The sequence below is a fragment of the Phoenix dactylifera genome, chromosome 2 (genome assembly GCF_009389715.1).
Source record: "Phoenix dactylifera cultivar Barhee BC4 chromosome 2, palm_55x_up_171113_PBpolish2nd_filt_p, whole genome shotgun sequence".
Lineage (NCBI taxonomy): Eukaryota > Viridiplantae > Streptophyta > Magnoliopsida > Arecales > Arecaceae > Phoenix > Phoenix dactylifera.
The window spans coordinates 14791078-14927227 of NC_052393.1; the positions used below are offsets into that span (position 1 = coordinate 14791078).

The 136150-nt window shown below is 37.1% G+C and overlaps 7 protein-coding genes and 1 pseudogene across 16 annotated transcripts; 2 read left to right on the forward strand and 6 right to left on the reverse strand.

Moving 5' to 3' along the window:
- Positions 1-5155: 5155 nt before the first annotated feature.
- On the forward strand, positions 5156-8735 carry LOC120109361. 2 transcript variants are annotated; one of them, XM_039123119.1, is made up of 3 exons: positions 5156-5532; positions 5853-5957; positions 6723-8735. In XM_039123119.1, the coding sequence occupies exons 1-3, from the start codon at positions 5424-5426 to the stop codon at positions 8303-8305; spliced, it is 1797 nt and encodes a 598-aa protein (XP_038979047.1). In that variant the 5' UTR covers positions 5156-5423; the 3' UTR covers positions 8306-8735. The 2 variants fall into 2 exon arrangements, with proteins under 2 accessions (XP_038979047.1, XP_038979049.1); XM_039123121.1 differs by lacking the exon at positions 5853-5957 and having other exon boundaries at positions 5162-5532.
- A 3580-nt stretch (positions 8736-12315) lies between these two features.
- On the reverse strand, positions 12316-30585 carry LOC103697840 (ABC transporter C family member 5-like). 3 transcript variants are annotated; one of them, XM_039123130.1, is made up of 12 exons: positions 30078-30581; positions 27742-29997; positions 27348-27668; positions 27163-27249; positions 25021-25695; positions 24761-24925; positions 19592-19886; positions 19083-19297; positions 14622-14927; positions 14475-14538; positions 13681-13920; positions 12316-12903 (listed from the first exon to the last, which is right to left on the reverse strand). In XM_039123130.1, exons 2-12 carry the CDS (start codon positions 29782-29784, stop codon positions 12791-12793), a joined length of 4524 nt encoding a protein of 1507 aa, XP_038979058.1. In that variant the 5' UTR covers positions 29785-29997; positions 30078-30581; the 3' UTR covers positions 12316-12790. The 3 variants fall into 3 exon arrangements, with proteins under 3 accessions (XP_038979058.1, XP_008778003.1, XP_008778002.1); XM_008779781.3 differs by having other exon boundaries at positions 13867-13920; positions 27742-30585; XM_008779780.3 differs by having other exon boundaries at positions 27742-30581.
- An 8980-nt stretch (positions 30586-39565) lies between these two features.
- LOC120104407 (membrane protein PM19L) lies at positions 39566-40987 on the reverse strand. Its single transcript, XM_039115480.1, has 3 exons — positions 40699-40987; positions 40188-40365; positions 39566-40088 (listed from the first exon to the last, which is right to left on the reverse strand). The coding sequence occupies exons 1-3, from the start codon at positions 40826-40828 to the stop codon at positions 39869-39871; spliced, it is 528 nt and encodes a 175-aa protein (XP_038971408.1). The 5' UTR covers positions 40829-40987; the 3' UTR covers positions 39566-39868.
- A 6983-nt stretch (positions 40988-47970) lies between these two features.
- LOC103722150 (MYB-like transcription factor EOBII) lies at positions 47971-49356 on the reverse strand. The gene is made up of 3 exons (XM_008812597.3): positions 49163-49356; positions 48860-48989; positions 47971-48749 (listed from the first exon to the last, which is right to left on the reverse strand). Exons 1-3 carry the CDS (start codon positions 49299-49301, stop codon positions 48281-48283), a joined length of 738 nt encoding a protein of 245 aa, XP_008810819.1. The 5' UTR covers positions 49302-49356; the 3' UTR covers positions 47971-48280.
- Positions 49357-53971: 4615 nt separating this feature from the next.
- LOC103722151 lies at positions 53972-65751 on the forward strand (annotated as a pseudogene).
- LOC103722147 (bifunctional riboflavin kinase/FMN phosphatase-like) lies at positions 65641-73321 on the reverse strand. The gene is made up of 11 exons (XM_008812592.4): positions 73149-73321; positions 72283-72414; positions 71918-72104; positions 69188-69318; positions 68980-69049; positions 68810-68875; positions 68341-68495; positions 68144-68239; positions 66328-66479; positions 66177-66260; positions 65641-66092 (listed from the first exon to the last, which is right to left on the reverse strand). Exons 2-11 carry the CDS (start codon positions 72380-72382, stop codon positions 65967-65969), a joined length of 1167 nt encoding a protein of 388 aa, XP_008810814.1. The 5' UTR covers positions 72383-72414; positions 73149-73321; the 3' UTR covers positions 65641-65966.
- Positions 73322-76228: 2907 nt separating this feature from the next.
- LOC103722148 (tyrosine decarboxylase 2) lies at positions 76229-111854 on the reverse strand. 7 transcript variants are annotated; one of them, XM_008812594.3, is made up of 14 exons: positions 111722-111851; positions 111511-111631; positions 109763-109835; positions 109389-109619; positions 105691-105854; positions 100624-100764; positions 97843-97902; positions 92873-93037; positions 90246-90302; positions 87527-87591; positions 84523-84646; positions 79149-79286; positions 78906-79029; positions 76229-76531 (listed from the first exon to the last, which is right to left on the reverse strand). In XM_008812594.3, coding segments are annotated over exons 1-13 (1464 nt in total). In that variant the 5' UTR covers positions 111724-111851; the 3' UTR covers positions 76229-76531; position 78906. The 7 variants fall into 7 exon arrangements, 2 of the variants coding, with proteins under 2 accessions (XP_008810816.1, XP_026666219.1); XR_003388538.1 differs by lacking the exons at positions 76229-76531; positions 78906-79029 and adding exons at positions 79802-79919; positions 83617-83764 and having other exon boundaries at positions 79180-79286; positions 111722-111854; XR_003388543.2 differs by lacking the exons at positions 76229-76531; positions 78906-79029 and adding exons at positions 79802-79919; positions 83617-83778 and having other exon boundaries at positions 79180-79286; positions 111722-111854.
- A 2323-nt stretch (positions 111855-114177) lies between these two features.
- Positions 114178-118801, reverse strand: LOC103722149 (E3 ubiquitin-protein ligase WAV3-like). Its single transcript, XM_008812595.4, has 2 exons — positions 118137-118801; positions 114178-116565 (listed from the first exon to the last, which is right to left on the reverse strand). The coding sequence occupies exons 1-2, from the start codon at positions 118386-118388 to the stop codon at positions 114628-114630; spliced, it is 2190 nt and encodes a 729-aa protein (XP_008810817.1). The 5' UTR covers positions 118389-118801; the 3' UTR covers positions 114178-114627.
- Positions 118802-136150: the final 17349 nt, after the last annotated feature.

Below are 136150 nucleotides of genomic sequence, written 5' to 3' on the forward strand. Positions count from 1 at the left end.
AATGATTATCAAATATCAATAAAAAGGGATTATTGCAATATCATTTGGAATGGTGTTGCTGTAATGAATGAAATTCTGAGTAATGGCATTTACATTTTGTCACAGCCTGTTCATGTAATGTACAAGTTCAATAAATGCCCTAGAATAGATAATGTCACGGATGTCTACCTTTGGCATCATAGACTAGGTCATATTAACAAGAACATGATGAGCAGGTTAAATAAAGGGGGAATCCTCAATGTTAATGATTGTGAATCCTTAACAACCCGTGAATCATGCCTTCTTGGTAAGATGACTAAGTCACCTTTTACTGAAAAAGGTGAACGAGCCAATGACTTATTGACCCTAGTACATTCTGATGTATGTGGCCCAATAAGTACAAATGCTAGAGGCGGATATGCATATTTCATTACTTTTCCAGACCACCTTTCAAGGTATGGTTATGTTTATTTAATGAGACATAAATCTAAAGCATTTGAAATGTTCAAATTGTATCGTAATGAAGTAGAAAAACAAACTGGAAAGAATATTAAAACTCTTCGATTATATCGAGGAGGCAAATACCTTTCCAATGAGTTTTTGACATATCTAGGAGAGAATGGAATTCTTTCCCAATGGACTCCTCCTGGTACACCATAGTATAATGGTGTATCAGAAAGAGAAATCGAACCCTATTAGATATGGTTCGATCCAAAAAAGGCCGTCAGACGCTGTCGGAGCCGAGGTAGCACCCTATCTATCTTTCCCGTTTCTTCCTCTTCTTCCCACGACTCGACATCATAGCCGTTAGCTGAGGAATCAACTGAAAATCGATCAAAAGAAGATCTTATTTTATTTTCGCTATTTTGGTTGAGTTGTTCTTCCTTCTTCCGAATGCCACCGTCACTGGCGTTCGTCGCCGAGGGCCTTAGCCCTTCCTTGCATCAGCCCCGAGCCGGAGCGAGATCCCAGCCGCCGGCTAGCGAGCTGGGAATCTGAGGACAAATAAGCCCAAAATCTTTCTTGTTTAGCCCTATTTTGGGTTGATTTCGGTCGGCCGACCACCTCCCCTGGCTGCCCAACACTTTCCTCCACCGTCTCCGGCCGCCACCTCACCGGAGCACACGACCACAGCCACCAGCCGTCCTTTCTCTCTTCTACTTTAGCGAGGAAGAAGAAAGAAAGAAAAAAAGAAGAGGAGGATAGAGAGAACCACCCCTCTCTTTCTCTCTCTTGTTTCCTTTCTCTTCTTCTCGTTCCTCTCTCCACTTTCTCTCTCCTCTCACCACTTTCTCTCTCTAGAAGATCTATGAAACCTATAATTGGGTCTTGTCGATCTAATCTACGAACTCAAGTTGACCCGTAAAGATCTTGATTCGCCTTGATGCCTTGGCTACCTATTGAACCGATCACCTTGGCTCTGTTGAATGTCCTTGAAACTCCTATTGATGAATTTTGTTGATTGATCTTGGCCTAATTGAGTCCGATTCATTGAGCAAATCATCTAGACCTAATCTGCCTGGAGACGCTGAATATTGTCATCCGACCAACCGTTTTATTTCTTATTTGAATGGAAATTAATCTCGCTTTTCATGTTTTTAATAGGGTTAACTGAATCGCTTAGTGGAGTTTGACGGTCTAAGATGAAAAAGGTAAGTAAGCCTTATACTGTTTGCTAATTTTCAAATTTTCACTTATTTTTTGGTATTACAAAAATATAAACATAGTGTTAAATATTGATGGTATCATGTTTTCTTAAAATTAAGGATCAAGCATTCAATATTATGAAGCTTATGATTTATTACGAATTAATGGATTTATGTTTGTTTTACCGTTAAGCACTATTTATGAACTATGAACTCCATATTTATGAAATAATATTTTTGTTATGGAAAAAATAATTTTATGATTATTCTATTGTTAATTACTTATTTATGGGTTATGAATTCTATAAAGCTACTTAGTGTTTTATTCATGTATGATTTAAGAAAATATGATTAAAAAAATATGACTTAAGAAAATTGTCTTAATAACTATGGCCCCTAAAAGTAGGGTAGATCGACATTTAGTTTTATACGATCCTGCCGACAGGTAATAGTAGTTGGTATACGATCTTGCCGGCGGATAATAGTAGTTGGCATATGACCTTGCCAGTAGATAACAACAGTTGGCATACGACCCTGCGAGCGGATAATAGTAGTTGTCATATGACCATGCCAGTAGGTAATAGTAGTTGGCATATGACCCTACCAACGGATAATAGTAGTTGATGTTTGTCGATTATGACCCTATCACGGGTATAATAGTAATCTTAGCATTTAGTCTGAGAGAAGTAATTTGATCAATAATAAATGATTTATGATTTTATTTATGCTATACACCTGGAACCATGTTTATGAAATATGAATGATTTATGCGTGTATGATTGGCTTTATGACTTGTTTTAATATATTGTACTATGAAATGCTTTATTTTGGAATACCTGTTATTTTTCTTAAATAATGCATTGGTATGAAAAACTTATGCGTGATCCGGTAAGGTAGTGAAAGATTTACTTACTGAGCTGTGTCGCTTATATACCTTTATTTTAATTTTTCTCTCTCTAGGCGAATAGGATCAGTAGGGACGGAAGATGGTTTAGGCGTGGAGTTCGTGCTAGCAAGTTTGGCAATTTTGTAAAAAAATTAGTATTTTAAATTGGCTATGAATTTGTAGTTAATGATTTTTTGAATATTAAGGATTTTGGGCTTGGTATTTATATTTGGATTTAGAAGCTCTGAACCAATATTAACTTTGATTTAATGAATAATGGAACTGGATGTCTATTTATTCTATTATATTTGAGATGGATTTGAAAGCTAAATGAAACTTTCGAGTTCGTGTTATCATGGGCATTACCCCTCGGTAGCATGGCCATGTCATATTTCGGATTTAGGCCGCGACAAATTATGCTCTGAATTTGGGGCATGATATAAATAGCAGATAGAGATTCTGGATTCAAATTTTGAATGATGAATCCTCAAGTATTTGGATCCGGATAATTATAATATGAGCAAGCTTGTCCCCTTTTTTTAATCTTAAAAAATAATTGCTTCATCCAATGTCACAAAGTTCTAACAATGCTTAGACCAATTGCAGCCACGGGAACTTAATTCTTTGATTGGCAACAAAGCTGACACATAATTCTTCCATGTTGAAATATTAAAATTTTAAAATTAATATCTATGTAAAAGTGCTTGGTTGTTTTAAGAGAAAGTGCAGAAAAATAGAAATATTGGAGGTATGAAGATGTGAATTCAAATAGTTCGACTTGAACATCGCATGGAAAGCAAGAGGAAAGGAAAATCAAAGTAGAAAAATTTTGTTTCATGATCAGAAATGTTCCACGAGCTACCATATGACAACTAAATATTCGGTGCAATAAAAATCCGTAACTAAAATAATATTGAAAGATCATGAGATATCATTATTTAGCACAGAAAAAACGGAGACAAATAAATTCACAGCCAAGCCCAGCCCAACTCTAAGTGTTCCAGAAATTGGCAGCAGCAGCTAAATCCAGCCCATGGGTCAAATGGGCCGCACGATCAGGGTGGTCTTGAAGGAATAGAAGTGATGGATGGATGGATCCATGGCTGATGGCTCTCTTTCCCACACACCTCAACCCGATCACTTCATTCCCTTTCTAGGTTCCTCCACCTCCACTCCAACTCTCTCTCTCTCTCTCTCTCTCTCTCTCTCTCTCTCTCTCTCTCTCTCTCTCTCTCTCTCTTATTATTATTATTATTATACTAAAACGGGCGTTTCATATATTAGAAGTACGAGTGCACTCAATAAAATCAGAAAACCACAAGTCTTGGAATGTCCTGAGCAACTCTTCCTCTCCAGCCTACAGAGTACTCTAGAGAGGCAGACCACATAAAAAGCCACTCAGTCCATAGCCGCGTTGGCCTTTCTGAGCCTATACTTAGCCTGAAAGACCACCACATTGCTCACCATTGCCTAAATATTCCAAAGCAGAAACCCTCTCTCTGGTTCTGATGATTAGAACAGAACGAAAAATTGTTATGTTGGTTATGTTTAGTAAGAATCCTGTATCATGACTTTTTTTTAAAAGAAAAAAATCTCAAGTAGTTTAGTCAAATTAGTTTCTTGATGGAGAAAGTAATATTAGGGATTTATGAAGATTTTTTATTTTCTTCCTTTTTTTATTGGTTTTATTTTTATTGAAGTTAAATCATATCTTTTTCTTCCTTCAAAAGCCATTGCCAAACCTTTTCCATGCCTCCTTTGCATCATCTTATGCTTTATGTTCTATGTTTTTCTCCCTTTTTTAAATTAAATTTTCCATGGATGCTTTAACTTCCAAGATGTCACACAGGCCTTTCCTTCCTTCCTTTTTTTTTTTTTTTTTGATGTTGTAACACCAAGATTCTTATATGTACAGGAAATCGAGGTCAAAGTTAAAGGTTACAACTTCAGAATAAAAACACTTGCCAGAATATCAACACATCTGTAAATTAACAGGCTTTATCTTATGGGAATCAGCTGTTCTTGTGTAATGTATTAGCAGAAACCAATAAAAACATTATTTACCAGTAAAATTCATTTAATTTGAATTTTTTATAAGAACATTATTTACTAAAACCTCTCAACAAAACAAGTTTCCAAATCTTTAAATCCAAACGGAGGGTAGAGGAGTTTAAGTGAAAACTTTGTTTTCTGATCATTATCGACCTAAACAAACATCTGGTGCTTGGTACCACACACCATCATATCTTGTACCAAATTCATGTACTGCATCAATCTTTTCTCTCTTTTTTTTCTCTTGTTTTCTTTTTTTGGTAACGCACGTTGGGCCGTGGGCCCCGCTTGTAAAGTTCGCGGCAAAATCCTTTCTTTTGCCATCTCTATCCTGCCAACCTCAACGGCCTCTTCACGTCCTCACTTATTTCCAGTTAAAATACTCCGCAGAGCAACTTAATGCTCTTTACTTTCCTCCCTAAACGACGTAATAAGTACTAATCGGTCGTTAAAAATCTCATATTATTATTATTATTAATTCGGGAATGAGTAAGCTTAGATTAATCCGCAGGCAGATACTTTCTTCCCCCCTGCGATCCCAAAGCCAAGCGAACCCCCACCTTCTTTTTTTTCTGTTTCCTTTTTTTCTCTTCCTGTCGCCATCGGAAAGAGAGAAAGAAGGGGACAAAGAGAAACGTTTAAACTTTGTAAACCCTAACCCTAGATTCTTTAACCCAAATGCTAACCCTAATTCGAGGAGGAGAAGTCAAGCATCCTCGTCACCGACGTCTTAATCAAGGGGGTGGTTGCTTTGTCCAATTATGGTGTTCGAAGAGTTCGAGTTGGACCGGCCGGTGAGATTCTTTGATCGGGCAGGGGTCGAATTGTGCTGCGGGGATTTGGGACTTTAGGAGGAGGAGATGGATGGGTGGAAGTGGTGGTGTTGGCACCGAGGAAACGCCGCCAATTTCGTCCATCGCGAGCCGGAGTTCTTCTCCCTTCCCTCGCCCATCCCCGAATGGCCACAAGGTGGGATTTTTTTGAAAAAGAAAAATTCTTGGAATTGTATCCGATTTGTCTTCCATTTGCAAAAAAATTGTTTCTTTATGTTGGCTGCCTTCTGGTTCTTTAATTTATTGTGCCTTTTGAGGAATTCAAGGTCAAAGTTTGTGTTTTTCCGACAAGAATTGCTCGATTTGTTATTTGGGTTTTCTGAATCGTTTGCCAATTTCTGTTCTTGGATCTTGTTTGAAATCTAGTTTCTTGCCCTATGCCTGTGCTATTTGTTTTATTATTTGATGAGGTAAATTTGTAGGAAATTTGATTGCTTTGGAATTGTTTATATGCAGCTACCTGTCTGTTGTATGTTTTTCCTTTTCCCCCTTTGTTGAGCGCTTGGGAGCATGCCTGCTGGTGTGTGATGAGTATCAGTAGTTTATGGATGCATGGTTGGGGTATGAAATCCCAAACTAAATATTGGTTTCTACTCTTCTTGCGGTATTAAATGATCTAGAGATTATGTGTCGTGTTCTTTGTTACATAATAGGTCTGATGTGTATTAATTTTTTTGTCATGGTGGTTGCTTGGTTTATTTGATGACCAGCTTTCTAGGTACCCCCGAATCTACTAGTCATCGCCTTTGAGCTGGGAAAAGCATTTACCTGGAGTCGGCTATTCCTGATTCAGCAAAGGAAAGAAGCCTTGATCCCAAGTAATTTGGCTTTTCCTCCATCATTAGCTTCTGTTATCTTTATTAAAAAGATTTTGTAAGGAACCTTCATATCAGAAATCTAGTTACTATTATGCCATCAAATATTTTGTTTCCTACATACTGATACCTGTGTCGTTGCAAGTCAAATGGATGAAGAAATATCTCCAGTCATTTAATAGAAGTGTTGTTGGTATCTATACTTCCTTTGTATCTGGGACCACCTGTTAGTAGAAGTGTTTGCTCTATAACTCCACAAAAATATATAAGAAATTGCACTGTATGAGGTCTATTTACATTGCAGTTATTGTTTTCCTCTTCTGGCTTATATAAGTTTATGTGTTCTCCGGTAGCTGTATCAGTGTTTTCCCTATGTTTCTATGTTTGACCAAATTGAAAAGGATGAGAAAAGAATTACATGTTATCCTCGTGTCCACTCTTAATACCTGATTCTAGATAATTTTAATATCCACCAGCAAATTGTCTATACTTTTTAGAATTATCTTCTCAGGTGAAGGGTTTGCTAAGGGAAAAATATGCATTGGAGAACTGGAAGTTGTAAAAGTGACCAAGTTCCAGAGCATTTGGAGCTGCTTTTCATCTAAGGATGGTGCTAAAGGAGCTACATTCTATCAACCTTCAGAAATACCAGATGGTTTCATTAGCCTTGGTCACTATGGCCAACCAAATGACCAGCCGTTACATGGTTTTGTTCTTGTGGTGAGAGAGCTTGCTGATTCCGAAGCAACAGCTGATCTGCCAGCTCTGCAGAAACCCCTAGATTATACCCTTGTTTGGAGTTCATCTGACTGGACAGAAAATGACCATGATGGCTGTGGTTACTTCTGGCTTCCATCACCTCCAGAGGGTTATAAATCTCTGGGTTATTTGGTCACCAAAGGACCCAACAAGCCCTCCCTTGAAGAAGTTAGATGCGTCCGATGTGATCTAACAGAGACTTGCGAGGCTTATGATTTGATAGTTGATATGGAACCCATGTTTCCGGAGTTCCCCTGCCAAATTTGGAAAGTGAGGCCTTCCCTTCGGGGGATGTGGGAAAAAGGTCTATCTGTTGGAACGTTCTTCTGCAGTACTAACTCTATCTTTGAAGATGAGCCGAGGATTTCTTGCTTAAAGAACCTCGATTATTCTCTACAAGCAATGCCAAATTTAGAGCAGATCCATGCACTCATGAAGCATTATGGTCCTACTGTTTTCTTCCATCCAAATGAAATTTATTTGCCTTCATCGGTTCCATGGTTTTTCGAGAATGGAGCTACTTTATATACAAGAGGCATAAAAGTGGGAGAGGATATAAGTGCCGAAGGTTCAAACCTACCTGTTGGTGGTGAAAATGATGGAGAATACTGGATGGATCTTCCTCAGGATGAAAGGGCTGACGATGTCAAGCAGGGGAGCATAGATAGCTGCAAACTCTATGTTCATGTGAAACCAGCACTAGGAGGCACATTCACCGATCTTTCCATATGGGTATTTTGTCCCTTCAATGGCCCGGCTACAATAAAAATTGGGGTGGCCAGTTTCTCTCTCAGCAAGATTGGGAGGCATGTTGGAGATTGGGAACATTTCACACTTAGAATAAGCAATTTCACAGGTGAGCTTTGGAGTATCTTCTTTTCACAGCATAGTGGAGGAGAGTGGGTGGATGCTTCTGGCTTAGAGTTTATCGAAGGTAACAAAGCTGTAGTTTATTCTTCTAAGAGTGGGCATGCGAGTTTTCCGCATGCTGGAACTTACCTGCAGGGTTCTGAAAAGCTTGGAATAGGTGTAAGGAATGATGCTGCACAAAGCAATCTATTGGTGGATTCCAGCGTCAAGTATCAGATTGTTGCAGCAGAATATCTTGGAGATGCTGTGTCCGAACCTAACTGGTTGCAGTACATGAGAGAGTGGGGTCCAACCATCATTTACAATTCGAAGACAGAGTTAGATAGGATACTTCGTTTTCTACCATTTAATCTCAGGTTCACGGTGGAGAATATATTTGACAGCCTTCCGATGGAGTTATATGGAGAAGAAGGACCAACAGGACCAAAGGAAAAGGATAATTGGGAAGGTGACGAGAGATGCTAGCGTTCCCTTCTCCGGATCTGTTCTTCTTCATTTGTTCCATTTACTATTGTTATGTGCTTCCAGTGAAAGTCTGCTGCAATCATTCTTTTGCCAATTGGAACTGAAGAAGGTAATTAGCTCTGTCATTTAATGGCACGTTTTGTTGTAAATATAATAGATGTACTTCCACTGGAGTCGCAGCCGAGTTTGCTGAGGGTAGCTCAAGGAGAATAGGAGGATGCTTAAGGTGGCTGGTTCTCGAGTCCCTCTCTGTAGTTCCTTCCTTTGTATGCTCCTTGTATTGCATCCATTCAGATGTAATATGAATATACTGGTGTGCATTTTGGCACTCTACGATCTTATTACTATATATGTCAGCAGGGTCGTTCGTTTCTGCAGCTTTAATGAGAAAAATTGGCTCATGAGACTCTCCTAATGGTGTTATGTTATCCATGGAAATCCATATGAGATTTTTTGTATTACATCTTTAATTATCGTCTTGTTTTCTTTAGTTTCCAAGTTTTTGAACTTGATATTGAGATAATACAGCTATTTAAAATACCAAAATATCTATATACCAAAAATACAACTTTTGAAGGATAATCTAATCTCATCTTATATCTTGGCATGTATTAATTGATCAAAGGGATAATATTGTTGCATAAGAGAAGGCATGTTTCAGTTGGTTTACATCTCACATGATTATTATCAACCTAAATTTTAGGTCTTAGTGATGCTTATGGTTGAGCGATGATTGCATTGAAGTCAACAGAGACCAGATGAATAATGCAGCATAGAGAGCGAGTATATTGAAGTGAACAGAAACAATATATATTGTTACCTAATGGTGTATAGCTGGACTATGATTTTGAATTAGTGATGACACCCATGCCCCACCATGCATCAAAAATAGCCATGTCCCTATTAAATATGTTTTGAAAGTAACAATTTCGATAAAATCTTCGGAGTTATTTTGGAATGCACCGGTTGTGTCTAAAATGATGCCAAGCTTTACCCTTTTTTTTTTTTTGATAATTTGAAGGCCCAATCTGTAGACTGGACATGTAACAGCAAGAAATTGTTGATCTCTATCAGGCCAAAAGTTATAATTTAATGTACTTGTATTATAATGGTAATGGAATCAAAGCTTTTCAAAATAAAGGATCTTGCATCTAGCACAAAGAATCCGAGAAAGGTATATATCAATGGAATAGATATGTGCAAGGTTGTGAAAAAGCCAGGTGGACCCTCTCTATAGTCTAGGTGGACGCCTAGGCTCCTAGTTGGCTGCCTTGAGGGGAAAGGCTTATAGGCTACAATTAGTTTATGCTTATATATATATATATATATATATATATATATATATATATATATATATAGAGAGAGAGAGAGAGAGAGAGAGAGAATAGCCTGCTGGCTGCAGGGATGCACCCATCAGTTCAACCCAGTAAAGAAGAAAAATAAGAGCAGCAGAAGCAAGATTCATAATCTCGATACTATGTATTATATCGGTTCCAAATTATATGAGTAATATGGCATAGTACTTTAATATGGCATAGTACTGAGAGCTTTTTCTTTCCACTTTCTATTATAGTACCATTCAAAACAGAATGATATGAGTCGGTACGATATAGTATGCACTATAATTTTGGATGGTTCTACTTGGTTGGTTCGAATCAATATGGATTGGTTTGACTCCTATCGAATCGAACCTTGGTAATACCTTACTATATAGTATGGTAGCCAAATCGGAAGTTGGAAAGCAAGAGGACAAGGATGGATAAGAAGCAGCAGCAGCTAGCTATGCCTAGTAGCACCATGGTAGCCCCATTGCATCAAGCAAAGAAAAGAAAGAAAGAAAGAAAGAAAGAAAAAGAAAAACAAACAAGCAACCAAAAGAAGAGAAGAAAAAAAAAAAAAAAGGGGAAACAATACTTTTGACAGGAACAATGGCAGAAAAGATTAAAAAAGAAATGAGAGGCTGGCTCTAAAGTTCAGAAAAGTAACAAGAAAGAGGGGAGGGAGAAAGAAATAGAACAAAGAACCCGTTTAGTTTGCGGGAAAAAAAAGTTACTGAAAAAAAAAAAATCTCATATTTAGTTGGAAGTTTCAAAAAAAAAAGAAAAATAACTTTTTAATAAAAATAAGTTTTTCACAATTCATAAAAAATAAATTTATACTGGACATGAAAAAAGTTACTTTTTATGGGCTATAAATTATAGTATTTTTTACCAAAAATAGTCATCATAATCTTCTTAGCTATTTTTAATAGTTAATTTTAAACTATTGAAAATATATTATTAAAAATTACTTAAATATATAGAAGTTAGGGTAATGTTAATATAAAAATGTGCCAATGACTATTAAAAATTACCACAATACAATACGAAGAAGTTGTTTAAATATTAAAAATTATCGGAACTCCGGCTGTCTTCCCCAGGAGGCAAGCGGCATACTTCCTTACAGCGGCCTTCACAATCCAGGGCCCCGGACGATCCGGTTGACAATCTTGAAGCGATTGGTGCGGACGGCATCGTCGCCGTGGATGAAGCGGTAGAAGAGGGAGTCTGAGGGGGCGGGGTCCTTGGCGGCGAAGTAGAAGACCGCGGATTGGCACTCGCAACCGATGAAGAGGAACTGAAGGTTGACGATGAAGAGGAAGGCCTCGCAAAAGAGACCAAGTGCCTGGACCCGGCAGAGGGCGGTGATTGAAGACGTTGTCAAGGCAAGAGGCGGAGCGGAGCCAGTCGACGTCGGCGGACTTGAGGATCGAGTCGCCAAAGGGGGTCTCCTGCCAACCGGAGAAGTAGCGGTGATCGCGGAGGGCGAAGAGGTCGTTAGGGTCCGTCGGCGAGTCGAGAAGAGATAAAACCTTTTTTTTTTAAAAAAAATATAGAAGTCTAAATTTTTTTTACAGACTTGTACCATTTCACCGTAGATACACAAAAAAAAAATTCAAAAATAACATATCTCGAAATGCCCTAGGCAACTTTCTTTCCTAACCCACATAGCCTCTCACTCGGCCATATATGAGGTCATCAAATCCGTAGCTATATTAGCCTCTTCATAAATATACCCTGCCTAATAGGTATTTTCATTTTTTAAAAAAATAATAATTTTTTTATAACCAAACAAATTTTTTTAAATCAAATTCTATATAACTTTTTTGCAAATAAAAGCTACATCCAATAACCTAATGCCCTAGACATGGATAATACTAGAGTTTGGCATGTGTATTTAAGCAAATTTTGCGGGCATTATTGATAATTCGGGTTTGGTACTAAGCACTGATGCAGCAAATAGATCAGAAGGCATGACTGAAAAAATGGTTTTCTAAAAGAGCTAATAGATATTAGATAATATTTAACTATTCATTTTTTTGGTTGAAAAGTTCAACCATTAAAATATTTACTTCATAAATAGTTCAATAAATCCTTGTCCTATATTAGAAAAATTAATGCAACTAAAGTTGCATTAATATTTCTTTGCATTTAAATTTCGTGCAACTAGAGGGCTTTAGTTGGATACATGGGTTTTCGAGGCTAGGCTGGCTGTATGCATGTGGAATGATTTAATCCAGACGAGCACGAGAGAGGAGAAAATTTTCATAGAGCAATGCCTGACATGTCTTGGATCCAATTTTCCCTATTTTTTCATTTCTCACTGATAAATTGTTGCTTTCTAGATTTTTTGCATGATTATTTTGTCATGCAGATTCTTACTTTTTCTATTTTATTAATATTTACCTCCAATAATAGAGATGCCTTCTTTTGCTAAAGTCATAGATGCATATAAGCCAGTACTTGAATCACCTATTCCATGTAAAATTGGTGATCTAAAATTTATGACCAACAGCAACCTTGGCAAATTTTAAGATGTTATGAAATGGATTGACAATCTGTATCGAGCTTAACAGGTCAGTTTGCATGAGGGTGTTATGGAGAGAACAAAAGATAACTGCCAAAATGTAGCCATTTTTCAAGGAGAATAAAAAAAATAGATTCACAAACAAATCTACACAAACAGGAGAATCACTGATGAATATTATCATTTTTCATTATAAGAGCTTTCAATCTGATCAGGGCAAACAGAGACAAAGGATACCATCCTACTCATATTTGAGGAAGATAATTAAGGCAAATAGTTCCAGTTTTGTATCAAAAATGCCTTATTATTGCACCTCAAATAGAACTGCGGCCCATGCATCTGGCTGTTTCATTATTTTGCATCAACACTCGATAGAATTCGTACATATTTATACAAGATCTACTTAAACTGTGCTCCAGCTTTTCCCTAATAATAGAAAGTGAGTCGCTGTCTGTGATGATCTTCTCATCGTTTTCCTCTTCCTCTATTTGCTGGTTAGCCAACCTGAGGCCTTCATGTTTTCTTCCCTTCCTCTGCTTTGCTTCTAAGCAGTAAGGCAGAGTCATCTGCTGGAAGATTACGTGTCCTAGCCTACTTTGTGTCTTTAGACTGTACCTGCCGCTTCTTTCGGGGATCATTTCAAGCATCAGGCATACTGTTAGACCTTGCAGAGTACTCCGATACTAGCTTCAGAAACATCGATGACTTATCCTCCAGCAACCGTTGTGGACTGTCAAATTCTGCAACTCTACCTGAAATGTACAAGGAAGAAAAACAGCATAGTAAGAAACTGGACTAAATTGGAAAACACATTACAGTTTTACTTAAAAGTTAGCTTCAAGAATTCTTGTGCAGAAGCTCATTTAACAGGTAACCAGTGCCAATATAGCCCGATCAGTTGCCTGGTTTCGGTCTAAGTTCTGGGCAAGGATCGACCAACCAAAAGACCAGTTCAGCCAGCCATATGACTTAGTATGGTCCATTAAAGAGTGAGAAAGGAATGGTCCAGATGAGCTGGAGAGGAAAAGTTATGTGTATCACTTCTGCTGCAGCTACACCAGAAATCTTGGGCTTCCCAGAGTACCATACAAACATGCAGCGTTGAACCGCCACATGTTGCAGTAGCTCAAGGAAAATGATTAAAATGAAATTAAGGCGCACAAGAACTCGTTCATGATGTATTTTGATAATGTCTACGGATATCTTCCTTTTCCTGCTAAATGTTAATTTAAACTTCATGAAATGGCTATTTGAAAATTACATTAAACAAGTTTCTCAAAAAAATTATCAGAGTCCCAATTAAAATAAGAGAAGCTGAAATGAAGAACCTCCAAAAAAATAGTAATAATTGGAAAGCATATTTTCTCTGACAAAATGTTTGGTCAAAAGATGAAAGTAAATTGAATTTTATATGATAATGTATTATGATATAATTTGCGACTTCTCAGTAATAGCTTCTAAAAATAGGTCAACATCACTAAGAACCAGAACCAGGAATAATCAGGAGAGTGGCTTAATGATCAGCTCACCATCACTAAGAACCAGAACCAGGTCACTGTCAATTACAGTTGGAATGCGGTGTGCTATGGTGCAGACTGTGCAGCCTTTAAATTCACTTCGAATGATCTTCTGAATAAGATTATCTGTGGCCGTGTCAACAGAGGCTGTTGCCTCATCAAGCACCAGAATTTTTGCCTGCTTTAGCAATGCCCTACCTAAGGAAACAAGTTGGCGCTGTCCAACACTCCAATTGTCTCCATTCTCCAAGACTGCAAGGCCAGAAGTAATCGATTTGTCAAGATAATGCAAAAGAAGCAAACATATACCATGCTGTCTGGGATGTATATCTGGAACATGATACAGGGGCACAAATTTTGCAAAAACTTGTCAAGGATTTTTATTTTTCCCTCTATACATTATCCAAAAATTGTCAAGCAAAATACACATTACACAATAGAAATAAAAAAAGCAGTCTTTTTCCCCTCAAATTGTTTCTTTCCCTCGTATAATAACTGTTTCAAACTGAGGATATACCGAAGAAATTTTGTTTGACAAAAATATCGACTGAGAAAATATACTAATAATGTCACAATTTTTGAGGAAGATGCCAAAGAGCATATGCCAATACCTCATGTCTGGTATATATATATATATATATATATATTGAGGAAAAGGAGGGAGAGAGCCCCACCTGAACTTCATTAAAGATAAAGATAAGGGTACAAGATAAGTAAAAAAAAAAAGAACGGAAAATTACTTTTGTATCAGTAATGTGCATAAGAAGAGATGGACAACAGCCTTGTAGCATGCAAATGCAACAAACCTGGAGTGTCAAGCTTTTGCACCTTCTGGCGGATCACCTCCCCAAGTTGACACTTGTCAAGTGCCTAAGAAAGGTCAGCCATCAAACATGTTAAAAGAACTCAATAGCAAATATAATTTGTTCGGTCAGCTTATGAATTGGCTTTACCTGCCAGACTTCGTGATCAGAGTGCTCTTCAAGAGGGTCAAGATTGATTCTGATTGTACCTTCGAACAAGGTGGGATCTTGTGGTATGATGCTGAGCCGAGCACGAAGATCATGAAGACCAATAGTGGTAATGTCTATGTTATCAATAATGATTTTCCCTTCTGCAGGTTCAATAAGGCGGAAAAGTGCCTGTATAAGTGTAGATTTACCACTTCCAGTGCGCCCAACGATCCCGATCTTTTTCCCACCAGAAAATGTGCAGGTTATGCCATGGAGGACCATAGGTAAGGTCTCCTTGTATCGAACCTTAACAGCGAGTAAAAAGATTAGGAAACCAAGTAATATATTTATAAGTTTGTGCAGATCAAGAAAAATTCAGCACACAGATCAAGAGAAACTTTGTAACAACATTTAATAGTCAACTTGCACCCATTAGACTCGTTATTTTTATCTCAGCAGGGATATCGGTTTGAATCAGTATCAAGCACCCACCAATACAATATATCGAAAATGTTTGACCTTATTGTCTCAGCTGGTATGAACTGATATATCAGTCAATACAACAACAAAGTATTGGCGACTTTCTGTTGCTATCTTATTTTCGAATCTTTTAATGACACTTAAAATCAAAACCTAAAAATGGTTGTTAATCAGGGCTTTACTATATCTACTGGGATATTGATATCCTGGTTTCTAGTTTCTATATATCAGCAGATATCTCAGAATAAATTGGTTCTTTCTAAAATCTCTCCACCTTCTATCTCCGACGACATAAACCAAGATCTTAGTTCATCCCAATATCGGTCACTCACCAAGAAGATTGAAATCTCACGATTCAAAGATCACTATGTGTCCATAGAAATCTCTGGTAAAAAATTAAAAATGCAGGGATTAGTTATATGGAAGTTGTTAGATTTATAGCACTTACTACACTTCCAGACCTGTGGTATGTGTCTCATATTTGTGACTTTGTAATGAAGGTGAACTGTAGATAGTCTTCCTATTTTGGATTTTCACAACAGTTCAATATGAGTGAAACTAGATAGGTTTCATAAGGTTTTCTCTTCTGTGATGATTAATACTTTTCTTCATACTATATCCAACAACCACAAATATTACTGTTTTTCAGAAAGTTTTTACTCTTAAGTCTTTGTACATTTAACTGTTTGCTTGGTTTTCGCCATGTGCTTGGGATGATGCTTGCAAAATTAAATATTATTTCTTGAAAGGTGTTCAGATATCATAAAGTACCCTGATGTCCTAAATGAACTCTAGGATGACAATGTAATTTTAGGAGTTTCAGACATCAAAAAGCTACCTACCTTTAGGATGAAGACAAGCTTTTTGAGGGTGCTACAAGAAATTATAAGAACTTCTTGGGAATATAAAAGGGCACTCTATAGCCAAGCACTGTTCTATTGAACAGGATGATAAATATCCAGTGTTTTGAAAAGTTTAAAGTGAATCAAGGTAAGCGTTCACCAGCACTAGTATGCCTACATTACAAAAAAGTTATATCATTATATGATCTGTTTATGAACGTCAAGCAAGTTATTTTGACGTTCAAAAGTAACATTCTAGACCATACAAACACTTAAAAATAGCTTGTAACACAATATTTTATTTTCTTAAATGGAAAATTTAAGGTTACTACATTATGCCAACGTACCTTTGACAATTGACATTATTATAATAAATTAATGTCAATTGTTTGGTGCATCCAAGTACTTAACATGGTATGGCAAAATGCAAAATATTCTAGTTAATTTCTGGTAAGACTTGTGCTATGTTTTGGATGGAACAGAACCCTTAAGGTAGAGAAAGATGATGCATAGAGTTGCTGCCAAAACAGGTGAAGACCATCCCTTCAAGGCAGAATAACAAATGAGAAGGACATAAATTAACAAGCTGCTCTTTCAAGGAGCATATAGAGAAGGGGAGAGGAAACAGGAGAGAAGAATGAAAGAAAAGAAGAAAGAGAGATGGCAAACATGGTAATGATAGATGGCTGCGCACCCATGTTTTTGTATTGACCAAAATGCCCTGGAGCAGTCATCGATCACGAATGACCACATTGGACCATGTTTAAGACCAAATCAAGTTTTGAAGTACTGCACTATATCTACACATGGTTTGCTGACATGGAGGCACTATAGCACATGGTACGTACTGGTACATGATGGTACATATCGCATTACAATCAGTTCTTCAAACATTGGAAAAAATTATACTAGAAAATAGTGCAAATACAAATGCACGCTCTTACTATTTAAACAAGATAGCCTTTTGTTGACAAATTACCCCTCTCATATTTCTCTTGCTGTGGACAACAGGGTGGGTGGTGTGCCTGTGTTAGTCCCAATGTGAATGGGAGAGAAGGAAACAAGGGTCACTAGTCTCCCTCGCACCTCCCAATTAGACACAGAGAGAGATTCCTTCTGTCTATAAACAAGCAAAATCTCACATCTTGTTCTTTTGTAATATGTAGCAGTTAAAGAGAAAGCCCCATCGTGTTTCCTCATATATCACAGCTCATCTGATCTTGCACTAATGTATATCAATTAAGGAGAGAAGTGCTGCATTTTCCTAATTTAATTTGATTTAGGACAATCTTTTACTAACAACTTCACTAGGCTTTTTTTCTTTATAAGATCCCAACTATCCATTATGAAAATTTTAGTATTCTTTCCTCAATCCCAATCAAATATCATTTAATCACCAAACACAACAGTGCATTAATATTCTTTATTCGAACCTAGCCAAGCGCATCCCAACTGTCAAAATTCTATCCCCACTTTATTCATATTCATGAAGCGGTTGCATACTTTAGGAGCGCATCCCCACTTTATGCATCTGACTGATTGTATATCATATATTTATATTTATAATCCCTTTTTACATATAACATATTTAAATGATGATAATAAGCACTTTAGATATCTCTCCAACATTAATTTAAATGTCAGGCCTCTTTTAAAATTGTAATTTGTTCTTTACTTTAATCCTTTCAAATTGCTTGTAGCACTTATCCCTCAAAATTTTCTGCCATAGATTACTCCAACAAAAAAAAAAAAAACTGTCATTACTGAACTTAGCATCCCAATTATTTTTTTAAAATATTCAGAATAAGAGAAAAAAGGTTCTAGTGTATCCTACTATAGAGAAAATATAGAAGTTAAAAATGATAGATAATTAGATATGCTCCACATAAAGAGAACTATATTGACAAAAGAATTAGGAACTAGTAGGCAACAATTAAAGTAAGCAAACATTTACAGCAAAGAAATATGGCTTTACCAAGGATATTAAATAAAGTGAATTTGCTTTAAGCTACAGCATTGATTATGAGTAGATCAGAACAAGGTTTGCAAGTAGATGACATGATCAAGAATGTCTCTGCTCTGATAAGGTTCCTTCCATGTGAAACAAAAACACTTTATTAAATTGAAGTAGGCGAGACATCACTAAAAATATGATAGAACCTCAATTGTATTGTAGAATTACTCTAATAGAACATTACTTGGCAACAAAGGTTGCAGAATATTGTTTCTACCTGCAAAGACACTATAAAATGCGAGATAGAAAAGCAGTCTGTACTTTGATTGCAAAAACAATTGTGGCTTTCCTCATAACTTTTCCTCCAATCTATTCTTCACATATTTGTGGTATCCAACCAAGAAATTTTCCATGCATTTTCTTTCATGTTATCGATTTTGATCTTTATTTTCCAAAGGATAATATAATGTCTTTTATTGTACTTCCTAGTACCTTTATATGAATGTGCCACTCGTTCAGCATGCAGAACTTGGGAGAATGTTGAATTGTCAAGGGAAGTTACTCTAAACCTGCCTTATTGTATATACCCTTGGAAAAGAAACCTAGCATTGAAAACCACGGGTCATTAGTTTCATAATGATCTTCCATCAACCAGAAGTGTCAAAACGAAAAACATCAAGAAATTGTTAAAGATAACCAACTGGACAAACACCTCTCTGGTCTTTTCAGGAGAAAGGTCAATATTTTATCGAATTAATGCCATTTAAAGAAAGATAATGCGAATGAACTGTTCCATATGAATTCCTCCTCCAAACTCCAAGTAAATGAAATTGTGGAAACTCAAACCGCTTCATTTAAGTTCCAGATATTCATAAACAGTGGCTCAAGAGCATATCAACAGGGTACTTATTGAGCTATCGCTGCTTCTCAACCAGTCATTATCAGTCATATTACTTTGGGTTAACAACTGTTGTTGGGTCAAATACAACCTAGAATTGATTGGGACCAATAAATAGAAGCAGCCAGCAAACAGCATAATAAATTGGACTAAAAGCTAAACCTTCAACCATCAAAAAAAAGAAAAGAAACTCAAAATACTAGTTTATAATGACGAATTTACAATTTCACAATATTTTTTGCATTAGAGTATTAACAACAAAAGAACAATCAGAAGTAAATGGTCACCTTAAGATCAATTATTTCAATCTTGCCAGTTTCTGGCCATAAAGATGGAGGACGACAATTATCAATGATAGGTGGTGCTTCACTAGGGATTTGGCAATACTGATGAATGCGCTCGATTGAAATAATTTTATTTTCCAGTTTACAAAAGCTCAATATCCACCGTGATAAGCGAGCATTCAAGTTAAGTCCATATGTAACAGCAAGGCCCGCCATACCTATGACATTGAAGCAAGTTTGGTTATTAAAAAAATAAAAAACAATTATTTTCTAAAGAGTTAGTTCAACATTATAATTTATAAGCATGTCATCATCCTTCGTCGCATGAAAGAATTCACAATGATAAGATATAACTCTGATGAATAAGTTCAATCAGCATGACATGACTTCATCAAAAACTGATGTCAATAGTACAAAATGAAGAAAGTTTCCCTTATTTTTTTTAATGGAAATGACGATAAAGAAGGAAGACAATTACTATGGGTTGCTTCTAGAAGTCACAGGATACGTACTTGGATCAATAGTTCCATGTGGGAAGCTCACAAGGAGAACCATGCAGAAGGCAAATACAAAAGTTGAGAGCAATTCCATCCGCAAACAGAGCCATTCAATTGCTGCAATACTGCAGAAGAATGGCCGAGCAAAGCAATCAAGCAGATAAAGGTTTCTTTTCATAAATCGTTTTTCTTGACCAAAGCCTCTAATAGTAGCAGCTCCAGCAATTGTCTCCCCAAAAAGATGGATTACTGGAGATTTCTGAATGCTGACAATCCGAACAAGCTCCCTTGACGAAGCTATATAGTATTTCTGCAAAATATGAAGTATCCCTTAAGAACATGAACCTAGAATTTATGTGATGAGGAACACAAAAGTTCCAAAATTGTGCAGTGCCTAATTGCATCTGCTGATACATAGATAAAGACATACAGTGATACAGTTCATAATCCACATCAAGTGAATAACTGTTGCATCTCTGAAATTATCCAAATATGTTAAACTTGTTACTGAAATTAAGATTGTCCCTCAATATCCTCCAATTCTGTTGCCATCAAAGTTCAGATAAATTTGCTCTATATATACCAAGAGTGTTAAACGGGAAGACTAATTTGTATGCCTTGAAATTGATATTCATAGTGAATAGAGTATATCATACCATGCAAGGTATACTTATAGCCACTGTGAACATATGAAGCCAGGAATAACATTCAAGGTTCCACTGCTTACTACTAATTGTGCTACTACTATTGATTTTTTTTTACTGGCCTGAACAGGTGAAAGACTAAAGGATGCTTAGTAGTCAGAAAGCTTCAGAAAACCTCCTGCTACTTTTAAAACTACTGCTAGAAAACACTAGTGATCATCATATTTCACTTAGGGAATCCATGGTGAAACCCACATTCCTAGTTCCAATTAATAAGAGGCCTTCCTGCAATTTCAACACTTCTGCTAATGGTCTAGTTAATCTGAAAGAGCCCATCAAAGTACACTTGTTCATAATTATTATTCAGGAAAACTCATCTCTGCAGCTTTCATGAGTTTGACGAAGCAATAGCTAAGTTGATAACACTATTTGAAGAAAACTGTACAAAGAGAAATTAATAAGTTGGCTCTGGCAAAGTCTGTGGCATAAAATTTAGTCAAAGGATAAACATACAAAATTCAGTTCCATGTCTTCTTAGATTAGCAATCTAGATAAAGAATATATCTTTGAAGCAAATAACCAGAAAAGAGTACATGTATAAACAAATGATTATTTCATATAATGAATGTGAATTATGCACCTCTTACCATTAATTTTTCAATTAATTATTATCACATACAATCAAGTTGCTGCCCCAAAGATACAATCTTTGGATGAACTTATTCCAGATGTGACCAGCATGTGATTGAATGGGCAATACCTACCTGGAAGGTTATTGGCAGCTGTTGCTAAAATACATAAAAGATGACAAGCAGAAGTACAAATCTAAGGAAAATGTATTTACATAATTATCTAAGTACAAGGATGTAGTACCAGCTACATAAATATGACTACTCAATATTAGAATATACATGTAAACTACATAATCACCATCATCATCCAAGCAATTTTTGATTAAACATGGATAAAGAACAACTCTAAGTTGAGAAGACTCCATGAAGGGATCTAGTAGATTTTATGTTAGGATGTCAAACTAACATCAACCCTATAGAAATTGGTGCCAAATTCCCGGCTAAGAGAAATGTGTGCAAGAGGGCTTACAATCGTATCTACAAGCCCAGTTGACACGTACAGATATCTACCATATTGCCCATCATTTAAGCAAATGCGAGATAACTTCATTATTCCCCTAGATTTGGAAAGAGTCTAGAATCTAGATAAAGTGTGAAGATGATAACTTCTGATACAATGAAAGAGAGAGAGAGAGATGTAATGATTAATATGGCTCAAATAAGCTGATGTGAAATATATAAAAGAAAACCTCTTCTTTTATAGTAAGTATTTATGTCTACCACCCTCTAATATCAAAGAAATAAAAACTAAATTTACTAATTAATTAAATATATGCAATCCCTGAAGAATAATGTTATATTAAATATAGTAGCAGTTGTTGTTGTTGTTTAAGGCCAAATTCATATGCTATCAAAAACCTTATGGTGAAACATTTTGAACCAACGATTTAATTCCCGATTCTGGTCCCTATACTAGTTGGACACCAAGTCGGTAGGACACCAAGACACCTATGTATCGACACATGTTATGCTCTACATCTCGATAACATACCAGGACTCAGTTTTTCCTCAACACCCCCCCCCCCCCCCCCCCCCCCCCCCCTTTCTCTGATGGAGGACCACTGCAGGGTGAAGAGAGAAGGAAGAGGAAGAAGAAAAGAGGAGGAGAAAGGAGAAGAAGAAAAGAGGAAGAAGGAGAAAAGAAGGCTAGATTTTATTCAATTCTTTAATACCCTAATTCATAAGAGGGGTGACCTTTATATAGGTCTTACATCAGGTCAAACAATTGATGACATACGAAACTTAGATCCTCAATCAATCGACTAAGTCAACCGATTGATTATATACCAAAATCGATCCAATCACTTGACCCAATTACGCGACTTAACAGCTAACCCAATTAACTTGACTAAACAAAAGCAAATGACCAAATCGACTTAAATGCAGAAAATAAAAATAAAACAGACTCAAATCGGTGGCTCAAGATCATCTCCCAGCCACAATGAAGTCAATTTCTAGTGCGAACGTGATCAAGTGACTCTAATGGTGCGATCGTCTGGACGAACGACTCTGATGTCCCCATCACCCCCTCCTGCCCACCCCCTCACCCCCCCCCCCCCCCTTTTTCATTTGTTTGTTGCTCGTTATTTTTCTAGGTTTGTTATATATTTGTTTAGGGTTAGGTAATGTTTTTGAGCCCATTATTGAGGTTTATGGTGCCCATTACAGTCACAACACCAATTTCCAATACTTCCTCTTCTTTCTCACTCTATGCCTCTTCTTTCCTCCTTTCCACCCTCAGATGCAACACAAAGAAGAAAAACACCAGCCAAGGGTCTTTTAACTGTGTCCGAGACGGCCTTGTGGCAAATCAGCCGGTTTTGGTACTTGTCTAGTTTGGTACCAATAAGTAGCAAGCAGAATAGGACTGCAACCACCTGATCCTGAGGTTTCAGGCTCTCAGACCTATCCTAGGGCCCAGTCAGACACCCTTCCAATCAAGGATGCATGTAGCGGACCAGTACCAACTGAGACCTAAATCCTTGTCTTGAACAAACCATGGCTCAGTGTTATCCCACAATCCAAGGATTCTATTGTAGTTTGCCACCAAATCTGCTAACCTGTTAGCTTATATGCACCACAATTGCATACAATAAATAACAATGGGTAGTACATATATTATAACTCATAAATGCATATAAGATAAATATTATGCATAAGCTGGTTGAAAGTTCAAGTAGTATAAATTAAATGAAACAAAAAAGGAAAATATAACACAAGGAAAATAGAAAGCATGCATAATAAACTTGTGTTAACTTCAGGTTGAAAGCTAATCATAAAGAGTTCTCAAACTTCAGCGGATCTTGCTTTGTTTTGTAAGGTCAATATGCTACAGATAAAGTATGACTCTCCAAATAAGGTCTTTAAGGTTCAATAAGTGAATCTAGATATTTTTTCCGAAATATGTAATTCTCAATATTCATCCAATCAAGTGTATCAACATGTGTTCAACATAAAGATTTTTCATACAACATTGCAAAATAATCAGAACATGTCACAAAGTTGGTAGCAAGGTATGCTGTCTTGGTACCGGACTCCGTATCGTGCCAACTATCATTGTGTCGGTACATTACAGTATAGGGCTGGTTCAGCGTACCGAGTGTCGGTACACTTCTTGTATCGTATACCGGTACCAAACCAGTACGATATCGTACGTCCCATACTGTCCGATTCGGTACGGTATGGCAAACCTTGATTGACAGTAAATGACCACCTTTACTTGTACATGATGCAAACGCTCAAAAATTTACAAAGTAGGTTGTTCAATCATCACCACCAAGCGCACCTTGCCCACCATATCATCCCACCAGAAAAACAAAACACAATATAGAATATAAAAATATAAAAGGAACCCTTCCTTTAATAATATTATTATGACATCATATAGCCCCTCAACTTTGAGTTGTCAATAGACCTCTCATTTTTTCATCACAAAACCGGTGCTAATATTAAAAATTTCACATATAACATCCAAATATTATATGAATTTATAAATAGATTACCATTTTTTATATTTGCTTATAAACAACTAAATCTTAAACCAACTATAAAATCCAAAATTATTATGCATTGTCTCTAGAAATCTATGATATTTTCAAATGCAACTATAAGCATCTTTCACTAGAAGTAATAATCTGAATTACCTGAAAAACGATCAAACACAAACTAAGAAAAATTAAATAATCCCAATTCAAATTTATCGGGGATGGTGGGTTATAGTTATCAAGAAATCTCAGTATATAGATATATATCAAAATAGTCTAGAAATGAATATGATAAGAGTATATCACATTTATCAATAAGCTATATGAAACTATTGTTTCATTTTATCAAGCATGAAGTTGAGCATAACCGTAGTAAGTTATCCAAGAAAAGCAAAAAAAAAAAAGAGAGAAGAAAACATTTTGAGAAAGTAAAAACTAGAATCACCAAGTTTCAAATCTCATGGTGCATATAAGCTTGTGATAAAGATGCCATCTGTGACAAAAACGAGCATTGCTGCTTTCCTTCTTTCTTCCTTACATATTTTGAAATAAGTTTCCAATTAGCAAAGCTAACTGCAATGCGAGGGCATTCATGTATATGGCTCTTTTAAATTTTAAGAACTCAACTAGCTGGCCTTTAAAGCTTCCATTAGAACCAATTTAGAAAAGAAACAATGTTTTTTATAAATTTTACCAATTATGCAATATGTTCCTCTTATAGCCCTTAAACCGAAGCTTGCAAAAAGACGATGAGCATGGCAATGAGAACCTGAAGGTCATGTTCCGAAAACAAGTAAAATTTGAAGCTTAATAAGAATAACAGCAATACTGCATTATTACATCTTAATCTCAAACCCATTGGTGAAAATCAATTCAGATTACAAACCAGAAAATTAGAAGCTATGAATAAGACAAGTCATTTACCTGCATCCATAAGCAAGCAACAGCCATGGGGACAAACAGAAGCAGAACTTGCCAAGTGACCTTTGCCATCACACCAACTATCCCAAGAAGTTGTATTGTTGTTGCTGCAAACCCACCAAGTCTGAAAGGTATATCAAGATCCACAACACTTTGATCTACAGACACCTGATAATTCATAGATAATTTACAATAAAAAAAACATAGCATTTCTTTACTGTTAAATAATTAAAAAAAAACAGAACAAAAGGATGAACACTCACTCGATTCAAGATCCGGCCAGCTGGAGTAGAATCAAAGAATGACATTGGTGCTCTAAAAACAGTTCTAAGCATACTAAGAAACAGCTTTTGTGCAGCTGCTAATCCAAATGTAGCTACAAGAACAGCTCTAACAAACACAAACCATGAACTGCCAAATGCAAGGATCATATAAACAACTAGAAGAATCATGCTACTTGTCTTTGGTTTGTCTCCACTAGTTTGAGGATTTGCCCATGCCATCCACCAATTGCCTGCTATTTGGAGAACCTGAAATGCTGTCTGGGCCAGGATGATTAATGGTATCAGTACTCCCTTATATGCTGCAGCCATATATGACAAGTATACTTTCAAGCTAACTTTTCCCCTCTCCCTCTCCTCTTCTTGAGCAAGCTGTTTTTTTCTTGTTCGTTTTGCTTTCTTTTTTTCTTTTATTGCTTTTCTTTCACATGGAGGTTCATTTTCTGGTGTTTCAGTTTTCATATTATCAACATTACTCGCACATGATGTCTGCAACATAGAGGAAACACCAGCACGAACAGTTCCAGCTGAATCTTCCAAAATATCCATTGTTTCAATTGCTTCACGGTGAGCTGAAACCAGAGCATTGAAGTCAGTTCCAGCTTGCAAAAGATCTTCATATTTTCCAGCCTGTATAATACGACCCTCCTTAAGGACCTGCATTAATAAATGTCGAAAGCGAGTGGAGATCATTGCATAACCACAACATCATTTCAAGGGTGGAGTTGCATGAAGTAAGTTCTAGAGGGAATATTTCTTTAGCCCGTCAAGATAAGCATCAGTAACAAAAATAGATATTTTAAAAAAGAAACTTTGATAAAATGATGTTTTACAAGGCTCTAGGTGGTAGGTGGGCATCCGGAAGTCAAGGTGACAAATAATTAATTAAAAAAATAATAAATACAAGGAGAAATCTTAAAGAAATACCAAAAGTGAAACAAAACATACCAAGTAAGATGTAACAAGTAAATGGAAAAATATTGAGTTAGCAAAACTTTGGTACTAATTTGAAAATTGGTCTAATCCAGATACTCAAGCATGATTTGAAACATTAAGGAAGGCACCTACAAGGCCCCATCTAGGTGGCCTTTTTATAAAGCATTGGGTAAAGCATGAGATATGATCCATTATATAAAATAAGTGTAGCCAAAAAATTATGTGCATTTGGGTCAACTACATTTTTCTTTGCATCAAAGTTTGTCGTACCGACTGGTGCCATATCATACCGGGCATACTGTACCATAGCGGTACCGAACCAATATGCAGTCTTATATCGTATCGATACTTAGTACGCCTCGCCGTCTTGTATCATACCACATACTGACCCTGTAATAGGATAGTATCAATACGAGTTTTGGTACCAAGACGACAAACTTTGCTTTACATAATCCTTCACACGAATTCCCAAAATGACAATCCACTCGGTTACCTTTCTCTTTGCATAATCCTTAATATAAATCTCCAATCTGACAATTCACCAGCTACATATAAAGAATGGTTAACCCATTTTGCCATGGGTTTGTCATATGGATAACTTTCATAGAGTTTGCTTATGGAGAACTTCTCAATTGAAGATAGGATATGGATCCAGCTAATGGCCAATGATACATCACCTGCATTCCAGTATCTATGCTCAACTAATGGGTATCATCAATGCCTTAAAAGAACATTCTATTCTAATTCCACATGTAATTTGTATACTTCAAGGATAGATTGAAGAACAAGTGACCAACCGGATATGATTGATGCTCAACTAATTGCAGTGGTGATTCATGGCACACATTGACATCATTGTCTTAAAATATTTTTTTCGGTATAAAGAGAACACTAGGCAGATCGATTTTATGTGTAATAGAACAACAATTAGAACTAAAACTTCTGGAGTCATTAATACAATTAGATAACTCATTCTTAGATCATTTCTTAGTATGAACAATTTTCTCCGAACATACAATTGGAATGCAAATATTAGTTAAAAGAAGATATGTGAGAGAATACAAACAGCACTTTATGTCAATGCAGACCCAAATAAAAGCACAAGATAGAATTCATGTATATGTGGATGTTGAAATGTATTAGCATCAAGAAAAGGCATAGCTTTGATAAAGAAAGAAGCTTATGTACCAGTATTTTGTTAGCAGCTGGTAGAAATTCAACTTGATGAGTGACATAAATCACAGTCTTGCTAGCTAGCGCAGTCAGTATGTATTCCTGCAACAACATATCAGAAACTAATTTCAACTGGAAATAACTTCAGGAGATAAATTGATCAGTCAGTTAGAATGAGGGAACAATTAGAACACTCTAACCTTAAATAGTTCACTTCCTGTATGGGCATCAACCGCACTGAAGGGATCATCGAGTAAATAAATATCAGCATCTTGATAGAGTGCTCTAGCGAGCTGCACCCTTTGCTTCTGACCACCACTCAAATTAATACCTCTATCACCGATGATGGTTTGATCCCCATGCAATAACAATTCCAAATCCTTTTTCAGTGAGCATGCATGGAGAACATTCTTGTACCTTTGCTTATCTATTGGGCTGCCAAAAAGAATGTTTTCCTCTATATTTCCAGATTGTATCCAAGCTGACTGAGGGACATAAGCTGCAGAGCCACTTATCTTAACCTGAAAAAAGAAACAAGACTTGGGTAATGTAATAGACTGCATATAGATATTTCATTGTACATGTATTACTTACTTCACCAGAAATTTTTGGTATCTCCCCTAGTATGGAAGATAGAAAGCTAGACTTGCCAGATCCAACCACACCACAGACTGCTACACGCATGCCCCTTTCCACTTTTAGCTCAATGTCTGAGAGTGTAGGTCTTGAAGAAGAAGGGTCCCAACAAAACTCTCCATCTTTAATTTCAATAGCGTTGTTCGTAAGGCCTTGGGGAACAACTGTGGTGGCATCTTCATGCAACTCTTCCTCTTGTAAGAACCCGGATATCCGGTCCAGAGAAACTTTTGTCTGAGCCATCATAGATACTAAATCTGGAAAATTTCTAAGAGGCTCTTGAAGAATTCTGAAAGTGGCTAAAGCTGAAAGGACACTGCCAGCTGTAAGCTGATCACCCAACAATATAGAAGTAGCAAAAGTTATGACTGCCACAAAAATAGGGGAACCCCAAAAGATAAATGTTATCACAGCCTGAGAATAGAGGGCTTTCCCGAGCCACTTCATTTCCACACTCCTCATTTCCTCCAACATTAATCGGTATCGATCCTCCCAGGCCTGCAATTTCAGGATTCTCATGTTTTTCAAACATTCAGAGGTTTTCCTCATACGCTCATCCTTGGCAGCCATTAGGTTATCCTGGTATCCCTCTTGCACCTTTGCCAGAGGAATGGTAACAACAATGGAAATGATAGTAGCAATTAATGTTGCTATAGTTGCAATACCCACATTCTTATACAGGATAGCCAAAGCAAGAATGATTTGTAAAGGAAGCATCCAAATATCATGGAGGTACCATGAATAATCACCCACCCTCTGCACATCGACTGCCATGTAATTCACTATCTCACCGCTTGTATGACTCTGTCGGGCTACGCTGGATAGCCTGAGCCCTTTCCTATACACCATTGCTGTTAAGGCTGATCTAACATGCATGCCCAATATATCTACTCCTAAATACCACTGCCGAGTAGTAAGAGTCTCTATCAACTTAGAAGCAAAAAAAATGGATGCCAGAATGTAACCCTCATGAGGAAAAGTCATATTGCCGCTCAAGTAATCAACGAAATAACTGATCAAATAGGGACCCACATAAGAAACCAGAGTGTTCAACCCAGCAAAGACAGCATTCAAAGCAGCTTCTTTCCAAAATGACTGGAAAATTGCTAATGACAACGAGGGCTGTTTCGTGGGGTTCTCAGCTTTCAACCTCTCCCAATTTGAATTCAAGATCTTATAACAAGTCTTTGCACGATCTTTCGGGGCTAACAGAGGTATGTCCCTTAGCTCAAGGGGCCTTTTCACACCAATTGACAAGAGAGGACTGATCCAGGATATGGTTACAAGGCTAAATATCCCTGCCTCGCTGTAAGGAGTGACCTTAAGGGAGCCTGCTTCCTCTTCCTCTGCAAGCAATGGCTCGCTAAGGTCCTGACGGTCTCTATGCAATTCTACACCCGTAACACCACGAATCGAGACAAGGCAAAGGAATGCAAGAGCAGGAAAAGCGGCATAATTTGCAATCATGTGTGAATTTAGGCTAAAGAATTCGCCTACCAACCCTTTCGTATCGACATAAGCAATGTAAAGACAGAGGATGAATGATAGGAACCACCATAGCCTAAGCAAGAAAGGGAATTTCACCAATGCCTTAAATTTACAATGGAACGCCGATAAGCCTAAGACAAGCCAAGACAATGCTTGAACAGAAGGCAGGTAAAACACAGAATAATCAGCTGAGTCCACCTCTGTCCTAACAAAGCGTACTGTTTCATACCCCAAGACTAGAGCTTGAAGGAAGAGAACATAGAAGCAGCAGGAAACCAAGATCTTGAACCAATACCCAATCACCACCGACCGATCGCCATCGGAATCCGGCACAGGGACTGGGTTCCCGTTCTCATCCTTGAACGCCGGGAAACGCCGGAGGGCGCAGGTGAAAACCGGGCGAGCAGAGGCATAGAACAGGAAGAAGACGACCAGCGCCGCGTGGGTGGCGGCCGCCACCTGCTCCGGCAATGGGAGGTCCCGGAAAGAGCTGAGGAAGGAGAAGGAACCCATTCTCCAGCGAGAAGAAGGGATCGAAAAGATTGGATTTTGGGAGTGGATTTCGATGGAATGGGGCGAGAGAATTCAGCTACGGGCATCTCACCATCAAGGAGCTGAGTCTATAAAGGAAGAACAAAAGACGATGGCAGGCTTCAGGAGAGAACGTGCGACGAATGTCGTCTTATGCACCCAATGGAGATGGAACAAAAGGGAGTTCTTCTTTATCTATCAAAAAGATGCAATTTTTCGCAACGAGACAAGAGAAAATTCAACAAAAAACCCAAAAAGATCCAAGCTTTACCGACCTGGCTGCCTTAGAATTGGATTTCTCTCTTTCTCCTCTTCTCCTCCTTTCCGTTGCAATGGCGCCCTGCTCTAGAACAGAAGAGGAGGAAGAGAGAGCTTCCTCGGAAGAAGAGTAAGAAAGAGAGAAAGAAAGATAGAGAGAGGGTGGGAGAGGAAAGGCAGAGAAGAGGCAATGGTGTATGGAGCTAAATCTACGCCCTCCTCTCTCTCTCTCTCTCTCTCTCTCTCTCTGTATTTTTCTTGTATCTAAACTGGTGGAATGCTGTTGTTACGCCACCCTATAGATTGGGAACAGAAGTGGAGGTGTTGTGATACGGTCCTGCGGGGAATGCATTCAATGAAGCTGTGGTGGTGGGGACTGAGGCGGCTTTGCGGAGCTTTTCGGTTGTAATGCTGGAAAGAGGATGGGGTGGGGTGTGCTCGATCTTAGGTTGATTTGTTTTCATGGGTAAGTGTGGCAGTGCATGGGGTTATTTATGAGGGTGTGGATGTCTGCCTTGTAATTTTGCGTGCAAACATAGGAGGATGGCTGGGACCATGGTTGGGGGGGAATATTGCAGGGGATTGAATAAGATTCTGATAGCTTATGTGGGGTTGATGGAGAACATAAGGAATTTATTACAGGTGTATTATTTCTAGAATTAGAGTTTGGAATATTGCAGGTGTTTGATGATGTCCGGGATGCTCATGGTGCTTTACCGAGGGCGAGGAGTACATTACTGGAAAAAGTTAAGTATGATGTGATGGATCCGAGTGTAATGCTTTTTCTCATGTGGTGGAGCTTGGGTGACTTTTTGATCAAGTGGCCGGGAGCAAGTTAGATCCTGATCGAATACTAAAATATTCATATTTATATTATTTAATAGATATAGATATAAGTATAAATATTAGTTGGATACGACTATTTATATTTATATTTATTTTAAATAAATACTGATACAAACTAGATAGTAAAAATATGGATATAAATATAGATATAAGTCAGATAAATAAATTTTATGATTATAAAATTAAAGATATTATAAAGTGGAAGATAAATCAAGCAAATACAGATCAAGTACTATATAATATTAAATAGAATTATAAATAAAATCAGATATATGAATACAGATCAAATAGTGGTCTAGCCATATTCATATTTATTTTTCTCTAACAGATATGGATTTAGATATTAGCTGGATGCTCAGATTTTAATGTATGTCCGGATAGATTTGGATACAAAAATAGATCTGGATGGATATTATCTAATTCACTCACTTTTAAGTTGAGATATCGAACTTAGGCCTTTGTATTAGGATAATTTTAAGTTGGATACTAAACTACTGCAACATTTTACTTGAGGATAATTTTTTCTTTCCAAAGTTCTAAAAAAGTTATCCGCCAATAAGCGTTATTCCCACATTTTTTGCTAGTTCGGATGGTTGAATTTGTATTAGGATGCTCATTGCAATATGGATGAAATGTTATCCCTGAAATGCGTTCCATCCATGTACCTTGCAATGTCTCCTCTATTTCTTGATTGAACATTGCTAAAATTTTTGTCTATTTAGTTACATATGCTAATTCTACAAAAGAAGATAATGTATGTGAACGAGGCCATGTATAATTATTGACAAAATTTAAAAAAAAAATGATAACTAATAAAAACAAAAATTTAAAATGCTTTTCATGTTTCGTTGAACTAAGAAGTTGAGGAGCAATGCCAAAAAAATGATCAATACACGGCATAAATATCTTCATCTACTTTGTTATTTTCTTTCCTTCTTTTGCTGAACAAAGAAACAAAATTAGATGTTTCTAAAAAGACAGAAAAATATGATAACATGATAGATCTGGCTTACGTGCGGGAGTTAAATTTCGGACTGCATGCAAAATTAATTTCGTTTTGCTGCGGGAAAGTAAGCTGGCGGTGATGACATAAGAGACGACTGGCATCAATTAACTACTGACCATTAAGAGATGGTATGTGACTATAAAGAGCATGTTTGTTGTTGGTACGGTGCTTGCTCATCTCTTCTTTATGAAGAGAGCCCTAGCTAGTGACCCATCTTTTATATTATTAGTTTAAGACGTGTTCTTTTTAACTTCCCATATTTGGGCTCCTTAATTGGGATGAGATGGTAAGATGAAGGCATGAAGCAAAGCTTTAGGGTGATTAAACTAAGCTAAACATGTGGAGTGATGTAAGTAGCATCAAGTTGATGCCTCCTTTCATTTGAAGGGAAGAATTAGATGATACTTTGATGGTGATGCGGAAGCTTAGAATGAAGCCTCTTAACACCAAGTAAGCTTGTTGAACACGCACGCAGACACAGCACACATGGCATCCATGCCAAAAGCATGCATCATCCCATGAAGAGTCCACAACATGAACCCCACTCATGAGAAGGTGATAAAAAGAATCCACGTGTTGGATAGCCTTTACATGAGGTCAAAGAATGTGGTGTGCTCTTAAACTAGGTCTCGTTTGTACGTGGTGGAAAAAGGAAGTGCCATGGCGTGGCTTGGTTTGGCGTTTCCCCCGGGAGGACGGAGGTGAAGTCTTTTCTGGATCACTCGGGGAAGAGAACGGATGGCGACCGAGCGGCTTTTTTGAACGTCGGTGCTTTTTGTTTTTGTTCTGGCCGTCCTTCAACGGCACCAGATGGAAGAAGTGGAAGCGAGACAAATATTTATATGGAATGCTTTCTTCACAATAATAAGCCAGCAAAAAAGGTAGGTCCCTCAACCCGACAGATGGAGAGTATATAGATCTAGAGGCTGCGCATTTATCTTCAGATCGCTTTATTCAGGAAGATGGCATAGGGATGCTTGCCCACTAGAGCTGTATTGAGAAGGCGGGGTATGAGGGTCACTGTAGATTGTATAACTTGTCTGAAGGTGGATGAGACCATTTTCCATATCCTCATAGACTGCCCGTGGGCTAGACAGATATGGTGCTATGCTTCGGGCCAGCCAGATCAGTGGCAGAGGTGGTTGTCTATCGAGGAGTTTTTACGATTCCTGAAGGACTCGGCACAGGAATTTGTGTTTGAGGAGAGGGGGACACGTGCTGCCTATCTGGCCTACCAGTATTGGTTGGATAGGAATGCCCGAGTCTTTGAGGGAATCAGTCCTCACCCGAGGGTAATAGCGGCTAGAGTCTTTATGCGGGCGGCTGAGATCACCGGCATTACAAAGGTATCATCTGATTTGGTTAGGGACATCTGGGGCTCCCATTCTGCTTATACAGCGTTCAGGATAGTACTCATCTCCTAGGTGCCCCCACCCTCTAGTTTTCTCAAGGTGAACTTTGATGGCAGTGTAGATGATGAGGGAAGATGTAGTGGTGTGGGATTCGCTATCCGAGATCACGACGCCAGATTAGTTGCAGCAGCAGGCCGGCAGACTTTTGACTCGTCAGTGGTGTGTGCCGAGCTCAGAGCAGCCTATGAGAGCATCTTCTATGCGAGGCAGATACTGGGTGGGACCGTATTATTCTTGAGGACGACTCGGTCACAGTGGTTGAGTGAATCCGAGGACGGGGACGCACTGCTGAGGATCAGCCGCTAATTCTTGACATTCGCAGGTTGATGGAGGAGTGCGACTCCCACCAGGCTTCACACATGTTCAGGGAGGCTAACGGGACGGCCGACTGGGTGGCCTCCTATACAGCCTACCACTATGGTGGTTTTGTTTGGGTTGGAAGTGGGTCTGTTCCAGGGTCATTACATAGTGTTTTATTTTCTGATTTTATTGGTCGCATTCACACCTGCAGTGTGTGAACCGCCATTGTACCAAAAAAAAAGAGGGGGTAGGGTCCGGACCGGGACTTGGATATGGTCTTTACCTGACTTTAAGATCATGACTTTAGATGTGAATCCAATCTATCACCTAATCGGATCGGCTTTATGGAAAATATTCTAGGTTCATCGGATCATTCGTGCTAGGATGGGTTAAATAAGATCCAACCTAATGTATTTCAAACCATGTCGTATGGATTCTAGGATTATGGCAAGCGAAAATAACTAAGACAAAGGTGTTGATATCGAATGCCTTCACTAAGATAAATGATATATAATAATATGATGTTTGTGAAACATGTTTTATGAAGGATACAAAAAAATTGTTTTCCCATAAAACTTGCTTTTTAGGTTTTATGGCCGGGTAATTTGGGCAAACTTGGTTTTTATTTAAAAGATAATCAAATAATATTTTTATAAAACCTATTCATTTTGGGTTTTCTATAATCCTTTTCTACTAAAACCTGGAAACCAAATAGCTTACTTTTCAACCATTATTAAGACTTTTAACATTAAAAGTAAATACACTTAACTTGAGAACTTGTGTAAGTATACATGTTTAGCACCATATCGGCTACGTGGCGGTAAGATCTTGGATATCTATACAGAACTAAGGATCTAAACAGTACCTTATGAGTAATTTTTTTAGATAAGGTTATGAATGGTTATCAACGATACCAAGCCAAACCTGATCTAAAGATCATATGAACCGAGAGATATTACAATATAGGCCCACTTAGGGCTAAATATGAGCCGATCTTGGATTTCTGATTGCATTTGATTAGATTTTAACCCTTTGCTTGCCACCACCTAATAACCCAGCCTAAAATTCAAATGAATGAAAAAGGGATTACAGAAAATTTTCAAGAAGGTGAGTTTGTATCTTGGACTTTACCAAGTATTACATAAATTATGAGAATTGATATTTTTTTTGCATTCTGCAACTGTGAAAGAGGGGAAAATTTTCCCAATATAAATATAAGCTAATATTTTGGGAGGTTTGGGCAAGAATGCTGTTCAAGACAAAATGTGCCAAACGAAAGGTTTTATTGGCTCACAAGCCAATTTAAATTTACATAGTCACTTTACAAGTCAAATTCTAATTAGTTTAGAGAAGTCAGCATGGAGAATGCTATCTTATGAATGGAGGTGATGATTCGAGGAAACAATGCATTGGTGGATTGTATGTCCATCCGTACTTTGTATCCTCCCAGTAACGTATAATTAAAATTCAAATATCAGGTTTCTTGTTATCCTTTGCCCAATGCTGCAACCCTACTGCACCAAAACCTCAGCCTCCATAATAATAAAGGAAAAAGATTTTAGCATAGAACCCAATCAGTGATCCCTTAGTGGACGTAAAAAAATTTAAGTTTTTCTTCTTGTTTTTTTGGCTAGGCCCCTCGACACATTTCATGAGAGAATGAAAAGATTGCATGCAACAACAATATGCTTTTGGGCGCATGATTGCATGCAGATATTCCTTTTGCCTCATACTTCCAGGACAATTAATTGAAATGGACAACACTTGATCATCAAAATTTTGCCGAGTTTCATAGAAGGTGATGCAGTCTCAGTCTCAGCTTGTTCTCTTTAGGTCACGAAGGGCAAGAGGCCAAAGTCGGCTTAGCCTTATCCAGTGAAGGGACCAATAAATGAAGTTCCCCTAGAAGCATATGCAGAGGCTATTCCAAATGCCGAATAAACAGTCCTTTTGCTGATACCATATTCCTTCTGTATAGTTTATCCAACACTTGATTCTATTCTTTTTCACTTGCTTGTGAGGGATAATCCTTTTGTTATGCAACTTATGCAGAAGAGAATGTCTAATGGTAGATACTATTTGGATTTTTATTATTATTATTATTGTTTTATGATGGAAGTTGGATATGCTTGTACTGCTGAAGTGATGCTTCGGTGCGTAGCAAGATCTTGTGTCTTCTATTTGGACATTCTTGGTACCTTCTGATGCTTGAAAGGCTACGTAGGCCCAATTTGCATTGTGTCCATAACGTACAAAGGCATTGGTCCCTTCAAAATGGGAAGAGAATCCTGTGAGGAAGACTCTTCTAAGAAGGGAAGAAGGTGGAATAGCTCCATTCCAAAAGGCTAAAGGAACCATTTCTCCATTAACTGTTGCTGTGGACAGCGAAATCCACTGCCAAAGTTCACCGACCTTCTCCATCTTCAAAGCACTTGGGGATTAGGAATAGTTAGATGCCTTTTTTGGATTTTATGTGAGGATCTTAGACAATTCAACAAGAATAATGTTGCTGTACCTGTTTATTGGCATCAAGATTTTTCCCTCCTCTTTTAATGACTTCTTACCACTCTAGTTTCTTAATGAATCTTGTTTCCTACAAGTCATCGACAAATCAAACCTTCTTGTACAAAAAGAATAATAATTCCATCCAAGTAGAATGGGTAATAATTAATGTTCTATATATGCATTCGTCTTAACTTGGTTGATGTCTTCTTTTAATGACTTTGAAACAGTCTTTTAATATGTCAGCAGATCTTGTACTTCAGTATTTATGTGCAAATCCATAACAAATCTGAGTCTAAATCTTTTCAAGAAAAACATTTCATAATTTACTCTTTGTTGTTTATTGCGGGCATAACTGCTTGATGAAGCACAAAATAAACTCCTAAATACTAATTAGGAGTCCTAGAAACTTTGATGTTAAAAGCTTTAATAAGAACATTTGGATATTTCAAGTTTGTATGCACAAATGCAAGAATTTGTTCATAAAACACTGTGCTTGAGTCATGGTCCCAATAATATTATTATGTACAATAATTTTTATATTTCAACTCTGTTGCAAATTGGAGGCCTTTGCAGAGACCTTTCGAGGGAAATGAATGCTGATACCAATAATGTGGTTAGTGCATGCAAAGGCACAAAGATATAGTTCTATTGATTAGAGTAAAACATGAAGAGGTTAGCTTTTTAAAACAGAGCCTTTCCTTCCCCCCAACCTAATGAGATCAGTCAAAACTGTTGTAGTAGTTATGGTGGGTCTTACCAAGCCAAACAGCCTGAGATTTTCTAAAAATCGAACATCACTACATCAGTGTTAATCAAATGTTAAAATTGTATGGAGAACACAATTCGGAGAATTGTTTTAATATAAATTACCATGTATCGAACGAGTTCTCTAGTAGAACAAATATAGCAAATATCAAAATTGTAAGAGCTTTGAGGTGGTATTTTATTTTATCAATATGACAAAATTGGGTTCAAAAGATGTAATAATTCAAGTAAATGAAAGTGTTAGAGATAATACTTTACATATGGTCCCCAGATATAGACACACCTGAGCACCCACAGACCACTATAAAAATTAATACTTATAACAGTCATAATTTTTCCACTCTTACACCTGGTTATAGTGAAAAAAAAGAAAAGAAAGAAAAAGAAAAGAGAGCTATCAGGATTGCCACATCATTCATTAAACTAAGATAAATAATATTGACCATTAAACTAATAAAATGATTGTGTTTGAAAAGACCATGAACATATGGGACTTCACATGGGTTGTGTTTGATAAAAAATTGATAATGTTGAATATACGTTCAAGGATGCTAAATCCCGAGAATTTAGCCACCTTTGGGATCAAGGATATGTGGGGCTTATCCCCATTAATCCTAGGAGTAACACCCGTTAGAGTTGTTGACCAAGATAGGTTAGCTCGGTTATTCGATCAACGTAGCTCTGAAACCATTAAAGTGGTAAAATTTTGGACCTAAGGGACTATGATCCGATCGATGCATGATGTTTATGACTTGGTTTAAACCCCTCCCTTATCCCCTCTATTATTACATAAAATGACCACTTTAGATATCCATTATATGATACAATACAATACAATATTATATAATATTATGAAAATGATCTCTTGACTATAATTGCTCAACCACTTGGCCAGCCTTGATATGGGAAGAATAAAGCTTCATCTATATATATATAATATTATCCTGCATCCTTACTCTAATGAAATGTAATCTGCTTTTGTAGCTATTCTTCTCATTTCTTCTCCTTTCCAAATTTTCATCCCGCACCTTGTTCTGCAATAGTTTTATCTACTTAATAAACTGGGGGCAGGCTTTTGCCCTGCTTTTTCCAAAAAAAAAAAGGAGTAAACTTTGTTATGGCGGGCACCCTATGGAGATAAAATCTAGCACACTGGTTCCCGAGTCTTGAAAAATGCCAGGGACTTCTTGCCAGTATTACTGCTTGTTCACAGATCTCGTCAGGGATTGGCTGAATATACCCAAGGCCTGGACTAACACCGTGCATTGCACTAATTCAAGCCTACATCAGACCACGAATAGGACAATAGATAAGAAGATAGGTGACTTCTAGCACTACTGTTTTTGTTTTGGCCTTCTGTGTTAGACACTGAGCTTTTACATTTATAAAATAGAACATCAAAGATGAATTCATTGAAATAGAGCTCTATAACCGGTTAAACCAATCGAGCTTGGATCCCTAACAGTGAAACTTTTGCACCGCAGAGTCCTATACTATCCTGAAACTTTTGGGGTGAGTAGATCGGATAATATCCGTTCGAATCCATTTCCGTATCTAAATCCTTCCAAATATAGATAGAAATTTAAGCATCCAACTAATATCCGTATTCGTATTCGTATTCATATTCATTAAAGAAAAATGGCTCTGGATATAGATAGACAACTATCCTATCTGCATTTGGATATCTGATTTCATTTATAATCCTATTTAATTTTATATGATACTTATAAACTTTTAAAGACAAATAAATGATCACATTAACATGCTATTAATTTGATTTATCATATACTTAGTAATATCTTTGATTCTGTGGTCATAAAGTTTAATTATCCGATTTGTATCTATAACCGTTTAAAATAAATATGGATAGAAATTCTTACATCTAGCCAATATCTATATCCATATCTATATTCATCGAACAAAACAATTATAGATACAGATATGCTACGTAGCAAAATGTAGAGGATCCTGTTGCAAACCAATTACACGAGCAAAATAAGAAAAAAAGAGAGATGTGTACTTTGCTCCAAGTAAGTACTGAAATAAGTGATCTACAGAAAAATAAGTCATTGTCTCAATCATTTTCAGGCGTCGTGGTTCCAAGTCATCCACGATATACTGAACTCACTGCTAGTCCTAGAAGGTTGAGGTGTCGTATTCCACTATCCTGTGAGGCTTGGAGAATCTTTGCAGCCACCTAATGCTTACATGCTCCAAACTATGGCAATAGGATTGTGAGGCTGAGAAGAAAGCTGCGACGTGTATGTCGACATTCTTCACCTGCGTGTGATATCGATGGGTCGGGGTTGATCCACTGGGATCGAGATAGACAGTCACAAGTAGATGCGATATGAGGATCTTTTTATTTCTCCCACTCAACTTAGAAAAACTTTTTCAGAATATTATGATAGAGAACTAATTAATTCGTTTCAGTTTTTCTACTGTTGGAATCGTATAGCATTTGAGTTCAATATTTTAGCTGCTTTAAATATAGAATCATATATAGTTTTCCTACTAATTAGTAACTGATCAAGATCATCAAATTTCTATAATTAAAAACAAGAAACTTGTTTCTTTTGCGAATTCCATAGTCAAAAATGCTTGCCTATCATCTAAGTATCATTTGTCCTCTGATTCCATGTACACACTTTAATTATATTATTTGTTTAACTTACATATATTTGAGCATCAAATTTTTCATATAAATAAACTTATACCATCAAGCCTGTAACAGGAACAATGATAGAGGAGGAGGTAGACACCTTTAATTTACACTACTAATATGATATCCAAGAGAGCGATAACATAAGGTACAAGTACTACACCAGTATGTACAACATCATGCGTAAATTCTAAATAATTAAAACGAGGAGACTAAAGCTCCAACACCAGCAACAAAAAAGAAAAAAAAAAGGGTTAGAGAAGCCATTTTGTCTACTCCTCACTTCTGGAGTATCTAGATAGAAGTCACCAATTAAACCCTGGTTCCCTTCTGGGCCGGTTCAGCTGCCGGCCCACCACCCAGCCCATAATCCGGATCTCTGTACCCGGGCCCATACTTGCTACTGAACATCCCAGCATGCAGCATCAACACGTAGAGAAGCTGCGTGAAGGTTAATATGATAACGAAGGCCTCCAGAGTCCTCAGTCTCCATCCCCTGTGACCTCCAACGTTGATCTCCTTGCATGCCAACCTGCATCAAAATACCTTCACTTACAAATCCAATCATGTTTAGCCCGTCTTCGATCATAACGAGATCGAGATCGAGATCGAGATCGATCGAGGATTATACCCAAAGGCCAAGGCAGTAATGGCCCATGCAACGACTGCGGACGAGGCGGCCGCCGCGAGGCTATCATTCCTCCAAGCTCTAACGTGGTTGGCACCGGCTAGCTTCGACGCAACACCGAGCACGCCGGCAAGTATCGCAAATACCAGGAAGTAGAAGGTGGCGCCATTGCCCGCCACTCCTGCCTCAGATAGTTCAAGCAAGATGGCCCTCTTCATTAGATAGTATTTCTAGCCAGGTGCTTATCAAATTAGAAAAATTTTCCCCATTAATTTCTTCTGTCATAATGACAGCAAAAGAATATCTAGCCAGGTGAAATCTTTAGTTGGTTCTTTACAATATTTCCCTTCCATCAACCTTAATTATTCTCGCTCATAAAAGCTAGCCTAGTACAAGAAAACGTACCTAAGATCCTTTTTACATCTTTTTTTTTTTTTTGTCTAATATCTCCCTGCAGAAGTAGAAGAAGGAATAACGAACTACAAAGGGGAACAGCAAAGAAAAGTAAACATACCAGGGTAGTTAGTCTGGCCATTAATGAAGTGGTTCAGGTTCCAGCTCGCAAAACCCACCACTATTATATACATTATGAGGTTCAGAAACAGCAGCGGTGCTGCTATGTTCCTCCCCACTGTTTGAGCCATCCCAACACCACTAAAACCAACTCAACAACTATATAACAAGCTAGCTATGTACTCCTCTTGGAACAAGCTACAAAAACTTGCAAATATAAAGGGAAAGAAGATGGATGAGACTTCCAAAATAAAGTGTTCAAGGGAGACCTTAGCTATCCCTTCTTTCTCTATCACCTTTTCTTCATCAAGGGGAGGATATAAAGGGAGGGAGGATTGGCATGAGGGCGACACGTGTGGGCACGACCGTTTAGAGCTCCAAGCATTTAAGCTGTTGGGTTGCATGGCATGCTTACAGGTGGTTGGAAACGTGTCGGTCGGGGTATTACTTTCCCGAAGCGCGCCGCTTCTGGGCTCCTCGTGGCGTTTCTTGTTTTCATCGGCGGTTAGGTCACCAGGTGGTGTTGGGACCGTGGTTATAAGGGGCGGCGGAAGTTATCCGTTGAGATGAGCATGAGGTGTGAGTCTTGTACACTGGGCTGCCGAGTATGGGCTTTCATGCATGCATGTACTCGTCAGCAGTTGTGGTGGTTTTTGGTCCCTTTTCATGGTTGTTGTGTTTTCTGGTGGCAGATTATATGTCTGTTTCTTGTGGAGATGTATTTGCACTCTTCCTCTGGCTAGATATTCTTTGGTGCATGTAAAGAGATTTTAGAGAATTTATTTCTTAAATGCATAAAGGTAAGTCCTTATCCATCTTTTGGTCTGATGGACACCATGGCAAATCTATCGAGATCAAATCGAAAGCAACGATCCATATTGTAGCATCTAGCGATCTTATATGATTGATTGTAATGGAATAAATTAAATAGAATTCGATACTCATGCGTGCATTTTTTTAGTTCTTTTAAAAAATACCCAAGTCACTGTCATCACACTTTCTTGCAGGATCTCAATAGAGTAGGGCTTTTACTTGGTTTGAGGTTTGGTAGTTTCTAAGTGCTTGTGTATCTAAGTTGAAACTAAGCAAGGAGAGTAAAGCAAAATGTAGCCTGATCCAAAAGTTCAGCCCAACCCAATGTTACTTGGATCGGGTTTGGATTGAAGGTTTCTTAATTAAGGTTGGGTTCAGATTAATTTTTAATCTATTTCTTTTGGGTGTGATAAGGGTCAAAGTTTTGACTTGACTCAATTTATGTTGACTAATTCATTTTCTAAAATACTAGTTGTCTAAATCATTTTAAAGAAAATACTTGGCAAAGACTGCATTAGATTTCATAAGGTTTAGTCAAGTTTACTAGAGATTGAGTCTTACGAGATAGACTACATTAGAGTTAAATGGGTAACCCGATTTAAATGACCTGTGGATAAGTATGGGTCTAGAGATCTTAACCCAATGTTGAGTTGGATCATATATGTGTTCAGTTTTTGTATATTGTTGTCCTTAATCCAATCAGTTGCCATCTTTAGTTAGATTTTATATTTCTTGTAAAAGTTGGATACATTGGAAAGTTCAATGCACCGGCTTTTCACTCTAATATTCATTCATATAATGGATCCCATCGCTTGATGGTGGGTAATTTAACAAATGATGGACCGATGTACCACATATATTTGGTCTTATTATATTTCATTGCCTACCATTGATTTGAAGTATCCACCTATATAGATGGTTTGTATTGAATATATAATTAAACTCAAGTTTAGCATGAATCAAAGGTGATTGACACTACACCAAAAAAGTAAATTTCCGACTCTTATTTGCCGACGCTTATTCCAAGCGTCGGCAAAAATTTTTCCCCCGTCAACATTTGCTGACGCTTTTTAAAAGCGTCGGCTGATGACGAAGCTTAAAAGCGTCGTCAAAGTTAATATGTAATTAACGACGCTTTTTAGCGTTGTTAAATAACGACGCTTTTAACCGTCGTTAAAAGCGTCATCGGAAGCCAAAAAACCAAAAAAAAAAAACTGTTTATATAGCCAAACCCAACCACTCTGCATGGATGGAATGAAGGTACCGATCGAGAAGGTTGTTTATATTTCTCTTTGTGTTCCATCAGCACCATGGAATGGAGGAGAAGATGCAGACCGTCAATGGTAATTTTTTTGGCAAATGGTAATTAGCGACGCTTTAAAGCGTCGGTAAAGAGCGACGCTTAAAAGCATCGGTAAAGAGCGACGCTTAAAAGCGTCGCTAAATTATAATTAGCGACGCTTTTGAAAGCGTCGGAAAATGTTTTTTCCACTGTAGCAGAGGCGACGCTTTACCGACGCTTTGTAAAGCGTCGGGATGGTTTCTACCGACGCTTAAAAGCGTCGCTAATAGCCAAAAAAAGTGTCGCTAATGTCCAAGTTTCTTGTAGTGTGAACTTTCAATAGAGGGCTATCACCTTATGCCTAGCTAGGCAACATTTACACTAGAGTTTTAGATTGAATCAACCTATACAAACTAGCTGTTCTCAATGTGCTTAACTTGAAAATTTTAAAGATATGGATGTTCACATCTAATGCTAGATGGATTCAAATTGGATATGTTAATTGTTTTTGTATTTGTCTAGGCTAATTCCTAAGCCAATCCACTCCAATTGCACTTCCACTATCTGACCCTAATATTGTTCTCATCATCAATAAAGCATATCGCCATCTCGTTTGCTCAAAACAAGAAGAACACATGGAAGGGAAGGGGCAAGGGAGGAGCAAATTTTACTTCTGGCATTATGTAATTAGTAAGAATATAGAAAGGGCAGGCTAATTTGGACGGTAGAGTTTTAGGGATGATTGGACTTACCTAAGGGTAAAACTTAGCCTAATCTCTAACATCAGTCTGAAGCATTCAATATGAGGCACTCATGCATCCTCCAGTCACAAAGGAAATTAATTTGTAGTTGCTACAACTTATGTGACTTCCTCGATGTGTGATGCATGATGAAAATGATGATGATTTGAGCTAAACTTGCTTTATCAATCAGAAAAATAGTTGTCGCAACATATGATCAATCTAATGCATTATTCATTTTAGGCCAACACCCTATCCCTTTGAATGTTCAAAAGAAACTAATACATTATTCATTCTTCGATGCGAATCATTATATTACTCATGAAGCATGCAAATTTAGCTATTTAAATTTATTACACAATCTTGCAATTTTTGAATTGAAAATAGTGTCCAGGGTACCATGAATCATTTCAAACAAATAATATAAAAAATTATTCATGTCAAACACTCAAAAAAAAAGAAAAAGAAAAAAGAAATCACCTATCTTGAAATAAATATTTATGTAGTTGTATATATCTATATGTGCGATGTTTATAACATTTGTATATTAATAAAACTCTATGTAAACTGGGTTCTATTATGAGAGTTCCAATTTATTTAGTTGGCTGGTACCTAGATTCAACTCAATCCCATCTTCACCACAATTTATGATCTCGATGAATTTCCATGAGCATACCTATTTTCTTCTTATTCTTATTCAAAAATTAAAAAATAAAAACAAAGAAACGAGGTTCTCTTACCCCTTCTTTTTGTGATCAGGAGATGATTTTTTTTTTTTAATTTTTTTGCCTGTGGACATGTATAAAAAAATTCAAAATTCAAATGTTGAAATTGTATGCAGAGAAACATCTAGGCTCAATCCACTAAACATCAAAGGCTCCTTCATGGACATGGAAACGTTTTCACCTTGTTTGAATCAATAATAAAAATTCATGAATCATTATGTAGCTCGAATAATTGTGGGAAACTGTTTTTTTTTTTTTTTTTTTTTTTTTTGCGATGTTAACAAGGCTAACTACGCCGCATTTTAGACCTGAACTTGGCTAACCTATGCCAACGTTCACCAACTGGCCCAATGATATAAGAAAGTAGGTTGACCAGGATTCTACAACCCCTTTCTACTATGCTTTAGGGGCTTAGATCGTGCGTGTGACCATCGGAATAAAAAATTGATTCTGTCCTTATTCTAGGTGAATTACCTAACTGAAATATTTTATTTATAGTGCTTTGCTTCATCCATCAATGGGTTCTCCTCCTTATCAAAACTCAGATTTTTTTGGGAACAGTCATGTTAAATTTATTAGTCTAAGATCAAGTACATTAAAGTTACAAAGGATCATGAGATTGATTATATTGTTTTTACCTCTAACATGTCTAATGTTCATGATGATAAGGATATTTTGACTAGAAAATTCAAGGTAGGTGGCCATATATTTTCTGATTTTATTTTTGTCCCCAAAGGTGATGTCCCTTCTGCTTTGTTGTGTTTACTTTCACGCGATTTAGATGGGTGTACTCAGGTTAGACTTATATGAATGAGTAACCGCTTTTTACCAAAAAAAAAAAAAGGTGATGGAGACCTCTATCCACGCTATGGATGCGGATGAGCTAAGCCAAACCAAGCACTAAACTTCTTAGCCTAGATTGGACATCTGATCTTAACAATCGAAATTAAACAAGACGTTGTTTGCGCTTAGTTATCAAGCTAAGGTCTCATTTGGTATCATTTTTTTGAAAGAAAATAGAAATATGGAATCCAATGTAAGAAAATTCGTTTGGTTAACCTGTTCTAGTTCCTTATTTTTTCAAATAACTTTAATTATTAATAAAAAATTGGAAGTAAAAAATTTTTACTTTCACTTTTTTCAAAAGTGAGTTTTACCTCTCTCTCATCCTTCTTGCCCGACCTCCCAATCTCAGCAACACCGTTCCACCGTATATAATATAATATATATTATAATACATCATAATATATAATATTGTATAGGATATAATATATTAATAATATATTAAAATATCTCTTAAATAAATATATTATAAAATATTATATAATATATATTTTAAAAGGTAATTATTTAATAGATATTATCACATATGATAATATATAATATTATCTAGAATATCATAATATATTATATATTATATATAATAGTTTGGATATATTAATAATTATATAATCATAATAAATATATGATATTATATGTAACATTAATTATAATAATAATATTATTTAGTATATATAATATATAATATATTATTATATAATAATTTATAATACTTTTTAGATATTATAATATAATAAATATTATAAATAATTATTACATAATTATAGAAGATATATTATTATAATTGATATATTATATTATATTGTTATAATTATATAATATCATAGCAAGTTATTATATTATAATATACTATACTACATATTATTATAATAAAATTACATATATATTGCTATATAAATATTATAATAATATGTAGTATAGTATATTGTAATATAATAACTATAATATTTATTATATAAAAATCGAATTTGATACATCTAAAACCTAACATATAAAAAAAAATACAAATGATCTTGAACTACAACTTCCTCGGTCTAGCCGGTAAAGGCTGATCGGTCTTTTCCCAAGCACGAGTGTAACAATCTACTGAAGTTGCCATCGGCAGAAGGCAATATATAATAAACAGGTGGGAAGACAAGCAAGCAAGCTTTTCATAAATAGCCTAATAGGCTAAAAAGGAAGCGGCATCTCCTCTTTAAGCACCGGACAAAATGTTTTCCATTGTATGATAAAGAAGAAGAAAAAATACAACAACGATACTGCAAGCAAGCATGCAATGCTTCTCTGCTGACCTGATGAAAAAGCCATCCACAATAACAATTTTGAAAGAAGATTTTAGAAGATGGGGTGCCCCCAAAAATGAAAAAGAATTTGATCTTTTTAAGCCGAAGATCAACTGGGCATATCTCTATGTTATGCTCCAAGACCACCGGAGCCACCATTGGACCAATCATTCACTAATTAAGGTCGCATCCCTTTATATAATATTATAATAATTATAATAATATTCCAAAAATTATGAATGAAATATTTTTTCTCTATTCTAATTATAATTTATAATTGTGGTAATAATTTTAGGTAGATTTTTCTAGTTATATAATATATAATATAGCAAATATTACCAAAGAACGAGCCCTTATTACTAAAAAGAGAGAGAGAGGGAACCAAACATATCTTCTATTGTAAAAAAATTGAAAAAAATAAAAATAAATTTTCTGTTTCCAAATTTTTTAAAAAGAAACGTAGAAACAATATCAAATGCAACCTAAGTATAATTTCTTTTTTTTTTGGTGGAATTCCAAAGCTTATTAGGTTTGGCTCATTGAGCTAAGTTATAGACAAAATCTTGCTAGTTTTTGGATTAAATGAGATCAGCAAAGCTTTTAGTAAGTAGGCCTATTAATTATGAAACCTTAGTTCATTTGCAGCAGCTTTATGCACAACCTCGAGGATGAAAATATATATATAACAACTGGGTTGTAGTTGTATCTTTCATATAAAAAAAATGATTTATTTTTTTTATGCGAATTCACCATTGGATCATCTACTGCTCGCTTTGAAATTTATGCAAGTAGATAAATAACAGAGTTTGAAATGCTTTGAGACCTGTGTAGTGAGGGATCAAATAGTGGATCTGCGGTGAAGGAAGATGAATCCTTCTTTCGCACGAAAGATAGAACTGTGATTAGTACCAACTAGCATATATACTAAGGGCATATATTTTTGAAGTACTATTTGGGTCCAAAAAAAAAAAAGCCTAATGATCATCGCAGCAGTAACACGAATATACTATGATGTATCACCTCTAAAGTACTATTTGAGTCAAAAAAAAAAAAAGCCTAATAACCATAGCAGCAGTAACATGAGTATACTATGATGTATCACCTCTGGAACCGCTAGTTCTCATAGCAGTGCAATAACAAAAATCTAATGTTCCTGACTTCACTAGTTTTAACCTCACCTGGATTGCACAAGACTATGCTTTCTCACTTGAATAGTTTCATCAACGAATTTAGTGAATAAAACACATTAGAGTTAAGACCGGCCAACCTCTTTGCTGCCCATAGAGGAGTCAGCACCTCCTATTTTTAACTTCTATCACATAATTATCTTTTCCTACCTCCTTTTATAGAACTATATAGGTATTTTGTACTAGTACTAGTTATTATCTAGTTCGAGATTTTATGCTCTGAGATGCTATGCCTGTCCGGCATGGGATTACTACTACTATAATGCACAACAGAATATTTTCTTTTGGTAAGCCTTCTTTAAAACCAAGCAACATAGATGATTAGATTCTTATTAGTGGAATTAACATGCATAAGAGAGAGAGAGAGAGAGGGAGATGCAAATCATTTAAGTTCCAATAGGACTTCAGGGAAATGGGTTCTTTTACATATAATATATTCATATTTTCACCATACAAAGTCACAAAAAGAAGGATAGGAAAAGCGTGGCATCAAAAGTGGAGTATCAGAGATCATAATATACGAGTGCTCAAAGTGGATTGCTTGCATCCTTATCCACCAACATAACATATTTAACCCTCCACTCTCTCTCTCTCTCTCTCTTTCATGAGAGCTACTAGATATTCTCCTTAGTAGAAAGTAAGTACTTGATCATGCTGTTTTAAACCGCCACGACACGCCGCTCTCTTTTCATGAGAGCTACTAGATATTTTCCTCAGTAGAAAGTAAGTACTTGGTCTTGCAGTGCGAAACCGCCACGACACGCCCCCTCTCCAACATCAAGTATGTCATCGAGGTTCCACAGGCTTCCCCACGCCTCTTCTTCGCTGGAGCCATCGCTCATAGAGCGGCTGACGCCGCCGCCACCCGCGCAACCACCCCATTGAAGCATAGAGGTTAAGGGGTACATGCAGGCCTCCATCTCCTGCATGCCCTGCGCAAGCGCTGCTTCCTCTATTTGGGTCATGATCCCTCTCATATCTCCTTGCTGCTGCTGCTCCTCCTCCTCCTCTTGGTGCTGCTCTCCTTTTAGCTCGTGCTGCTCCTGCTGCTGCCTCATAAACCGAGCTCTCGCCCTCTCGACATTCTTCGAAGGCTTTTTGCTCTTTTTGAAATGGGTCCTCCAGTAGTTCTTGATCTCGTTGTCGGTCCTCCCGGGGAGGCTCCGAGCAATTGTGGACCACCTAGTGCGATAATTAACCATGGGGTTTTAGTATACGAAACACTACTCGACCAACATTTTTTGAAGAAAGCAATAAAAGAAAGAAATAATAGTTTCTTGGAGGAGCGTCACCTGTTTCCCCACATAGCATGAAGCTCGAGAATGATGTTCTCCTCATGGGGAGTAATCTTCCCTCTTTTAAGGTCGGGCCTCAGGTAGTTCACCCACCTTAGCCTACAGCTCTTGCCACTTCGTCTAAGCCCTACAGCACAAAACCAAGAAGAATATATATAATTGATTTAAAGCTAAGATCATGAAGGCATAGCAATAATGCAACAAGCTATATATATATATATGAATAATAGAGTTCCAAGTCCATCGAGAAAATTATTAGTTGCTTTAGTTTGCATGGGGCATAGGGAGTTGGTGGAGTACCTGTTAGCTTGGAGATGGAGTTCCATCTTCCTTCACCATGTTGGTTGATGTGCTCGATGAGGATCTCATCCTCCTGGGCAGTCCATGGACCTTTCCTCCATCCATCTACTAGAGTCCCCCAACCGAATTGCCCCTCCATGGCCCCAACCAAATTAGCTAAGAAGAACTATACTCTTATGGGCTGTCGCCCTGTTAGTGTGACAATGGTTGGGGTTTGTGGCTTCTTATTTATACCCTACTTTGAGTCATCCGTGCCATGTCCCTATCAAAAGCATCTCACTGCCACTAACTTGTAATTAGGAGATAATTTACTTAAATGGTCACGATCTTTTCACAATATTCTCTTTTGGTGCTCGAACTCCTCTTCGTTTTAACCTCGCGGCCTGTGTATGCATGCGCTTCGACTACTGTTAATTACCACTATCCAGGACTTATTAATTCATATAGTGTGATCTCTTTGTCCTCTACGATCTTGAACTCTATCTTGGCTAAACAGTTGCAGCTGGAAAGCAAGCAAGCACCCTCTGTTATGAGCTGTTTCGCACCAAGGTACAATGTTTAATCACAGTGAACAGTCCCTGGCCAAAAATAATATTACAGAAACCTTGAGATCATCAAAATGTTGAGGTTGTTAAAACTAATATATACTCTAAATTCTAGATGAAAGGGATGTATAATTGCTGGTCTTCGGTACCCAGTTTGGTGTTTTAACTACATAACTGAAAAGATCTAGTTGAATACTTGGTGGTTTAGTCCTACTTATCTTCTTCTTCTTTTTTTTTTTGAATCCTCGGGATCAACATAAGAGTCAATTTTTCACAGCTATGCACACTAATCGCCATTAAACGTCTTATCCTTGGGTTGGTCCTTCAGGTCAAGATTTGAATCACGCCAAAGCGTGTTGGCTTAGTTGACCAAGGGTCAACCCAAGAGTGCAGATATCAATTCAAACCATCTCAAACCAAGAGCGTCATGGCCCACACGGACCCTCAGGTTCTGGCGCACCCAAGATGCCATATCACGGTCAAGTCGTTTATAAAGAATTTAGGTGTCAATTTTGTGGTGCTCCGTGTGGTCTTATCTTGACTGGGAGAATTTTGCATGCAACATTAGCTGTTTTGAACTCATCTTGTCAGTGGAAAGCCAGTCATGCTTCTCATGTAACATCAATGGAAAGTTAAGAAGCCATCTTTTTGCTGGGCTATGTTCGCAAATTCGAAATAGGATATTTAGATAGACACTTAGAAGGATATAATTAACTCAGCCAATCCAGTTGAATTTAGTGGGGAAAAAAAAAAACGGATCCATACCCTTAGACCTAATTAAAAGCAAGCTTTAGGGATAGGTCTCGGTCAAATTACGGACCGTAAGGTAGGTCTCGATGCAGACGTTATCCCTTGGTTCCTATTACATAACATGCGCCATATCTTCTAGAATATAACTAATCTAACAGCAATACAAAATATATTGGTGAAAATGGTATATTATATTTGTTAAGAAATGCGAAAATCGTATATATATGTCTAATAAACAAATAGCAATGGTTCATTGATGCAAAGATCGATAAAAGCATAATGAAAACATGATCTCAATATAGAACTCATAGTTCGGATTTTGAAGAGTACCCTATATAAATCTAAGCCTAAACTTAAACCTACATTTAATAGAAGCAGCAAATTGTTGGTCTGAATGCATCCTATATCCTTTAAGATGCATCTTATATTATGTTACTCATGTTTAAATATGGATCCGAAGGAAGTTTTTTTGGTGCATCATTGCATCCTATTAAGTACTCATAATGAGTTGGCTTGGGTTACATAGCCCAACTCCTTTCCTCTTATTAACTTCGAATATCAACATACCTTTCTTGGTTGCAATTTTGATGGTCCTATTTGCAGCATATTGGAGCATCTAGACTTTTCGTAGTACCGACCTAGCGGTACATTCTTAATCGAAAAATTTGACGATCCGACACATTGCAGATGGAAGCATCTACGCACCAAATGCCATATACGTGGGGCATTCTTGATCGAAAAAAAATTGATGTTCCTAATGGTGCATATTCTAATTGTGAAGCATATGGAAGCATCCAGACAAACCCTAGTTGTGCTGCACCAATTGCTGAATGCTTCAAGCACATAGTAGGGTAATTTTGGAAGTATAAGTATGACCCATTCTAAGAATCAAATCAAAAGGCCTTGCCGTGCCCTAATGACATTGTCTTGGATCCTTGTTTATTTTAAAAATAAGTACGGACCACTTACCCTACATCCACGTACCTTGGGACCTTTTATACAGGCGTAAGCCTTCAGGGGACAGCCACCTAATCAGCAAGAGCAAAAAAGAAGAGGAATGCACTAGAAATTGATCAGTAGTGGGTGGCTGCTGTTCCCTTGATTTATAGAGCTCACCTATGGCATCTCACCACATGCTACATCTAAGGACCCTTTTGCCATGCTTTCGGTTTTAATAATCTTATTTTATTGGCTAGAATGTGGGTTGTTGGATTCCATTTTGAGTAAGCATGAAATAAAATAACCATTATTATATTCTTTAAGTGTGGCGAGACGACCTTGACGCATCACCTTGGCGACACCTGGTCATGATGATGTATGGATTAGGGTATGAAATTATAATCGATGTTCGCTACGAGAAGGTTTCTGATTATGATAGAAAGGATTAAGTGAATGTAACATTCCATTGCCATGAGCCTCTTATCCCGGTGGCTCGGCAATGTACCATCCAAGTCAAGAGCCTAATCTCCGATTCTTTATGAAGCTCGAGAGAGTGTAGCATTTGATCATGTCTTACTTTTAAGGGATAAACATTACATCACTTATTCTTAAAGTAATTTTAGAGATTTTATCAAGGGTTTCAAGTTGAGATGAGTTGCATGTGTAGTTTTTATGGTTTGCTTAAAGAACAACTGAGGGGACCATCTTCTTTTTGAATCAATAGTTCAGTAGGATACGCCATATTAAACAAATGCCAAAGAGGAAAGGTGCTTTTTGAGGGGTCTATAGGAAGGCAAGTGCGACATTGCTTCTAGAAGAAAACAGCTAGCTGCTAAGATTCTAAACTAATACAATGAATCAATCCATTTCACTTAGGGAACTGTCAGGCTGAGTCATGATCACTTGCCAACTGAACTGAATTTAGATGAATCCCCGGATAAACATAGATTTTTATCTGAGTTGTTATTTATCTTTTTCCTGCAGCATTCCTTCATGTCTAGTTGCTTTGAAAAGGAAAAAAGCATTCATTTTTATAAATCAATAATGGAATTATCTGTTGATGTTTTATGTGGTGCCAAGAGGGACAACAGGAATCACTCTCACAACGATAGTGTGCGTGAAACTTTTTCTGAAAAAAAAGAAAAAAGTTCTTGGTAATTATGTCGACTCACCCATAGTCTGGTTTCATCATATATGAACCCATCTTATATTTGGTAGAGCAGAGCTAGGACTTCTATTTACCTTGGAGGTTATTTGGGAGTAGGAATGATTACACTACACAAAATTTTCTAGCATATTTGCAAATGCTATTCTTAAAGATGACCAATCTACTAAGATAGTGGTAATTTTTCTTTTACGAAATTAATTATATTCTTATACTTTATTTTTTTGTTTCTAGATTTGAATATATATACATGTACAAATATCATGACCTTAACAATTGATGAATGATTCTTGTGCTACTAAAATTTGAAAGCTTACTTAATACAGTATAAGAAACTGCACCTTTGATCTTATATGTACTGGATAGAAAAAAAAATTTAGCAATATTGATGGCAACAAAACAACTCCATTAACATAAACAATAGTTAAATGTGATTAGAATATCTACGCCATAATAAGCCTGCCGATATGTTGGAAGTGCAATCTGAATTTGCTTTTAAAATTTGTCAGTCCGGCTAATGATTATCTTCAAAATTAACTATTAAAATCATTTGTTGATTTCGTATTGTTTGTTGACATTCCTGTTCTTTTGAGTTTTTTAGTTCGCTCTGCCCTTTATTACACCTGCAAACCTTGGCATGAAGATTTCATATCATAGCATACATATTAAAAATATACGCATCGCAAAATAAACAAGGACAATGATCGTTGCTGTGAAAATTAAATACTTTGATGTTGATTAGTTCTCCTAATTTTCTTCATGTTAAGGCCTATTTATTTGAAAAACCTTCCTCAATTTAGCGTTGGTCTTGAGCACTTCCTTAAACTTGGGTCCACAAGTACGAAGGTTGAAGGAGACCAGTTATGACATGTTAAAAAATGCTAAATATTCTACGAGCATTAGTTTATTTTATTATATTTGTAGTTTAAAGGTTTTAAGGCATACTAGCTGAATATTACAAGTTAAAACAAATTCATTTGGCTTTATATGGCATCCATCAAATATTCCTATATGTACTAACTATATATATTGCGTAAAACGAAATCATCATAACCATTTATTACATATGTTGCACATATTAAGCATCTTTCTTTACACGGTACAAAACTGTTATCCTGGCCGTTTTATTTCCATAGCAGCAGTTCTTAATTTATAACCCATCAAATGACATGGATATGTCGACTTACAGTCAGAGGCATTCGGTCTGACCTCCCCCAAACCACGCCATGCAAAGCGAGGTTCTGCTGCTTTACCACCCCCCCTCCTCTCTTCCCTTTGGGCATTCCCTCACCAAAACAAGGCAGCCCCAACCCCCAACAAAACTCAAATCCCTTCTCCATATCACTCTAATTGATTTCAAAAGAAATATAACCACCCTATCATCTCTCACCCTTTCTTTCCTTCAAATTCACCCTTGATCTTATACTCCCCATCTCATGGATATCACCTCACCACCCCAACGCACCATCATTGCACCACCTCCTCCTCCTCCTCCTATCCACCCTCCCCCTTGCCCAATCCGAGATCAAAAGCATCAAAATCGTCGTCGACTGAAGGAACCAAATCCTTTTCGAGCAATTTGGCTGCTTGCATGGCGGCCATGCAGTCGTCTCATGGAAGCCGCCACCTTGACAACCAAAATCCGACGTCAACCCCACATTCATGGGCTTCTTCCTCATCCGCCAGACGCTCTTCCCCGGCATCATGAACGAATGGCTGTACGCCGACCGCTTCTGCCCACTTCATCGTCCCGATCCTCGCATTCAAAGACCTCGACGCCGGCTCGAACTGCACCGGGTCGGTGGAGGTCCATGATTCAAGACGAGTACAGCCTGCTGTTCTGCCACTGCCAGCCCGACGTCGCGGTGACCATGGACGTGAGGACCGAGATGTACAACCATGGAAGCTAGGTGGCGACGAGGATTATCTGCCGGCGGGACAACGCAGCTGCCCAAAATATGTTAGCCTAGATGCACAAATATAATTGATAAATTAAATATTTCTAATGTTCAAAAATAGTAAATAAGAAGAATAAACTAGGAAATAATTAACTTGACAATATAATAATAAAATGAAGAAAGAGAGAGAAGATGGCCTGTGGATCGAAGCACGATGATGCGCTGTCCCAGAAAAGTTTATGCCCCCACGCACGGGTTTGCTGGCACAAATCTCCTAGAGATACGACGACCCAATTTAGAACCGCGTCTTCCCCGTCAGTGCGCCTCCAGAGAAGAAAGAAGAGCACGTTCACGCTTGTAGATAACTCAAAAGAAACTTAGAAAAATTATGAGGAGAAGAAAAATTTTCTTTATTTCTTTTCTCCCCAATGATCTCTAGAGCCCTTTTTATCTAGACTCTTGGAATAGGGAGAAGAGAAATTTTTTTTTATTGTCTTTGAAATGATCCCTAGAGCCCTTTATATAGGCTCAGGCATGTCAAAAGAAGAAAATTCCCCTCCCGCGGATTGATGACGTGTCTTCTTGTGCTTCTTTGATTCTTCGGCTTATTGCATCATGGCCGTTCATGCTTCCTTCCTTCTTCGAGGGGCCTTTCCATTCTTGCTCTTGCGCTGGATGCATGACACTTGTCATGGTTTGCTTTCTTTGGAAATTTTTATATGTTTGCTCCCTTGCTTATGCACGGATGCTTTCCACTTCGCCGTTGACTAATTTAGTTTTCAAAATTTTAAAATATTTAATTTAATTCAACAATCCCCCACATAAATTAAATATTTAAAAAAATTTAAAATCAAAATAAAATTAAAAAAAAATCAAAATAAAATGCTGAGTATCTTATATTATGTAATAGGTGTAGGTACCTTTCGGTTTGAACTTTCACTTAGTGACAATTGATTACCTCTGTGGAGCCAAGGTGGACTATGCCTTGAACCTTGGTCCATGGCTCAGATTTCATCAACATCACACATAATATAACGTGAACATGCTCGAAGCGGGTTTGCGCTTTATGGCCATGCGCAGGTATCTCTTCATGTGTGTTATTAGGAAACAACCCACTTCCCACAGTCGCAGCCTCACGACTACACGCATATAGGTGAATCCTAAAAAGGGTACGAGCAAGTAGGTACTCTGCCTCATGGGTCTCGGATTCATTAAGAGTAAAAACTCAACCTAACCCTTGTTTTTTATGAGCATTGTTGCCCTAGGGATGAGAAAAATAAATAGTGCTCCTCATTGTTCACCTATCTAGCTTGTTTCTACCCATTGAACCTTTTCAGGTTGGGTTACCACTGTGGTGACTTTACTTATGGGCTTAGCCCCATCACCCTCGATAACTCTAGAACCACTGTTCTAGACAATGCTTTGGTAAGCTGATCAGCTAGATTCCTTTCGGATCTTACGAAATTTAGTACAATCAAGTTATTCTTTAATTTGTATCTCAATAATTTATGGGGCACTTTCAAGTGCCTATTCATTTTCACATTTGCATTTTCTTGATTGCATTTATCTATAGCAGATCTGCAGTCACAATGAATAGATATAAAAGGTAATGGTGAAGTCTCAAGAGGCAAATCTATCAGTAGATTTTCAAGCCACTCGGCCTCAATGCTAGTGGTATCTAGGGCAATCATTTCAGATTTCATGATGCTCCTAGCCACTACAGTTTGTTTGATAGACTTCCATGATGCAGCTGCACCTCCTAAAAGGAAGACAAAACCAGTGGTGGATTTGGTGTTAACTGTATCACTGATCCAGTTGGCATCACTATAGCCTTCTAGAACAGCAGGATAAACACAATAGTTTAATCCCAGAGATATGGTACCCTTAAGGTATCTGAGAATTCTTTCTAGAGCAGTCCAATGATCATTATTAGGATTATGAGTACATCTACTCAGTCGGTTCACAGAGTATGCAATATCAGATCTAGTATAATTTGCAAGAAATCCTAAAGAACTAATGATCTGGGCATACAAGCTTTGATTGACTGGATCACCTAAGTTCTTCTTTAGATGAAGAGATGGATTATAGGGAGTAGATACAGGATGACAATCAGAGTAGTGAAACTTTTTAAGAATCTTCTCCACATAGTAGCTTTGGGACAAAGTTATTCCATCTTCATTCCTCATGATTTTAGTATTAAGGATTAGGTTTGCTTCTCCTAAATCTTTCATGTCAAATTTTAGTGATAAAAATTGTTTTACTTCATTAATAATTTCTAAGTCTGTTCCAAAAATTAGGATATCATTTACATATAGACATAAGATTATAATTTTGTTATTCTTTTTTTTATAATATACACATTCATCTGTGTTATTAATTTTAAATGCATTAGTTAGGATTATTTCATCAAATTTAAGGTGTCATTGTTTGGGGGCTTGTTTTAGACCATAAAGAGATCTAATCAACCTACATACCTTTTTCTCTTGACCTGGGACAATGAAACGTTCGGGTTGTTTCATGTAGATCTCTTCATCTAGGTCCCCATTCAAGAAAGCGGTTTTACCATCCATTTGATGTATAACCAGCTTATGAATGGAAGCCAAGGCAACAAGAATCCTAATGGTAGTGATTCTAGCTACAGCGGCATAAACATCAAAGAAGTCAATTCTAGATTTTTGAGTAAAACCTTTGGCTACTAACCTAGCCTTATATTTGTCTACAGTTCCATCTGGTCTAAGTTTCTTCTTAAAGATCCATTTACACCCTATGAGTTTACTTCCGGAGGGTAGGTCTGCCAATTTCCAAGTATGGTTTTGGATTATGGATTGCATTTCATTATCTATTGCTTCTCTCCAGAAGGGGGCATCTAGAGATTTCAAGGCATCCTCTAAAGAAGTAGAAGAGTCTTCTATTAAGAATGTGTAGTAGTCTTCTCCAAAGTTCTTTTCAACTCTAGTTTTTTTTTTTACTTCTTCTAGGTTTAGTTTCTTCTTCTTCTTCTTCTCTAAATCTGGTTTTGCTAGAACTAGTCTCTAAATTATTATTGGTATTTATTTGATTATTTATCCTTGTTTTAAAGAGAAATATACTTTCAAAGTAGATTGCATCTCTTGCTTCCATTATGGTGTTGTTATTAATTTCATTTATTTGAGAATTAAACACTAAAAATCTATTAGCATTACTCTCAATTGCATATCCTATAAATATTGCATCTACTGTTTTGGGTCCAATTTTCTTTCTTTTATTTTTTGGAATTTTTACTTTAGCTAAGCACCCCCACACTTTTAAGTATTTTAAGTTAGGTTTTCTATGTTTCCAGATTTTATATGGAGTTTTATCATTATGTTTGAATAGAATTCTATTCAAGATATAAGATGCAGTTACTAGTGCTTCCCTCTAAAGATTTTCATTTGGAGATTACAGAGAGAGTTTTATCATCCCAGCAGCCACACCAATTGTTGAATTAAATTAAATATTTTAAAATTTTGAAAACTAAATTAGTCAACGGCCAAGTGGCAAGCATCCGTGCACAAGCAAGGGAGCAAACATGGAAAAATTCCTAAAGAAAGCAAACCATGACAAGTATCATGCATCCAGCGCAAGAGCAAGAATGGAAAGGCCCCTCGAAGAAGGAAGGAAGCATGAACAGCCAAGATGCAATAAGCCGAAGAATCAAAGAAGCACAAGAAGATACGTCATCAATCCGCGGGAGGGGAATCTTCTTCTTTTGACGTGCCTGAGCCTATATTAAGGGCTCTAGGGATCATTTCAAAGACAATCAAAAAAATTTTTCTTCTCCCTATTCCAAGAGTCTAGATAAGGGCTCTAGGGATCATTGGAGAGAAAAGAAATAAAGAAAATTTTTCTTCTCCTCATAATTTTTCTAAATTTCTTTTGAGTTATCTGCAAACGTGAACGTGCTCTTCTTTCTTCCCTGGAGGCGCACTGACGGGAAAGACGTGGTTCTGAATTGGATCGTCGTATCTCTATGAGATCTGTACCAGCAGACCCAAGCATGGGGGGCATAAACTTGCCTGGGACAGCGCATCAGCGTGCTTCGATCCACAGGCCATCTTCTCTTTCTTTCTTCATTTTATTATTATATTGTCAAGTTAATTATTTGCTAGTTTATTCTTCTTATTTACTGTTTTTGAATATTAGAAATATTTAATTTATCAATTATATTTGTGCATCTAGGCTAACAATCCAGAAAAGTTTATTTACTGTTAGCACTAGATTTTAAATTGTAACATTTATTATATATTTTGCTGCATAATTATAAATTGTTATATTTTAACTGTTACACATTTATGCTAGCTTTACTTTAGTACTTAATTTTTCAAACAAAATATTAGATTGCCTAACCTTCAAGAGGTTTATTAATACCTCCATTTGGACTCCTCCTGGAGTAATTTCCAGATTCCATTCAAACGGAAATTCGGAAATTGGTTAATTCATAGGAGCTAGCTTAATATTGCACTTAGGATAAAATTGAATGATATCTAGTAAAATTATCTATTGAATAATGGTGTTTAGGAAAAGCTTGTCAAAAAGGCATACGTGCCTAAGAAATGGTACTTAAGTGAGCCAAGTGCTCCACCACCGATCTGGAGCTGATCTGGCTGTTATTCTTTGGATTTTTCAACTAGACATCTAAAGTTCAAATTAAATATTAGTGCAATAATTTGATATAAACCTTCTCATTTCCACAGGTGTCAAAACTGTATTAAGCTACAAATTAATGACTTCCCACACATCTGAAAATCTTAGTGCTAAACCTGAAAAGTTTGATGGTCAAAACTTTCAAATGTGGTAGAATCAAATGCGGTTCTGGCTCACCACCCTAGGCTTGATCTCCGCCATTGGTGGGTCTAACCCATCTGCTTCACGACCTGCTACTCGCAACAACCCAAACCCTGCTCCTTCCTCTTCTCAAACTGATGCTGCCTCCTCCACTAGGACGCCAAAAGAAACCAATTACCACTGTCTTCATAGAATCTTAGGAGCCTTTTCTGATAGGCTTTATGATATTTATTATGTAGCTAAGAGTGCCAAGGATCTCTGGGATACCCTAGAAAATAAATATGGACTTGATGATACCGGGGTAAAGAGATTCAAAGCTTCTGACTTTAGCAAGTTTAAATTTGTTGATTCCAAACCTATGAATGATCAAATCCATGAATATGAAACCTTGATTCTTCAACTCCAGGCAAATGGAACCCACTTAGATAAGTCTTTCCAAGTTGCATGTATTATAGACAAACTTCCCTCTACGTGGTCAAACTTTGCCAAGACTTTGAGCCACACCCAAGGTAATCTATCTCTAACCCAAGTCCTAAATTCTATTAGGATTGAAGAACAGCATCGCTTTAGAGAAAAATCTCACTCCTCCAATCCTTTGCCCAAAGTCAACAATGTTGTATCCAAGCCCAAATCCAAAAATCAGAATCGTTCTTTCCGTCCCAACCACAACAAGTCCTTCAAGAAGAAATCATTCAACCATAGGAACTCTTTTCAGCCCAACAACAGAAAACCCAACTTCTCTCAGAACCAGAAGAAAGAGAAAGGAGAATCTGTTCGTTGCTGTTTTGTTTGTGGTCGGACCAACTATATGGCCAACCAATGCTTCCACAAGATCACTACTCCTCGTCAACCTAGAAGTAAGGGTCCTACTACTTCTGGCGCTCAGGCCAACATGGTAACCTATTGGGTTGACTCCTCTGAGACTGCTATCAGATCTGTTTCCTTCATATCTGAAGTTAACATGACGCAATTAGCACTTGACTGGTGAATTGATACCGGAGCTAGTATACATGTTTGTTCTGATCGCTCCTGGTTTTCATCTTATCAGGTCTCATGTAGAGGAACTGTGACCATGGGTAATAATGCTGTGGCGCGCGTGCTTAGAGTGGGACGAGTGGATCTGACACTTACCTCTGGGAAGATCCTCACTCTGCAAGACGTGCACCACGTTCCAGACATCCGTAGAAATCTAGTTAGTAGATCCTTGCTTGTCCAACAAGGATACTGAATTGTTTTTGAATCAAATAAAGTTGTAGTAACCCATGGTGTCTCTTTAATCGGAAAAGGTTTTCTTTGTGATGGGTTGTTTAAACTCAATGTAATTATTCCATCTATGAATGAAAATTCTATTATTCTTCATATTGACTCTCCTGTTGTTTGGCATAGTAGGCTGGGACCTGTAATGATAAATGTGATATATGTGTAGAGGCCAAATTACCTAAAAGATCCTTTCACTCTGTAAGTAGAGATTCTGATCTCCTTGAACTCATACATAGTGATGTATGTGACTCAGGGAGAACCTCAAGGGGTGGAAACAAATATTTTGTAATTTTCATAGATGACCTTTCTAGATATGTCACCTCTATCTTATCAAAGTTAAAAATGAGGTCTTAAATAAATTCAAAGTTTATAAAGCAGAGGCTGAAAACCAACTAGATAAAAAGATTAAAATCTTAAGGTCTGATAGAGGAGGTGAATATACCTCATTTGAACTGACCCAGTTGTGAAGAACATGGGATAATTCATGAAGTGACAGCTCCTTATTCACCCCAATATAATGGAGTAGCTGAGAGAAAGAATAGAATCTTAATGGATATGGTTAACTCTATGTTAATTAGTTCAGGAGCACCAGAAAATCTTTGGGGAGCATAAACTTTCCTGGGACAGCGCATCAGCGTGCTTCGATCCACATGCCATCTTCTCTCTCTTTCTTCATTTTATTATTATATTGTCAAATTAATTATTTGCTAGTTTATTCTTCTTATTTACTGTTTTTGGATATTAAAGATATTTAATTTATCAATTATATTTGTGCATCTAGGCTAACAAAATATACTTCACCTTCTTCCTGCTCTACTAATTGGTGTTCTTCATGGTGTGGGTCTTGATGATCACTTGCGTCGAGCGAGCACCGGGCGACGGTCGACAAGATTCACAAGGTCATGGGGGCGTTGCTGCTGTTCGAGGAGCTCAAGCTGGTGTGCGCTGCGGAAGATGCGTTGGTGCGTGAAGAAGAGCAGGACGCCGCATGGGTGGGACGTGGTCTTCTACGTGTCCGGGTTCTTTAAGGGTTTGCTGTGATCGTCCTCATAGGGACTCCTGGTTGGTCCTTCTTGAAGCCATATCTACAGGTTTTTCATCCTAACCCATGGCATTTTATGTATGTTGGAAGAGATGATGCAAAAACTAGCTATAGATGCAGGTATTCCAGTAATTTACGTGATTTTTTTTTCCTTTGAGAATTTTCAAGATTGTATTTGGAACTTGGTAGATAAAATCTTCTATCAAAAATGGTGCAGCTTTGCCGTATGTTTGTTGCAGTCCGCATGTTATTCTAATGGTGAAAGCTATTATCGAGATCAATTAATTATGTGTCGTTTTATTACATTTCGGACCATTTCTCGAGCTTCGATCGATGAATAAAAGTAAAATATACGAATATTAATTTCAACTATGTAACGTGGTGACAGCGAATGTAGAAATCGAAAGATTTTTCGGGAAGAGAAAATAAAGAGATTGAAGAAATTAAAGGTTGCAAGAGAGATTTAAGAGGAGAAAAAATAAGCAAAATTGTAGAATTAATCCATCGCCCCAAAAGAAAACTCTCATAGGTCTTAAATACCAAAAACCGTCTTTCTAAACATTTTCAAGCTGTATAAGTATTCTCAAGAATACAACATTAGGCATGTTGCCCGAGGTGACAACCCAAAAGAGGGGTGAATTGAGTTTTCTAAGAATTATTACCCCAAATTAATTTATAAATGAGTGCACAATTTAACCTATGTGAAAGGTATAAATGCAGTGGAAGCAAAAGTAATTAAGCTCTAGGCAATTACAAGTAAGTCAGTTAAGAAATTAAGCTAGAGCAACTACACAATGTAATGAGAAAACTAAAGCAAGAAGTACAAAGAAACACAATGCAAATACAGGCACGTATAGTGGTTTGATGCACTCCAAGGCACCTACGTCTACCCCCCAAGCATCCTTTTGGGAATTCATTATAATCCCTCGGATTACAGTTGGATTGTTTTACTGGGCTCACAATCCAAAAATCCTCACAGTTGGTTTTACGGGCTGATCACCAATAAAAACCTTTACAGTTGGTTTTACGGGCTCATCAACAAGAACCTACACAGTTGGTTTTATGGCCTCACTAAGATGAATCTACACAGTTGGTTTTACGGGCTCACTAACAAAAACCTACATAGTTGGTCTTACGAGCTCACCAACAAGAACCTTACAAGAAAAATAGGTAAATCAAAATTTAAAGCTCTTTAATGAGCAAATAAAACAAATATGCACTAAAGAGAGAATTGTTATCGTTTTGAAGATGCTTTTTTTTTCTTTGCTAAGATTGCTTCACTCTTTAATGGGTTGGTTGAGCTCTTAAAGGCACTTGAATTCTGCTCAACACATTTCTTTTGGATTTTAACTGAAGCAATAAATTGAACTCTTTTGAATATGCTCTTTTTTTTGAATGCTCACTTAAATTCCCACAAAGATGTTTTTTCTAATGAATAGTGGCTCTTAAATACTTCTCCAACCTCCAAATATTAGTTTCTAGCCGTTGGATTGAAGAAACTAGCCGTTTATAGCTGTTGGAGCCTTAAAAAATACTTCTGCAGAACTAGCTATGAGACTGTCAGTCGAGCTGGAATCGATCCAAGCAGATCTGGGGTCGACTCGAGTGGTCAACTCGAACTTTGATGGAGTCGGCTCTGACAGAAGTTCCATAAAGCAAATTTCTGTTGATGCTGGTTGGGGTCGACTCAAGTTGGTCTGGGGTCGACTCAAATTTTGGTGGAGTCGGCTCTAACAGAAGTTTCAGAGAGCAAATTTCTGTTGATGCTGGTTGGGATCGACCCGCATTTTGATTGGGTCGACTCGAGTTTTGGGTGCAAAAAAATACAGGCTTCTGTCTTGACTGTTGGGGTCGATCCGAGTTCTGTGCCAAATTTTCTGGGCGTGCCAAGGTCGGCCCGAAACCTGTACCAAATATGCCAATTGTGCCGAGGTCGGCTCCAAACTTTCTAGGATCGACTCTAACCCTGATTTTCCACATCTTTAGATTAGATTTGTACATATATATAACTTATAAAAAGATATTGCAAGTCATTTATTTTCATTTAGGATGCTTGGCACATGAAAGTTTCATCTCTTTAAATATGAAAAGAATAGAATTACACTTCAATAAAGGAAACTTGACTGTTAAGTCTATCAAACTGAATTTTAGTTTTTCCATAAGTTCTTTCATTAAATTTATCTTTAGATGAGTTCTTGAAAGTTGTTTTAATTGTATCAGCAAAGCGTATCAAGAATGCATCAATTCTTTCTTCCTTGAATATTTATGTACTAGATCATTTGACATACTTAGGATAAATGCATTAGTACTACAATATGACCTCAATGGCTTTGTAAACATCAAAATCACACTAGGGTCAACAAGGCAACACTTAGTTCACACTCTATATTTAAATAAAGGTTGAGAACATGACTAAATTACTAAATATCAGAAAACATTATTGCTAGATTATAGATGAACATTTTGCCACTTTGCGATCCAAACACGTTAGATTTTGGTTGAGGGACATGAAATATTAATTACAGATCTCAAACAAGCCTTTCTAGGAATCTAATTAAACCCCCTGAAATATGATAGATTTGTCCGAAAAGTTATGTAAACGTCTAATATCTGTTCGAAAAGTTTTGCCTTTCAAAAATTTTGTTTACTCCAACTGGATATGGCTGATTTTGATTGTTCAATTTTGTAGATCACTAAATCTATACCATCTTATTGAGATCATTGTTCACACACTTTCTAGCTTCCATTTTTCCTTATGAAAATTGACCGTAAGAGGAGCATTACCAATCTAACCAAGAGTACCAAAATCAAATGCATGGAAAAGTGGAAACGAAAACAACTTACAAATAAAAATGGCCTGGTCTCTCTCCCTCTCTCTCACACACCTTTTCCTTTTTTTTACCCCCTTTTCTCTTTTCTTCTGAGGTAGAAGGAATCATCTTCTCCTTTTCTTGTTGCAGGAGCATGAGAAGAATGTCGTGATGATCGTGATACCATTGCAAGTGATCGAGAACATCACATCAGTGGTGATCGGAGAGACAATGCCTGCCAATGTCGAGTGGTTTACATGGAACCAAATCTTTCTGCTGGTGGATGCAGCCTGCTGCTGTGCTGTGTTCTTCCCCATTTTATGGTCCATTCGAAGCCTCCGGGAGGCTTCGAAGATTGACCGAAAGGCGGCACGGAACCTACAGAAGCTGACCCTCTTCAAGCAGTTCTATATGGTGGTAGTCTCCTACCTATACTTCACCAGGATGGTGGTCTCCGCATTTGGCTCCCTGCTCGGTTATAAGTATCAATGGGGGATCATGGCAGCGGAGGGTGCAAGCCTAGCTTTCTACCTGTTTGCATTCGATAACTTCCGGCCGGTCGAGAACAACCCATACCTCTACATTGGTGTAGAGGAGGGAGCAGCAGCTGGAATACTGGAGATGTTAGAACAATTTGAGCTTTGAATTCATTGCAGTGGCATATGGAAGCCTTTGGCTGTACAGAAGTTTTGGCTGAAAGGCCATCGGTGAATGAAATATATAAGTATCCCCCCCTAATATTGAGACAGATCTTTGCCTGTGGTCACCACCACATGGGAATGGCTCATATCCAAGAAGTTTTCAGTGACAACTAAAGTTGGTATCTAATTGGAAATCATTTGATCATGTTTCATTCTGAATGTAAGCTGATTCTAATTTATCCCAGTCATGTCTCTACCTACTGTTATTATTGTTTTGTTTTTTTTCAAGAAGCCTGCAAAGGGAACAGGGAAATAGATCTACCTCTGATCACTATGACCCATGCAAACCTGGTACCGTTTTACAACTTCCAGCTGGTTGAAATGAACCTGTATCTCCAATGGTGACAGAATGCTACCAGAGAAACCCTAGGGATGGAAGATCACCCAACTTAAAACAACAACCAACATTAATAAATTTTGTTCCTTTTGTCCCTCCATTTTGAATCATGGCATCACAGCATGGAACTTCACATTTAATCAAGTACAAATATCCGTAATTTATATAAAAAAATATAAGGGTTTTTACTAACTTGCTTATGTTGATAATATGTAGAACCCTTTCGTTGCATCGAATGGAATTCAAGAATAAAATATGCATGGTTTAAGATTTTATGATGTTTCTAGCATGCGCACATGGATCGCAAGAAGAATAACTAGTTCATCAAGTGTGGAGCAATGCCAAAGAAAAGCTTACCTATTAAGAAGGTTTTCTCTGCAAATCAATTGAGATCAAAGAACGGGGTGTTCCAAACTCCCATAAGGAATTTTAGGTTTCCTATGGATAAACCGGGAGATCTCACATGCTAGATTTCTTTTTTTTTTCTGAGCCCCACAACAGGGGTGTCTACTTTTTTAAAAGTAAGTACCATCTTGCCTCATGAATGGCACTTGCTAGGAGTTTCTTAAGTATGGTGAATCCTTGTAGCAGGCATATATAGGAAGATCTAGAGCTTTCTCCGCGATTCTCCCATCCTCGTGAATCCTCGCTATCAAGCTCTCCAGTGATGGAAAATTGGCCTGTGTATTTGAGCAATAAAGATACTGCAAACGAGAAATATTCGAGAAACAATATCTGGATTTTGTAGTGTTTTCCCCAAATACCTCTGGTCTTATATAGCCCACTATAGCAAGGCGTAGCTCCTCTCCATAAAAGTCCTCATTGAATTCATGAAGCAGCCATGGTTCCTGCAAGCAATGATACTTGGTGAAAAAATAACCAACTGCGCAGGACTTATGAGCAAAGTACACTCACTATAGTCTTTTCAGTGTTGTCGAAGTAGGGGTTCCAACCAATACTCATGACCATCTTATAGATACCTCGTGTTGCTAGTGCAGCCCAGCCAAAATACACTCCTGAAGTATGTTCCGAAAGCAATGCAGAAAAGTTTTCTGCAGGTAAATTAGCTGCAAGAAAGGTGAAACATGTTTTCAAGTGTGGCAATAAGTTCTGCATAAGTCGAAATTGAAATCCTTATAAATATAATCAAATAAAGTTAGCAAACACTGATCCACTAAACTCACTGAAAGTTTTGATATATGCATGACCAGTATAATTCAGGGCAGAAAACAAATTTTAACATCCACCATTGACGTAGCCTCAGTTACGTGATAAATAACAGCTGATTGCTTCAGATATGGATCAATCTAAAATTTATGGCAAAAATTGTCCCTTTTAACTCAGCAAATATTTAAAACAAAGTCAACTTGAAGCTCCAAACTGAAAAAGAGAAGATATCTGCATGGTATTACTTGGATCTGATGTTCAGATCAAGAGAAAGGATATCTGCAGTGGTATTATGCAGATATGACGTATGGCAGTAAGAGAGCTGAATAAGGGGAAGATGGAAAAAATATGAGACGAAAAGAGAGGTAAGAGAGAAGAATAATAATAAGGACGAGGGGAAAAGAAGCGAAGAATATGAAAAAGAATAAGAGAAGCGTAGCAACAAGAATTTCTCAAGTGCATGCAGATATTCTGGATACAAATTCAAGTGCCCCAAATATGATTTAACAAATTTCTAAAGTGTGGTCAGAAGAAGGGAGAGAAAAGCCTAAAGGCTCTCAAGAGATAGCAAGTGATGGAAGTTTATATCACTGGGAGTATGTATATATACACCTCAAAGTTATTAGAAGAAAGGAAAGCAAGGAAATAGGAGTAAACAAGAACAGGGTAAATGAATTCCATTCAACAAAGGAACAAAGGTCTTGAATGTAAGTAAAATTTACCTCAGTAGATTTGACTGAATTATAATTTCCCTTGGTAATTTGATAAATTATGAGTTAAATACCAAATCCATCTCAAAAACTGATACTTTTGTTTCTCATGGTGGGTTGTGTATATCCAAATGAGATAAATAGGATGTGCATAATGGTAAATATAATAAAAAACAAAATATGTGAATTAAACATGCAAGAATTCATAAATAATCAAACTTGTCTAATACACACTTCAAAAAAGATCTAGAGAATTTGACAAATGTGATTAATTGTTTCTTTGAAAATGTCGTATTTTTATTTTGTTTAACAAAAAGATATTTTAGATTGATGATGTCAAGATAAAATGGATAGAACTTAGCTTTTTGGTTATGATGATGATTGAGATTAGAAGCCCCAAATTTAATATTTTGCTGGTTGTAAAACTTAGGCTTTTTGATTATGTCAATGATTTAAACTTTACATGATGCCATGAAATTAATGTGCTCTCACATGCAAGCATAGTGGGATGACCTTGGATTCACATGATAGGATTAACCCAAATGGCATTCTCAGTAATTTACTCCTAAAATTAAAAATATATTAGCTAATATCATCCATACTAACTAATCAGACTAAGATGAGACAGATGAATTGTCAAACTATGCAGATGAAGCAGACCACCTAGCTGATATTTTAAAAATGATTTTAAATATTACAGTACGATTTCAGTGAATTCAAAATATTTACCTGTAAAAATACATAAGTTAAGACCCAAGGCATGTTTAAGAAATGTAATAATTGACATATGATGTTCTGAACACCATCAGCACCGATGCAGAATGCAACAATAAATTTATTAGATAGCGACTCACCTGTTGGTATTCCAAGTACCTTTGAGCCACGGCCAAATCCTTTGATAACAGGTCCTCCAATATACCATGGTTCAATTGGTAAAGTACCTTCTGTCCCTGTCATTTGATAATGGAAACTTCATTAAAAATGAATGGTAGTTGGAACAATGCCATGAAATATTATGGTTATATATGAGCAGATAGGTCGAGGAGCATACAATCTTCAAATTGTGGCAAACCCCACTTTTCAGGACGCAGATCAAGCAAAGAATTGATCACCTCATCAGCTGAAGTGAAAGAAGTAGCTTGTTTTGGTAAAGATGGTACAGCAACCACTACCATTCCTGCAGCCTTGCCAGCCATAACACCAGGCCTAGTGCAAGTATCCAAAAAATTACGTATCAGGACAAAACCAATAAATATTTAGATGCATGGCATTAACAAATTAATAGCTGATAGAAAGAGAAACATTGGTTACCAATGTTAGTAAAAACATTATCCATTTAAGTGCACTGCTTTAACTACTCATCAAGCTATTTTGTAAAAAAAAAACAAAATGCACATCTGACCAATATGTTTTGGCCATGGAGCATCCATGCAATATATGACAATTACAAAAATTCATATCCAAAAACAAGATCTATAACAGCAAAAATGAGAATGATAATAAAGATTAGCAAAACTTACAATGAATCCTCAATCACGAGGCAGTTCGAAGGATCAGCATTCATTCTTCTAGCAGCCTCAAGGAAACTTCCAAGATCGGCCCCAAAAAAAAAATTGCATTTACAAATATTAAGTTTCTGAATTATAACAAATATATGAAATTTAACCGAATAATTTTTGCAGTGCCTCACATTTCAGGAGATGGCTTCCCCATTACCACTTCGTCACCACCAACGATTGCAGTAAAGGAGCCTTTCCAGCCTATAAGTCAAAATACAGCAAACCGGTAAGCTCAAAGATGGCATAATCTAACAAGAATGTTCAAAGAAAAACAATGAACTGACTTTTCAAAGGAGGATTAATAATTCAATGTTTTCTTAGTTTCTACAAGAAATATACCATGATGATAAGAAATCTTGGCTTCTATGTTTGATTTTGGAGAGTTTGAAGCCAAACCCACTGGCACCCCCTTATTCCTTAGATGTTTAATTAGCCGATTAGCACCTGGAAGAGCTTTAATATTGCACAACCTGCAGTAATCAGATGTACTTAACTATTTTACCTCATAGAACATGGAGAAAGAACCTAAGAAGTAAAAAGGATCGAAACTTATCCTATAACAAACAATAGATTTTGAATTTAACTGCAATTATATGTTTTCCCTTAAATATTGAAAAAGATACAAGGTTAAGAAGCAGGTAACCTTATAAGGAGAAATAATTTGCACCCCCAATTTTAATCACCTAGGATTTTGATTTGCAGTATGTGAGTCATCCAATCAAGTGGTAAAGATATGGTAGGCCAAGTTACACATATTGCGTGATTTGAACTGTTTGATCAACCGAATACTAGATTCAGTAAAAAAATAAGGTACACAAGCCCATAACCGAAGAATTAATGTATTATTTAAGGATTGTTTGATCAAGTTACCTTTCCATTGTTGCATCCATGTACATGCAGATCAATTACGTGTTAGAGATAGCACTAAAAGGTCAGTTCTCATGGTCAGAATGCCTCATGATAACCTTAAATAGACTTGATACAAGTTCTTGTCTATGTTTATGTCTATTATTTTGTAAACGCATTCTGGTTATAAGATAAAGTACCAATTAAAATGTACTTAAATTACAATAAAGTTTAAAAGACATCCCGATAAAGAACAAAAGTCAAAAGGCTTCGAAAGTGGATTGACATGATCTGTCATAAAAAAGGCAGATCAAACATGTTCTGTGCAAGGAAAGGGACAGAAATACATATACTAGAGGCAAGAAAAAGATTACTTGAATGGATGTGGCTAAAGAACTTGAAGAAGCTTTTATTTAAAAGCTAGACTAAACACTTTTGGCGGAGAAAGATCCACGACCATGCACTAGATAGCTATAAATTTTGGATATTATATTTCTCAGTGTGTTGGAAATGGAGTAGACCAATAAAGGATGATATATATTTAGTAGCAGCAGTATAGGAGTAAAGTATGGTAGACTGACTATATTTTATTAACATTGTTGTTATTTTTATTTTCATAATTGATGTTCATCTTCAACTTAATTACCATTCTGATCATTTCTTCTTTCACAAAGATATATAAAGTCAACTGGATTATTTACTTCTGTAGTTCTATTAGGTAGCCTACCATCCGCCAACTTAGAGTGACCCATCAGCACATTTCTTATGTGGGTAGACAACTGTATGTAATTTTTTTTTCCTCACTTCAGTCGAACCTCATTTACAATTATGCTTTATACATGTCCACACGGTGATGGGACAAGCTGGTAAGGTTGCTCCATAATGCATATAAAATTCATATTATGTGAAATTGTGGATGTAATGCATCCAAAAAATGTTAATATTTTGAGATATTTATATCCTAAGACTAGTTAGCCTTCTTTTCCACTCCTCTCTTTTTCTTTATAATAATAATAACTGGGGATACAATTTTCATTCCAAAAAAACCTCCCTAGCACTCATACATAATGTTAAATAATTTTAATTCTTTACAAAGACACCTAATGTAGTCAATACTTCAATAAAAAATGAAAATTAGAACACAGTGAAGCATGGACATTATGATCTATTTATGATAATCATATATTACTGGTGAAGATGAATATGAAACAATGGCCTAGCATCATTCCTGTTATCAAATCAATCCCTGAGTCAACTTTGGGATTACTTATTGAACTGAAACATCAATCGCAGCATTTCTTTCAAAAAAGGAAAAAGTAGAATTGAACTTTATTTCCTATGTTCTCTTTGTTTGCTTCATCAACATGGAAATGAAGTTGGCTCAACATAAATTAGGTAGCAAAGTCTAGCTAAGATGGTTTAAGTTATGTTAGTTTCAATTGAATCAGATTGGATTGGGTCGAGATGGATTTCTAGTTACTTACACTAAAACAAAAGGGACCCTTTTTTCCATAAATATATATATATATATGTATTTATTTATATGTATGTATGTGTATGCTTCTCTCAAAAGGAGAGAGAATCTACTCCACTTAAATCCAAAACCAATGATCCGTATCAAGCTCAAAGTTCAACACCGTCAGTCATGATTTATACCACTCAACATGCTTAAAAGCTAAAAATCATATATTTTGCTAGTCTTTAACCTATGTATCAAGTGCACAAAAAATAGGCCATCAAATAATATAAGACCATGTTTTGCTATGATCTAAACATTAAAATATATTCCTTTTCAATTTATTCACATTTTAACATGTGTAGATCATAATCAATAAGGTGGATTTTTTTATTTAAATACTTTATCATGTATTTTAGCACATTAGCACAATGAAAACTATCCACTCTATTTTGTCTATTTGATCCATAGATTAGGGACCACCAGCGCACATGATTTTTGATTTCTAAATATATTTAGTGGTGTAGATCATGATCAACAATGTGAATTTTTGATTTGAGTGCCTGATTATTTTGGACATGAGAGGAATAGATATCTTCTCATCTCAAGAGGAGCGTAGTCCATCCCATACACATACACACACTAGTTGTTTGCTAATCAAAGAAGATAATAGCATCAATGTGCTCATCCATATTCACTTATCAAGAAAATAGCCTTTACATTGAAAAAAAATAAAATTAAACATAAATAATGTTATCAAAGATTACTGGTCAGAAAACATTGGGGTAAATGTGGACATGAATTCTTCAGGCGTGCATGGGAGTCCATAATCTTCCACAACAACAATTGCAGCTTCCAAAGGCGTCTTCCCTACTATTTTGTGAACTCCTTTAGTATTCCATTTCTTTCCGTACTTGATTAGAAATTCTTTTAATACTTCAGTTACAATGCCATCTGTATGAAATAAAAATGTGAGATATAACTCAAAATCAATAAATGAAAAAAAGGAGAAGAAAAATAAATATTTTGCATATAAGACAATAGCACCTAAAAAAACACGAGATTTATCACACTATGTCAGAGATAAAAATTGCAAGAAATGATCATGAAGCAGAAAGATTAAGAGGGTCACCTGTATTTAGAAGTGTACCATCCAAATCTACAATGACATGTGAGATCATCCTAGTCACAAGCTTGGAAGCAGTCATTTTCCAGCTTGAAGGAACTCTCATGCAAGGTACGTATCTCCATCAACAAGACCCATCTGCGACACACAGGATTTACTTAAGATAGTGAACAGCCAAGATTGTGAAACCAATAATGATATTGCATGTTATGAGTGGCTTTAACTCTTGCTGGCAAAGTAAACAAGCAATCCTCAAGAAACCATCTTGCATGCTTTTTCTTATGATAGATTAGATAGAGTTTTATGAAAATCTTAACTTATAAATTATAAATTGCACAACTAGTGAAACTAGACAGATATGAAGACATTAGTTGACATGTTTCAATAGTCTTTTCAGGATGGTAATGGTGACATTGAAAAATGATGTACGACAAACATCAGCACTCTTAGTTAAAAATCCTCTGAATAGATTCGTTGCGTTGGATTTCTCCAAATTCTTAGCACATAATGGCTGGGTACTTCTACAATTTTCTGAAAACATCTAACACGCTACATAAGGGCATAGATAAATTGATTATGGTCAGCGAATACCAATTTAAAGCTTTTGCTAGTGAATGTCAGTTTCTGAAATCAATACAAAAAGAAAAAGAAAAATTACAACATTAACCAACGGCCAAAACCTCCACAAATAAAGGGTGAAAAACTAAAGAATAATAAACAGAATTGAAGCGATAAAAAACCAAAAATAGCAATTAGAAAAATAGCTCAAATAAGGATCAAATTAAAGAAAGAACATGAAAGAGGGAGACAGAGATTAAATAATAAAAAAATCATCCACGAAACTTGCAAGCACAAAAGGCAGCAGCACTCACTTCCGAATCGGGGGATTTAGAGGGGGTTGTGGGAGATTAGACTCCGCCCGGCAAGCTAGAAAGAGACCTCCCTTTGGTTTGGGAGGGAGGGATTAGACAAGAGACGAGGAGACGAGCAGATAGAAACGAAACCAAAACAAAAGGAGGCTGAGGGAGAGACGAAGACAGCGTCTTTATTCCGTCCCTTCGGATATCAGAACCGTTGAAGGGAACGGACCGCCTATACCAGCTGTCAGATGGGTTTACGACAAGATAAGAACAGCGAAACCCGATCGAATCAAAGGGCCTCCCATTATTTTCCCATTTTCTCTATTTCCACAAACGGAAATATAGAAATTCTATTTTATTTTTATTTTTTAAAACCTTTAAATATAAATAAGAATTTAATATAGTTAATTATTTTTAAAATATATATATATATATAAATATAGTAACGGAGGTGGTAAAAATAGAAACAATAGGGATGCTGATGTTGGGTTAGTGGCGGCGGTGATGACAATAATAGCATGAAAAAGGCAGCATTAATGGTGAAGATGGTAGTGGCGGAATGGCAAAAGCTACAGCAATAGCGGTCCAGATGATTTTGGTGGAGACGATAGAAAATATTTTAAAAAAAAAAATATTGAAAGCACAGATTCTTACCCTCGTAACCTCATTTCTCTACAAATAATTAAACCAGCTTCTGAAAATAAAAAATAAAAAAAATATTTTTTTATTTATAAAAAAAAAAAAGAAATGAAGTATGTCCCCATCCCCATTTGGGTAGGGATAGGATGACATGTAGATATCCTCCACCGCTCGCCGCAACTCTCAACGTCTCTCAGCGGCAAACTAGTTTGACATGTAGAAACAGCTTGAGGTTTTGAAGCTGATCAAACTAAGCTTGAAACGATAAATTAGACTCCAAATTAATTTCAAGCGGGTGAAGGCTTTAATGATCATTGGATTAAAATTTTAGTTGATATTTCTTTATTCTTTGGATAAATTGGACATTAATATATGTTTGAACCAAAGCTTACATCAACTTTGAAATTTACATTTGAGCTTTCAATCAAACTTGAAGCAAGCTTCATTCTATCTCAAGCTGATTTCAAATCGATTTAGGATTAATGATGAGCATATCAAGCTCGATCCTGGACTCAAAATTAATTTTGAACCTGCATCGTGTTTTTAGCACTTGCGGTCTTGCGCAAGTACTAACCCAGGAGTCGCATGCATATGTATGAATTATTATTCTATTGGAATTTATTGTTTCTGGTTGCAAGAATAAAATAAAATAATGTTAAAAAGATCCAAGACCGAAACTGGGAAGTGGAATTGGTTAATTTGATATGAACTGGATAATTTGATTACGATATACTTCGGACATTTGAATAAGAAGCTGTTTTTCAAATTCCTCGTAGCAGGTGGTCAAAGTTCTAGGTGCTAGAATTCCAGTATGCGACTGGATGAAGATGTGGACAACTATTTCCGACGTTTGAAGGATTGTGGAGTTGGTTGTTTACACCGGTGCTTTTGTAATGGCATTGTTGGCTTTTGTGATTGCTGACGGTATAAAACAAACTCCAAATAGTTGGGGGGAAGCTTTCATTATTTCATTGTCATGATTATAATTAGTTGGGGGGAACTGGCATTTGATACATATATAATGCACGTACAAGAATCTTGATGGTTGTAGTTTTGCTGGAAAGTAATAGGAAAATAGATAAAAGATTTTCATATGGAGTAAAAACCTCAAGAAATACAATAGAGAGAAGCCTCTTGGAGACCAGCTTCATGAAAAAGCATCACATATGGAGTGGAATTTGGTCATGTATCATCGGACCGAATCCATTTCCAATAGACGATTCAGATCAGACCTTGAGATGTTGCCTACCACTTAGCCACCATGACAATATTGATTTTTGTTGTATAATTATGATTTGTTATGCTTGTTGAGAACTTGTTCATAAAATATGATCATTCAAATATGTTATGGTATTTCATATATTGATAATTAACTATTTCCATATATCATTCAATTTCTTTCCTTCCGACAAAAAATAAAAAGTGAATAACTACATTTTATTCTTTATAATATTTTGAAAGCTTTTCTGTCTAAAATGTTTAAAAATATAACTAATTTTAATGTATTCTTATATTCATATATACCTTTTTAGAAGTTTTTTAAAAATAGATAGTTCATGATAACAATCAAAAAGTAATAATAGTATTTAATACAGAAAACTTTTAATTCTTTATATTATATATTTTATTCAAACAAATATAATTTCTAATATATTTTAAATGCAAATCAAGTTGGACAGGTAATCCAAACCGCTGGTCAAATTAATCTCTATGCAAGTTTGATAACTACGACTTGTTACTTGCAATCGTGATGGTAAAGTTCATACCAATCCTTTATAATTATGCCATTTATTTAGTTTTCATTATCGAATTCCACTCGATGTTCAACTTACTTCCGAATAATATTTAACTTGTATCCGCATTCATATAGAAAAAAAATGAACATAACTAATATCCTACTTTCATCTATTTCTATATAAGATAAATATGGATTGCTTAATATCCAATCCATCTCTCTATCCATTTAGAACAAATATGGATATTAATTTTGCATCTATTTAATATCTAGATCTGTGCCGATATTTATTGAAAAATATGGATGCAAAGACAAACATTAATATTCAATCTGCAATTGATCCATTTTCAACCCTACATATGGTAAAAGTGAGCATTTTTTCTAGCAAAGCCCCGTTCAGAACAATAAAAAGCATCTCCAGCTCAACAAGGAATGCACCAATTATGTTATCATGCGCTCTCAAGGGTACAGATAAATTTAGCTAGATATTACAAAATTTCTTACAATATCTTTCAGATAGTCTTATTAACTGAGAGAGTGTGTAAAAAAAAAAGAAATTAATATTCTCCAAACTTATATGGAAACAACTTATATTGCACTATCTGGATAGAAAACTTCATAGAGATCCTACTCAGATGCGTCTTCTTCTTACAGCTAAAGCCAAAAAATACTTGAAGAACAAAGAATACAAATTTTGTTGGATAGCTTTGTTAACCTGAACCTAATTTGGATTTTATTCAGAATATCATACAATGATGAAAGCAAAAGAATTATCTTAAATAAATAATCCATTAATGAAAAGGTACCGATCAAGATGAATTCATTTTGAACGAAAACCTTATAGTCATAAACCTGCATATACGAATTTGCATGTATATTTGATTGTACAAATGCATTGCTTCTATCTTTTTTAATTAAAACCTGGCAACTGAAAGAGAAGTGACTGATCAGATAATTTGGAAGCGCTGAAGTAGTATGACTTCAAACTCTCCAAAAGGTCGGAGAGGCCAGTACCAACACACTGTACAACAGGGGGAAAAGAAAAAAAGATGAATTCATTGTTCAGTGATAAAACAAAAACAAGGACATTATTAATGAAAGAAAATAAGCTAAGTCATGGATACGGAAAACCAGAATAGAGCGAAAGGTTGTAGGGCAAGTAAACAGGGTACACTGACAATTTGTACTTCCTAACTGCTGACAAGTGCCTCATAATCTTACATATTATTCTTGAACTGAAAGAGTGCAAGGAGATCGTCCCCCCGCCCCCCCACCAACCCAAAAAAAAATAAGGAAGAAAAACACCACCACCACACCGTATACTAAGCTATCCCAAAAGTTGAGGAATATTCTCTAGCAGAATACCAGATAATTGCATTCCATATTTTAAAAAGTTAAGGCACCTCATAAAAGGTTTTACCTTCCAATTATGTTATTTCCTTATATAATTACTAAGATTACTAGTTTCAATCTTTTTCTTTCTGTCACATATATAACCTGTCAAAAGCAATATAAAGTTTCATGCAACTCATTTTATTAGAATCCTATTGTTAGCCCTAACTATTTGGTTATAGGGTAACAAAGAATTTCTTTGCCAGCAGAAAAAAGAATCTAAATGCACAAGATGGCATTTCTTTTGAGAGAACATAATATGTGCATTTCACAGTTAATGATATCGTATATTCAAGATAATACATTACTGTATTCATTACAAAAGGGCTAGTTCTGCATATAATATCATCCAGTTGTATATAAGAGATTTAGTCTCCACACATCTTGAACACATCACAATTCACAAGTGAATACCTTAGGTTCACTTAGTCATTAGTTAATGATTGATGCACAGCCAGTACTCTCCCACGTGCAAATCTAGCTTTTTTTAACTCCTTGGGGTGTAAGGTGTACAGGTTGGTCTCGGTAAATTGGAAAACCTTGCTACCTGAACTAAAATTGTACAAGATCTGTAGTCTAATTATAATGTGAACATTCTGCCCTTAATCATAGTTGGATGGTCCTCTTTGTCAAGCACATTACCTCATTAGTGGTAGAAGGAAAAAATTTAGCCATATATCATAAGGTTAAGCATATGATCAATAGCCTGCTGCAACTACTCCCTGACATCAACATCTCCAAGCATTGAAATAATTATATAACTTAATAATACTTCAGGAAATGAGATGTTGGTTGGCAGATACATGCCATCTTACCTGGATATTCCATTTTTAAACTGTCTGGGAGTTCTGACACTTTTAGACACTTGGATACAGCACCACATGGTTGAATACTTCACTTCAGTGTTATAAAATGCAGTGCATGAGGCTACATATGCATATGCAGACCACACAGCATTTCCTATATGCAGTTAGTGTGTGTTCATATGACATATAGGCTAAAAGGCAGCCAACTTAGAACTATGCAGCTCTATGTATGGCTCAATTAGCACTGTGTGATTGCATATCTATCCAGCTTAAGCACTATGGAGCCAAATATTTGCGCCCCCCCCCCCCCCCTCCCCCCCTCTCTTATGTGGGCCTTTGCAGATGAATCATGTCGAAATGAGGTTTGAATTATCTTACCACTGTTAGTATTAAGTGCTAAATAATAAGCATCATTTGCCAGTCGTTACTGTTTCCAATACCGATATTCACAATCCAGAAAATTATTACTATCCTTATAGTTTTTCTATTGTACTTAATATATTTTATTTATTTTTATATAGTTAAAAATACTAATTCCATATGTGCCTACATATGCACATATGCAGCCTGCATACCATATATGTGTTATGCAATCCGTTGAATGCCCGAATACAGCAGCTGCTATTTAAAACAATGTTCCACTTTCAATGTAATGCTGAGGTCAGCAAAACACTTGGCACTTTTTTGGAGTGCCATGCAGAGGATTTTGTTTTAAGTGCTGGACAATTTAACTTAAGCGTCAAATTTTTTTGGACATTTCAAGCAAAGTGTCCTTGTGCATTTAAAGTCATCACACTTCAAGTGAATTTTCATTATGCTCTAAATGTAAATGAATCTATCTAAAACTTTAAGTTGTCTTATTTCGAATAAGCATCATAACATGCAAAAACTTAATTGTACGTTCATATGTAACATGCATACACACACACACACACACAAATATACATGTACAGATATGCGTACATATATATAATATATAAACATATGCACCATGTCACTTTGTGTAGATTTTTGGAGACTGCCATATCTGACACTTGAGGACACTTGGACACTTCGGCACGCCTGCCAAGCATCTAGGTACACTATTGCTAACTAGGGGACCTTATATATGATTAGGTAGCAGGTAGTCTATTTTAAATTCTACTAAACTGAATGAGATAGTGAATCATGAATGATTGAAATCACAAATCTACTTACCCTAAATGCTCCTTAAAAGGGTCGTGGCATGGTCCTGTAACACCTTCCAAGCTTCCTTGATATGTTTCTCTTCTGTTAGTGGTGCTCCCACAGCAAAACGCAATACAAAATTGCCTGATAGAACCTGCTCGAAAAAGCGAAAGTCAAAAACTCACAACCGTATACTGAATGTCATAGGAATTTTGTGGGCTACATATCAGATATATATAATGAAAATATAAAGCAAGCTTCCATAAAACCTACAGTATGTGATATGAAGATTTTTCCACTTGCATTGACAGCATCTAGTAAGTTGTAGTTCAGTTTATAACCATTGTCATGATCATCAAATGCAGGGAGCAGACGGAAACAGACAAGCGAAAAGTTTCGAGGGGACACAACCTGTGCATGTTTATAGACAACATAAGATTTCTAAGGCTATAAAGCAGATAAGATAGGCAAATATGTAATTTTTAATTACCTTTTAAAAGTTCCATTGAAATATGGCGATACCATGTGCAATAGCAATAACCAAGGTTCGCCGTCTCAATACCGAAACCCATACTGGTGCCACACTAGCACAGTATCAATACGATATGATACGGAATTTTTTTGGCATACCGAGTGTCGGTATGCCACCCGTACCGGATACCGGTACTGAACCGGTATACAGTACGTCCCACACCACCCGGTTCGGACTAGTACGGCGTACCATGATGATAACTTTAAAACTTGTATTCTTACGAGATCCTCTATTTTTATACAGATGTACATCTTTACATGCATTATTTCCTTCATGTTTTCCGATATGCATTTCTATCACATCATTATACTATTCTTCAAAATCCAAACAGATTCACGTAATAGTTCACTCACAAACATTGATACAATGTTAGCATGATGTCATGAGTATGCACCTAATAATCGGGAATTATTTTCCAAATTGTTGAATAGGAACATTGTTCAGACTTCAGAATCTGAAGCTGGGTGAAGCTATATATCTTTCTGGGAGAGCATTGACAAAAGGAACTGCATCTGTATGGACAATGAACACTATAATATAACAACAACCTGTGAAAAGAATGTATCAAGGAAAAATGTTGTCTTTCACATATTATGGGGAAAAAAATACTTGATCAACTAGTCTTTCGATAAGAACATTAGGATAATGAAAGCGTCAAGAAGCATTATAGTATGTTTATAAAAATAAGGGTGAGAAATGAAAATGCTACTTATTTTCAATTAACTATGGACCACTATGAAGCTCGCAAGTCATTAAAAAAGTAAAAAATTAAAGAAAAGTTAATAAAAGAAATAACCTTGTTTATTCTAGAGAGACAACCATGACGGTAATCGTACCATATCAGTGAGAAGAAATAAAAATGGAGATGAAGATGAAAAGGATATGATCATGATTAATGCTTTATATAAAAAAAACAAAAAAAAGGCAGGGATGCAAAAAATTTATAGTAATACAGTCATGGTCTGTTGAACCGACCGCTAACAAAAATTTTATAGTAATACAATCATGGTCTGCTGAACCGACCGATACCGGTTGGTTCAGCACATCATGATTGTATTACTGTACCAGTCGGTTCAGCCCATACCGTATCAGTACCGACAAGCACCGGTACGGTACGGCTATTGAAATCGGTTCCAACCCAATCTGGGTCGGAATCGATCGGTTCATGGCCTGTACCGGTGCAAACCGGCTCGGTTCGCACCAATACATACCCATACTGGTCGGTTCGCACCGGTGCATATCCGTATCGGTGCCAGCCGAGCCGGTTTGCACCGGTACGGGGTATTCTTCATGGAAGACAGCGCTGTGGCACTTTTAGTATAGTACTGGTTCGGCTCAGTTTGGTACTAGTACCGTACCAGTATCGGACCGCACCGATATATCGGTACAGTCGGTACGGCAAACCTTGATTATACAGTAAATCAATTGGCCAATATTTGTGCCAAATTGCTTTAGAATAATTAATGTCAATAAGTTGAAAAGAGCTTGTGCTCCATTACAGATATAACGCTACAGAAACACCATAACATTTTGTGCAGGATAATATAATATTGTAGGAAATTAGGTTTAGCAATATTAACTATTAAGTAGTTAACTTTGTATCCAACATCAAAAATTTGTCTATATCTTCATATTGAACATGTGTCTTGGTGTTATATTTCCTAGAGGTGCACAATGGAATACTTAAATGCCTCGTAACTGTAATATAACACTTGAACTAAATTTTATAGTAATAATAACATAAAAATCTATTTCACCTAACAATTCGAGTAGTTCATTAGAGATAGGAAAAACAATTACCTCTCTTCAATTTTTTTGCTTCACTCTTTTCTCACCAAACTTGATATGATAATCATCCATTGAATAAAGCAAATCATCTTCAAGCTACACAGACATTACAAATGACTATGGAAGTATTTTTGTACCCACCTATAAGAAGAGAACCGGCACCAAATTTGAACAAACTTCTTTAGAATTAAACTAATGAGGAGGCTATGAAGTTATGGTTGGTGGTGAAGCAAAAAAAAAAAAAAGAAAAAAAGGATGTCAACAAATTTAGCAAACTACTAGGCTTGATGCTACAAAGATAAAAAATGAAAGTTATTTTCTCACCAAAAAAAAACTATGGAAAGTGTATACTATAGAAAATACTTCAAAATCATTCAGGATATATATATACTCAGACATTGACAAGCATCAAAGATAGCTCTAAAGAGGTGAGTATCCAGAGATCACATGATTATATAACGGGTTAAACTTAAGCTCATTTATGTTCATGTTGATGCCGGACAGCAGGGAAAGAAAGAAAGAGAGAACGAAAAGAAGGAAAAATAGGGAAGAAAGGAGAGGAGGAAGGAAGAGGAAGAAGAACTACGCTTCGCATCTAGCCCCGCTCAGGGTTTCACACGCCAGTGCTAAAGAAAGGAATTCAGAATTTTTATTCATAGCATACCCTAAACATGTACGGTCCAATATATTTATAAAACCCAAAAAATGCAAAAGACCTCCTAAAAAGAAACTGGTCTCACAAAAGACCCTCAAAATAATGAAATATTTAAATAAACCCTAAAAGTTATCAAATAACAAAATACCCTAATAAGCCCAAATAAAATAAATTCACTCCACCCACAATGAAACTGGCAGAACCATTCTCCTGCGGCGACTGTAGACTCGAGTGACAGGCGATCTGGCACTGGTGTCCGCACCACATGTTATGTTAAAAAGACTAACCAAAAGATTTTATTTGAGTTCCTTGGCATTGTATAAGTACCCAAGTTCTCCTAAGCTCACAACCAATATGGCACTAAGAAACACGCTCGCATAGGTCCTTACATACTTCCACTTCCTCGCTAAACTAAAGGTTCAAATTCAATCAAATCCAGTCACAAACACCACCATTGGCCCGTGGTCATCCCTAATAGGACCCCGTGCTACAATATCCCCTAGTCACATATCGGCCATGGACCGGGTTCACTTTGATACCATTTGTACCAAACTAGGACCTCATCGAAAAACGCTAGCACAAATGTTCTATTTGGGTTTCTTGGCCTTGTATAAGTACCCAAGATCTCCTCAAAACACAACCAATATGGGACTAACTTACTAGCTCAGGCCCTCACTTGTTATTCATAAAATAACTTATCCCTATTATGTCAAAAGATTGATGAGATTCATGTTCTTTGTATATGATATTTTGTTACAAGAACCTAAAGGATAAAGGTTCAGAAGTTAGTAGAGTAAAAACAAAGTGGATGAAGAAGTTAAGTGTGTATGGAATTGAAAATGAAACACAAGAAAAATTGGCAGCAAAAGATGCCAAAATATGAACAATTTTGTTATTGTAGATACATTATAAAAAGAGTGGAATAACAAAGTTATAGCTAACAAAATGACCATAAGATGAAGAGGTACTTTTTAGCTGTCTTGACAACTTCAAGGAAAAACTTATCAAGTGGCAAGGACAAAGTATTTTATGGTATTTTTTAGAATAAAGATAGCCCTAGCAAATAAGGTGAACATGATAAGTTTGAATTTGTTGAGATGAATATGTGGAAAGTTAGGAAGGTTGGAGCAAGAAACATGTATTGTAGAAAAGTAGAAGCTACATCAATTGAGGACAAGGTGGTAAAGAACCATGTTAGATGGCATATGAATGCACCATGCAGAATAAAATCTAAAGATACCTTAGGTAGGTGCTAGAATCTTTTTGAAGAGTCTATAAAGAGATGGAAAACCATAACTAATGAGGATGAGAATTATGAATAAGTATTTGGAATTTTGGATACTTTCAGCAACATAACAACAGAAGTAGTATTATCATGAATTGTTAGTAAGCTAGGATCTGCTGGACTAGGCATGAAGTTCTTCATGGTAATAGTTTTGAAGTTATGTAATGTATATGTCTAGGGAGAAGCATTCTTGTACCTGTAAGTTGTGAAAGATATAACACAAAGCACAAACAAAAACATACACAGACATGCATTTCTTAACTAGAATGTCAGCTCACAAGATCAAGAAACATCTAACTACCAAAGCCGCGCCTACTTCCTCTAGAAGAGCCCTTAAAAGTTGAAGGGTGAAAAAGTAGTGGGCCACAAGAGCCACCTGCTGGGTCTGCAGGTAATTCAATGAGTCAGCCCATTTACCTTGAAATCAATGATAGTCAATACTAACTCATTGGGTTGGCATGGGTACCAAATTAGCTAATACCTTCATTTCAGTGGAAATGTTGGGATGAAGTGTTTCACTTCTCTTTCAAATGCATTCCATATGTCAATCTCACAGTCAAAAGTAACATTGAAACTGATCATAACCTTGGAAAAATATCATCCTGTATCCAAGATGTCATCTGCCATACCTGAAAAACAAGACCTGAGACAAGGAAAGGATGACAATATCATCTAAATCTATTGGAACTTGACATATAAGCTTCTGACATCCAGATGTCACTAACACAATTAAACATTGGCCTACCTATAAAAATCTCATAATTCTTGTAACATAATTTCCACAAATTTGAAATAATAGATATAATATAAAATAAGCATATTCCTTGAGAAGCCGGAATAAAATATGATAACTTTGCCATCATAAACTCGTATGAACATTTAAATGTTGCCATTGTTCATGTATGATATCTAGGTCTACTTGCCGCCTAATGTGCCTGTAAAAAGTTCTGTGACAGCATTTTATCTCACCAAATTTTACCCTGACTACAATTTCACACCAAGTAGAAGCGAGTTGGTAGGTTGCAAACTCTGATGAATCATCCCTTGCTCCAAAAGTCAACTCCTTACAGATAGGAAAAGGTTTTTTTGTTACATTTATTATCTACTTTTAGCTTTCATATATTAATTTTATTTTGTTGGCTTGCCTCCTTTGAGTTCAAGTACATGGTATGCATATGGGTGTAAGGATGCTATTTGTTTAGCATTGCACACGGATCAATGATGATATTTAAAACCATGCTGAGTTGCCTAAGCACAATAGCTTGGACATTGATGCTGCCTCACGGCAACATACAAATCCAATAATAGAAAGCAGGATACATTCGTAAAATGTTGAAGCAGAGCAGTATTTCACATGTACTGTTTAATAAAACATTTTTCCTTTTACCTCAAACCGAGAATCAGTTTTGATTAGTTGTTCAAATTGTTCGGCCAGATTTATGTGATTCCTAATGTAGCTTTGTAGGTTCTCCAAACCATATAGCCTCAAAACCATCCACAGCTTTAATGATCTGCAATAAAGAAGCATATCTGAACTAATAATAAAACAGAAGGATTTCCCTTTTAAAACAATAAAATAGTGGTTCAGTGTCCTGACATTGGTAAAACTAATATTTTCACTATAATTAAGAAAAATGAGAAAAAAGGTGAAAGAAACTGCATAAAAATGTGGAACGATAGGCAGAGAATCTCTGCATGGTTCTTTTATGTTTATGTTGTTTTACCAAGTGAATATATGCTTTGTTTTAACAGTTGCTGCAGGATGTTTGACATGGTTATAGTACCTACGAACCACTAAAAGGACCCATGTCAAATCTTAACGAGAAGCATGACAGTTAGTTCAATAAAGTCATAATAGAAAATAGCCACAAATGAAACAATAATTGACTAGACCCTACAGTATGTATGAAACTATGAAGTATATGCATAGTATATGAATGAAGCCAACCAACCGCCTCCCTAACCCAACCCCTCTTTTAACTCAAGTGGATATTAACAGCCAAATAACTATGAATGTGTCAATTGATCCACACAGGCAGTAAGGGAGACGATACCAGCAAGGTTGATGGTGGAAGTAACAGACCTTGCATGTTTATGTACATCATCTGATAATCATAATGATCAAACCTTTTCCCAACTATTTGGGGTTGACTTTATAGATCCTCATTCGCCAATTATTCCTATTTAGGAGCACCTCTGATTTTATTCCAAATTTTCTCCACATCCTTCATGGATGAAAATATAATTGCTAGCTGTTCAAATATCAAATAGTTCTGATTATATAGGAATGGTATAATGATATTCCCAGGTAGCCTAAAAAACAAGAAGTCCTATAATCAAGGTGTTGCATGAAGTCATGAACCATTATGCTATTTGGCTCCACTATGCTTTCCTTCTTTGAGGAGAAAGAACTTTTACTAGAAAAGGCAGCCATTACTTGGAGACAACAGTAAGCAAGATGTAACAATGCTTATCAACCATTATGTGGCAATACCCTGATACATGAAAGTCCACGGTGCAAAATGGACAGATATTAGTTAATATAGCAGAATACAAGCCGTAAGGGTCAATCAAACAATGTATTGTATTGTAAATACATGTAAAAAACATATATATACACTTTAAGCAACTACTTAATGCTGGATTGCACTCTATAGTGTCAAGCAAGATAGAGGGCAATGAGTGTTAGAAGCATTAAGTTAACAAGCAGTTGTGGATAAGTATTGTGAAACAATTGCAGTGGTAATGAAAATGATAATCAATCCCTATTTTTGATCTACTTGATGTAACACATAACTGCTAGTAGGAATAGGACTTGGTCAGTAAAGGAAGAGGTATCATAGTAACTTTCTATAAGCAAGATCATGACTTGATGCCTCATTATAGAACAAGAAAATAAAGCATCTTACTACCAAAATCTACAAGAAAGATGCAAGAGCTTATAGTACTATGACAATCCATTAAATATGCCATAGCTTATGGTAATATGAGCGTATGACAGTCCATGACATGACATTCCAAATTAACTTAACATTTAACTGATTAGGAGAAGATGGTAAGAAAAACATTCAGGTAATGGTCCCACAAGGAAAGCAAACTATATGAAGACCCACGCTAATGGATGGACTGCAAAAGCAACTATCATCATGATGAACAATGCAAAAATGATAGGTAACATGTGGTCAAGAATGATGAGATAAACCAATTAACAACAAGCTAATAGTAGCAAGTAGCATTGGAAGTGGTTCATAATCTAATGAGCATAGAATTTGACATGCTGGCATGGGACAGAAAATCAGCAAAACATTATGTTAAGAGTGCATAGCAGTAAGAGTATAAGCAAACTGAGGACCTAAAGAGTATCAAAAGGGATTGTGATCTTTCACTCCGGAGTGGAGTCGTTCCTTGATAAACTGAAAATAGCAAGTTCATCACCTCATAATGATTATCTGATCCACATCAAATTTAAAATTAGTGCAGCCATGGGATAATTGTTCTGAGTTCTGACCATACACCCTAACACAACACACAAAAAAAAACAACTGTCTCGTTGATGGGTTTAATGCATGAATTTTAAGGCAAAGCAACATAAGAAGGGAAAGGGGAGCAAAATCATAAGACTGAATCAGAAATAGAGGGACTCGATAACCTCAGCTAAAAATTTGCCCATCAGAGAAAGAATCTTAATATTTTGGAAGATTTTATCCTTATTTCGAATACAATGAAGAAAGTAATACATAAGTCTGAAGCAGAAAATATTTACCATCCTTTTAGGTAACTAGGCAAATCCATAGACTAAGACAACAAAAGTCAAAATGAACAATAGATACATCAATACAAGTATTGAAGGTAAGAGGCTAAAAGCTATCCATTTAGCAAGTTTATAGAATCTACAAGGAAGATGGGCAGCAAGGCTGCATGCATAAATACAAGCCAATGATCATGTTAAAGATGGAAGTGAGCAATACATAAAAGAAGAAAAAAAAAAGTGGAGAGAAACCAGCTGGTCACATAAGAGAAAAGACATGTCGTTGGATAATGCAGGTCACAAAATAGAATAGCTGCAACAACGGTTATCAGCATTTGCTTAGCTGGCCCAATATTTTAACATGCACTTGGAGGTATATCATGTACTTTCATGTTTCATCTACAAAAGTGAAAGTTGTCTACATATTACACCTAAAGAATAGCTTTCTAAATAAATCTAATTGAAAAGAGTATATGATAACAAAAGATTTCCACTATAGCTTAACTTTTTATTTCCAAAAGACACTGTTCTCATAAAAAGTACTAAGAAAAATGCTAACAAGAAATATAACATTTTCTGTGACATGGACTACATCCTTTTGCATGCATGAAGGATATTAATATATTACAATGAGATTTTGCACCTGAAACGGCGTCCAAGAGGAATTTGCCAATCTTTGAAATCCACAACAGCATTTTCTTGGGAGGCCTGGTGAGCTCAATAATATTAATTAGGAATCAATAAAAAGGACTGACTAATAAATTTATTCAATATCTACAACTACATGAAGTTCAAATATCTAATGTTAGATAAGTAACGGTTGTGCAACGAAGAATTTGTAAGAAGGAACTTGAAACAAGAGTAGATTTTGATTCTTCTATAAAAGATGTCGATTATTGAGGAATTTAGAAACAATATACTTTCTGATATGCAGTTTAATTTCACCTATAATCTCATCCTGATTGGTAAGTATGAAGCAATAAATCATCACAAGCCAGTACTATTTTTTCCTGTTAAAGGCGTCAGCACTGATATTCCACTTTTCACTAGGAAGGTTTGCTTGCAATGGTTAATTCTTGATTCCTAAATTACAACTTAAGTCAAAAATAGAATATAAGGGATCCTTGTAAAGATGGAATACATAAAATATTATGAGAACATATGAAAATAAAGTAAAGAAACTTGCTTCAAATAAGCTTCTGCAAGATCTTGGTGGTCCATTCCCATGCCACAGGTACATATTTTATATTAATGGTGGCCGTTGTCACAAGTTTAAAGTGTTTTGAGACCGTAACTTGCCAAACGATGTTGGGTACACAATCCTTCTGTCTAGCTGAACCTCGATCATTGTCTATCCAACCAACACTAACTCAAACTAACTTCTAGAGGATTACCAACCTTTTGTGGACAAATTTGGTCACTTTTTGGGTAGGTTTGAATTGGATTTGGGTGCAAGATCTGCCCCATCCATGACTCAATCACGAATCAAAACTTGGAAAAACATAATCCAAGACAAATTTTGTGATATGACAAAAAGTGAAGCTGATGTAGGAGTCAGGATCCAACTTCTCTAAATGTAGGAATATTTATAATATTTTCTAGTTTGAACAAAATTTGAGCCCTAGGAGAGGATCCAAAAGATATTCTGAAAGGGCAGACATCGCTAGTATTAGTAAAGGCCCTGTACCACAATTTTGTACAAATTGATTAGAAAAAAATAAACAAAAGGTTGTACCTTACTTTCCACCTAATTCCTATCTTAGCTTGAAGGGGAATTCCACCTGAATTTTGAAATTCGAACCTTACTAGTATAAATAGAGTATCCGAGTATTATTATTTATCTTTGTTGAAAGTAAATGGCTTGGAACATGACTTTCAAAACTTCTATATATTCTTTATTATTTTTTTTGAGAGATTCGAGTTGAATTGATTGAAGGAATTGATTCCTTCTCTTTCCATTTGGATCAAATGGTATTAGATTTGCTTCTTATGGTCCAGACACAATAGTGTTGTAAGCAAATGGACAAAACCTTTCAGAGCTTGAAATACATTGAAGGACAAAAGCGAGGATGACTTCTATCTTAGCAGAGGATCATGTGAAAGGGTATCTCACTCAACTGGAGGAGAAGATCGCACAACTCATGGAGCTTGTGACTTAACGGATGCATTCGGCTCCAACACCTGGTACTCTTATTGTGAAGCCATCTCAAATGTATAGTAATAATGATCAGCATGCAACAAAGAGGAGGGTCAAATTGTAGGTTCTCAAAATTCAGATAGGGAAGCAGAAGTTTTCTAATCTTCAACTTTAATTTAGCAAGAGCTAAATTCCCCAAACAAGCGAAGGCTTGATTCAGGAGGATCATTAGAGCTGTTCTGGACTAAGTTGGCCACTTCAGGTAGGTCTAGATAAGGTTTGAGAGCAAAATCCACCATATCCAGGACTCATTTGCAAACCAAAACTTTGAAAAGCAATGACTTCTAATTTAAAAGAAATTTAGTGATGCAGCAAAAGACAAAGTTGATGTAGAAGTCAACCTCTAGATTTTGTCCAAATTTAGAAATTGTTATAAGTTATAACAGTCTTCTATTTTGAAAAAATTCAACATTAATTCAACATTGATTTTTCATGAAACTAAAAAGCTTAAAATCCCACTTTCAAAAATTCTTAATATTCTCCATTAGTTTTCTGACATATTCAAGTTAAGCGGGTTAAAGTAAATTATTTATTCTCCCCAATTGAAATATCAAATTTTTGGCACACCAAGTGTTCCCAACTTACCCATATCTAAAAAATGGTTGCCAACTTCTTGAGTTATTGAGCACGTAAGCAAATCATGTTAGTGTCAGAAAAATATCATGCCATTTAAGCCACTATTTTCGAATAAAAGGACTCGTCATCTCTTCCACTGCATGATAATTACATCTAAATCAAGCCTGATTTATGGCAAATATTCATAAAATCCAGGTCATGCTAGCATACTATAATTGAAGAGGTCAAAATTCAAAAGCATTAATATAATATTAAATTGATGCAGCTTGTCCTTGTGAACAGCTCCTTCAAGAATCAGATAGTAGGCATTCTCAGGAAAAGTTTTTTTCTTATAATTCGCTCTCAAGACAAAAGCTTCATGAAGGGTCAATGATTATATATTCAATAACACTCATTGTAACCGTTATGAACATATGCATATCTATTTCATTTTACATTATAATGGGATAGTAATATCTAAGTAATACCACAGGAAACAAGTCCAACAGCTATGCGAATATCCACAGATCACATTTAAACTTGTCTATCATAATATGCATATTTCTGCATTTAAGCAAGTACAAAATGACTAAAGATAACGTAACTCAACCTTGTTTTTCAGAAACTCAGGATTAGTCGACAGTGATTGAACCAATGGTCGTTGGTCCTGTCAGCAAAGGAAATTTATATGCAAAATTACTAACCATCTCACTTGCATCATTAGGAAAATGGTAAGCATATAACATATTAGATAACTAATACTTTATACCCATTGAAAAGCATTCACATTATGAGTTACAAGAATTAGCTATATCGTTTCAATAAACTGCAGTACTAGGATTGGCATACTTCAGGGTGTAAAGCATTCCTAAAAAGTTGCTTCATATTTCAGGCAATTCAATTGTTAATTGCACATAACTCAGAATGCAATGGAGCTGGCATAGAATCAACTTGTTAGAGGTAAACTTCAACACCAGATCAAGATTAAGGTGAACCACACATCGTTGGTAAAATGGCTTTAGCAGCAGCAATCAGCTTTAACCAACAGAATTTTTAAGATTTAAAGAATGCAAGTTAAAAGAAAAATATGGCTATTACTCTTCAATTATACCAATCAAGTATGACCGGATCATAAATTATTGAGATCAACATTTTATACATTTATATGTACTAATTATGTAGGAATTAACAATCTCCACCCATATTGGATGACACAACATAGCAAGAAACTAATGGGTAGGAACATTAAACTTACTAAAAGATACTCAGTTATTTCAGTTGTTGAAATAAATAATTGCAGTGCATAAAAATGTTGTATATAAGAAGGAATGACCAAGTGAAGCCATACATATTGGTCTAGAACATACTGAGCATGAAATGGAAATCAATAAACTAGGAAAATTACAGCATAGATCTTTGGACATAGTTGGAAATTCAAGAATTTTTTTTTATTTTTTTATTTTTGTTTTATTAATGGATTTTGATGTGCTAACTTACACCTAATTCTTAATATTCTTCATTGAAGCTTCATAGCATTCAAGTGTTTGGTCTCTTCTTTAGCTGCACATGCCTCTCCCACATTCTTATATATGTTTACTGCTGTACCCGGTTATGCAAAGTTCCACTTTGCAAGCTCAGCACCACCAATGCTGGCCCTGAGCTCCGATGAAAAAAGTGGACAGTTGATATCAGGTTGACAAGAAGTTCTGGAAAAATGTCAAACTATGAAATAAATCCAAATTTGACATCAGTGGAGGCTACCCTGCCCCTTATTTTATATGATCATGTGATGTGCCAGAATTTAACATGATTGCAATGAAAATTGATAAGGGTCAACTTGGTCATCGTGCAAAAGTGGCGAGCTACAAGTTGACCCAATTGTGGCGATCAAATGAGCAAAGATAATTAGAATATTGCTTGTAAGAGACATGCCACAATGTAACTCAATTATGGTGAGAAATAAGAGATCTATAGGTTCAAAATGCCTCCTGGACGTAATGAAGCATAATGGAGACCAATTGGACTAGTTAGGAGAGAAGACAACCACATCAAATGGAACAAAGACAATAAAAGAAGCTAGCTACAAAAGAGATTGAATTGGCTAATTAAAATGTCGGAACTTTGGAAAGAATACAGAGCTAGTAGTTATGACAATGCGAAGGAAAAAACTAATACAAGTTTTCTGTGTAATATAACTTGTCCACAAGAAACCAAATATAAGGCCAAAAGTTCAAGGACAATGAAGTAGTTGCAAATTTTTACATGTATGGAAAGAATAAGAATAGAAACAGTTAGAATAGTAGCAAATACAGAAAGAAAAAAGATTAAATTTAGAAAGAATATAAGATACACTAGTAGCCATTATGTCTTGTATGAGGAGATTTTTGATGCAGCCAGCATTATAATGCAAGCAGATTTGGAGGAAAGAAATAAGAAGCAATTTTTGAGAAAAAAATGATGGGTTAATATAAGTTATTCTAAAAGGAAGAATAATTATATGTTACATGTGGGGATGAGTTAAATGGGAGGTGAGAGGTCACGTGGAAGATTCAAGGAATAAGGTGCTGATTCGTACCTTGTATTAGAGGGTGTGATGAAGGAATTTAAGAAATTAAAGCCTCATATTGTATTTCTTACAAGTTACAACTGAATAGATGGAAGAGTAAGGCATGCAAAAATAAATAAAATAAACTAAGAAATATAAGTTTAACTTCAAAAGGACAGCTTTGTACATCACCATGACTTTGTATTTTTCAAAGCAGAAAAATCAGTTTTCCAAGAACCAATTTCGGTATCGCATCAAACTAGGATACAAGCAAACAACAAATCATGAACTAATTTGCTGGTTGGCATGCAGGATATGGCATGATACATATTTCACCAGCGTCTTACCAATATGAAGCACAATTACCCTATCGGCTGCATGCCATGTTTGCGCATAGTTGTACTAGTGTGTGCCAAGCACTAGAACATCACCATGCATACCATGTCATTACCAAGCCAACATGCCACTAGCAAGTGATACCTCAAACCATGCTCTAAAACATTTCATCCTAGAAGGCACTAATTGCTTTACTATATAAATCTACCACCAATTCAACCATTCCTTCCTTGTTCCAGTTATGAATTGACATCTCAATCAAATTTGACTGCATTGAGCATAAGATTCATGAAACAAAGTGCACACCTCTTTTATAAAGTGATCATATATCAGATAAAACTAATTGTCTGGCATACCTTTACCCAGAGCAATGAACAGTCAAAATTTGTAAGAAACCATTTGTGTGCATTCATGCCAAATGAATCTGCTTCTTCCACACCATCAATATAATGACGGTACTCTGGACAAATACATGCACTGCCAGCATATGCAGCATCAACATGGAACCACATGCCATAGGCCTACCATAATCACCAAAATAAGAAGATTTGTTTAACCAGCAATAATGCATAGATCTTAAATAATGCTTCTATCATCAAGAGTCAAATAAAATACTGAATCAGGTGTTTAAAGTTGTAGCAACAGCATAATAAGATATAAAAGGTAAGAAGTTTTGGAAACAATATAGAATTAAATATACACAACATTGCCAAGGTATGGTATCTAGTTATAAGAACTTCTATTTGATATATCTTGGCATGGTGTAAACTGTAAAAATTATAATGAATATTACTCCATCTAATAAGATGTCAAAGCATTTAAAATATTTAATTTTTTCCTACCACTCAGTGGAAACTTCAGGATATTAGTATCTCATATTCCCAAAGTAACATTATCAGACTTATAGCAACTAAATTTGGAAAGTAATTGAAAAAAAAAAATTTCAACAAATGACAAAAAGAGAAATCCAAGAAGACTCAGGCTTGATGCATAATTGCATAAAGGGGTTGGTCATAAACTCGAATGGTGCTGTGATGTGCGGATGCTGTATGTTTTGCAGTTTTGCATGCACTATAATTGCATGTTTTGACATTCAAGCTAAATCCACGGTTTCAATAGGAAGATGGCATCATCCTGAAATCATCATCGACGATAAAACTAGTGGAATCTGCTCACCACAACATCAAGCCTAATGTTTGTAGTTGTACACAAGCAGATCACCTCGTATCAGGCTGTCTCTCCGTATGAAAGCAATACACAATGATATGCACTGATTTGTATCAATACAAGATGGCAGGCATGGTATACAGTCTAGAGTTACTAACCTTTTACCATGCCAAAAACCTAGAAACATGGTAATCTTTTCGTAAGTCACGGTGCCAATATTGGGTGCATGTGTGGATAAAAACAGTTTGTATTGATGTGTACTAATACACCATAATGGCCTCCCATCATAGCTTATTGCAGCAAATTTGCTGTACTACAAACCAACATAGCTTGACATGTTGTCAAGTCACATGTTCATACAAGCAACATTTTCTAAAAATTGATTTTTCCAATAGTTGTTGTTTCTCCTCACCCCATAAGCTTCTCGTCTTTTGTTGCATCTTTCTGAACTGTAATAATGCTAATCCATTTTAATTTTCAAAAACGATTTAATGAATATATCTAGCACATATTAATCAAGAAGCAAATATTGTAATTAATACGGTCTAAACTTTTTAGAATCAAAGTCGGCTGAACTAGACCGAACCGCCCAATTTGGCTCGTACCTAACCGGTGGGGGATCGGATCGGTTCGGCTCTTAAAATCAGAACCAGTCTCGAACCGGCAGGAACCAGCCGGAAAGGGCCAGAGCTTGACCAAACTGACTGGAATCGGACAAGAACTGGCCGGAACCGGGCCCCTTCCCCTTCCTTCTTTTGTCTTATAAGAGAATGTCAGGGAGGCCCAAGAAGTTTCTCTAAATGTCTCCCTTTTCCCCCTACAGCGAAAATCACTCCAATATTTATTCCCTTCTCTAAATATCTCCCCCTTCCCCCCACGGCGAAAATCACACCAATTTAGCACGATTGAAGGAAGATCCAAGCCTAAATAAAGTGTGCTTCCTCTCCCCAATCTCATTTTCTCTATTTTTTGGGGCTTCAAAAAATAGCTCAAAATTTGCAAAATAATGAGAGATCATGCCATAATTTCGATTTTGGCTTGATTTTATGATATGTTGTATATCTATGGATGATCTACACAATGACATAAATTTTTAAATTTTTGAATTATATATAATTTAAAAAAATAAAAATATATATTTGAATAAAAAATTAAAAAAGTAAAATTCAAAAAAACTGTAAAGAGCGTATTTAGGCATGCAAGTTACTCTCAAGCTAAATTTGGTATCCATTTATTAAAGTTTTGATACGATCATGCGCACGTGGCCTAAACCTAAATTTGAAAAAAATTGAAAAATAAGTAGCCTTTGATGCATGCCCACGGGCCTAAAAAAATATATGAAGCATCTACTGCTGGATTCTACATGGATCTAAGCTAAAATTAATTTTTTAAAATATTTATATTTAAAAATTATTTTTTAATTTAAAAAATAATTAAAAATATATAATTAATACCAAAAATTATGAAAAATTAGTAGTACGTAATACATATTTCAGAAGTATTTTTTGAAGTAAAAAATATAATTTTCTGAATTTATGGTATTTAAACATATTTTTTAATTTAAAAAATATTAAAAATATATAAATAAATATAAAATATGAAAAATTAGTATTAAGTATTAGATAGTATTTTCTAACATAAAAATATTATCTTCACCGTAACAAAATTTTGTTGTTTTTAAATAATTGATAAGCTGGCGTAGTTAATGAGGAATGAAGCAATCAAGAAAAAAAGAGCCAGAGCATGACATTGGTTGGGATCATGGGCAAATACTCTCGGGTCGGCACCATTGAAAGTGCAATTGGTGCAACACAGAGTTCAAGAGAGAAGGAATAACTAGATTGAAGCAGCACTTAACTGGTGGTTACCCTGACGTATCTATGTATCGGAAATGCCCACAGCAAGTTCGACAGCTGATAAAGAAGCATTTCGCTGATTTCAAACCAATGAAATCAGTGCCACCTTCCTATCACTCCAGAAAATCAGAGAAGACATCTGCTCTTGATGACGAGATACAAATCCAGGCTGCCATTCAGGCGAGCCTGGATTATCAGTGGCAGCAGGATGAGATGGCCAGGCATAGGGCTCGACTTAAGCCCTTATACTACGAGTCAGGCTCCAACTCCATGAGCAGTAGGGCAGATCCGAAGTTCAAGAGGATCTCCTCAGTTAGGAAGGCCGTCAGCAAAGGCAGTAGCCGTATTGCATCTATGCTGGAGGCTTTTGGTAACAAAAAGGAGTCCTCCAGAGAGATTCTACTAGAAGCCACCATCCATGATTTAGATTCATATTCCTTCCATAGCAAGGATTCGAAGCAGCAGAGAATTGACACAATGCTAAAGGATAACAAGAAGGATATGTTGCGAGCTATTAGATCCTGGTTCCACTTCAGTCATATTCCAGCAAATGTGGCAAACAATACATACTATAGGTCTGTCATTTTTTCCATTATAGTTAAAATCATTTAAAAAATTAAAAAAAATGATTACCAATAAATCAAACCTAAAAAGCTTTTAAAAAAAATTGGTGTGTCGATTCAGAACCGGCATGCCTCGGGGTATACCATGTGTCGATACAATACCGAACCAGTACCACCAAACCGTCCGCCGACCGGTACGGATCCCGGTACCGATTTAGCAGACCTTGCTCCTACCCAACCCTCTCATTGGGTATTAGGTTGGATTTTTATATATCTAGGTTGGCATGGGCTCAAAAATCCTAACCCAACCTCAAGTATAGTTGGGCTAAATTTGACCTTCAACCTAACTCGACCCTAGCCAACCCAACTTAACCCAACCAGACTTGATGTATAAATAAAATAAGTAATTCACACTTATATTCATACAGATTACTTATATGTTTATATAGTTATAACTTTAAATCTGGTTAAATTTTGTGTAAATATACTATTGAAATTTATGAATGATCAAGCCTCAATCCAACAAAAATATCCCAAACCTTTCCCTAGTCTCGAAATTCCTATTCAATTTGATTTAACCAAATTAATATGGCACAACCCAACTAACCTGACTCAACCAATTCAAACCAGCTAGGCCTACCCAATCTGAATTTAGCTTAGAATGTGGTTCGGTTGGGTTGGGTTGGGATTGAGAAATCCCAACCTGAGCCTGGGTTGGATTGGGTTAGGGTCAAGAAATTCAGAGTTTAGGTTAGGTTAGAGTTTGCCCTTAACCCGACCCAACTTGCACAAGTTGCAGCCTTAATCGTGTGGCCACTACCGACTCAGATTCCATTTACCTTGTTACACATAGAAAACAATAAAAAGGTGATGTGCCAAACCGTAATCAACTAATAGCATCCGGTTCATGCCTTATTTAACTAACCAAAATTTGACTTAATTTTTTAATGTCATTTTTGAAATTAAAACATTAGAACGACTAATCAGTCCTGACTACTAAAATTAGATAATTACATTTCTGAATAGTACAGAAAAAGAAACAAGTATACTACATGAAATAATACTATTTCTCAATTTCTCTAATATTTTGTTAATAAAAATTAAAACAGAATGCAAGGTGATAACAAAAATGTGAGTCAATTTCTTCAGGAATGCTATAAACATGTGACAGTACTCCCCTTTTTTATAATCAGAAGGGCATTGTCTGTTCTCATCCACAATTCTATAACGGTACCATGCAAGAAGGCATCCTCAGATTTCAATTCAAAAATTATGCATCAATTCAATAAAATTGCAAGTTACCATAAAATCTAATGCTTGGAGGTCAAAATTTGTGTTTATACTTATGTTATAAGCAGTTAATCCAAATGAATTGTTCACTCAAGCTTAAACAGAGCTGCAATTTATAAGAGTTTCAGAGTTTGTCATCCATAGATATACAGGAAAACATCACCTCCTTATAGCAGACTTGCACTTTTCTAATCTTACACCTTTCCACCAATGTAAGTGAATATCAGCATGGAAAAGAAAAAAGATACAGAAAAACTTTTTGTGATAAATATAAACTGTGATTGTAATTAGTTTCTACAAAAGACCCGTTTAAATTAAAATTGGGAAACTTGCATAAGAAAGAAGATGCAACAAGTAACTTGATCGACATGGTGCAGGACACATTCTAACATTCAATATGAAGATTTTGACTTCTCCCAGTTGATTTAATTTTGTTTTTCCTTGTCTTACCTTGGATAACTTACCTAACTCAGACAAAGGATCCACAGCCGCTGAAGACGTAGTGCCAACCTAAAAACCAAAAATAAGATTATTGAGATACATAATATGAAAAACTGAAGATCAAAACCTAAACAATCTGCATTATGTTAACTTACAATATACAACAGATTGAGTATATGAAAGTCTAATTTTATCAAATTTCTAAATATTTTAGCTTATGCACCACTCAGAAGAAATAATGTCCCTACAACAACTTCCATGTACTTTCCCTACATGAGCTTTTTCTGTTACATTCTTATTCAGGAAACAAACAATATCCTAAGACATATGTTCAATTTGCTTGGGGAGACACACTTGCAATGAAAATGAATATATAAGCAAATATACAAGTACAGATGTATGTTGTGTACAGAAGCGGCTTTAATGTGAGAATAAGCACCAGAGATATGCCCTATCATCAAAACATATGGCAGTATACCCAAATCAATGGATACTTTCATCTTGATCGCAGTGCCGAAATACCTAAACATTTTGCAGACTTTTGCTTATGCATCAGGTAATAGCTAAACTATGAACTCTTTTAGTAACAAATGAATGTACTTCTATTGATGTATGGTTGGGACCATCTAACCCACTTTAATTTTGGCACAAAGATGTTTCAAAATACATAGAACAAGCCTAATGGTGCAGATCATTGATTTGGATGTTCTACTATTTATTTTGTCTGTATGTCATTGCCCTATCCCAAAATATATCTGCACAAATGAGATGTGTGAACCTCCCTCATCCACTGGGTGTACTGCAACCCTACCCCAACTAGTACCATGCCATTAGAACTATAAATGTGGTACAACTTCATGCATAAGCAAAGGGTCTCCAAGATATGATTTTTTCTATATAAACATTTTAGGCCTTGTAGATTAAAACCAGTCCTTTAGATTTTCATTCCAATCATTGAACTTGGCATGGGATGTAAACTTTCTCTCCTTTTATCTTGTATGTTAAGTGTTCCTATCTGCACATATGTACATATATATCTGCATATATATCTGCACATACATATATGCACACATGTAAATATACACATTTAAACATATATGCATCTCTAATTCTCTATTATTATAATTCAAACATGACAAAGCTGAGAAACTCCTCATATTTATCAATTCCCATGGCTAAGATGTCGTCATGAGTGTGGATACCGAGCTTGGTGTCAATTTTTAACATTATAGGGAGGCCATAGCAGTCCTAGCCAAAGCGATGGTTAACGTGGAGGCTGGTCATGGACCGGTAGTAGGTGATGGCATGGTACGCCGTCTATATTAAATCGAACAGTACGGGGCATACCGTATCGTACCAATTTAGTACCAGTACACCGTACGAGACGCATATCGACACTCAGTACACCAAACCGGCCCCCTACCATACCGAATCGACACAGTGATAGCGCGGCACCAGTACGGGGCCCAGATCTAGATGGTGTACCTTGCTTGATGGTGTCGATGAGGATATGTCTATAGATCAACTAATTGCCCATGGTCGTGGTCTAAGTGTTGTCATGCCTTCCATGTCGAGTGTGTTGACACCGAGCTCAATGCCCACTCCACTGCCAGACCCTAACACCGCCCCCCGCCCCCCAAATCGCTAACAAGCCACCGCATGACAGCAAGGCCTCCGATACCAGGGCTGCCAATCCATTCCCCTTTGGCTGATGAATCTCCGGTCTGCCCTCCTCTAACAATAATAAGTACTGCAATTCAAATTGTGCGGTTGCATATGCTGGTGGCAGCGTCGCTGGTAGCTTTGAGGCAAAGGGGAGGAGAGGAGAAGCGTGGGGTCAGAATAGAGAGGCTGGGGCCTAGCTCTCTAAAAGGGATTAGGGAGTGGTGTCACACCTAACTCGAGAACAAATGAAGCACAATGAGATAAGTATTAACTGACTTATTTGATGCCCAATGCTTGAGGCCTACTGGTCGTGGTATTCAATTGGATGGCTATGAGATATCGACACCCAATGTCCATTGTGTTCAACACTTGACCCATTTGCTCAGCATCCCAATTGAAGCTCATGCACTCACTAAATTCATTGAAGGGCAAAACCATCCACCCAATGATATCCCAATGATATAGAGAATGAAGGCAAAAATGAATCGCGAAAGATGCCACTGCCTAAGATTGGTATCTTGATTAATTTTTTTTCAGTAATGTTCCCCCAAAAACACATAAATATGTTATAGTTATTTATAACAGAGGTAAATGACATGCCAAGATCAAGTTGTCAGATATCATTAAAAGAAGCAAATTAAGAAACAATACCTGCATGAGTGTGCCCATACAGGTTATTGTCCTTCAAGTATTGTTCATACTTTCATTTAGTTCACATTATATAATTCAGAATTGCTATTTTTCCAGTACCTTTTATAAATTAAAAAAAAAAGGAATATTTTTTATCTCTCCAGTTTATTTTTAGTTTTCCAGAGATATCCAGTTACATTTGACATGTACAACATAAGATAATGAAGATAGAATATTGATATGTTTATAAGCAATGCTTAAGAATTTAAGGCCAAGCTAATTAGTTCAAGCATTGCCTCCACTAGCTCTCAACCATCTCAAATTTCATAAGACTATTAGAAAGTTAAGACAACCCTATGAAATCAAAGATCTTTTGAGTTTACCAAAAAAAAAAAATTAATCAAATTGAAGTCCTTCAGTGAAAAACAGAATCAATCTAAGGAAAAAACAAGAAAAATGTACATATGTTAAGAAAAATTAGTATGTCTTTCTTACTGTAGCACAAAGGAAAAATGGTATCAAGCCTGCTGATAAGTCATTAGAGATTGCTTCCAAAGCTACTTCAGGACAAAGAGAATAGTTTGAATTTCTATCAGCCTTCAGCACTCTAAAGTTGTCCTGAACAATCCCTGCAATCTGCCATTACAAAAATTTTAAGTTGACCAATGTTGACAATTATGACTATAACTAAGTCATAAGCTACTAATAACCAGCTATTTGAAATGGCAAGTTTGTATACATACCATGCACATGTGCATGTGTTGGTTACAACAAATGCATCTAAAAAATAGTGTTTTTTTGTGCATAAGGTAGAACATACAAATTTATAAAAAAATGACTGTCTGTACTCAAAAAAATATTTAATATGTGTCAAAATTACTAACAAAATACTATATGAGTTTGAGCACAATTTCAGTACAACAAAAACATGAGGAAAAACTTAGGATCTACATTATATCTTTAGACATTATGCAATCTAAACCAAGAGTAGTAGATAAATTCATTCGATGTAGAAGGACATAACTGTTTTCACTTTTAGATGCAGACATTTGAGGCAACAGATTATATTAGTATGCATGAATGCATGGTATGCCGTACCGGCCGGTACGAGCCGGTCCGGGCTGGTACCGGTACCAGATCAGCGTGGGATCCGATACCGGAAGCTTTTTATTAGAAAATCGGCCGGTACGACTGTCGTACTGGTACGGAACCGATACAGGACCGGTACATACCGGTCCAGGCCGCCACTGGTACGCTGACCGGTACCGATACGGCGGACCTTGCATGAATGCATAGCACAGAAATGTACATAATCATATGCATGCATGCATAAATATAAATAGGCGTGTACGTATGTATGTATATATGTATCCATATATGTATGTGTGTACATGCATGTATTTTATACATCTATGTATGTATCTGTTCACATGTATTACGCACGTATATATGTACACATATGTACATATGTATGTTCAAGCATGAGCTGGATGCATCTTCTAGGTATCAGGTGTTAATGAAGGGAAGATAATAATGCAAAAAAGGGCAAATGGTCAAGTAATAATAGAAGCGCAAAGTCAATAAAGGCTTAGAAATAAACTGGATATCACATATCTATGTCAATATACACATATTTCTATGTGTGAAAAATCTATGTCAATATACACATAAGTGTACATATACACTTACATTTGTCCATGGTCATGCAATTTTAACACACCAACACAATGAAAACCATCCATTTTTGTGTCCATGATCTACACATGTCAAAACATGTATAGATTGAAAATCAATCGACTTAAATGTTTAGAAATTTTAGATCATAGCATAACATGGTCTCAAATTATATTTACCATTCATTTTTGCACCTACATGGTTCATAGGTTAGAGATTACCAAAACATATGAGCATTTCTAGTGGTAATAGATCATGATCAATGGTGTGGATGTTCAATTGAGATGTCCCGTTGTTGATTTTGGAGTCGAGAGTAGATACCCTCTCCTCTCAGTAGAAACAAAGTCCATCTCTCTCTCTCTCTCTCTCTCTCTCTCTCTCTATATATATATATATATATATATATATATATATGTCTATATAAATATTTATGTACATATGCATATACAAGTGCGTGCATTTGAAGGTTTGAAAACTGGCTCTACTGTATGACACTCCCGGTACTAAGGGACGCCAAGGTGTGTCAAAGGTGTATCATACCCACGGTATTCCAAGCCGTGGATATACCATGAGTAGATACATCATAGTACTTGCAATACCTAGATGTGACCAGTACACCCTCATACCATGGTGTTTCAAACATTGGTATATATACATATTTTATATATATATATATACACACCAAAAAAAAGAAACACAATATGTACAAAACACCTAATAACTTCAACAACACCTACAAATAGGGAAATAGTCGCACATAAAAGCACCTAAATAACTTCAGCCGTACCTACAAGCCTGCACGCATATATCATAGCATGCATACAATAACATACAAACACAAAAGCACATTCCGGAGCACATATATCAGTAGCCAGAGATTCAGCATTGATAATCAAAGTGAGGCCACTCATATATCATGGGGCTAAAAGTCCAAATATCCTCATCCAGGGATTTAAGTACCGATCCCATACTGGCTTAGGAGCATACCGTACAAGGAAAGTATCGTACCAATATGGTGTTTGGGGCTTGGTACAAACCCGTACCAATACATGGTGCAGGTGTTGTGCTAACTCCAGCATTATATCATGTGCCAAGGTTTTAAGAACATATACTGAAGGTGGTACCGTTTTTTACCGGACAGGTATAGAACCAGTCCATCTTGTCCCAGCACACAATATTGGGTTGTGTCTCATCTTGTACTGAGACGCAGAAGAGTCCAGTTTTTTGCTGAGAGAAAAGTCCAGTTTTTAAAATAGTTGCTTCTTCCTAATACTTTGAGTAAAATATTTGTCTTCTTTGGGCATATCTTTTTTCCTCGTTTCATTGGTTAAAGAAAGGACCTACGCACAGGTTCGAATCCCATATGGCCCCTCATAAAAAAAATCTATTTATATCTTCACAATATATATATATAATTATATATATATTTCCACAAAAAATATTATATCCTTAAATTATTATGTATAATAAATATTTTTGTTCAAGAAATTAGTACATTCATGTTACCCACAAAAATAATTTTAATGATATCCCTTTTCTTCTGAAATATTACGTATACTTATCTGACACGAAACTATTACATGACATACAGAAATTAGTAAATAATAGCTTAACAATAAACAATTGCTATAGTCACCTTTTTTAAAAATTTATCCAAACAAAATAATAATGACAAAAAAAGTTTTAATGATTCATCTAAATAGTAAAAAAATAATTTTGTTGATAGAAATAACTCATCTAGATAGAAAAATACTTCATTATAACTTTAATGATGACCTACAGATAGCTATTTGCGAAAATATTTTTTCCAGATGGCAAACAAATTTAAAAACATCAAATTTTAAATTCATCCTAGCAGAAATAATTTGATGATGACAATAATAATTTTAATGATTCATTCAAATAGCAAATTTTATTAACAAAAATACTTCATCAAAATAGTGAAAAATATTTATTGTAATTTAATGATGACATCAGAAATTTATTGGCAAAAATAATTGTTTCCATGTGCAAACATAAAATCAATCAAAAATATTGTTATTTAGATTCAAACCCATGTGTTTCATAGAAAACATAAACCTCCAACCATGAGGACAAATGTCCAATTCCATAATGTGTATATATGTACAGATTTCCTTTTTTTAAAAGCGTAACACTCCTTTACTCCTCCACTCCCCAAACCTTATGCACCAACCCTCTTTACTCTTCTGCTCGTCCCGTCCGCTCCCGTATCATCCTCCCGTCTGCTTCGCTCCATCATCCTAGTTTCATGAGTCAATGCCCTCTACCACCAACACGATACCATCGCAACTACCCCTCCCATGGATGAGGTCTCCCCATTCCTCCTCTCCCTCTCATGATTTTTTTTAAATTAAGCCCCATCGGGATGCCCCTCGGACCAGTCTTAGTGCTGACTGATACCGATCTATTTCGATCAAGACACATGATCCATTTTACTAGTCATACTAGGCCTTGTGACGGTTGGTACAAACCTGACCCAGCTGGGAAGCCTCGTTTTTGAGAGTTCAGTGACTAAGAGGACCCCGTCTCATTTCAGCATTATTTAAAACCCTGACTATGTCATACCATAACATGCCAGTAAGATAATAATAAAGGGTCTGTTATCCAGACCTAAAACCTTGTCCTCATCTAATAAGTAAATGTCCTCTTTTTGCTCTTTTTTTCATTTCTATTTTCATTTAGTACATACAAATAAGAAACACCCGTATTTCAGTTTGATAAAAATACTTAAAAATTCAAACTCTTCAAGAATCGATGAAAGTACTCCTCAGTCCAGGGAAAATTCCAAATTGTTGGCATCAAATCAAAATTTTACCTTTAAATGCTGAGGTATTTCTCAAATCCTCAGATCTTATCGATTATGTTATACCCAAGGTCCGTCGTACCGGTACCGGTCGGTGTACCGGTGGCCGGCCGGACCGGTACGGTACCGGTCCGGTCTGGTACGTACCGGCTGGTACCGGTCTCGTACCGGCCGGTATGCGTTGGTTTCAAAAACCACAGCGCGCGGCGCTGTGGTTCTAAAAAAAAAAAAAAAACGGTACCGGTGCGAGGCCGGTACCGGCCGGTACGGGCTCCGAACCAGCCGGTACGGGCCCGAACCGGCCGGTACGCACCGTACCGGCCGGTTCGGATAAAAAACCGGGAAATACCGGTTTTTTATCCGTTCCGGTACCGGTCCACGGCCGGACCGGTACGGCATTCCATGGTTATACCCAAGCATCGCTAACCAGCAAAAGAAGTATTATACATTAGTCAGCAAGGCATGCCACTGAAAATGATAGTAAACAATACTTGCTACTTCAATAGGCCGATTAGTTTTCAAACATTGCACACATACATATCTACGTATGTATCTATGCATAAGTTGGGTTATTGCAGTGACATAAATACACACACAACATGCATACTCACAAAACCGCACATTTTTTACACCTTAAAACTTTAGCGAGGCATGCATAAGGTGCACCTTTTGAGCTTCTTCATAAGGTTGCCTCGCCGTGAGGCAGGCAAGGCACTGAGGTTGTACTTTGTGCCTCAGGCATGCCTTAGGCACAACTTTAACAACATTGTGAAGCAAATGAAGCATTAACAAAGAAAATATCCTTACGTATGTTTCAGCAATAGGAAATTAAAGAGAAACTAAACAATTTGTTATAATTGATATAAGAATAGAGAGCACATACCAATTAGCCACATGCATGTTCACAGATGAAATATAGGGCAATTAATTTATCAGAAGTAATCTTAAGGTTCCTTTGTACTTTGTATTCATTTTGAGAGAAAAGGAAAAGGTTTACTTTAAATTTGTTAGCAGAACATTTAAGGTAGAATTCCAAGATATAGTGTCGCATCATATTTACATACCTGGCATGCCTTTTGCAGAGCAGAGTGTGTTTGATCAGAAGCATAAACTACCAATTTTTCAAGAGACTTTTTCCCAACCTTCCTCAAAATTTTATCACGGGCAGCCAACAAGACAACAAGAACTGCTTCACTAGCTGTACCTTGGATTACTCCCCCACCCTGCCCTGCAAAATGCTCCTCGTGGATCAACACCACATGCCACAGATTATTGAAAATGAGTAGAAGATATTTAACTGACGACATAATGAGGTAAATATAATCAGCATGCAATTGCTATGCCCTATGTGAATAAAATAGTCATTTGGGGTGAGAGTGAGAGTAATCTTGCTATAAAACATAGTTTTATAGCCTGGAAGGAGCTCAATACGCCAGGTTTCTCATGTTCCTGAAGATGCAACTCTCAACTCTATACTGGATACTGATAATATTGCAGTCGACAAATATAAATGGACAACAACAATGGCCCACCTTAATCACGTGCAACCATACCACGTCCTATTATATCAATATAAAAATTAAAAACATGTGCTGGTGCAACTCTGAGCCAATATAACATAATTCAGTGAGTAATATCCTGCTTTTCATTGATATAACATGTGGCCTGGTTGGGATGATTAAAAAGCCAACAAAAATTTTCAGAATAAGCTGTCCTATTTACAAGATTATGGTCATGGTTGTCACCCTTTTCATACAATAAATGGGAAATATTGTTATTACTATGAAAATTGAAAAGTGTTTATACATGTTTCCATTTGATCACTGAGCAAGTGTATGAACATTTCAGCTATTTGGTCAATACTAGACATTATGTGTTCTTTCATGATTATGTGATCAAGAGTTAAACTACATTTAACTATTTATAATGTACATCAGTTTTTAGAACAAACATATCTTTGCAGTTGTACATTTTAAGCACTCAGGGATTGAGTCTTTGAGACTTGTAACCCGTGATACTCTGCATAGAAATTTATCCCTCTGAAGGCATTCTCTCTTGTGTAACCAAAAAAAAGGCATTCTCTCATGGATGTAAAAGGGTGCAACCGAGCATAGAAATACATGCAAGTAAAACCAACTAAAGACAATGGAGTATCCTTCAAATTGGGTAGTCCTGGGGTTAAGGCAGTTGGAATCACCTATAAAATTTCAGCTTATAACTCGACTCATCTATGATCCCTAACTTTATTTAATGAAGATTGCAGGTGTCGAGATAAATCCATGACTACTTCAGCATGTTCCTTACACAAAACCCTTCCACACTGACCACATCACATTTCTCCACATCCATTTGGATTGATAACATAAAGTATATTCTCAGAATAAAGACCAGTTATAGATGGTAAGGAAAAAAAGCAGCAAGGTCATGGAGAAGGAATAACTTTTGCTTTTATTAGTCCTGTTATCAAACACAGAGTCTAAAATCCGATTCTCGTATGTTTGGAAGGGCTTAATCATCTTCAACCTCCACATCAATGGATGCGAGCTAGCTAACAGATTTAATAGAAAAATAATTAAGGCCCCATTTGGCAAAACTATTGGCAGTAGAGCTTTCAGAAGTAGAGCTTTTTGAAGTAGAGCTTTTTGAAATATAGCTTTTATAAAAGTTATTTGCTGTTTGGTAACTACATTTCTAAAGTGTTATAAAACTTTAATATGTTTTTGCTACACAAACTGAGAAAATACTTCTGATATGACAAAATAACCATAAAGGACATTGCATGGTATTATACAAAACAGCATAATAAAATATAATATATAGTATACAACTCCTGAATTTTGTCTGTCTGACATCAATCAATTTGATTTCTTGTTGTAATTAGAAGTGTCTTCACTGTCCAACAGATCCAGTTCAGAAGACTTGCTATAATCCAGGATTTCTTTTTGCATTTGACAGCCTATATGGTAAAAATATTTCTATCTTTGACAGCATAAAAGAAGATAAAGACAAAAACCTAGAAGTGGGACAACAAGCAGGAGATATAACTATCTAAAGCTAGAAATAGGATGCTAGGAGAATGGTGGAGAGACAAGGAACAAAAGCACGGCTATTTCACATGCAGCTTAGTGTATCGTAGTCATCCACATCTATGATAAAAGTCGGTTAAAAATAGCTATAGGAACAAATACTAGCAATGACAAAAGAAAATTAAAAAACTGAATAGTCCCATCACTTGATTTTACTTGACCCAGAACATCTAACTCACGGAGGATTTAATACAGCTGAAAATTCATCAAAACAAATAGTTTTTCATTTTCTCATATTAAATTTTAATGTACAGCTGAAAAATAATGAAAACACATAGTTTTTCATTTTCTCATCTTAAATTTTAATTATACTAAGTCATACGGTTACTCATTTTTGCTAAGAAAACATTGATTTCATTGCAATAATGTTAATATGACAAATGGGTACAATAGAAGCTTCCAAAATCTAATTGAGGTATCATAATTCATAACATAGAATCAGGCATATGAAACACAATTTTAAAATTTATTTCACCCATGTTCCCAAGAATTTCAATTGACATACAAAATTTCACATTAACAGACTCTCATCATCTACTTTGCAAACTTAATCATTTCATCATAGAGAGTTCTTCTAGTCCTCATCTCATCAACAGACACTATATTATCTATGAAGCATTCATCACAATAAGATCAAGCATCAATGGAATTGTGACTGGTAGAAAGAGATAAGAGCTTAATGGTGATCCTTGATATGGGTCCACGGTGACCGGATATCAATTTGTTTATCCATAACCAGTGGTGAAACTTAATAAAAAACCATATGCTTTCTCCAATTCCAGAAAATTATCTTAAAGTTTATGCACACTTTGATTCTAATCCCTAAAAAATCTATCATCATGGTAATTTATTATATGCTTTCTCCAATTCCTCAAAGCTCATAAGCAGGATTTTTTATCATCTTTATATCTTTTTTAGTAATTTTATAAGCAAAGCAACATCCATGTCATCCAATGTTAACCTTCCTAAAGTAAAGGTCTAGAAAATCATTTGCCTTTTCCTGATCTGTGTTCCATCATCTTTTGATCTTTTCCATATCTCACTAGTATGGTTCATAGCTATGATCCCACTATCTTCAGCGAAATGTTGAAAATCACCTCTGTTCATTTATGTAGGTACTTAAAGCTAAAACAGGAGATGGCCCATGCAACATATCAAGATGAAAATGGTACCACCTCCCACCCCTTAGGCAAGAGGGTTCAATCCTAGGGCATCACCCCTCACTTCCGGCCCCTTGTTTCCAGGGATTTCCCTGCGAGGTTCCATCAAAAAAAGAAAAAAAATGAAAACAAGTCAAGAAATGCTAATAATGAATCACTACTCTTGTATGTATTAGCTCAATAAACAAGGTCCATTAGAGAATACCTAAAATTTTATTTATAATTAAGCACTAAGCTCAATGTCACCCATTCAAGAATGAGAGTGTCATTAAATGACACTGATTTCAATCAAATCCAACTAATTCCTTCAAGGATGTTTTTCTAACTTTAGTCAGAGAGCATATATGGAAGCATTCAGGTGATGCAGAGTCATATGCCCAAACTTACGAAACAGAACGTGGATAAATGTCAGGGAATATCAATAACAATATAATCGCAATCAAATATATTGTCATTGACATGGCATATGCTTGAAAAAATTCCAACTGATTAATCTACAGTTATCTCAACTCTTACCTGCTGAAAAGAACTGGTCAGGCAGCTTCAGCATTTTAGCGAGCCAATCTAAAACAATCACTTCAAGTTCTGTTGCAGCTGGAGAGGTGACCCAACTGAAACCCACAATATTAAAACCAGCACTGAGCATCTCTCCTAAGAATCCAGCTGTGCTGCTATTAGAGGGATAGTAGGCAAAATATTCAGGGCTCTGCCAATGGGTTATGCCTGGTATTATCTTCTGACGGATATCTGCATGTATTTATTTGCATAATAGTACTGAAGGGCACAGGAAAGAAAAGCATTATATCATAAAAACAGTCCCTAGGATATAGGTTTAGATTTCTTAATAGAATCAAGAATGGAGCAGCATAAGTCCAGCTAAGAATTTTCACCCTCAAAGACATCTTGCAAACTTTCAGGATGATTAGGAGCTGAATCTGGCAGAAGCTCCTTAAGATATCCAGGCTGCAAAAAAGATCAGAATCAGATGCCAGGCCGCATATAATGATTTATGAATAAACAATATTTTTTAAAGAAAAAGTAAGTCAAGTTTTTTAATCTCAAACTAGAACATTATTAAAGTTAACAAATCATGATTTAAAATAATGTTCGGGCAGACTTTGCAGTTTATTCAGTTTGGAGCCTCAGCTCTTCTAACTAAAGCGGCATTCCATATGTTTGTTTTAGTTCGACTAATAACTTGCTAGTTAACTCATTTTAATGATCATTAGACACTGGTCCTACAAGAAGAAATATCATGTGAGAGAATGAGGAGGTCCGAGAAGAGAGAGAAGATGAAAATATGCAAAGATTGTGCCTACATGCAGGAACAGGATCAGTGGAACAAGGCAAATGCAACATTCATCGTTTGAACCTCTTCTGCCTCTACTTTGAATCCTAACTAAAGCTAGACCCTAAAAGAATTCAGAATTAGTTATAAACATGCTCTCCCTAGTCAATAAAACAAATCATGACTCATTATGCACATCACAACGACTCTAGCTTTTGAAGCATAAAGTTATATGTTGACTAAATTCCATTTCAAAGTTGCTTGATAAACCATGCATATCAAAATAGGTAAGTAAGCAAATGATAACAAGGGATTTTCCTCAAATAAACATGTAAAGGTTCTACCAGGTGCATTGGAGGTTTAGGGTTTTGTAGTACTCTTACATTATAGAATCCGCATTTACTTTTATCAAATTGAAAGATTTCACTCAGTGATCAGTTTTATTCCAAGCGGTTTCATCAAGATCATCCTTCTCATAGTGTAATGCATCTTCACAGATCATTCCTTCTTTCCTCTTGTAAATTCTTCAAATGAATCTAACTATATTTCAGTTCGTCACAGAGTTCCAGACAAAATCAGCAGCACAAATTGCAGAAATCAAGATTTGTTTAAAACTAGGCAGACCATTATCAGCTAACAAAATAAAGTAATAACCTCAAATCCATTTTACACAAGAATTAAAAAAAAAGATAATAAATAATAAAAGCCCATAATTCTTTCCACTTGCTCTCATTTTCCCCAAACATCGAGAATACTATTTCAGCAGCAAGGGCAGAGTGCAAATTCACATAGCAAAGAAAAGAAAAGAAAATTCACCAACAAGCATACATTTCTTGAATATCAAGGTCCGACATGAAAAACAAGAATATTTGCTAAAAGGAAACAATCTCGGCAGCCTTTTCAGGATTATAAACCTAAATATTTAACAACTAGCCGTGCACAGCAAGAATTAGCGAAACCCTTCACTCAACAAAATCAAGAACGTAGTAATGCTTTTAAAAAAATTAAAAAAAATTGATGAAAAAAATAAAAGCCCATAATTCTTTCTACTTGCTCTCATTTTCCCAAAACATCAAGCATGCTACTTCATCGGCAAGGGCAGAGTGGAAATTTACATAGCAAGGAAAAGAAACGAAAATTCAGCACAAGCACACGTTTCTTGAATATCAAGGTCGGACATGAAAAACAAGAATATTTCCTAAAAAGATGCAATCTTGACAGCCTTTTGAGGATTGTAAACCTAAAGATTTACCAACTAGCCGCGCATATCAAGAATTAGCAAAACCCTTCACCGAACAAAATCAAGAACGTAGTAATGCTTTAAAAAAAAGGGAAAGAAACGTTGAATACCTTGACTTGGCTGAGAACCGGAAAGGACTCGATGCTTTTGTAGTAATCGGCGATGAAATCAACCATCTTATGGCCGTACTCCCTCAGCTGCTCCGCGTCCATTGGCTTCAAAGTATTCTCCCTTCAAGTAGAACAAGAAGAAGCCCAGAATAACGTCAGAAGGAAAATTGATTGGAAGAAGGATTCAGTGAAGGAAATAATCGATCTTTACATCGGAAAAATACGGTTATCGATTCGGCGAAAAACGAAAGGAGCAGAGAAGTAGAGGGGGAGGGGGTGGAGCGGAAGAGACAAGGAAGAGACGAGGAAGAGTTTATATTGGACTGGAGGGAGGGACAGCTCCAAACCGGACTCATTATTTTATCCGCAGGAGGAGAGATATATTCAATAATAAATTAGTAAAAAATTGGTGCAAATAAACATTATTATAATTTTGACTGGATTTTGACTGGAGAGATTGGATTCAAAGTTGGACGGTAAGACTGTTGGATGGCCACGATGATGCTAACCAGATCTTAGAGTCGTAGGATCTTGGGAATAAAATATATTCACGTTTTCAAATAATTTAAATTTTATTGTTTTATATATTATATTAATATAAAAAATAATATATATTATATTAATATTATATTAATATACTATAAATATATTAAAATATTGAGTAATAATATTTATAAATAATAATATATTTAATATATTAGTACATGTATTGATGGATATTAGTTAATAAATAATTAACAAATATTTATTAATTATCAAAAAAACTAAGATAGGATTTATTAATAATTAATAGAATTATTTATATACCAAAAGACACTAAAATTTATTTATAATATAAATATATATTTTTTGATATATGCATAATTAATTTAAAATATTTATTAATTCATGCAAATTATTTCAACATTCGAAATAGTCAACATTAACCGCGCTTATATAACTAAGCTATAAATGTCTAATAGAAAGACTAAAAAAAAATGTTATTGCTTAATTATTTATTCAAGAGTATTGCTGAAAATTTAGCAATGTTTTTGTACAAGATTACCTCTAACCAAATATAGTAATCTCTTTTCGATGCTATTTTTTCAACTAATTTTTTCACTAACCAAATATGGCAAAATTTATTTCTCTGGCAGTTATTTTTTTCAAATAGATAATTTCTAGGAATCGTTAGATTACCTATAATCTGACATATCCCAAACACACAAACCCTAAAGTAAAACCTTTTTACTTCTTTTGCTAGTTGATTTACCAGAAAAAGAGTCAAAATGAGAGCAATTAACAGATGGCCACATTCTTGATTTATGGCAATGGAGAATTTTGACACCATTTAACTTATTGCTATTCTACTAAATGCCACTTAAATTTAACAAGAGCATGCATATTGATCTTTTAGTTGATTTTTTTTGTTGTTGTTGCTGCTGCTATTACTTGCTAAGCCAGGTCACATGTTTTAGCATAATAGACAAGCAACAACCCATGGAATTGGCAGTGATTAGAAAGCAGCCATATTAACTTCATTTGAATATAACAAGCACCCAATTTAAACCCCAATGACTCTGTTGGTGTTGCATACAACTTGGGTATCCTTCAACCGAGAGCTGGTGCTGCAAAACAAAACAAAACAAAACAAAGAAGAAAATCTCTTGTCCATCTTAGTGTTATACCAACTAATCTGGTTCACCAGTCGGCTTCCGCATGACAACTGCTCGAAAATAAAGACATTGGTAAATATAGGACATAATTCATAGCACTACAGATTGGCTTCCATGTTTTCGCAATGTCAGAAGGTAATGGAAGAACTTATGTTTTCCCATGGAGTCAGGAATAGAGCTCCTGGTTCCTTCAGTCAGGGTAGACAGAAAATCCAGCCAGTACTAATATGAATTTTAGCCCTCCGGTGCCAATGTTCAACTTGGCACCCTATCTTGGAGTTGCTCAACTAATAGAGAATGTTACCTCTGATGCAAGCTGTGAAACTGGAAAAGCCTCATTTCAGTGGCTACAGATACAGGACTAGGTTGATAAAATGTTTCTGAATTCATTACCATGCATTCGACAATATTGCTGGAGCGACATAACTGGTTTTCCATGTGTTCAAGATTATATCGATAATTGAGGATGGTTGCTGCTGGTTGATTGCACTGGTTACCAGAAAATAGAAGCTGCCAACTGAAGGAACAAGAAAAACCTCCTTAGTTGAGCAAATCTATATGAAACATATCTCTAGGTCTATCCTTTTCGCCTTCGATCATTACCGATCATCTGCTAAACAAGACAAACTTAGTCATGTAACAGATATTGATCCGAGCATGCAGAACCTAAACAACTCCTGCTCCCCAGGTTCAATCAACAAGAATGTATCCCAGATAAAACATTGTTAATCCAGAGCTTACAGCTTAGTAGATCCAATGAACACCAAGTCCACAAATAACCTCCCAAAAATGGCCACAACTCATGGGTTTTTATAAACCACCAAAGGCGAAGTCACCTGGAAGCACCCTTGTAATTAGTAGATGCTCCATATTTATCCATCTGGGTAGAAAGCAAACCTAGAACTTCTAAGGTAAGTAGATAACCTGACAGCCTTGCCGTCCGCAACATCCAGTAGAGACATTCAAGATAAAAGAGGCTTAAACTGGGAAACCATCGCAAAGAGATCAAAGATTTGAAATGAATGAATTGGCCAAATACTATAGAAATATAAATCCAAGAGAAGAATGCACCCCCATATATTCCCAAAGATTACAAGCTTATACCACCCTATTTAAGGGAAAGCCTTCTCTTATATACATCACCAAAGATAAAAAAGGAAACTTAAAATTTTAGGAAAATAAAAATCCTAGCCAATACCTACACCTCTTTTCCCCTTGAAACCATTATACCTCCTTTCACCTCAATCCTCCCTTCTATCCACCTTTCCAGATTTTATTCATTTACAACCCAGGAGTCGTATCCCCATCTTGTATGCCCCCAAGCCCATTTTCCTTGACCTACTCCTGTATAACCTCACCACCACCCCAATCCCCACCTCAGAATAAGAGGGAAAAAGATACTAGACAAAAACATTAATACAATGTTTTTCCTCGTTCTTCGTCTAAGAAATGGCGAACTTAATTACCTCAGCTGCAGTTGTGCTGAGAAAGACCTTGCTGGACGGAGTGGCGGGTTGAGAAGTCGTGGAGATGGACTCAACGTCTGCGATCGCTCAAGCATGTCTACCATGGATGGTGTCTGATAGGCATGAATAAGGCTGGTACTGTCCGTCGAGTCCCCACGGACCGTTGCCCTTTGCCACGAATGCGAGCTGAGCCCTGATAACATATAAGCCCGCCCAGAAGCCTCGTACCTCTGTCGGCTAGCCATCCTGTCCTGCATCTCCTTCAGCTCTGCATCCAAAGCCAAGCACAACTGGTCGCTAGATCTTCCTGCCAGGGTTTTAGATAATATCCTCCTCCGCTCCTCAAGTATGGACACTGCATCAGCTAGTGCACCCCTCTCAGCTGCAGCCCTTGCTGCCGCCATGGCTTCTGCAGCTTGCACACGATTCCTCTCGCGATCAACCTCAATTGACATCATCTGGCCCACGACAACTGCTGGCCTCGGAATCCTCAGTTCTTTACCTTCCAAGTTGATAGTCTCATTCAATACTGGGTCTCTATAGGAACAACCCACCTTCAACAGCACAAACTCGTCATGGGCTGGCGGAATGTTTACAGATACCATGAAATCCCTTTCTTCATCAGCATACAGGTCACCCACATCGATTGATCCACTCCGTCCATCAGCTGCCACCTTACTTGCATAGCCGCCTGACTTGATTGGAGCAAGTTGCACACCTGGGTGCACACACTCCACACCCACCAACATCTCTTGCACAACTACACTCAGGAGGCCACCGATGCACTGAGCAAATGCATCTTGAATCACACCCTCCGTCTCGATAAAAGAAAAAGTCCCACCAGAGATTTCTGAGATTGAATGCATGGAAGAAGAGTCGTGATCTGAACCGAAACCAAAGGAATGAACAGGTGTTTGATGGCTGGTTGCACCACGTATAGAGGACGGAACTAGTGATTCATAGTGTGACTGTGCTTGCAGAGTTCCACCAGCACTAGAGGTTACAGTATATGTGTCCTGCCCATCGGAGAGAAGAATGATGCTGCAGACTGGGTTCTTCTCTCTGCGCTCCTCGATCACCTTGGCCCCCTTCCTGAGGCCCTCAGCAATGTTAGTGCCACCACTAGCCGCCAGAGAATTGACGGCTTGCAGGGCCTGCTGCTTACCAGAGTCGGACATCCGACAGAGGTGGAACAGCCGGCGTGCGGTCGAAGAGAAGGCAATGACAGAAAGCCTATCAGAGGGTCCAAGGTTTTGGATAACAAACCCCATGGCACGCTTAAGAAGTGCTAGCTTCGTGCCAGCCATGCTGCCACTGACATCAAGCACCGTGACAAGGTCTACAGGAGCACGAGAGGTTTGTGAGGCCGTTGAGTTTGGATTGACATTTCGGCCAGAAACCTGGTTTGTGCTAGGATGTGGGGCCTTCAGATGTATCAGGACAGTGAAGTTCTCCTGGGAGGCTGACTGAGGAATGGCTGAGAATTCTGGGTATGTCTTGATCTCTACTGTTTTACTCCTACCATGCTGAGAATCTCTAGTCGTATCAGGCTGCAAGTCAAGAGGCTCGTCGGAGGGCTCAAGAGGCTCGTCGTCGTTGAAATAGATTGGCTCTGAAGTATGGAAGAGAGGAGTGAGGTGGTGCTGTCGGTTTGCAGAATCTGCACGAGAAAACCGACGGACAACAGTCATGAAGCCTTCCTCTTGGGGCCAGTTAACTGGGTTTACTCGGGCCCTTCCATGAGGATGCTCGGAGTATGGGGGCCCCTGGAAGGGTATCTCCTTCCACTTGGCTCTGCACACTGGGCACACACGGTTGCCATGCTTCACATTTGATGCTATGCAATGAAAGTGAAACGTATGGGAGCATTCTGCAGTGAAGAGTGCATGGCCATGACCCGCTTTCATGGTGCCAAGACATATAGCACATGTTCGCTGGAGGTGAAAAATTACAAAGAGCAAAGTCAGGATATTTCCAAGGCACAAATACTAGCAGATTACAATCTAGAACTAGTCAGCACAGCCAATTTACAAAAGACAGTATCTGAACTAAAGTAGGGCAAAGATCAAGGAGAAAAAAAATAAACCGGAGACAGAACCACGTAGAAAGACTTCGTGCAATTTCTTTTTAATGCTGTAACACAATCATTTTCAATGGGGCTCAACGAAAAATGCTAACGTTATTAAATCATGCTTGGCCTACTTCCACGATACATAATACATCGGTTTTAAATCAATGATCTGCTGATGGAATAATGTAAAGTCTAACTGAGTCCATTTTACACAAATGAACTGACTCAACCGATAGCAAACTCAGGCAGAGTAATCCACCAGCAGTTTAAACAAAATGAAGAGAAGCTCCCAGAGTAACCACTGTAGAATTATTAAGAAAAGTTAATAAAATAAGCAGATGAAGATGCCACGTTAACAATCACAAAAACAGACGATGATAGTGTATTCAAATTTTGGTCATTGAATGCAGGAAATTTAAAAATATATATGGACACAACCCCTATCCATACTTAATCTGTTTACATAAATGGGTGCTTCTTCTTCTTCTTCTTTTGATAAGCATAAATGGGTGTTTTCAGTGCAATTAACCCAGTCATACCAGTCAACTTATCAACTCACGGACAGATCACAGCCCCAAAGTACAACATGTGAAGGGCAGCCATCAGACTTATGAAACTCTCCAGTTAACAGTTGACAAGGTTATCCATTGAGCAATTAAAACAGCATCCAGGTTCAAGTCGTTCATCAGAAAAGCAAAGTCTGGAAAAGATGTTAAAACTTTCAATTTTTCGAAGCTTCAATGAAGATCCAGAATAGGCTTCACAGTTTCTACACCCACTTCCCAGTTCCCAATATACAAATTGGGTAAGTGTGACAGGACCATGAGCTAGCGCAGGAAATGTTCGACCAATTCACCCACCAAAATGATGGTGAAATCATCATTAGACATTAAATTTCCTCAAACCTACGCTTGTGGAATGTTTGCCAAAAATGGCCAACCGACGTTTAAAAAAAAGAAAAAGAGAATACCAAACGCTGCACACGCAACAGTAGCGTTGCTGACCAGGGAAGCGGCTTTCCCTTTCAAGGAGGTAGGGGGATTAAAAAAAGAAAGATAGTCTGACTTTTTCCCCTTTTCTAATGAACAAGAACGGATCCGTTCCTCAAAGGAACTGTTGCACGTTAACCTCCACAGAGTTGCAGGGATAAAATCGTAAAATAGAAAGGAAAAGGAAAAAAGAAAACTAAAACACCATCATCCAAGTCCATGATTTGAAAGAACAACTGCAAAAGATATGGAAAAGAAGAGAAAACCAGCGCAGAGTTCGGTGAAAAGATGAAAAAACCCCACGTTTAAGCACGCTTACATCAATATCCAAAAAAAAGACCTAGTTTTTCAAGGAAGAAAAAACATGTTTTCATCCTTCAAATCAATAAAGAAACAAGCATCCTAATTGCAAGAGATTTCTAAACAAATAGCAGAAAAATCGAACCTTTGACGATCTGCTACCGGATCTAGGAAGCCGGAGGCCGGAGGAGGTGGGGGTGGGCGTCGTCGGCATGAGTTCTCGGTAATCCGACACTCCGCCAGACGATGTCGGAGAAGACGCCGCCGCAGCATTCGACGACCTTCCGGCGGCGTGCCCGCCGAACGGCGAGCCACCGTCATCGTCCAGATTGCCCGGAATATAGACGCAAAGATTCGCCGCCAGCGCCCTCTTGGCCCGCCTCCACGCGGTCCCCATTCCTCACAACCAAACCAACCCCCCCTTCTTCCCCAGCCACTGCGGTACGTTCGCTCGGAAACCTCAGACCAAACGAGCTCAAACCGGAGTTATCTCGTTCCTCGGCGTATCTCCTTGTAGCAAGAAAGCGGATCTCGGAGGAAGGGGTGCCAAGATCGGATTTTTATGCGGTTTTTTGTGGGAATGGGGAGATTATAGAGTCGGAAGGAGGATACGAAGGGGGAAGAAGGCGAGAAAGGGGAGAGGCCGGGTCAGAAGAAGGACTGGCTCGCAAAAGAGAACTGGTACTCCTCTTCTTTAGCGAGCCCTAGCCGCCATTAAAGAGAGAGAGAGAAGGGGAGAAAGAGAGAGAGAGAGGGGCGGGGGTCGGGGCGTTGGGTTTTGACCTTTGGAAGCAGCCTTTGTGAGGAGGGAAGGAGAGAGGGATTTGGGTAGGTGATATATAGCGGAGAATTTATGTTTGCGTGACTTCCCAAAATGCCCCTCGCAATCCTTTTATTCAGGATTTTTCTTTTGGATTAGGATTCTATTAGGCTGTCAATATCAAAAGTCAAAACAGAAGCCAACTTGTTTAAATTAGTAGTCACAATATAATTGCAACAGCTGTTACGATAATCATGGAGGATCAGTTAATAATAGTGATATAAAAGTAATGATTATTATTTAGCTATAACGCTATTGATTTTGATAAAATAATAAGAATTTTTATGGTAATTACAATTTTAGCTCCATAGTTTGGGAGCATAAGTGAACAAATAATGTCAATATAGCCATTAAAATGGTCAATAATAATTTAAAGAGGATCCACAAACTAGAAGCATGCTTTATATTTATTTTTTATTTAGTCCTTCTGGTCATTTGATTTTTATTAGTAATAATTGCATAAAAGATATTAAGCAATAACTCTACAATTGTCAGCATAAATTTCAAATTGTGATTGTTGCAACTTGGTTAATTTATGGGAATCGGTGATTAACCTTTTATGAAAGTATGCTATTTTAGATGAGAAAATATTAAATGCATATAGAGAGGCCAATAGCGTAGCGGATTGGGTGGTTTATATCCGGCCACCTTGGATATGAATTTGCCCTCTTAGAATCAGTTTCTTTTTCGTTTCCACTTACATGTGGGGGCATTTTTGTAATTTTAGAAAGAGAAAAAAGGGCTGCATAAAGGTAGGACTTGGTGGGCTCGTCCACCTACAAGGCGGAAAAAAAAAATGGAGAGAGAAAAGGGCAGAAAAATCCAAAGCAGCATTTAAGAGGAAGATTAGCTGTCGAACGGCACTGCCTTTAATAAACCAAGGGCGGCTGATGGCAGCCCATAACTTGGGGTAGTTCTAAATACACCCCCCCGATTGCTCAGGACACCCCCCAAAAATTAAACAAAAATTAAATACTCTCTACACCCCCCCATTTGCTAAGGACACCCCTAAAAAATTAAAAAATCCTAAATTACCCTTCACCCTCCCCACCCCCTCACCTAAATTGCTCTCTACACCCCCCAAACCCCCCCCCAAAACCCCGCTCTTCCCCTCCAAAACTCCACTCCAGCCGGCTTCTCCCTTCCGCCCAAAAAACTTCGCCTCAAGCACCTCAAGCACCTCGCCGGCGGCCAAACCCCCCTCCGTCTCCCCCTTCTCCCTCGCCCAAAACCCCCCCGTTCCCCCTTCTCCCTCTCGTCGCCGGCATTCTCCCCTTCTCCCTCTCGTCGCCGGCATTCTCCCGGAACCACCTCCCCGGCCATCTCCCGAGCAACGAGCACCTCGCCGGCGCCTCCACGACCACGTCGAGGTAGCTCCCCGCCCCCTGCCTCCAGTGCTCCGTTCGGCACTGGATCGCTGAACAGAACCCTTCTGTTCGGCTGAACAGTGCCGAACAGAAGCCCTCTGTTCGGCAACACTCAACCGAACAGAAGCCTTCTGTTCGGCTGCACGGTGCCGAACAGAAGCCTTCTGTTCGGCTGCACAGTGCCGAACAGAATGGTTCTGTCCGGCTCTGAGCAGCCGAACAGAAGCCTTCTGTTCGGCTCTGTGCAGCCGAACAGAAGCCTTCTGTTCGGCTCTGTGCAGCCGAACAGAAGCCTTCTGTTCGGCACTGTGCAGCCGAACAGAAGGCTTCTGGTGCCAAATCGCGTGCCGTGCTGAATTTTGTGCCGAACATTTATGTATGCAATTGAATTATTTTCTTTGATATAGCCTAACATTGAATTTCTATATTTTCAGACATGGATCCCCGTCCCGCCAGAGTTAGACCTACGGCGTCAGCTAGGAGACGTCGTGCTAGGATTGCTTCTCCCGAGCCTGCTCATATGCCATCGGACTCTCCTGAGTCAGAGCATGATGATATGCCCGCTAGGGGCGAAGACGATGAGTCCGTTGGACCATGTCCAGGAGGTCCAGAGGATGAGTCCGTCCTGATCAGTTTCAGGACGCATATAGCAGCTTCCATCTGGAGGCAACAGGTATTGTTTATTTGTTATAGCATTATATTTTGTTTATTGATGTTTTATAAAGTAGTAGTAATTATACATTTATATTACAGGAACGAGCTCCACTAAAGTGCATGAACCATACTGCCAAGGTTGGTGAATGGAAGTGGTGGTCTTCAAACCAACCAAATACCAGGTTCAGAGCACTATTGAGGCAGTCGGGCCTCGTAGAGTTAGTACAGTGCTCTTATCGATTCATCGATAAGATTCTGATTTCGGGCTTCGTAGAGAGATGGCAGCCCGAGACGAACACCTTCCATATACCATTTGGCGAGATCACTATCACGTTGGATGATGTATCCGCCATTTTAGGGATTCCTGTCGCAGGTTCCTCAGTATCAGTTTCTCCTGAGAGGATGAGTGATCGGGATGCTGAGGAGCTACTTGTGGAGTTGTTGGGGGTGTCAGCTGGAGACGCGCGTCAGGAGGTACTGTCATCGCGCGGTCAGTCTGTGAGGATGGAGTGGCTGAGGACTCAGTTTCACTCTGTATCTGATAGAGACAGGCAGCAGAGGATAGAGTGTGCAGCACGAGCCTATTTGTTATTTTTGTTAGGCTGCACACTCTTTGCTGATAAGAGTGGGACCAGGGTGCCTATAGCGTATCTGTGTTTACTGCGGGATCTGGATAGGGTGAGCACATATGCCTGGGGTACAGCTGCCTTAGCATATTTGTATCGGCAGTTGGGGATTGCGTCGAGGTCATCAGTGAGACAGATCAGTGGTTATATGACGCTTCTGCAGGCATGGATTTATGAGCATTTTCCAGCACTCAGTCCTCACCCGTCGCTCGAGTATACTGATGCCAGTCCCCGCGTGCACCGCTGGATGCCCGGTACTCCATCCCGTACCACGATGGACCATTTAGTGGTTCTACGTGAGTCATTGGACCTTTTGAGCATCGATGAGGTACGTATCATATTACCATTTGCTTGTGTTTGTCAGTACTTTTAATATGCGATATAGTATTAAACTGAAATGGACCTTTTGTTTTACAGGTTATTTGGGATCCCCATCATCGGCTTCGGGGAGATCGCCCATATATACCCGTCGCATTTTTTAGTGGCTCCATCAAGTGCCTTGATATCGTAGAACCCTATCATCCAGAAAGGGTTCTTAGACAGTTTGGTCGTATTCAGACCATCCCTCGAGCGCCACTAGCCCCTACGCGAGCCAACAGAGGTTCCACAGCAGGCTCGTACCGGATACATTACTCCTATATGGATCAGCTTTGGGAGCGGTGGGAGGACCACGTGCTGAGCCAGGCGAGCAGGAGCCACCCAGTTACCCGGCCATCAGACAGCGTACCGGGATACATGGAGTGGTATCTCCGTATCACGCACGTTGCAGTTCAGCCTCCTCATCTGCGCTCGAGTACTCATTCTGGAGCTAGGGGAGGTCATGATGATGCTGACATGCACCGGCGGCGTAATGCAGCTGCACTCGGTATCAGTACCGACATTGTACGGATGGGTCCCTCAGAGGCTACGTCACTAGGTGCCGGGCACCTATATGATGCTATTTCTCAGATGCATCAGGTACTTCTGGGTGATGAGCCTGGCCCGAGTACAGCACCCTCTCATTCGGATCCAGGACCCTCTCATTCGGACGTACAGCAGTACACGCGTCGACGATGGCGTCATAGGGATTGATGATGGAGCCTTTGTAATCTTTGTAAAGCCTTTGATATTAATGAAAAATATATATTTTTGGTACATTTACGTGTAATCTTTGTAAAGCCTGGCCCGTTCTATTTTACACAAATATAACAGTGCACATAACAATCAATCTAACAATGCGAAGACAGATATTTTTTGATTTATATTGATGATGGAGTTTCACAGTACATGACTCTAAGAGGCCAAAAAAATTTACAACTTTCAAAAATTGTACATATATAAATAATCAATCTAACTCTACTGTCTCGCTAATTATAACATTAGGTGAGATGCTCTCTTTGAACTGTTGAATCCGTGCTTCATATGAATTTTCCCATCCGGTAGCACAAGGAAGATGATATTTTCGCCAGTTGGTCGCTACTGGCGGAACGGGATGTCCCGGCAACAAGAACACCTTCAAAATTAGAAATAAGAAAATATTAATAGCTACAAAATTATAAATAAGCAAAATTAAATATTCGCAAGTGTTGTGAACGTAGTACCTCAACAAAATGATTTCCATTTACGAATCCGATAGCGATATCTTTGCGGGATAGAAGAGGTACTGGCACAGAACGGAGAGGTAGGAAGGTCAGACATTGTTGCAACGAGAGATGGTATAGGACAACATTATAGCAGGATGCTATAAGATGACCCATGTCCGGCATAGTCATCCATCTGTCATATGGTGGACAATCATCATAATATGATAATGCATGAGTGATCTCAGCAATCGTCCCTTCCACACCATATAATGTGCGATAGTGGTCCGAATGACATTGCAACTCTTGCAATAAATCCTTCCTAACACACACCCAGTCATCTTCTCCAAATCCCAGTAAGTCAGCTATTGCCCTAAATCCGCAATTCCCATCAGCTTTTACATCCTTGATATGCTGGATGTATGGTCTCAAGGCAGAAGGAATAGCATCAATATAGATAATGGGCGTATGTGACTGGGCTCTAGTACGAAAAACCTGCAAATAATATCAAATGATAGAAAATATGTAACAATGGCAGAACATGTCCCGTATCGGCACATCTCGGCACGGCACGTCCCGACATGTCCCGTATCGGCACATCTCGGCACGGCACGTCCCGACATGTCCCGTATCGGCACATGACATACCGGCACGGCACGGACCGTCCCGTAGACGTTGTGATACCTATTGTAAGGAAATAAATATTTGGTACTTACCTTTTGCTTGGGCCGTCTCTTTTGAATCTGAGTAGATGGATTGCGGATGGTAACTTTCTCAACACCAGGTGAATAACTATCCTGTCCAGATAGAACCAACTCAAACGCAGACGGGTCACGTCGAGTAGACGTATCAACCTTCAGTGAAGCGCGCCCATGTGAACCGGTCTTCCGTTTTGCAGGCTCTAAAAGAGGTGTACTATCTGGACTTGCAATCTCTCGTAACTTCTTCATCATCTGCAATTGAGAAGCCCCATCTAACTTCTTGAATCGTAGCGCAATCAAATCTAACTCTGCATCACAACTCAACTGAATTGGCTGCACGGGGGGGGTAGGCAGCATATCAAGTTTCCTCCAATGAGGATCTATGCAGTCGAGAGGAATGGGCCGACCTTCCACCCTGTACCGCGCAATCTGGTGAGCACATGGTATACCATGTGTGCGTCGAATAGCGCACCCACAATTTGAATCATCAAATCCAACTGAATTGGCTCGTTTCGATTGGGCGAGGACATGATTTAACGCACTTATAGATATGAAACCTCGCAACTCTTTGAATTCAGCTGGCTTGAAGTTGTGCTGCACTACCAATAAACTCTTCTCCAATGAGGCTTTAACGGAGCTGTGCTGCAACTCAATCAATCCATGTATTCTAGTCCAAGATGACTCGAAACTTCCTTGGCTTGATCCAAGCTGCTTTTTGAGCTTTGCATGTGCACTCTCGACCCTAGTAAACAAATGAAAGTTAGATATAAGAATTGAGGCAATTAAAATTAAATGAGTCTTTATTTGTGATACCTATTTGTCGTCACATTTCCGTAGTGCCTGCATGTATCAGTCCACGCCGCAACAAATCTTTCCTTGTATTTGCTCAGCCAAGTATCTGACACATACTGTAGTGCATCTGGATAGGTACCGAACTCTCTCTGCAGTGCACTCCAGCGATCATTATACTCGTCTTCCGTGGAGGACAGCACTAGTACATTCCAACTCATAATAAATTTATCCCATTTCTCCTTCAATTCGAAAAATTTTTTGCACTTGGCCAAAACATTCCTACTAATATGCCATCTACATAATAAATGTCTAGCAGTAGGAAATACTCTATAAATTGCATTCATCAAAGCCAAGTCTCTATCTGTAACAATCAACTCAGGCAAAACATCATCAGCTATGACACTGCGCAATCTCTCTAATGCCCAAGTATAGCTTTCTTCCCCCTCAGAATTTAAGTATACAAAAGCAACTGAAAATGTCATGTCAGTAGATGTCACCCCCACAATCTCTAAGAGCGGAAGACGATACCTATTCGTCTTGTACGTGCAATCCATTATCAACACACGGGGAAATGCACGGAACAAATCAATGCTGCCAGGGTGTGCCCAAAATAAGTCATGCACAACATCCGTATTAGTACAATTCCTATGCCACTCAATATATTTAGCCTCTGATAATTTACCTAATAGATGTTGCATTTCAGACCTCCCGGCTTTCTCTGCAACCTTAAACCGTTGACGTACATTGTAGATAGTCTTGATAGTCGTAACATTGAGGGCATCTCTTTCCTTCAATGTGGATAATATGTCCTTTGGACGAACCAAACTCTTCGACATATCCACTAACAATTCCGTCTCCTGCTCAGATAATCTCCCTGCATATGAGTGCCCCTCCAGATTCTCTGCAGCGGGATGATTGTGCACTCCACATACGACCAGTAATATCCAATCATCCGCAGTATCCAATTTCTTTCCTCTTAATGCAAAAGGGCATCCACACTTCTTTGTCCCACAGGCAGTCTTTATTCGCTTTTCTTTTGTGGTTCGGTACGTCCCACCCCTCTCACAACCTAACGTAATTCTGGGTTTCTTAGAAATGGTACCTGCATCGGATGATTTGATTACAACAACAAAACCATTTCGCCTCCCAGCTTCACGACACCAATTACACAAGTCCTCTCTACTCTTGAAGATCTATACATTAAACAATTTATGTAAGTACACAGTTGTAAAAATAGCTCGCTAAACTAATACAAAATTGCACAATATATTATAATACCTCGTAAGTTGTAAATTCGCTTGTGTAATCCAGTACAAATTCTGATCCAATTATACTCGATTCGGTTGTAGCATAGCCCTACATATAAAATAATTTATCACCAAGAATTAATGAATCAGAGGATCTGTTCGGCACAAAATTCAGCACGGCACGCGATTTGGCACGAGAAGGCTTCTGTTCGGCTGCAGAGTGCCGAACAGAAGCCTTCTGTTCGGCTTCAGTGTGCCGGACAGAAGCCTTATGTTCGGCACTGTGCAGCCGAATAGAAGCCTTCTGTTCGGTAGAGCGTTGCCGAACAGAAGGCTTCTGTTCGGCACTATGCAGCCGAACAGAAGCCTTTTGTTCGGCGATCCAGTGCCGAACGGAGCACGAACCGTGAAAAAAAAAAACTTTCGAAACAAGGTGGAACACGTACCTTTGCGGCCGATTCTTCGTCCCAAATCACTAGTTGCTTGTCCATGCTTCGAATGGGGCTTAAATCTCCTTCAAAGATCGCCTAAACGATGTAAATGGATCGAGGGGTTTAAGGGGGGTTTGAGGGGTGGTTTTTTTTTTCCTTTTCAAAACGAAACGGAGGAGGAGACGGAGGAGGAGGAAGGGGGGTGTACTGAGAAAATTTCAAGGGCAATATGGTAATTACACTAAAGGTTAGTTTGGGTATTTTTTTTTTGGTTTTTGGGGGGTGTCCTGAGCAATCGGGGGGGTGTATTTAGAACTACCCCATAACTTGCATCCTAGTTTCAATTTAAGGGACATTGATGCCCTTCTCTTTAGAATCTATGGCAGCCATGACCACCATGTATATATAAAATTATAGTGCTACTCGATTTTTCCAAGAAATATTTATGTGTTGCCACCAAGATGGTTTGTCCGGATAATAAAGGGGCTTGGATTATATCCGAGTTGTCCGAATTCGAAACACGTGGACATCGATTAAATTAGGAGACTGTATGCCCCACGTTCGGATGGCTCCATATGGATATACTTTTCTTCCATCAGTACTGAGATGGCACTAAGATGATATACTCACATGTAGATGGCTCAGCAGAATTTTTTACAGGTTGGAAAGGACATGCGGAAACTTGCGACCAGCATCGAACATTCTCTTGTGGAAGAGGGGCCCAGTGAGGGCTGCTATATGGGTGGAGTTCTGCCCTCCCCCTCCCCTCCTATTTTTCAAAAAAAGAAATATATGTGTGTTTAAAATACTACTCTTTTGCATTGAGCTTTTCACTATATATAAAGTAAAATGTTTTCTGAATTATTTTTCAATATATATCATCAATTATTTAGTCAGATGTCACTATGCTTTGATGTTGCCGGATAATAAAGTTGGCTGTTCTTGTGATTGTCATTTTATTTTTTTAAAAGTAATAAATAAAAGTTTATTGAAAGATCCTGTCATTGTTCTTATCATTATCAAGCTGCGATGTAAGCAGCCCACGGAATCAGCATATGAAAAGTCAAACTTGAAGTTGTTATTATCCTTGAATAGCTAGTAATAATTCTTATGAGACTTTAATATTACGGCAATGTCGTCATCTAAATTCTTGTCATTCCCTTTAATCTTCGACAAAATATCATCATTACATATAATATTTGATTTGCCAAGAATAATATGATAACAAAATGGACTGGAATAGTGGATATTTTTATCAATATTTTTTTGATAATTTCTAAATAATTTCAATCTCCATTTTGCAACCAAAGAGAAATTGTAAAAAGAAAAATTTTCTATTCTTTGGTTCTACAAACTAAATACTACACTGCACGAATTCATAATTTAGTTTTTAGCATTGGGAGATAAATTCAAGGTACCCAGGCATTTCTTCATTTAAGTTTGAAAAAAAATGAAGTCCCAAAAAATGAACCTATTTACTCCATTCCTGTAAATAAGAAAGAATTCTTGAGTCTATCCATTTTGTATATAACTAAACTTAGATTAGTACATAATTAAGCCATAGATGCCAAAAAAAACTCCACAATGATGTTAGAAGAAAAGTGTATATATATATATATATATATATATAAGTTTTAAAAAAAATCTAAAATATGAATCTTTTTACTCCATTCCCATAAATAACAAAGAATTCTTGAGTCCATCCATTCTATATATAACCAAACTTAGATTAGTATATAATTAAGCCAAAGATGCCAAGAAACTTCACAATGGTGTTAGAAGTGTGTATATATATATATATATATATATATATATATATATATATATATATATATATATATATATATATATATATATATATATATATATATATATATATATAAGTTTTTTAAAAAAATTCTAAAATGTGAACCTTTGAACTCCATTCCAGTGAATAACAAAGAATGCTTTGAGTCCATCAATTGTACATATAACCAAACTTAGATTAGTATATAATTAAGCCAAAGATGCCAAGAAACTGCACAATGGTGTTAGAAGAAAGAGATATATATATATACATATATGTATATAATCTTCTTAGTTCTTAATGGTAACAGTTATATTGACCTTGAAACTTCTTTTAACCAACATCCTTGCATCATCATTTTTTCCCCAGAAAACATGGGGAGGGCCACGATCCCTGGGCCCATAGTATTTGATCATTAGGTGCATCATGATTGAAAGGATCCCATCTCCTTTGCAAGTTTTGCCCACCAAAGTGCTCGCTAATTAAATCAAAAGGAAGCCGGAGCCCCGATGAGCTAAAAGCAATCCTGATGTCGTCTTTGAGTGGGGGATTGCATCATGGTCTCTTTCACGGAACCCATGAGTAACCTTCTGACTTTGGTTTTCGTGGGTGCAGGGCCCGGCCCCCCTCATCATGATGTGGGCTTCAACTGTGGAGAACCCATGAGCCGCCCTCACGTGCATGGCATCCCCCTTAGCTGTCACACCACAGACCTATCGGAGGCACTTGGTATGAGGTGATCGTTTCAGAATCAAGGATGATGTGGATGGAGGTGATGAGATCACCGCGTTTGGTTGCACCACGGTGATCCTACAAGGCGGTGATCCTAAATCACCTCCACTCCTTAAATCACCGCCCAACTCGGTGATGGAATATCCGTCCTTGAGGTCGGAAATCCAAAATCACCCTAGGATAGTAATCCTGTAGTATTATGTGGTCGGTGATCTTGGATTTCCGTATCATACCAAACAAGTTACTCATGGATATCTGGAGATTTTTAATCACTGGACCATGGCCTACTAAACACATTGATCTTAGATCACTGGGGATCAAATCACCCCACTATTCAGATCACCAGGGATATTAGATCACCGTGGTCATCCTGTTGGGGTTACCAAACGCCTCCATCATGACTCATGAGAGGTGGTTGGCATTATACTTATGAAAATATCCATTAGAATTAATATTGTTTCAGATTTTAAAGATGCTTTTGAAGTACATTATGTTAATTTAATTCAACATTTTTATCTGTGATCTCCCATTATAGCAACAAATGATGTGCGCTATAACATAATCATAAATTTAGGAGAGGGGACTTGAATTTCATATTGATCGGGTCTACTTTAAACATTATAACAAATGATAATATATTTTCCGGCCGTCGACATTATAGCCGCAACTACAGTACTAAAATTATGGACCTAAGTTTGGTTAGTTTGGACCTCAATGAGAGTAGAAGTTAAGGCATGATAGGTCAGAGCATAGTCGTGTCTTTCAAGCAAAAAAAAAATGATTGATTTTTATTTAAAATATCAACCATTGGATCATATTTTGCACAACTTTCAAAGCGCTTCAACTTCTTGCTTTTTTATTTTTTCCATTTGCCTACTTAGATCTTGAAGCTTTTTTTTTCTGGTCTACTTGCATAGATCTTGAAGCGGCTATTATGCGATCCAACAGTTGATGTCGTGAGAGAAGAAAAATCATTCTTCCGCAAAAGATACAACCCAAACCCTTAGATTGGATTGGATTCTAAGTTTCATAAGGTGAAGTTCTATGATAGGCCGGAGTTGCAACCACTTAGACCTAAACCAATTGATAGGCTTGATGATGGTCCAAAGATCCAGCTGACTCAAAAAATTCAACAAGAAATCGAATATGGTGCTCTCTACACGCGCGTGTGCGCGTGCAGAGAGACAGACAGACACACACACACACACACACACACACACACAGAGAGAGAGAGAGAGAGAGAGAGAGAGAGAGAGAGTAGGGGGTTTGGGTCTATCCCAGGCCCTGAAGTTGGTCTTTCATAACCTGTTTAGTGGGGACATTAAATATAGATCCCATCTTGACCACCACCAAAATTTAGAAATGTTGATAGAATTCCAAATGCAAAACCTAATTTCAAATCAGGCCTGCCACAAGAAAAGGATCTAATATTCTGGATCGTATATTAGACCCAAACAACAACAGGAGGCACCTTCAACACCAAATTATAGGAAAATGTTGGTCGTTCATGTATCCATATTACAATCATAGGATTTGAAAAAATCATAAACATCCTTACTTAGTAACAACAATGAGACTTGTCATTCTTTATGATTATATACAAGATTATAGAAACATTGTCATCAAGATTAGCAAGCTAGATTTACTCGAATCGGTCCGAACATGTATGGGTCTAGGTATAGATGCCTAGAACTTTCCAAGTCCCAGGATGGGTCTCAGAAAATTGTACTTCACTCAATCTGGTGAAATATGATAATTTTTATGAACTCGATATGATCTATATCTGGACTTAATAGTTTGTCCAATATATAATGTATAATTATTTTGTACCATAAACATTTTTTTAGGAGTTCCTGTTTAGGGATTGAACCTAACATATATTAGATCGAAACCTGATATGTGTTAGGTAGGGTATGGATCATAATGCATCGGATCCAACATCTTGGAAAGCATTTTCATTTTTATTAGTGATTATAGGGGCCTATGATTTGTAACTATCTCTCTCTCTCTCTTTTGGTAGTAGTTGTAACTATTCTTAATAGAGTCGAGAATTAATTATCTTAACCATGTGATATGTTGAATTTTCTTAGTCGTTAAAAATGACAACTGAAGGCGACTTGGGCGAGCTCTGGAGGTTTTCTCTGGAAGAGCTATGTGTCTGCTCCTTTTTTGCCAACTGCTTTTTTCTAATTTTGTTGGTTGCACCCACATCGGTCATGTGTGAGACACTGTTGCACTAACAAAAAAAAGTTTGACAACAGATAGGTTGAATTTGTTGTAGTCGGTCATTTCTCAGTTTCTCATGTCAAATTTAGTTAATCACATTTTTTGCAGACAGTAATAAGTTAAGAGTATGTAAGGATTTTTGAACAGGCCATCTTAAATCAATCCCATGGGGTCAACAGTCTGACTTTTTTTTTTTTTTTGATAAAGCAAATCTGTGTTATCATATGGCTTGAGGTACTTTAACTCTCCAAAAGTTTGATTGGATGAATCATCAACATCATCCCTTGTTTTTGCAAGAATTCATGCTTGATTGATTAAAATCCTTGAATCAAGGATTTTAAAATCCTACACAGCTTACCCAGAAACCATTACACCAGATAAATCAAGGAAGCACGTGAGAAGAGTTTGAGCCACCACCTTTCTCTCTATCTCACTCCTTTATTGCAATCCCTTCTCTTGCAGCACCACCCCTCCTCATAGAGTAATCGTCGAACAAAGCTCTTTACGTGACATAAAGTCGAATCTTCTTTGTATTTATTCAAACTGTCACCTACAGCCGTGGCGTGCACCTCCGGAAACTACGCAAAATATCAACTTGAGCAGTCTCAGTTGCAAGAATTGACCTCAATCCCATGCATTCAGTCTCTAAATTAGCTGCTATATAAATGATAAATAATAATAGATTATATAAATAATAATGCAAGGCTAATATAGGAGAATATTATGAATCTTCATGACAAGCGTTAGATGCGAGAATACCGAGACTGGTTATGAATTAGTGCGAGTCCAAAATTAACCATCAATCTCTTTATCTCCCACTCCGCTAGTGGCTGGGAAAACTTTGATGTCATGGTTTCACAGAGACTTTTTGAAGGCAGTTTTAGGGAGGTCGCTCTCAAGGAAACCATTGTCAAAGTTTGTAGATGATAGACAGCAACAAGCTACTAAATGAGGGCCCTTAAAAGAGTTTCCTTGGTGAAAGCTCTTGGCGACTTCAATTGGATTTCAGAAATAGAGAAATCTCCATGACCATTTTTCCAAGCGAATGTTAGAATTTAACAATATCCACCAAAACACAAAATATTATTATGGATCACCAATATGGTTCTGATCACCAATATGTAGTGCATAATATTGTTGTGGTGTTCCACTTTGTAACATCACTTAAACCCAATAAAACTTTCAGACCATCACTGCCGAAATAGAAGAAGGATGGCAGCAGCTAAATGGCAGGAAATGCATGAGAATGCATAGAAAATTATAGGCTTTAATTCCACAGGCTTCAGAATTAGGTTACTTACCTTAAGTTTCTAATGACAATTATGTCGTGCATATATTTTACGAACATGAGATAACTCGATATGCTTCCATTTCTTCTTCGAATGAATTGATTTTTTCAAAAGCATGTCACGAAAACAAATCGAATAACTGGAGTAGTGGGTATCTAATTCTCTGCGGCCATCGTTTTTATACCTCCTATTTTCCAACCCCATTCCACTGGGGGACCATGCCACCATGCACTACACGATGAGATAGTAGGCTTAAGCCTCTGACCAACACTCTCCTTAGAGAAGAGAAATATCTTCAACAATTACATCTCAAGAAAGCAATCCTAGCAGGTAGAAAATTCGTCCCATGTTCCCCATGAAAAGCACCTTCAGAAATATCTTCCCACTCGTAGTTCCCATAGCACTGTCTTCTCCTGTTGTTCACTCAAAACCTATATATTCAACATATCAAGTTCATCAAGCGATAGGAATCTTACAAAGATGCCCAAAGTCAGAGAAATTTGAAGATGACTAGGATATATATATATATATACTGTCAGCTACCTAATTTCCCATGATTTTGCTATATATATTTAGTCAATTGATCGTTATCGAAGGTAGCTCGTGTCGGCGGTCAGCGTCGTCATTGGCCCTTTTTCACTTTCTTAACCATCTGATGATGAAATGTCTAGATTAGTATGAGTACGGGCTTGTGGAATTCCTCATTAAATCATTGAATAAGTCATGAGCATAACTTTCAAAGACTGGATTGTTCAATGTTGGACCGTCGAGCTGCGCATGCATGCGCAGCAAATCTTTGAATCGTCGATGATCGGTGCACGTGCGAACGTGACCGAGGAGGTAGCTGAAAGTCTAGCTTAGATGTCTGATTTCTAGAAGGTATGGCTAATTGAATACTTTACGCCACATCCTTAGAAAGGTATAGGATTCGAAGCAATGGGGTTGGTGGATATCGGTTCCTTTGCTTAGTTCAAAAGGTAGAACAAATCCAACTTTAATAAGATACTCCATTACTCCTTAGAAGGGCAGTCCATTTGATCAGGCATTTGAGAGATTCTCACATAAGAATCCTATAGAATTAAATATTGGCACTTGTGAATGTAGACTGGAGCCACATCTTGCACCACAACCACCCCATTCTTTCATGGAAGCACGCCATGACTTAGTCTGTCCTCAAACTTGGGGTCCCTGGCTCCATGGCATTTGATTTTGATTCCACGATGTCGCAGCTTAATCATGATCATAAAGGGGAAGTTAAAAGATGGAGGGATGATAGAAAAGCTCAGCACTATACAATCATCAGCTCCATTTAGCCATGCAAGGCCCCAGGCCCCCATCCATCATTTTGATACATCAAGGAGAGGACTCCTTTGCTGTAACTTTTATGTTGACTTGCCCCGTAAAGCCTGGCAGGCTCCCAGGGCCAAGAAAAAAGGACCTTAGACCCCACATCTAAGAGGGTTTCTTGACTTTTAACAAATGGTTCTCTACTTTCAAACCCCCCCCACAAAAAAAAAAAGGTCACCAAAGAAAACAAAATGGCTCTCCACCCAAAGTCAGAAGAGCTCACTCCCTTCCCTCACCACAACGGCAAGCAAGTTTGTAAGCATATGTGCTCTCAAAAGGAGGGTTGAAAGGATACATATTGTCCTTGGTTCCTTACCCATGTTCCCTTGTGGAGAGGAGAATAACTTTTTCCACCAAAAAGACATGGCCTTTTTCTTTTAAAAGGAGCTCTTGATGGAGCCTAGCTAATTTTGAGTGTGTACCGGAAGCTCCACTCGGTAGTCAGGATACCATGCATCTTGAAGCTTTGCTTGGATGAGCTCAAGCAGCTTGGTTGGTAAGATGAGAGAAAGAGAGAGATAGAGATAGAGAGAGAGAGAGAGTAAATATTCAGCAATTCCAACGAAGGGAGTGAAAAGAGCACTTCTTTTTTCTTTTAAATTTTCTGGAAGTGTATTATTGGTGGTCTTGTGTGGATGCCTCATAAGTGTTCTTTCATACGCATGGAGAGGACTTTATGCTCCTAAAAGCACTAATTGTTTCCTAATTATGATCGTCTATATTTCAAAGTAGGCAACTTTGTTGGCAAAGTTCAATGATTGATAGATCTTCCCCACCTCTTTAGTGGAACAGATCTTTCATTATATCCAAAGGAACCTAATTTGGGGTGCTAGCAATTATGAATTTTGTTGTTCATGCACTGAAATTCCTAAGGTTCGGCAGTTGACATGCTGCCACAATATTTTTAGTCAGAAATCGAAAAAGGGTTTCATTTTTGTGGAGCTAACATGGCTGGCTACAAGTATAGCCAAAGAAAGATGAGTCAAAAATTGCCCAAGATTACTAGATCGAGCACGCACATTTTTATAGTCCAAGAGCTGGTTGTCTCCTCTTCTTAATGTCTACAGTGAGTCAAATCTTTTGATAAAATCATATATCTGCATGGCCCAATTAATAGTTCAAATCACACACTCCCATAATCCATCCTCTCTTCGAAAAATCCACTTCAACTATTCGTATCAATTAAGAAATCACTCGTTTTTAAAACCAGCATTCTTCAGACCAAAGAGTTGGGTGGAAAATTGGCATAAGAGATTCACAATTTTTTTTAGTTTTGCTGGTTTTGAAATCAGAGTGTGATTGCATGCACAAAAAAATTATAATTTTCACATAATACTGTGTATTTGGTGGTGCATTTTATGAAAACTTGAATTTAAGAAATTTAAATTTTTGACTTTAAATAGAATTCTCTAATTCATGCTCTTCCATCTCAACACCGCAAAAAAAAAAAAATTTCATTCTTTGCATCCCCGTTTCGACATCAAATGGCTCATAAACATTTCGGCATTCAAAATTCAAAGATACAAACTTATAAAAATGATAAAAATCATAGTTTTGAATCAACAACATTCCATTGTAGCGTTCCTGCTCAATTGATAATTTCAGACATGACCTTTTTATTGACTTTCTTCTTCTTGTCCTCTTCTCTCTTTTGAAAAGATTTGTTTTCCTTGATAAATTTGGGCCGGAGCTCATTTCTCTTTTTCTAAATTCAATCGATTAATATTTCTTCCAAGAAATATTTAGGACATCATCGCCAAGTTTCAAAGCATAAGCCTCCTCACAAACTAATTAAACATATTATTAACAAACGATTGATGTAATTGGTTTTTAATTTATTCTACATCTACTACTTGATTAGCTACATAGCTTAAATTACATAATTGAGGACATAACTTCCCTTCCACTAGCATTATTCCATTAAATTCATAAGAGGAGTTGCCAAGTCTATATGTTGACCGATTACTTTTTATGGCCTTACTTCGTGCAAAACCTCTTAAAATATTATAAGACTCTTTCCAAATTTTGAATTCTTCCTCTTACCAATATATATATATATAAACACCAATTTAGGCCATGACACTATTTTGGTGGAGTGTTTCACGTGCATTTTAGGTCGACCTTACCCTTATCCAAGGGACGCAATTGTTGAATTCTAGGATTTTTCGAGAAACGCGGCAGGGTTGGTTGGTGAGACTTTTTGAGAGTTTCCATGCCGTTAGTTGGAATTGGCTTCGATGCATGAAATAAATTAGTTTTATAGCTTGGCTTCGAAATCTGCTTTCTTTTTCTCTCGCAGTTGGAATGGGAACAAGATTTTCCTTATTTTAACTTTAACTAAATTAACGTTAGCATGCTCGATATACCTCGTAAGTCATGACAAAGACAACATGTCTGCAAATATACAGCAAAAGAAACAATATTGAAATTAGAGGTAGCAGACGGGTCAAATATGGATCAGATTGGATGTAGATAAGGTTAAAAATTTACCAATCCAATTCCGACCTATTTATTAAATATATTAAAACTTTAAATCTGAATTCAACCTATTTACTAAATAAGTAAACTGACTCGACGGACAT

Coding starts and splice junctions, on each gene's coding strand:
- LOC103722148 (XM_008812594.3), bottom strand. Junction 105,855..109,388: donor TGACCAGTTCTTTTCAGCAG/GTAAGAGTTGAG, acceptor AGCATTTTGCAG/GGCAGGGTGGGGGAGTAATC. Junction 100,765..105,690: donor CTCTGCAAAAGGCATGCCAG/GTATGTAAATAT, acceptor TTGTAATGGCAG/ATTGCAGGGATTGTTCAGGA.
- LOC120109361 (XM_039123119.1), top strand. CDS start 5,424: ATGGATGGGTGGAAGTGGTGGTGTTGGCACCGAGGAAACGCCGCCAAT. Junction 5,533..5,852: donor CATCCCCGAATGGCCACAAG/GTGGGATTTTTT, acceptor GTTTATATGCAG/CTACCTGTCTGTTGTATGTT. Junction 5,958..6,722: donor TTTATGGATGCATGGTTGGG/GTATGAAATCCC, acceptor TTATCTTCTCAG/GTGAAGGGTTTGCTAAGGGA.
- LOC103722147 (XM_008812592.4), bottom strand. CDS start 72,382: ATGAGAGTTCCTTCAAGCTGGAAAATGACTGCTTCCAAGCTTGTGACT. Junction 68,496..68,809: donor CTCGTGATTGAGGATTCATT/GTAAGTTTTGCT, acceptor TACTTGCACTAG/GCCTGGTGTTATGGCTGGCA. Junction 66,261..66,327: donor ACAACACTGAAAAGACTATA/GTGAGTGTACTT, acceptor CATTGCTTGCAG/GAACCATGGCTGCTTCATGA.
- LOC120104407 (XM_039115480.1), bottom strand. CDS start 40,828: ATGGCTCAAACAGTGGGGAGGAACATAGCAGCACCGCTGCTGTTTCTG. Junction 40,366..40,698: donor TGGCCAGACTAACTACCCTG/GTATGTTTACTT, acceptor TATCTGAGGCAG/GAGTGGCGGGCAATGGCGCC. Junction 40,089..40,187: donor ATTACTGCCTTGGCCTTTGG/GTATAATCCTCG, acceptor ATTTTGATGCAG/GTTGGCATGCAAGGAGATCA.
- LOC103697840 (XM_039123130.1), bottom strand. CDS start 29,784: ATGGGTTCCTTCTCCTTCCTCAGCTCTTTCCGGGACCTCCCATTGCCG. Junction 19,298..19,591: donor ACATGGAACTATTGATCCAA/GTACGTATCCTG, acceptor TCAATGTCATAG/GTATGGCGGGCCTTGCTGTT. Junction 12,904..13,680: donor GGTTCTGGTTCTTAGTGATG/GTGAGCTGATCA, acceptor TGTACATTTCAG/GTAGAGTTGCAGAATTTGAC.
- LOC103722150 (XM_008812597.3), bottom strand. CDS start 49,301: ATGGAGGGGCAATTCGGTTGGGGGACTCTAGTAGATGGATGGAGGAAA. Junction 48,990..49,162: donor CTCCATCTCCAAGCTAACAG/GTACTCCACCAA, acceptor TTTGTGCTGTAG/GGCTTAGACGAAGTGGCAAG. Junction 48,750..48,859: donor CATGCTATGTGGGGAAACAG/GTGACGCTCCTC, acceptor TTATCGCACTAG/GTGGTCCACAATTGCTCGGA.
- LOC103722149 (XM_008812595.4), bottom strand. CDS start 118,388: ATGGGGACCGCGTGGAGGCGGGCCAAGAGGGCGCTGGCGGCGAATCTT. Junction 116,566..118,136: donor CCGGTAGCAGATCGTCAAAG/GTTCGATTTTTC, acceptor TTTCACCTCCAG/CGAACATGTGCTATATGTCT.